This window comes from Vigna angularis, chromosome 1 (assembly GCF_016808095.1).
Source record: "Vigna angularis cultivar LongXiaoDou No.4 chromosome 1, ASM1680809v1, whole genome shotgun sequence".
Lineage (NCBI taxonomy): Eukaryota > Viridiplantae > Streptophyta > Magnoliopsida > Fabales > Fabaceae > Vigna > Vigna angularis.
The window spans coordinates 16,332,122-16,476,300 of record NC_068970.1 but is presented as its reverse complement, the minus strand read 5'-3'; the positions used below and the strand labels follow the sequence as shown (position 1 = coordinate 16,476,300).

The window sequence follows — 144,179 nt, the reverse complement described above, 5'->3', positions numbered from 1 at the left end:
GGGCCGCCCGTGCTTCCAGCTCTGCGTTCTTGCGGGTGGCTTTCTCCACTTCCGCCTCCTTCTCTCTGAGCCACCGTGCCACCGCCTCCTCCGCCGCTCTCAGCAGCGCGTTGTAATGCTTCTGCCTTTTCTCCGCCAATGTCCGCCGCAGTTGTTCTCCCTGATATTCCCATACAACAACGGTCATCATCATTCTTTCGTCTCCCAACAGACTAAACTTTCTAACGAAGGAATTAAAAAACCGGCTTTGCGAATTAAAAGTGGAGAAGGAAGAAAATTTAGTACCTGGGCGAGGAGGAATTGATCAATTTCATCACGTTGTTGTTTGATTTGAGAAGCCAAGGCTTGGGACAATAGAGACGAGAAAGCAGAAGAGTGAGAGGCATGCAGTAAGAGTTGTTGAGAATGATTCTGATGAAGGTGTAGCCTTTTTTGTTGATGTTGTTGGTCATCGAAGGATAAGCGGAGACCAGTAGAGACGACATTCTGTTGATGATTATGTAACTGAGAGAGATGAATAAGCTGTGGAGGTTGGGATTGTAAAGAGAAGGGATTAATAAGATTAGAAGGTGTGGTGTTGTTTGCAACAGTGGCGTCGTCTCTGCCTCTCTTGCGAGAATTGTTGTTGTCGTTGACGTTGTTACCTGCTATTTTGAAATGTTTAATGATATTTGTTGTTGTTAATGGTGGCTGAGAATAAGCATAGAGAGAGAGAGAGTTTAGAGAACATACTTCCATTGTCGTTGTTGTTGTCGTCGGTGTATAGCATATGGGGTTGGTTTAAAAGGGGACCTTGTTGTTGTTGTTGTTGTTGCAATGAATACTGAAGGAGTTCTTGGCCGTTGTTCCTGGTGTGAGAAAGAGAAGATTGAGAATTAGGAATTGAATAGATATGTAGAAAGGAGAAAGAGAGATGAGAAGAAAAAGAAGTGTGTGTAACCTGTTTAGAAAGAGAAGATTGGAAGGATATTGAGCTTGAACGGCCATGAAGTTTGATTTGTTTGTGTTGTGTGTTGTGTGGGATGAGATGAGAAGAGAAGAGAAGAAAATAGAAGGTAGATAAATGAATAGAGATGAGAGAGTGGTAAGGTAAGAGATGCGATTGAAGCGAATCAGTCCAAGAGAGACACCTTATTCTGCTCGCTCCTTCTTTCTCTTTTCCTTTGCTTCTCTTGTTCGCTTAAGAACTAGTCTCCTCTTTCTTTGTTATCCTTCCTTACACACACACCCATCATATTATTTAAATACTTTTCCCGACTATTTTTTCTAAATTACATTTTACTACTATTATTAACTACGTAAATCGCGTTCACCCTGCCCCATAATATTTTTTTATTAACAACACCACTTTTGCATTTCCATCTCATTTCTATCAGGAGAGACGCAAAACGAATGAGAGAAATAGATACAAACAAAATTAATCAAATTATTATTACTATTTTTACGGAATTATTATTATTAAACTATAATTTTAACAAGAGAGGCGTTGCTAAATGGGTGATGTATTGTTCTTGTAGGTTGGCGTTGTTCTGAGGTACACAGCTTTCGTTTCTGCCGCTACCGCTAACCCTCTTTCTCTTTCTCTTTCTCTTTGCTTTTTCCGCAACCTCTTTTTCTTTACTATTTTCCTATTTCTTTTTCTCTAACTCCCATCAAAATTACCATTTCTTTTTAACTCTCTCACCTCTTCTCGTTTACCCTTCATATGTATTTCCTCAATTTCTTCAAAACATAAGAAATTTAATAACTAATACTCTTTCCATTCAACATTTTATACCGGAACTGACAAATTTAATAATATTTATATTTCATAATGTTTATAACGCAACTTCTTAATATGTTTTTTCTTCTCGCATTTATTACATTATATCTCTTTTAGATATATTTTATACTTTTCTAAAGTCTACCCATGTAATAGGGAAATATTAAGCAACCATATTATGTATTAATTGTGATTTTAATAAAGGGAATGCATAAAACTCTTTTATTAATAGATTGTTTCATCCGGTCAACAACTTAAATCTTTTCTTCCAACATTTTAAAATTAAACTTTTTTACAATGTATTTCTACTTTATACAAGATACTTCAATAAAATGATGCAATAAAAGCATTGATTTTTTTTTCTTTGTTTGTATTACTCTTAAATTGATTGGAGATTTTCAATCTTAGTCAAGATATTGAGTTTAAATATTAAATGGGTTCAAATTTTCCCGTTTTCCTATTTTTAATAAGATTTATATTATGCATTTAGAAATATACAAAATATTTAATCAATTAATTTTCTATTTATTAAATGAGAACACCAAGTAATTTTCTCTTTCTATATTATAAAAAAATAGCTTAGGTGTATTTTTATTTGATACATTTTACTGATTATACGACACCAAAAAAAAAGTCAGTTTTGTTTTTTTAATTTGGTTGTCACTTTATACACGCTGTCCTTTATATTCACTTAAATGCACAGTTTAATGAATAAATAATAGTTTCGATGAGAAAAAAAAATGTTTTCAATAATAATCCAGTATTATAAGAAACACGTCATGTGTTAATTAGGATTAATGTGTAACTGACTCCAACTTTAACTCGATTAGAAAACTTTTCTGTCTCTCTTCCACAATTGATAATTTTGGCATTTTTCTTACTGGTAATTAAATCTTAATGGCAAAATTAATGGTAAAGAAAAGTTTAATTTTTACTGGGTCCTGAATGTTGAAGCTGTTAACAGCTGTGTTAATACTTTTCGTAGAAAACTAGGAGTGGATTAAGGTATTTCGGATCTAGATGAATGCAGCTTGGAAGAGCTATGTTGAGTTCTCTTCTTTGCTAATTTTCTTTTTCATGGAAAAGGATTCGCTGATTAAGAGGATTTAAGACTATTTCAAATCACCCAAAACTATCGTACCAAAGTTTAATGCCATCAGTAAAACACAATTAAGAGAAACTTTCAAACATGACATGATTTAATTAGTTACAACAAAATTGACTATTTTTGTTTAAGCCAGCAAAACCAACGTTAAAACCTGTTTATAATTATTGATTTTAGTTGCTAATATCTTATATCTAAACCATCATTTTTTTCCCTAATTTTTTTCCTCCATTGAATATTTAGGTCTGCATGTTGCTTCACGACAAGGTTATCTTTTGTAAAATTAAAATGAGGGTGATCAAACAAGAAAAAGTACTGATCCACCAAAGTAGTTTGATATTACAATGTTAAACATTATTGACTTTGATTTCTCAAAATTTACAAAATTTCAAGTCATTTAATACGGGGTAAGATTTATATGATTTCGCTCGTGACATCTCATTTTGAATGTTTACTTTATATGCATGATTTCGAAGAAAAAAAATGCAAAAGAGGTCTTGAAAATAAAAAAACGGTTTCATTCTTATTACTAAAGAGGAAACTTCCTCATCTAAAGTGAGTAAAGATAAAGAGAACAATCTGTCTTAGAAAATCAACTATTCATGTTACAACGCATACATGATTTATTATGTTCGTACACATAAAATAGCATTTTTTTTTATCAATGAGATTAAGAAAAAAACTATTTATAAGGAGTAATAGAGATCCTAAGCAATGGTCGGCAAGATGAGCATATTGGTAGGTTACCATTAAGAATTGAAGTAAAGTTTATAATTAATCGATGCTTGTTTTTATATAGAGAGCTTAGAATTAACGGTGATTGATTCGACGATTGAGAATGTTTTGGAGTGTAGGATTGAGGTTAATGATGCAATGTTCAATAGGTTGTTTAAGTGTCTACCAATTTTCTTTGAAATTTTTTAGTATTCATTCATCCAAACCGTTTGGATGACTCTGATGTTAAAATCATTTCAGTGTTTGACACTTCATATATTAAAGTTTATGCAAATACAGATCTTTTATCTTCTTATCTCAAATGGTCGTGATAGTAATTTGTTTATGCATTCCAATAACAATAACAAGTGACCTTGTAGTCTATAGTTGACTAGACGGTCATCCGGGTAACGAAGAGTTTATAAAAACAAAGAGAAAGATAAACATTAGTAGTAGTAGGATGTTGGAAATGAAATGAAGTTTTGATTTGATGTATTAAGGTGGCGGTGAAAAATAAGTTGTTGCGGTAGAATTGTCCGAGAAAGAAGAAAAAGAGTGAAGCGAAGCCGGTGTTGGGTGATCTTCCCCAAAATCGAAGAAGGGTAATTTGTATGTTTAATTAATGGAGGAGAGAGAGGGAGAGAGAGAGAGAGAGAGAGAGAGAGAAGTACTAAAAAAAAGGGACGAAAAAGAAAGGAAAGAGGTGAAATGTGAAAGAGAGTGGTTGGAATGGCATCAGAGAATTTGTCTTTGGTTAGGTCCCAATAAGAGGGACGGCTAGGGATGTAGTTGATATATATGCTTCTTCTTCTCGTTACTATATTATCTTAATTTTTAATGAGTCTTCTTATGCTAATGTTACAAGCCTGCACGCCAAATATATATGCTCCTATCTCTCTCTCACACACAGACATTGTTTTCTTAACCCTCTTAATCAGTATAGCCCCACTTTTTTCCATCTGCGCACTGCTTTGTTTGTTTATTGTTTCAGTACATAATGTTGGTGCTTATACAGTTAATAGGACAACAACCTCTCTGTCTTCCTTTGTTTCCTTCATAAATCCTAATGCATCACTCGATGAATCAATCAACACACTCCTCTCTCTCGTCTCTTCTTTTATTTTCTCTACTTTATCTTTTCTTCCACCAACGGCATACCTATCTCCATAATAACATCAACGGATTTTTCTTTAATTATTTTTTAAGGGTACCTATATTCTAGTATTAGACGTGTAGCTTTGACAATTATTACCCGGAATTATGGAAACTCTTGTCCCCAAAACAAGATTGGACCAACACCCCCTCCTTCGGTTGACCTCATACACATAATTTCGTGTTCATAACACAAATTATCAATGGCTACATGTTAGGTGAACTGGAACCTGTATCATATGGAATCCATAATCCAAGGTTGCGTTCACAAAAGCAGTCGATCCAGAGTGAAACGTGGCACGCTTGAAAATCCAACGATCTCGTTAACATTTTCAAACCAATGACCTATGGATCGTTGATTACTAGGTACCAGCGTGACATTAGTTACATGTATTGTAAAAGAAGAAATTGTGTATTTGTAATGTTGAGAAATAGTGTGTGAAATGTTTTATATATTAAATATTATAAGAATGATGGAGTCAATGGATGAAAGGCCCAGTCAAAGGGGTTGTTTCTTGGGGGTAAAATTTAAAGGTATGGGTGAGACAGAGGAGTTATGATTATGCTAGGTAGACAGTATGTTGTCCATTGGGAGCTTTTATTTTTTTGGTTTTGGTCTCTTGTTGGTGGTGAACTTGTTCTTGTTCTTGGGGTTTGTTTGCTGAGATTTTGATATTCGCAGGGATTGAAAAAGCAATTCATTCGTATAACTATTTTTCCTTCTCTGGCTGGGCTCTCTGCCCCTGCCCACCCAACTGTTTCGTGACTTCTACTTGTTTATTATTTAACTTTGATTATTATGAATTAAAACAAGTATTTGGTCACATCATACTATCGTATGCCTCACAAAAGTCTAAGCATTTTGGATTTAGCAGCAATGTTTTAAAAATTGAAACTGGCATTCGTGATTATCTACTCCACGAAAAAATAAACAAAAGCATGATGAAATGAAACTCCAAAACGAAGGATCTGATGAGGAAATTAAGGTGGTAATGTGAGTCACCTCGTTCAAGAAATGTCATGAGACGTAGCGCATTTCCCTGGGTGAAAACAACAACTTTGCTTAACACAGTTGTTTTGTCCTGGTCCAGCCAATAACCCCGATTTCTTTGACCCACACATTTCCAACCCAAACTAAACTCCTTTCATTTTCTAGGGTTTCCATCACTTTGTCTTTCTTACCATTTCTTTGCATCACAATTTATATTTTTTTTTCTGGGGTTTCTCTAGTTACATGGCACCAACTTGTTCACCACTCCCCCACTTCTCCACAGTCCAATCCACTACGTACCTATTCCGTTATGCCTTTTCCTTTTACGTTTTTCTTTTATTTTATTTTACTTTTTAAAAAATATTTTCCTTTGTCCTTCCCCTCCATTATCACAACCCCAGTGGTGTTACCATCAAACTTTCAACCATCTCTACATTGCCATTTTTCCCATCTACAATTTTTTATGCATTTCTCGGTACGATACAACTAATAACCCATGTATCTGCTGCACTTAAACACGTGATTATTTCAATTGTTGACATTCATCGATATCATACGGTATATAATTTCTAGAAAAAAAAAAAAAAAAAAAGATAGCTCGCGAATCCCATGTGCTTTTATAAAGACAAGTGACTGGCATCCGTTTGTGCCCTACACATAATAGTGAAGTGAACTATCACCTAAACCAACGAAATCGCCAATCACGTTCAACAAATATAATAGGCTCCCCAGTTGGTTCTCGTGGATGAACGCATTCTCTCTACGCGTCTTGCCTTTCGCTTTGTTTTCTTTTTCTGAAATTTCTTAGTGGGCTGGCATAGGCACCCAAACATAACCAATAATGTCTACTATATATGCTTCTCAAAATTTCCTATCTTCTGAATAGTAAACGAAACCTATGTATTATTATTATTATTATTATTGGGATGTAACTTGATAGTAAATTTGATGGGTTGTTGTGAGGTAAGGTAATATACCAATATACCTACCGCGCATCACGAGGTAAGAGAGAAAGAAATAAAAGGAAATGTGATGGGCGAGGTGTTATGTTAACCCATTTTTGGTAATGCATGTAGAGTTGTCGTGTGATGAATAATAATATCCCAGTAAAGTACACAGTGTTTAAGAAAATTTGTTGTGGTTTTAATAAGGTAATGATAAAGATTAAGGAGTGGAATAAAGAATTGGTAGGGAAATATTAATGGGAAATTGGAGGTGGGTGGTGGTATAATTGATGAGGGTGTGTGTGAGTGCATTGGCTTGCGTATCTGATGATGATGATAATGGCAGTCACAAGAAGAAGCAGTAGAGGAGACAGAGAGAGCAGTGAGAGAGTGAGAGAGAGTGAGAGAGAGATGAAGGGAAATAAAAAGAGACTCGTGAGAGGTAATGAGGAAACAACATGAAGGTGTGGGGAGATGGTGGTGGGTCTCTCTCTTTCTTCTGTGTGTGTTTGCTGCAAAAGAATCAAAACACTATAGCTATACCTATCTAACTCTCTAACCCAACCTCTACTCACTGCACATTCATTCATTAGTGGGCACAACACCACCTTTTCTTTTGACTCTTCCCTCTCTATTCACATCCATCTAGGCCCCACTCACTGCACCCATTCCAATCGCTTCTCTTCTCTTCTCTTCTCATCACACTTTCTTCACTGATCATTCTTTCCTCGAATCATGGAAACTCATACCCACCTACCCACCATCCTTTCCGATCCATCACTCACTCAACAATGCTTCCTTTGCCTCGCCTTGCATTTTAACCGCGCTTCTCTTCCTATGCATCGCCATTTTAAATCAATCCATTCCTCATTTTAAGCTTTCCCAACAACTACAATCAATAAATTATTACTAATACAAAAACCTTAAACTTGGACCAAATTTATTTTCATTCAAGCCAAAGACAAACCGTGCATGTAATATGTATTACGTGTTCCTTTTCTTATCAACAATTACCTAGGTAGACCGAATGCCACGATTAGCATAAATATAGATGATGTCATGTAAACGTAGAAAATCAATGATTTTATTCAACTCAAAATATAGTGTAAGAATCGATTGAGATGTGCATTGTGTCAGTTTTCTTGTTCACGGATTTAGCGAATGATGATAATAATTTTGTTTATCCAAGTTGGGAATTAAGCTAGATTGTGAAATTAATTAGGTGCTTAAAATTGAAGTTACATTTCAATGAGATTGAAAGAAGTATAGATTCTGGCCCAAGGAAATTAAATGAGTAGAATAGAAATATTTGGAAACGGGAAGTGGACCACAAAGGAAAAGTTGACCCCATTGCAGGAGAACTCTTGCAATAGGATTGAATTAAATAATCCAAAATTGTGGATCACTTTCGATGTGTTGCCTTCTCAAACGATAAAGAAAGGCTTGCTAGCTCCCAAAATCCGAGACCAGAATGAGTATGGAGCGAAAGCATGTTGAGTTAAGAACAATTTTTACTGAATACCCCAAGGCAGAGGACAGTGGTCCCCTGATCCAACGGATGAAAGCACAGGTACCATATTCATAACAAAAACCATATTTTGACATCATTTTTTTACCCAGCTTTAACATAGTTGACGTGGCCTTCTTAGAATAGATTTTGAATAATTTTTTAAAATTGTTCACCAAGTCCCTTTTTGTCCACGTTGGAATTTCAAATTGTAATATTGTGATTTTAATTTTACTTAGCAAATTATGACATTTTCATCCGTTCTCACTGAAAGGAAATGTTCTCCCTTCAATCCTCATTTTTCTTTTTCTTTGACGGAAATTTTGTTTGCGGAAATGATGTAGAAGACATTGTGAAGCAGTGTGTTAGTTCTCGGTGAAGTTTGAGATCACAATGATAAGTAAAGGTAGTGAACTTAGTCAACGTAGTCATCACACAAATGTACATGTATGTACTGATAGTGAAGATTTTTTCTTATTTATGTAAGTTTTTTTTTTCAGTTTTTTTTTTGTCATTTTTACCTATCGAAATATCATGGGTGTTTTGAATGCAAACTTAAGTGTAGAAGAAATAACATTTATTAAAGACACATCATTTAGGTGGTTTACCATGTTGAACGATTCTTTAAGATAAGTATGAATCTTTTAACTAAGTTATGTATTAGGTAGGTTGAAAAGAAGAGTGTTATTTCTTTTGTTTCAAGTTTCCCCGTGTGCATGTTTTATTCTTTTTTTTTTCTTTTCTCTATTGCTTATGGATAAAATTGTTTTTTTTGTTTTAAAGTTTGTTTAGTAATATAAATTGAATTATATGATGTTATTGCATAAGGGTATGTATGTATTGAAGTGTGGTTTAAGAAGAGTTTTTAAGGAAAAATTCATTATGGTTGTTTCAAGTAGAGTGTTGTAGGGACTCAATCTTGTAAGTTATCTTGCCGCTCCAATAATCACTTCATCTCAAGTATGGAAAAATATTATGTGGTGAGGAGTAGGGGGATATCTTAGTCTATGGTCTGATGTTATTTGTCCATAGGTCATTCGTGAATTAATATTGAGTGGTAGCTTGAGGGTCAATCGTTCCACCATTACAAGTGTATAACTTGTCATAGTCTGACATCAATACACATATCCAGATTGGTCAAGTCTAGAATTCATATGTATGCTTAGGTTTGATTTGGTTTGTGAATGAATTGTGTTAGATGATGTTTTATTAATGAAATGAATTGAATTATTTTTATTATTAGCTTACCCTTCTTGTGTTGTTGTTTGTTTGTGCTTGTTGTATGTTTTGAAATGATCACCTAATGGGTGTGAATAAAGGGAGATGAGATTTTTGTGGTGCATACCCTAAGCGGTGAAGGAAGAGATGTATAATGTAGTATAGTTTAGTTAGTTTTCTTTGAAGTTGTAATGTAAGAACCTGTTGTAAATATGTATATAGTTTTGTTTAAAATTATGTGTATAAAACTTGACTTATAGTTATGTTTTGGATAACTGTAAAGGCTCTTTTATATACTTTCTTTTTAGGTAACTGTTCTAGTATATTAAAGGTGTGATGTTTTCTTGATAGTGCTCAGACTATTTAAATAAGATGTTACATTAACTACTTCCATTAGGTCACTGGTTTGCAAAAAAAGAGGCCCACAATACATAACTAATACACGATACATAAATAACTGGCGGGAGTTACTTCCTCCACCACCACACACTGCTCTCTGCACCTCTCCGTTCCGTTTTTGCCCTTAGTTTAAACGAATGTGAATATTCGTTAGTTTCTTAAACAAATGTCACCATCCTCAATGCAAATCGCCGAGGGAGTACTTTAACAGGAGAAGATCCTCGGGCCAACCCTACCTCTTTCAACCAAAAATGTTCATTGTTCTTATTGGTAATCAAATTCCCAATCCAACTATGAGCAAGCTCATAAGCCACAACCTCCGCCCTAGACTCATTGCCCTTAATTACAATGGGCTTCAAGAACACCATCCTTGGATTCTCCATCCCCCCATACGAAAACTAGGCTGCAAAACCAACAAATCAATCCTCTCCCACTCGTACGCTCCGAACAGACTCACCCCTTCCCTCACCAAATCCTCCGTATTGGCAAACTTCGTTGTTGCCGAGTCCAACACAGAGGCCACATCCTCCGCGTACACCCTCATCCTAGGCCCCACCTCCCTGTTTCCAAGGGCCCCGACAGCGAGCGCGAAGAGATAAGGTGGCACGGACTGCTCCATCTCAAACTCCTCCACCACCCTCCCTTCCGCGCACCATGGAGAGGGCGTAACAGACACAGGCACAAAAGGTACCCTTCATAAACAGACACAAGCATAACAAGATATTGGGGAGGTGAATGAGAGTCGTTGCAATAAGATACCGGGGAGGTGTAGGTGTAGGATATTTTTGGAATAAAAAAAATAGTTGAGAGGTTTAGTGAGTACATGGAATGGTGGAGGGAGCAACACCCATACTGGCAAGTAGTTTTAGACTTTTTTTATACAAGTTGAAAGCAATTTAAAATTAAACATGAAATACCACTCATTTCAATGTAAATTTACATATTCTACCATCTGCATTACCATGATCAAATAAATAACAATCTTCATTAGTAAGTTGGAATAAATAAATCTGTGTCTTGAAGCATTGATTTCCTATGAATATTGTCTTGATTTATTATCCAATCACACATATTAATATGTTGTAGTTGTTCTTGCATAAATATAATAGTTCCACATTATGGGCTTAAGGTTTCATGTTATAGACATCTACAAAAATTAAAACTAAGTTCAAATATCTAATAATTACATAAATAAATATAATCGAAATAACTTCATGGTAAACTACTAATGCTTATAATAAAATTGTCTATCTTCTTACAATTGGAGCAAACAACCCATGACTTTTACAAATCTTATTTATTCAAAAACAATCAACTTGAAATTGATCAAAATAAGAATATCATTAAAAAATAACAACTTCCATATACCATGTTTATTATAAAAAAAAAACTCAAAATACAAAACCACTTAAATTATCATTGTTTAAAACTTTGTAGAACCACAATACATCAAACTTACATACATGAAACAAAATCCATAAATCATTCACAAATAAACAATTACATCCGTAATAATTAGATTTTTTTCACCCTTATTGGCTCACTTAACTTTTTTTTCACCATCTTTTTATGAGATTCTTATAACACGTTACTTTGATCGATCAAATTGAAATAGTAATAATTGGACCAATTAATATAAAAGAAAATGAAACGAAAGAACTCTATTGTTATATATTCTAAGCTATCAAACATAAAATTTTGTCAATTTAGTTTAATGAGACATATACAATCGTTTGACCAAGAAACTACATAAAGGTGGATTGATGAGCCAACCTGACTCACTACGGGTTCAACCCAAGTGAATCAACCCGACTCACCACGGGTTCAATCAAGGTGAGCCGACCTGGCTCAAATCCATAAGCCGGATTGACTCACGGATTTAAACTCATTTTGACAACACTAATAATAATGAAATATATCACAATTCCGAATCATTAAAAAAGAATCAAACTTCTTTAATTTAACCTGATCATAACAAAAAAAAAATTAAAACTATTTATCACCCAACAAAAATTGTAGTTATACATATCTTAGTTGTAACGGGTAAAATAGATTTCACTGACACAAATATCAAATACAAAGCACAAAAACAATGAAAGGAAAGAAATCGATGACACACCAAACAATAGACGAGAACGAAAGAAAAATTGATTTTAAAAAATCTACATGAATTTTGTTAAAAAGAAAATTGTAAAAATATCGTTTTCGTATTAATAGTGTGCCCATCACATCATGCATCACTGTTTTCATTTTCCCTAGGTGAATTCATTTGCACACTTGGTGCCATCAAAATTTCCTCCTCGCCATACGTACCAATAGGCCTTACTATTTATACCAACTCACCCTTTTCTTTTGCCCTGTGGATCACTAACCTACTTAACTGCAACGGTATCTCCTGCTTAATTAAATTAAGAACTACAGTTTTCGCTTAAACTAGCTAGCCACCTGTACCGTTATTCATATACTCACTCACAACATAATTTTATGGAATAAATCGATTGAGTAAATAATTGGCACGATTCATTATTATCTGAGCTATAAATTCCATTGGAAGCTATTATAAAATTACGTATATAATTATGAAAAACTCCATTTATGACTCAAGGATCAGTTGATTGAACTTAAATATACAGAATCATATTTCTAACAAAAATCCCTATATAGTTTGAGTTCGCACTGGGATTAGGCGAAAGTTTTGCGGATAAACTAGTTCATAAGGTATTGATTGTAGTTTGAATTTTAACACACCTTAAAATTTTATCCACAAGTTTGATTGATTGGTAAAACTTCCGTAAATTTAAATCTTTGGTGTTAGACACGATCTTGTGACATCTTTGCAAATTAGTAGAATATGGGATTAATTGAGATGGTTCCATTTTCTTTGGAAGACAGTGTTAGAAGTCTCACATCGACTAGAGATATGACCAAAATATAATATATAAGTGAGGTGCAAACTTTACCTTACAAGTCGGTTTTGTGAGGTTGAGTTAGGCTTAAAATTTATTTTCTAATATGGTATCAGAACTAGGTTGAGCAAATTAAGATACTTATATTTTGTTGTTTATGCAAACATGTCCGTATCTTTTGTTTCTTTTTTTTTTCCAATATTTCGTCCCTCGAAGTTATTTTCTTCAAATAAAATGTGGTAAATAACAGCGTATGTTTCGTTTACTTGACGCCATTACTTTTAGTGAGAAAACTTTATAGCCGGCCAGAATTATTTTCAACTGAAACAAATGCAGGTTTATAGATGTCAAGCGAGTGATTTTCAGTGATGTGGAAGTCGAATTCCTGCCATAGAATTGGAATAGAGAAAAGTGGCGGTGTGATAGGGTTGACATTCTCTCCATGAACAATATTAAGATTCATAATGTATAGATTAAATAGTTTAATTAATGCATATAACATAAAGTCAGAAACGAATAATATATAATAGGATTGAGATTATAACTATAAACTATTTGTAAATTTGTTTTGTGAATTTTGAAGTGAAGAAGAAATAATGTGGTATATATAGTAAGGGAGAATTTGAGAGGAAAGAGAACTTGAGAGGCAGATGATTTATATTAAAAGAGCGAGGAAGCAAAGTATAAGTTAAGATATAGAGAAGGCTCTGGTTTTGAATTATAGGAGTTTGTCCTGACTTAGAAGCAAGAAATTAAAAATGAGAGTGATTAGTTTGAAATTAATAATTGTTAGATTCTCTCTCTGTCTGGAAGGTTTGTCCATCGTGATCATGGACTCATCTTCACGGGGACCATGATGATGAAGAGGGAATCCATCAACATGACATGGTGTGGCATGGCATGGCATGTATACATTGACTTTGGATGCAAAGATGAGGTGGCAATGGAATATATATGTAGTATGTGATTATTCCAACCCCACTTTTAGATACCTTCTTTGCTTCTTCTTCTCCCTGGAGTTCTCCCAAATTAACTTATTTAGCTTTATTCCTTTTTCTTTCTTTCTTCATTAAGGGAACTTAACTTTCAAACCCATTTTTATATTCTTTACTTACACTCTTAATAATTCTCATATTTACCGTTTTTTTTTTGTATAAATACATACAATAAATATATGAAATATACTAACTAAACACCAAATATCTAATATTCAACTACTTCAAAGAACATTGAGTTTTTTCCTTTGTAAATAACCAATTTGGACTTTAATTTTTTTATTTTATAAATAATCACTTGTATTCATTTTTAAATCAGACATTATTGGAAATAAAAGAATACACGTTTAAATCTGACATCAAATGTGATACTTTGATTGGAAAGTCCAAACATAAAATGTGTTATATTGACTGAGTATCACCATTTTTAATCTACATAGACATTTAAGTAAGTCGGGTCATGAATTAATTAAGACTCAAATACATGGATCTAGTATTATTATACGAGTTAGTGAAGAAATTCTCTCCTGAAAATCACGACCTTAGATTTTTAATTCTTTGCTTAAATTTATTTAAATAAAAAATCTTAGATTTGACTTTTAAATTGACAACAATAAATTTAAAAAAAAAATCAAGTTTCTAATATATTATCATCAAGATTTTTCGCCTTTTAATTTCAAACATTCCTTTTTCCAACTTTATTATAAATATATAAATTTAAATAATACTATTGACAGGGAGTAAAATATAATTGACAAAAAGATAATATTATCATAAACTTTCAAAATGATAAATAAATGAATAAAATTTCAAAGCAGCCAAAATTTGATTAAAAAAATGTATTTTTCCTTGAAGATATAATATTAAAATTTGATTTACAAAATTGACTACATCATATTGAAATCACAATATATTCTCTAATAAAATTAAATTTTAATAATTAACGTCAATGTTTACTGAGACAGAGAAGGTGTGTAAATATTATACTTAATTCTTATCAAATACAACTTCAACTAAAATAATAAATTCATTTTCACTTTAATCATTAATGGAAACTAACAATTAATATCAATATTAATTACGAAAATTATCAAAGTATAATTTCAATTGACATAATCATATGAAAGGTGCAAAATGAAAATTTTTATCATGCATAATGTTTTATTATTAGATAATACTAAATACTGCAGAGAGCTATAAGCTGGGATTATTTTAAAGATATTATTCTAAAGAAAGTGAAAGAAGTGATTAAGTTTGTAGGATGTGTTGTGAAAGTGTATAGAGGTGAATGAAATTAACTTTGATTGTTGAATGTAGCTTTAGAAAGAGAGGCAACACATGACATAAATTGATAAACCATATATAGGGTATATCCATACCATAATTTGTTGAACCATAAATACGGTTCCAATAAAACAAAAGCTATAAACACATGCCGGAAAAGCAAGGGGACCTTTGTGAAAAGAGAAGAAAGAAACAAGTGGAACTCAAAATTTTAAAAGGTGAAGTGGACCCATCTAACAAATCTTAAATCATGCTTTTCCTCTTTCTAATCAAACCATTATCCAATTAAGCTCCTTCCAGATTCAACACTAATCTTTCATTTAAATCACTCCATCCTTTCTTTTCTTTCCAACAATACACTTCCATACCTTCTTCATCATTTAACATACACCAATATAATATTTGTTTTAATAAGATTATCTCTCTTCATTAAACAATGATAAAATACAAAAATAATTTGTTCAGCTAAGCTGTATCTAATTTGAACCACATAAATATCTCATGGAGTGGGACATGGGAAGAATATATGATATGTATGGAATGGGAAACTGGCATGTAAAAAAGTACCCTTCACCCAGATAACTTTTTTCTCTCTTTTGTTTCTTTCTTTTCCTTTTAATTTTTCTATGAGATTTTGTTTTAGATTCTTGGTTGCCTCTTTATGTGGGCATACAATACAAGAGAAGCACGGGTCTGCCATGGAACACCACTAACATAAGAAACCTTCTCCAACATAATTAAAGATCAGAAGAATCGTGTGAAAATGTTGGTTTTCTTAATTTCTCTCTCAATCTCTTCCACCCAGACTACTTTCAAACTAATCTAATGGAACTTAACTTATGTATCTTGAAAAACGAGACCCATTAATAACAAACGCGTCAGACCCACACATGCAAATATCAAGCAAGTAGTAAAAAAGAATACCTTCCTCTCTTTTCTGTCCCTCTCATATGTATGATTCTTGCAGCTTTTTTTTTTTTGCTAGAATCAAACCCCATCTCACCAACGCTTAACATTGATATCCCCAACACATAACATGAACCTCTAGCTACATGTTACGTCTACTTTTTACTTTCCTTTCTAAATTACTTTTGTAAATACTGATCAGAACTAATAATTAATAATATTATATTTTGTATTTACAATATATTCTTGAAGTATTTGTCGTGTGGTGTTTTTTCATAAATACATAAATAGGTCTACTCTTTTACACTATGAATAAGCTACACGTGAAAGTATAGAACAGAATTACCATAAAGTTGAAAGTCGCTGTCTTTCTCTTGTTGAGTGTGTTGGAGATATTAGGAAAAGAGGTATATCTATATCTTATTTATGCAGTTTGATATCCTTGAAGTTCTGATAAACTGGTTTTGAACAGCTTTGATTTTGGCTTGGTTTGAAATTGAAGAAATTTGTACTAAAATTATTGTTGTGACACGTTGGGTCGAAGTCATTTTCTTGAGAACAAATAGGTTGCATGAGGGATGGGAGAAGGAAAAAAACAAGAAAGAAAGAACAGAACCCAATATTAATTAGAATATGTAGATGCGGATGTGGTGGAATGTGATACAAGCATAAAAACCTACCTTGGAGTCCTAAACATACAAAACGATTCCATGTGGGACTCTCTCATAACTAGTATTCAAACTTTTTTCTTTACAGTTCATTTAATTCCTCTGGCTAAAGGGAGGAAAAAAAAGAAATTGACCAAACTTGCATGCTGTTTGAGAAAGAATAAATTCAATGCATCTATAGACCATTTCATTCATGCATCTTCAATGGTGATCATACAACGCTATACATTATTCAAAAAAAAAGAAATCTACCTACACAAAAGATCGTTTTCTATATACAGAAGACTTGTGCAACCGAAATTGTAGAACGGATAAACAAATATAGACATTTCATCACCCTTAGGTGCATTAAGGTGGTTTTTCTTTCTCTTTTCAATTATAGCGACAAATAAAAAAAAAATCAAAACTTGATCTTCACCGTGACACACGAGAAAGAAAGAGAGAGAGTTTGAAGAAATTTTGTGACCATACAAAAGTGGTAGTGTGGCAGAAATTAAAAGATAGGTTTTTGGATGATTTGAAGTAAAGTAAAATTGACCAATTGGCATATATAGCAATCTGTTTTTGTTTAAAATAAATGGTGTTGGAGAGAAAAAGTAAGAAGATTGTAAGCAAAGGAATTAATATGCATAATTGATTTGATTTGATTATTGTGTTAGTGTGGTGTGAATGGGAAGGGTAAATTTGAGTATATGAATAGATAAGATGAGGAAGGGTGAGTTAGGAGAAGGTTTTCTCCCATCCCATAGGTCACAGCATATGGGTGTCTGTCACTGATAAACATTTTGAATTTATTTGTTTCCTTTCCTTTGCCTCCACGTTGCTTTGTTGCCTTTCATGACCCTCCCTCTCTGTCATTGCCATAATTCATCCCTTCACTTATTTTGGCACGTATCCCCATTCACTCAATATTATTATTATTTCCTCACCTACCTGTGCTCACAAATCCCCATTTCATTTTTCCATCAAACCAAACTCATTTCATTACTTGACATCTTTATGCTGTCTTACCAATCTTTTATCACCATAAAACCATCATAATTCGATCTCTGTGCCTTTCAACTTTTGGTATCCAACTAAAACAAATTATTACCACAAGCTTTAAAAGACATACATCCATCAGAAAGAGTTTAAAATGCAACATGTGACATTATAGAATCACAACTTTTTCATACATGAGATTAGATAAGTTTAAATTTACAGCACTGAAGTGTGAATGAGTGTTTGATTTTTACCTTGTTGTAGTGGCGTTTGGGGAAGCAAAGAATAAAATAGTAAAGAAAATAGTTGATTTGGGACCCACGCATGATACACGGGCTAAAGTACTAAGCTCAAAGGACCATATTAGGTACACTGGTATCCGACCCACTGATAACCCTAATTAATTGGATCCAATTGTCCTTTCCGTCACAAATTGTTAGGGCCCCAATCTTTCATGCATTTGTATGATATCCCTTTCAGTCATTATACAATGGGTGACAAGGGATATCAAACACATCATGTGACTAACATGTGACTTGGGACATGTGGATGGCAAAAACTAACAGTACAATTTTTAGTCTACATGTAAGATCCGTGGATCTAATCTTTGTCCCCCGTAGTTTGTTTTTGGCACACCCTGTTTCAACCCTCTTTTCTAATTATCATCATTTTTAGATCTAAACTTTTCTTCTCTTATCACTCTTACCCAGCAACCCTCTTTTTCTCTCTAAATCATTCTTCAACCAACCAAAATTCTTCCATATTTTCCTTCCTTACACCTCTAATCATCGACTTATTATTGAACATTATAAAACATTTTTTCGAATTTATATACAATTAATTTAAAACTAAATAAATAAATCAATCAATCAATCAGACCGTCTAAGCAACCACGGTCAGAGTTTTATTTCCTTCATTATAGTTGCTTTCATATGCAAATGCATTGATCTTTGCAAATACAACCACTCAACCTTCCTGCACATCTATGCCCAACTCACATGATTGAATTCTGTCAAACAAACCAATTATTTATGTTACCATTATCACGATATAGAACTGTTGATTGTGGCTTGATGGTGCACGATTAAGATCCATCATACACTTCTACCTTCTCAATTCAAATAATTTATTAGCCCCTAATTACATGTTATTGTCTTTGACTAATGGGCTCCCATGTCTTACAGATACCAATAATGTTAATTAGTAATGGAATAGTTGTATAACATGTGTGACAGTCTCGTCACTAACAATAATAATGATACCATAAGATATCACAAGAGATTATAGTATCCTCACGAAACTCAATGATAATTTTTGTTTCGGTAGAAAAGAAAAAGGTATATTTTATTGTGTTAATCCCGAATAAGATGAATAAGCACGTTTTATTTATTTGGGTGAGCTTGAACGATACAAATATAGGTTAGGCATTATTGGAGTTTACGTATGTATGAAGTCCACTGACCAAATATGAAATAGTTGTAAAAACGACGTTGGAGGGTGTGGGACAACTATGCACGCACCATTGCACCAAAACCTCTCAATCAAAGCTTCAAATCTAGATAACAATCCTTGATGTACCTCATGAAATCCAATTCAATATCAACCTTTATTGTCTCCTTTGATTGTGATCTAGGATCACCATTGCCTCCCAAATTAGTTTTCTTAAGTGCTTATGCACATTCAAATTCAAAGATAACGTCAAGTGGGTTTCTAAGAAAATGTTATCTGCCAAGTATTTCCTTAAAAACAAAATGGGAATCTCAAGCATGGCACATAAGAGATAATAATACTAGATTACAAGGTATATGCCATTTGATTAGGACTTTTTTTTACATGAAAATAAAGATAATACCAAACAAACGAGTGCTCTACAATATTATTCTTTAGCCCTTTAAAGTACTAAGCGGAAGGAAAAAGTCAAAAGTGGTATAAATATGAGGATCGAAATACAAATCACTGAATTCTTATAAACCTCAATTCGAAGAATATTTAAACCTAATCTCATCGCATGCCCAGCGTACAATTTGAGAATTTCGATCATGATTGAGTGCTTTATATATTGGGTTAGCTTAAAAGCATTATTCAAGTGACATATAAACATATACAATTAAAAGAATAAGAAAAAGAAAGTGTACTGCGTAGCTGAAATCGTGCAAATTTCTTTAGGTTGGGGGTTGCCAGATCGTTATCTGAATTCTAAAATGTCTTGTCTTGTATGGCTCCTAATAGGGCTGCTTTTACATGAATGGTTTCATGTTTGGATCAAGTTAAGCTAAAGTTAAAACCCAGACAAATCTCTATCAAACTTTAATTTACTTTGATTAAAAAATATATAAACCCGTTGGAGGAAAAAGGTGAAAAAGCAAAATCGAGAAATTGTTTCAAACGATGCCATTATTATGATGTCCATTATGGTGATTATAGTGGCTATAATCTAAGAGGTGTTGAATTGATTGAAGGATTGTGATGAAAATATATAGAGTAGGTGAAAAGAAGTAGAGTTTGTGGAAAGGATAACCCGCGTTTGGAATTTGTTGTGTTTGAATCCCTTTTGGAAGACGTCGTGAATGTGTTTAAGGAAATGCCAAAATTTCTGCAACCCTTCTTTGACTTGATCCCACAAAACCCAATTGCGCCGTGTCAATGAAGCATTACATTACTATAGCCATGTTATTATAATTACAATTAGATTATAATTATAATTAGGCATTTTTTAATTAAGCAGGTTAGTGATAATTGATGTTTGATAATGAAGGAATTCATGTTTGGTTGTTTCAGTTACAACTGTTGAAGAAATGGAGGGTGTGGTAGGGACCATGTAGCATAATGAGATGTGCTTAATTTCTTGAATCTAAGTTTTTTAATCTCATTTCCATTGTCCCCACTCTTTGCCTTTCTTTAATTTTGTCATTTTCACATTAGCTTATGTAATAATGATAAATACCCCTTCCAAACAAACATAAACAAGTGAAAGATGTCTGACCTAGTTAATTAATTTCATTTATTTTTTATAAAGAAAAATAACCCATCATCATTAGGCTCCTTCTTCAAAATGCTAAATGTTAATTATATTTACCCTTAAATAATATTGAGTATCGATCACTTTAATTAGTGAAGGTCTAAAGGAACTTTAGTGCCCATTTACAAGCTTATATGAATTCTTGTAAAATTAAAAATAAGCACCAAGATTATGACAAGAACAATTGAATTAGGTCATTCATGGTTATCATCCCTCTCAACAACTACAGAAAGACCTTCGTCCAAATCATCTATTTATCATTATCCAACTCCTTTGATTATAACTTACAAACCTCCATCGACTATCTATATGTTTGTTAGCTTTTAATAAATTTCCGAGGTCCATTAATTATGTGTTCTAAATGATTTGTTGAACAATTTCGATAAGTTGTTCAGAAAAGAACATTTTGTATAGAAAACAATAAAAGATTGCTTTCATGCATTCTTAGATACTTTAACGTTAAAAACCTCAAATTAAAAGACAAGTATAGTTGGCGTAAGTTAAAATGGAGTCAAAAGGTAAGAAAATTAGAGGTTGATTACTTTGTTTCTTACTCTTACAAACCATGTTTCATTTATTATCTAATGGTATCATTTTGGTTTGCAAGACACGTTTTTTTGTTGACCCAATCATGGTATGAAAATCGTTTTGTTTATATTTTATGATCGTAATATAGTGTTTCAGAAACTAATGCCTTGTTGGATCATGGTTGAAGCAATGTATTTTGAAGACTTATGGTAACTCTTGATCAACTCAAAAATCAACTAAAACCCATCAATTTTATGCGGTTTTTGGTAATATTTAACTGAATTAACTTAACTTAGGAATTACTATTCGCACCACCCATTATTTTCTTTTCTTTCAAAAATACTCATTTTTACAACTCCATATCTTTATATTTTAGAATTATAATTTTCAAATTACATATTTTTTTAACTATATAAATAGACTTCCGAATTTTTAGTTTTTAAGAGTTATAAATACGTTTCTAAAATTATACTACAAAGAAATTCAAAATTATATTTTTTGTAATTCAATTCTCACCACAAATAAGAATTCCTTTCATTGAAATATAATTCTACAACTACACACTTTTCAGAATTTTATTTTTTATTATCTTTTACAATGTACTTAACTACTTTTTATTTTTTTTAAACTTAAACGTATTTTTAGTCTATAGAAATTGAATAAATATTTATTTTAATCCTAATAAAAATTTTATTCTTATAAAAATTAAAAATCATTTTTATTCGTTATAAAGTAAATAATTTTGATTTAATTCCTATAAAGTATATTCTTTAATTCTTTCTCTTCAAAACTTTAAATCATTTTTTTTAAACAAATAAATAATATATATTTTATAGATCTTAAAATGATTTAAGAAGTATCAACTAATTTTAAGTAATTATTTTTAATCTCAGAGTTTAAAATGAGTTAAAAAACTAAATTATAAATATATCAAAATATGATTTTATTATTTTCGAAGTTTAAATGTTTTTATTTATATTAATTTATATTTATTAACCATTTCAATTATTTGTAAAAAATATAATTCAACAAAAGAGTTTAATGATGTACAAAATTTCCAACTTTCAGATTAATTAATTTTGTGAGAAGCTCAACCAACCATAAATGGACTTCCAAAACCATAATTTTGGGAATTTCCAAATAAATTTTCTGAAATTATAATTTCAGTGGAAAATACTTTATTTTAGCGATAAATTAAAATGCTTCATGATACAATACAGTTTTAAAACTCTTAATTACTTTAGTTAAACCAAACTAAAAACACGTGTCATTCGTATGTGTACTCGAAAGAGTAGTTTTGTAGAACATAGCAGTTCTAATTCAGAACATACGTAAACGTCCATAAGTATACTTTCAGGATATACCAAGAATAATGAAAATTTTATTTAGGAAAATTATTTTTTGTATGATTACGAAATAAGGAAAACGAATAAGAAAAAAATAACACCTTAGAACATGAGACATATCTTTGAACAAAAAAAAATGGATGAAGTGTCAAAAAAAGGTGGTTGAAAAAGTAATTCCATTTAAACAGTTTAAGTCATTAGAAAGCTATTAAAAAATCATTAGATTTCTTCTTCTTTTTTCTTTTTCATGTAACTTTATCGCGTAACAATGCATAAAGAAAATTAAACCATAAATCTAAACCCTTTAGAAAAGTTATGTTGAATTTATGAGTTGAAGAGCTAATTACTTTGATCTGAAATAATGGAAGCAATAACTTTTAAGAGGAAGAAAAGTTACATATTACATTTAACAAAAGAAAAAAAAAAAGGTTACCTAATCCAGTTTGATGTGAACATCACAATGTAAATGAAATTAGGTACATAAACTCTTTTATATATCCTCTTCATCCTTCATGACATATAATATATGACAGCCACAAATCATTATTCTTGATGTGATATTTAGCTATTATTCAAGAATATATATATATATATATATATATATATATATATATATATATATATATATATATATATATATACGACCACAAAAAGGTATTAACCAGCATGTGTGTAATGTAAGCAAAACTATTTTTATACCTGAATTTTTTAGATGACTTTTAATTTATCTAAGGAATTGAAGACGAGAACCCATATATATTGATGCATATTGTTTAACATCATCTTGTTAAATATAGAAAAAACGGGACTGAGTAGATTAAAAATAATGTGAATTAATTTCACATAAATTTACGTTCTCGAAGAGTTGACTTTAGACTTAAATAAATAAATAAAACACGTGTGAAAACCTCATTTTGAATAAAGAAAACAATAATCATCATAGAAAATAACTTGGTTGGAGAAAATCTAAAGTTTACAAGGATAATTTCTATGACTCGATCGAAAGAATGATTTTCAGTTGTTGGTAAAGAAATGTTCTTGATTCACAAATAGCGAAAAAGAATTATTTTTTTTACAAGGTTATGAGTCCCAAACATTAAACAATCCTAACATTATATGTAAGCATGATATTCTCTACTTGGGTCATAAGTTTGTACCATGTAAGATGTCAGTGAGTTGTACATACTAATTCCACCTAATATCTTTAACTCTTATGATGCCATACACATTTCAAAGCATAATTTAATGGTTTATTTTTCTTTGATGGGTAAAAGTTTCGTGGAACTGTTTTGACCATTAGGGATGCCATCAAATCCCAAACAGTACTGTTGAAAATTATAGAGCAACCATGATTCGTATGACCTAGAATTCATGATGCTTGGCTGTACATACACATGCCTTACTTTTTCAAAAGAAGAATAATCAAAAAAATCCCCCAGAAACAAAAATGATGCTCTCTATTGATTTCCAGCTCTTACCAAAGTTAAGGTTTATGTAAATATCTGTGTGTTTTTTTTTTTTATTATTTGTATTGGATCCCTGCGAAATTCTTAAGTTTCCCTATATTTTCCATGAACAAAGTTATAGTTGGGTGGCTTGAAACAAGCAACGTATTTGGTTGAATCTAGAATACTTGTAGATGGAAAGCATGAATAGTGCCAGGTCCCATAATGTAGAGTAGAAAATGGATTTGAGTGAGATTTAATATATTTTATTTGTGTTATCAACAAACTATATAAATATTTATAATTGGAATGTTGATAGAGTTATTTGCACCACAAATTACCGATGCTAAAAAGTTAAGTAAAAGTAGATGACGTTGATTATGTGATAAGCACTTGGCACTTTGGATAGGCTCTTTTGTAGTGTCTGCTTCCTTGTTATTTCTGGTGGGCTAATAATATACTCTATAATGAATAAAAATCTTATAATAGAGAATCATTACGATGATCAAAGGATTGAGAACAGAGGGCATGATAATGGGGTTTGATAAATTAGCAGAGAGAGAGTATAAAAAGTTGATGTTGAGATGAGTATAGCCATTGAAACTTGAAGGAACTATTGAGAGCATGTGTAAAGGGGGAAAAACGTCCTTCAAAGTTTCATTTCCACCAAGAAAGTGGTTGTGGATCGAGAAGAATGTGAGAGAATAAAGCAAGAAAAAATAAAGGTCTTCCATTCTACATTAAGAAACCCACATAGCCAAAAAGGCTATAACGATATATCAAAAGTTGGGAAGAGAAATGCCGAAAGATGGAATTTTAGTGTCTCATGAGGTATTTGCCTTTGGAACCAACAAGCCAAGCCAAGCCAAATCAGTGGATGAGTCTTTGATTCAAAGATAAATAAACTATGCATAATGATCAAGTGTTTGATTTGATTTGATTGCCCCATTGAAACTACAATTCTTGGTTCTAAAACAACTGTGCTGTGCTGCACGTGTAGAGGCACTTTGAAGGAGTGAGTGATGGAGGTAATTAGGTATACGTTGTTTCAGTGTTTTTACCACTAATAAATCATATCCTAAAACCAAAGAGTTCCCCCTTCTTGTTTTGTCGGTTGCCCAAACATTAATTATTGAAGAGGCAAGAGCACATATTCTGAGTGGTTTCTTCACTTCTAAGGTCGTGCTCAACACAGGAAAACATCCATAGGCATAGGGGCAGGAATATGTACGGCATGCTTTTCATCACCTTCTTAGCTTTAAGCTATTGACCCACTATCTTCGCACAATGTGGCAACCCTAACCAATGTAAGCTATTATGCAGCTTTATCTTATTCCCTTCAAAAGTCAAAATTAGACTACTCAGATTTCAGACATCCCTTTGGGTATTGACTGCTGGAAATTACAGCACCTCACCTCTTTCTATACTTCAATCCCTCAAACCCAAACTCTACAACTGATTTCAGGAGAACATAAACTTGGGATGCTACTTCAAAATAATGAGCACTACTGTCTCTCAATTTCTATTATCTTGGATAATTCCTGGACAATATCAGGCCATAGAGAGATGATTGCGCATCGTCCTTTTAGCCTATAACATCCAATCAGAATATCAGTGACAATATTCGATTTAGTTTGAATGGATATCACCCTGTAACGACATTAACAACGCTAAAATACCGAAATATGAACAGGATTTTGCCAAATAAAATGAGACAGCTGCAACGTGACAATGTGTTTTGACAGCGTCAGAAAGTAGGGTAGAAATTAATAAGGACAGAGAAATAGCAATAGTGAAAACTACTCGTCTATTCAATTACTTTAGTCCTTAACATTGTAGCCTATGTCTTGAGAATTGAATGAGATGTTGACGTACACCAAATTCAAAGAGCAAAGTTTTCAAGTCATTATTTGATTAATCAGAATCGCAATTGATATGAATAACGTTGAAACTGAATATAATCAGTTCACACTTCAACTGGTTTAAGTGTCCCGATTAATTTTTAAACATTTTTTACTTGCATTTGGCACCTGATTCTAATTAGAGGGCATTTTCCTAGAACACAACATTTATATTTGTTTCTTTCAAGGTAAATCTCAACGTTTAAGAAATCTAGCCTCACAACTGCTCTACATCCTCAAGGGAAGAAAAGTGTTTGTCTATGGTGTTGAGAGTTTCTTGATCAATTTCGGCGGTGGTAACAAATTTCGGTAAAGAATAATCCAATTCTTTTGGTGGTACCACCTCACTTTCAGCAGTTTGATTCTCAATAATTTCATTGTCTTTAAGATCATCTATCACGCAAGATCCTTCGTCCAAATTGAAGAGTTGGGACTTCATCTCTAAGCACGACTTCAAATCCTCCTCACTTCGGGCTTTATTGATCTTATCCATAAGATCACTTATAGCTGATAACCTTTCCATCCCCTTTCCCCTTTTTGAAGCTTTATTGCCTTCTTCATCAATTGATTCATCCATGTCACCATCTACAGCACTTCTCTCAAGCTTCTTTAATCCCTCATCTACGATTTGTTGTATTCTCGTTCTCAAACCATCACTTCTCATAGAGTTTGATCTTAGCTGCAATTTTAGCCCTGGGATCATTGTCTCATTGCTCTCCATTGGACTAGGATTAGCATCCAATGCAGACGATACATCGTCATCCAACGACTTCACTGCTAATACTTCTTCCAGTAAATCTACATTCTGCATGTATCGGTCAAAAGCTTCATTTTCCACTTCAATATTCCGTTCCTTGTATTCTTTTAACTTGGCAAATCTCCATTCGTTGATAGCTACAGCATCCTGTAATCATCACATTGATATTATTTTCACACAACATACAGCTCACCAAAATCATAATACAACTAAACCAAGCATAGTTAAGTATGGTAAACCTTTCTAGTCAATGGCTTTTTCGAACGAAGTGAAAGGTGTAAATTATTGAACTGAGCAAAACTATTTGAAAGTTGTCTAAGTGATGCAACTCTTCCTGCACTTCTGAAATAAAAGGCAAAACAAAATCCTCTCCTCAGGGGGAATAGAATAATTCGAAAGAAGATTTAAGTGCTGGTTGTATAATTGAATTAACAAGTCACTTAGAAGTTCAAGAAAAGTACTGCCTTAAGAAAGTGATAAAATATAACAACATAACGCAAAAAAAGGAACACAAAATATTGAGCCATTCCTGTGAGGTAAAATATCAGAAAATTGTAAGCAGTCAACTTCTTAGCTTAGCCTGGCTTCAAAAGAGGGGGAAAAAAGTAAAGAACTAGACTCTTCTTAAAATATATTAAACATATTTCCAGTGAATCCCACCAACAAGTTGAAAATATAAACTAAAAATTTAGGCAGTGCACATGTAGGGTGCTGGTGCTTATAACTTACGTTGATTGAGGAGGTTCTAAGGGTTGGTGATCATGTGGAGAGCTACCAGATGAGGGTGACTTGTCGGGAAAAGTCGAATTAGCTTTTAACACTGCATTCAGCATAAGAAATCAGAGTTAACGATCAGGAAAATAAAAAAAACTGTCAGGATCTTAATTAGGGGAAATATGAAACAAAAGCATAAACTTAACAAGATAATTTCAATCTTTGGATTAGAATGACAGAACAATCATCTTTTTTTAATGATTTTCTTATTTTACGTCTCCTTTTTACGGCTGCTTGAAAATCAATGTACACCTAAACCCCCCTCACCAATTCTTAAGGGTACAGCTCCATTAAAGCTGTGAAGTATGAACACATGTGAGTACTGGAATATTGATACAGGACAGAGGTACAATAAAATTTCTAAACCAGGAAACACCGAAGGGGATCAACTAGCACCACTACAAGTTACACTTAAATTATGGTACGAACTCTGAACTCAACTGTAGATTTTGAGAACACGGGAATTATTAGTGGTAAGAGTTGAGCAATATTTACGTTCCCCCACAAAATCTGAATGTGGGTATACACATTGGTACAGGAACAGAAAGAGAGATAGAAAAAATAGGATATTAACTTGCACTGCTACAAGTTACACTAAAATTAGAGAAAAAATTATGTACTATACAGAAAAATATCAAAATTTCGGCTAACTTCTATGGGGTAGTTCTTCCAATAACAGACACACTGAGCCAGATATATTTTTCATAATGTTGGCTAACGTTTATGGAAAAGTTCCCTCAAGGTTATGAGAGAGCAGTGTGTAACAGAAAGCCTTGATAATGCTATAGGGGAATATCAAATAGCAGGATAGCTCCTAAAGCAAAATTATAAGGAAGATACAAAAACTATTATAGATATAAAAATATAAGATACAAAAACTATATACTACAGATATAAAAATGTTTGAAAATTTAAAAATACCGGGAATTAAAGACATTCATATTTTACAATTAGTAAATAAATAAAAGAAAATTCGAGAGTATTGAAATCACGAATTGAACAGAAACATAAACAGAAATTTGTGGACATAATAGTGAACATTGAACAAAAAAAAAGATAGAGTGAAGTATGAACAGATCTTATGCCATTAAAAAATTAGACCTAATAGATCAGCCTATTTAAGTAAATACAAGTTAAATTGTAAGTATTATTATAATATTAAATTGGTTATAATTATTAAAAGCATATATTATCTATCTTTAAATTGTTAAGCGTGTTAACCTACATAAAAGGTCAAATTTATAAGATTACCGAAAGATGAATTTATTTATACCTTGATTAAGGGCCTTAATACAAAACACATTTTTAAACAAGTAATTTATTATGTTATATTACATTTAACATATTTAAGCATATATTGCATGATAATATAAGAAAATTGTAATTACTAATAGACATATTTAGGCCAACAATACATTAAGCCTACTACACTCTTAAAGATCTTACTATAACAAAGGAGGTTTTCGAACATGCTCAAACTTTTTATTAAACAAAAGCCAAACTCAAGACTACCAAAACTTGGCCTAGTTCGGCCTATTTCCACCTTTGGTATTGAGTATAATGTGTGTAGCCATTACCCAACAACTACGAATACCTAATACAGGTACATAGACTATTTAAGAGTATTCGTGCTTCATAGCTATAAGGTAATCTTGCTTCAAAAATAAGGGGGCATTTATGGTTAATCATTCGTGTGCAAAGTGAATAATACTCCAATATGAATCAAGATTCTAATTGTGAATCGGAAGGTCTTTTTTCTGATTCAATAACTGAACTGTATCATGAATTGTAAAATACATTATTTATAATAAAATACGGAGGCGTATACCACTAACAAAGACATAAAAAGACAAATTTAGGGGCCTTTCATCATTAAGAAACACACCAAAAGTAAAAAAGTATTTTCTCAAAACAGATACAGTGGCATAATATGATCACAACCCATAGTAAATTATTGTGGAAAAAAAATAGAAACGTACAGAGCACAATGAGGGGAACAATAAATAGTAGAGCATAAAAAGGCAAGAGTCACACAAGAAGAAAGGGGTACCCTGGGTCTGATTGGAGGGAATTTGGGAAAGAATCAGCCAATTCCCTCTCTTTTCTACTAATTAGGGTTTTCAGAATCTGGTCACGCATGGCCTGACTCAGTTATGGTAGAACAGTGCAATTCAGCCACAAAACCATGATTCCTACGATTTAGCAGTGACTGAAGCATCAAACAAGTCAGCTTCCAATTTGCATCAACAGCCACTTGAATGATATTGCACAAATCATATTGTCAATTGCACAAATCATAGTAGATACACGATTAATACAAAAACCCTTGAATTAACTTTCGTAAAGATGGTGTTATTTTTTAATTGTTTTGATACTCAAAAATTACAACATTTAACAAAAAAAATGAGTTTTTCAAGATCTTAACCCAATGCAGAAACTCAACCAACCGATAGTTTTTTAGTGGGTCGGGTAATGGATTTGCTCAAATCCTTCCCAACCCGTGAACACCCCTTGCTTCCACAACCAAAACTAGGGCAGAAAAAAAAAACTTTTGGTAATCAGAAGGTATTTCAGGCTTCTATTTAGCATCTGACTAATTCACCTTCTCACCAGTCTTCCAATTATTAGGTAAAGTGATCTCCCTAGTCGTGACTCCTTGCCCAAGCTGGGAATGGAACCCCAAATCTTGGATAAGCAACCAAGGGTCAAAGAGGTTGCTTCGCTCCAAGCTGCAGAACATATCTACCTCACTACAAAACTACAAGGAAAATCAACACTTCTTAGTCCAAAAACCGGGCGCAAAGCGTGCCACAAAAGGCCAATAACTCTCCATAACAGCTCTATAACACATGGTTGACAACTACACTACCAAAGATTGATAATTAGCGTTTGAAGACATCTTTCCAATTATGAACTAACTGCGTTATATAAACATATTATTTTAGCCACGGCATCAAGGTTTTGGGGCTCACAACAACCGCAATTGCAGCCACTTTTGCCTACAATTTTGGCAATGTTGAGGATCGTGGCAAAACCACAACTGCAATTTAATACCTTGGTTATAGTACAAATAACGTAAAAGTACAAAACTGAACTCAGCTTTGTCGATAACACTGAATGCATAGTTTAATGGTTATGTTCGTCATTAATCTAAGGCATGCATAACTATAACAAGTCGTCAACAACAACAACAAAGGACCAAACAAAATAAAGAGTAAAGCAAATTAGGAACTGGCTAAAAGGCTAATCAGCGGGAAAGCACTACAACAGGGAAAAATAAAACCCTAATTTTTCTGAACTAACTGAAATGATAAGCTAACGACAAATTCCTTCCCCTTAACAGCGCTTCTCCCCTTGTTGAACAAATAGATTAGAGGTGAGATCATAACATACAATAACAAAACGCAAAGCCATTTAAATTAGTAAATCAATCATAGACAGCACAAAGCAGCACACATAGAGGGATAGTGACAATTTAGGGTAGCGAACAAAAGCTGAAAAGTTTGCTTTGTGTGTATGTATTTTGAGAAAGAAATAGAACGGACCATGGATGTGGCAAGGATTTTGATTTCTAGAACAGCATCTCTTGCAACATTCATAGGGACACCTTGAACGAGCGACATTGCCACACTGTTTGCACTTGGGCTTGTTGTGGCCGCGTTGAGACTTAGGCGGAGTAGGGATTACACCAACGCCTAGGGTTCCGGGCTTCGGCGTCGCGTTGTTGTTGCTGTTGGGTGCCGCCATAGAATACGGTAACACCCACCTTCAACTTTCTTCGCGCGAATTTGAAATTGAAATAGAAATTGAAAATGAAAATTGGAACCCTCAAACTGAACTGAATAATAAAAAGTTAAAAACAAATGGCCAGGGAAAGAGAGGAGAAGGTGAGACACTTTTTATTTTTGGTAAGGATTTCGGTTTGGGCTACTCGCTCTCTCATTGGGCTTGATCCAATTCAAGTTTTTCTCAGACCACTTTCAGCAGCTTCCCTAAATATAAAAGATTTTGTTTTTCTCTTTTTTAATTTTAATAATATAATTTAGAAGTTAAAAATAAATTCTGAATCATATAATTTATAATTTATTTTTCACTTTCACTTTACACAATCTGAAAATAAAAAATAATTTCCAAATGTTAAAAATCTGTAAGGAAAAAAATAGTTCTTGGATTATACCATTCAAAGGTTATTTGACTTTAATATCAAAATCACTTTTAAATATTAAAATAAATAGATAAATAATTTAGTATTTTTTTAGATAATTAAATATTAAATAATTAAATTAAAATAAATAGTTAAAAAAACTTAATTTAGTAGTTTTTTTTAGAGTATATCATTATTCGAAAGAAAACAGTATATCACTTCACTAAATTTATTTATTTTAGATAGCAAACCTTTTTAACTATTATTTTGTACAATTTTATTATTTTTAATTTCACAAATTATATTAAATATAAATACTAATTTAAAATTAAAAATAATATATCTATTTTCTTTTTAAAATAACAAAAAATTTAAATTAAAAAAACATAGACATTAAATAAAAAACTATATATATAAATATGAAATAATGTCTAAAAAATAAATTTTAAAACGTACTTCACAACACTATTCTATAAATTTATAAAAAAATAATAAATAATAAAATTTTAAAAAAAAACTTTAGACTAAAATCTTTCCACATGTTGAAAAAAAACACAAATCAATAATGTATACAATATGTGATCTTGTTATTGAAATAAATAACAAACTCATGAAGACACAATTATATATATATATATATATATATATATATATATATATATATATATATATATATATATATATATATGTGTGTGTGTGTGTGAAGACCATGGATTCCGTTCTTACTATGGCAAACATTGCCATGAAAATTTTTGTCTGTACAACACACAATTCTTAAAATATTAAGTTCCCTCATGACAATATATTTTTCGAATTTGTATCTTATCTTGATATATTTTCAAATGACTACTTTTTTTTTAATAGACCATACAATTAATTGTACATTATTTCACTGACTTCTTATGTGCATCATTTATTTATTATATTAACATTCTATCATCCCTTACTAATTATATCTTAGTTTAGGAGAGTTTCTGTTTTACATATTTTCAATGTTTTGATCACTTTAGTGTTAGTAAAGAATTTTGACCATTATATTTATCTTAATCATAATAATTTTACGCTCATTTGTATTACATGTATTTTTCATTGAACATTCTAAATTTAACCATATTAATATTTTAGAATATAAAGATTCTAAAAATTATTTATCAAAATATTAAGATCTTTGTAGCTTGTTTAGTCAATGATATGTGTCAAAACAATGCACATTTATCGTCCTTATAATTGTATTTATATTTTGGTAATAATATCAAAATTGATTGAACATATTTGTGTAATATTCAATATTTTAAAATTAAGTACATGGGCATAGAAGAGTATGTAGATATTCATCTTATCCTTATCTTCCTTCTTATACTCATTGCGTTTTAAATCAATAAAACACTTCTTGTTTATTTAGTTATTATACTTGCATATTTGATTATCCTTTAAGTACAATATTGATAAGTGTAATGTTTATATATATATATATATATATATATATATATATATATATACTCAAAGAAAATATTTAAATCCTAAATCTTTTCATGAAAAGAAAAAAAAAAGTGCATGACACAAAGACAAATATAGAGTTAAACAAGTACCTTGTTGAATTATTTTGTCAAAAAATGGAAGTTCTAAATAGTGAATTTAAAGTCTAACTTGATTCTAAAAAATTGGCCTTAACACATTTATATAATATCGTCTTATCTCAAGTTAATGAGAGATCTCCAACACTCCCTTTAGACCAAAGTATATACATCTCAAGCATGGAATTGGATATTAATGGATGATTCGATAACAAATGACATGATAGACTCAATAAACAACAAATCTCGTTAAGATAAATTTTAACCATAACTTTAATACAATGTTAAGAAATGAATTTTAAACATAACTCAACATTCAAAATCAACTTGTAAGGTAAAATTTGCACTCATTTATATACTATAGACTCACCTTATCTCGAGTTGATATGAGATCTCCAATAGGAAGTTTTAAAAAGGTTTAAGAACGCATTTCCAGTAACCTCTCACCCAGTGAGTCCTACCCTTTCCTAACAATAAGCTACTTTTTGGTGGATGTTTAAAAGTCGAGTTTTGGAAGAAAAGTTGGAGTTTTTTTGTAGAAGAAATTTGACTAAAGACCAAATGTTGGGTAGAGGAAACTTGTCCACCACTTTCTTTTACCAATTTTTGTACTCCTCATGTGTATGAATAGCTAGCTTCCCTATTTATCAGGGTTGAATGTCATATATCTTAATATAGTCTTCTCTTTGCAGTATAATTTTTTTCATGACTCTTGTGTTTTTTTCTCGTGCTCGATGTGCACGATTGATTATCTATGTTATTTTGTGGTATTTAAACATGAGAAAATACTTTAAAACTTAGATAAAATTCTATTGATTATTCTAAACACATTCTTAATCTAATTTTGTGTAATATATGAGGAATTAGTATTTTAACATTGAGGTTTAAAACTTTTCTTTGAGGAATCAGAGTGTCTTGTGGTGTAAATATTTGGGTTATGATGGAAATATATATTGATTAAAGTCTTTGCATTGAGTTGAGTTCATGAAACCTATATGTGAACCTTTTCCCTAATCATTTAACTTAAGCTTAAATTGGCAATTTACATGCATTGAATTTAGAATTATCATAATGTGAAATTTGAATTAAACAATGTTTATATTCTTAATCTAAATTAGTAAAAAGTACACGTTTGCTAAACACATGTAAATTTTTTGAAAAATGATATTTAAACTTTTTGAACTATTACTTGCATGATTTGTTAAACTTATTAATAAGTTAACAAACATGATCTCATCGAGAGATTAACATCTGGGAGAGTTTGGATATTGTCCTAATTCTATCATATTGTATTGGAATATGATTTCCAAGGATTTGTAAACATGAAATAAATCCAAAATATACATGGATGATTAAGATCATAACACCAATAAAATGATAAGAGATTAAGTTTCATAATCTCTTATGCCTTGACATCCAAGTACCCATTGAAAAAATTAGATTAACTATGTAAAAGTGTATAAATTGACCCTAAATTTATTGAAACAAATATGAACACGCACATTAACAAGTGCTTTAACTTAATGTAATACTCTCACTGAATTTTCTTATTAGAACATTACTTTATTTTAAAACTTATGCAATTATAATTTTTATTTCACAATAAAAAGAAGAAGTATATTCTTTTTATATTAAACTTTTTATAATATCGTATTAATTTTACTTTTTTTATTTATAAAAAAGTACTTAATAACTATTTCAACAAGTAAAAATAGATGTAAAGGTCTATCCACTACTCCACATGCACAAAAATTAAATATAATTTTGATACTCATAAGAAGCAAAATAAATATTAGAATGGTAAAATTTACATCCAACCATAATAATAGTATATTATTATTATTTATTATTATTATTGTCAACTTAATTATTTTTAATATGACTATCATTATAAACATACAAGTTATCTTTAATCCCTACCAGAAAAAGGATAAATAGCTTTCTCCAAAAAATCCCGCAAACAAAGAAAGGTTGGTACTAATCATGATCAGTGTTCCACTTTGAGTAAGTAAAAATCCACCATTCACATATGGAAGCCACAAGTGTTTGTGCAGGTACTGAAACCAACACTATTACCGTGGGTCCCACTACCCACACTAATACAAAAAAATAATAATTAATTTACATATAATAAATTTCAATACATAAAACAATTTATAAAATAATTTATTAATGGTAGCGTTCGTTTTACCTACAATAAATACATTTAAAAGTAATATTAGGTTACTCTAATCAACGTTTATGTAATATTTTTAGGGTTTAATTACTTATTTTTACATGTTTGGAGTAGATATTAGTTTTTTAAAAACTTTTGATGGTGTTTTATTTTTTGTAAAAAAAATTTAATTGTATTCTATTTTTTTAAAAAAATGTCTCAATTAAATTTTAAAAAAGACATTAATGATATTAACGGCATGTTACATCTCAATAAGTTATTTTTATTGTTTATCATGTGTCAGGTTGTTGATATAACACTTAGGTGTTAATATCAATGTTAAATATTATTGATTTAATTTGAATTTAGTTATTAAATATGTCTTTTTAAATTAATTTATCTTTTAAAATGATGTAATATTATTCTTTTTAGATATAATTTATTATTTATATAAATGTTATAATAGTGCTTTTAATTAAAAATAAATTTTTAACATATTACATATTAACAATAATTATATTTTTTATTACTTTTTTTTATAAAAACTTTATATTTAATTAGTTTTAATAATAAAATATTTATATTTAATTAATTTTTTTTGTAAAAATATTTATATTTAATATAATTTTAATCTTAAAATATTTATATTTAGTTAGTTTTAATCTTATTAAAAACCATTTTTTAATATATTACATTATTTTATATTATTAATGTTAACCATGCTTTTTATTACTTACTTTTTCTGTAAAAATATTTATATTTAATTAATTTTAATCCTGTAAAAGAAATATGATTATCAAAACATTGTTAATAATATACTTAAATATGTTAACAATATTTATATAACATTTATATAAATAATAAATTTTATCACAATTTAGAAAGAGACATTATTGTTCAATTTTTAAAAAGTAAAATTAAATTAATTTAAAGAAATATATTTAAAAATTAAATTTAAATAAAATAATAACATTTGATATTAATATTGATAAGTGAAAACCACGTACAGGTGTAATAATTTTTGCTAAAAAAATATTTTTCAAAAATTAAAATACAATTGAAACTTAAAAAAATACAATAATTTTTAAACAAAAACTAATTTAAAAAGTTTCAACTAAAGTGAAAATCAAGTAATTAAACCTACTTTTAAATAATATTAGTGAAAATGTTGGTGTAACCGAGACTTAATTGTAGTACGGTCATAAATATATTAGGACGTTATTGTTTATAGAAGAATTAATAAATAAATCTGACATATATGATGATGATATTATAATAATTATATACATATTCTTTTATTCACATAATATAGGATATTATATAAGAAAAAAAATCTTTATGCGATAACAGAAATTTTTTATAATATCCAATATGAAATATTTATATATTTGTGAATTTTTTAAAAAAATGTCTAGAACTCTTCAACAATGATTTCTGAAATTGTGAAATAATTGACGGCGAAACAACCTTTTAGAGTTAGTTGGCACATAACCAACACGGATACCGTTACCTTTAAATTTTTATTACATAGTTGCATTTAATTCCCCTCTTTCCTTTTTTATCTATCCCTTTCTTTCATTTTTATTTTTGCACAATTTATCTTGACCGTTGATATTTTTATTTGTGATACGAGAAATTATGAAATCTAATCTCACGTGAGGAGTCTATCATCAAAGGTGGCCTTTGACTTTCATTTCATGACGTTGAATCTCTCACTTCCACTCATCCATGTCGGCAAGCCAAGGAAACAACAATTTTGTATCTCTTGTGATCCAATTCTCATCCCATTTCATCTATTTCTCTTAATTATGCTTTAATAAGAATAATTTGGTTTTTATTTAGGATTTTAGTCTTATTCTTTAGGATAATCCTTGTCCCATTTTATTTTTTATTACTTTCTCAGATTTTTAAAACTGTTTTTCTCTTTCAAAACTTTAAAAGTATTATTACTAAATTTAAATAAGTAAAATATATTTTATTACAAAAAATAATTTAAGCACTAAGAAAGTCATTTCAAATTTTACGGACAAAATTATAATTGAAACTATTTTATTTATATTCTTTTATAAAAAAATGTTTTGTTTCTTTTTCTTATATTACTGATATTATTAATTTATTTAATCACCCGCCATTGTCACTCTCAAATTACCTTATCCAACCAACACATTTCAGATTCATAATCTCAGTTTCAACAGCTTCAACAACAACATCAACATCAAAATGGACGGTCTGATAAAGGACTTGGTCGATCTTGCTATCGGTGGTGCCGATCACAACGATCGCCAAGAAGAACACGGTGAACGCTCCTGGGCCGACCTTGTCTCCGGCGATCAGGATCAGGTTTCCGATTCTACTATGTCAATTCTACATTCCCATTTTTCAAGTTTGGTTTTTTTTCAGGATCACGTAATATCAATGTTAAATTTTTATTTTTGCAGGATCAGCCTCGTCCTCATCGGCAGCAGCAGCAGCAACAACAGACACAGTGGTCCAACTCACCCGAAAAGGTCACATTTCTTCATCTTTGTTCTCAATTCCCCAAAAATATGTAATGTTACTCGTTTGATAATGTTATGACCATTATAGGAAGAACGGTGGGAAGAAGATAGTCACAGTTATACCAACAGGCCCCATCAGGTGAATGTCAATCACTTGTTCTCAATTCTTAAATCCAATAACATACTCTTCTCTTATGTAGCTCTTCATGTAACCACACTTCTTCTCTGTCCAGGCAGTATATCGTCCTCAGCATGAGGAGAGCCAATCTCAAAATTTCAACACTGGCCACAAGGTAATCCCCTCCTCTCTTAGCTTCAAGTTAACTTTGCTATATTAACCCCTTGAACATAGATAGTTATGGCTTGGCTGCTTCTTAGATTTGAAGTTTATAAATGATATGTTTGGATATCTCAAGAGATCGTCGCTAAATCTTTTAAGTTTTAAAGTTGTATAGTTGATACCTAACTTTGTTCGTATAGCAATAGCAATATCATTTTTGGTTGGTTGTTACCTTGATGTGATATAGATTACTGGGGTCATTTTTCCCAGTGACAAATTACTCTTAATGACGCTTAATATATAATAAAGTTGTGCTATCAGATTTGTTACATTTTGGTGCTGCGTCGCTTGTGCTTGCTTTCATTCAGATCTATTTGTCTGCATATAGTTTAAGATTGTTTTTGGAGAAAGACACTGGAAGAATTTTCTTCTTCTTCTTCTTCAAATAACACGATAAATGTTCCACTGAATTGGGTAGTTGAAAATCCGGCTTCGAGAGAGAGAGAGAGTATGGTGGCATTGAACATGTTGAGAAAGTTTGGACAATGGATAGGTTTTGCCTTCTTTCCAAGTGATGCCGTGTATAATACGAAGCATTTGCTTTTCTATCAAATTGAGCTATTAAGGTGAGACTCCTTTTTTTTATTTTTTGCAGGTGAAAGAAGATCAAGATGAATGGCAGACAGTTGGCAAACCTTCAAGGAGACCACAAAAGGTTTGTGAGTGAGAATATGGTAGCGTTGAACATGTTGAGAAAGTTTGGACAACGAATAGGCTGTGCTTTCTTTCCAAGTGATGCCGTAAAAAATACAAAGCATTTTTTTTTTCTATTAAATAGAACTATTAAGGTGAGACTCGTTTTTTATTTTTTTGCAGGTTAGTGAAGATCAAGATGGATGGCAGACTGTTGGCAAACCTCCAAGGCGGACACAAAAGGTTTGTCTTTGAGTTTTCATCAACATATCTAATATAAAAGCTTATTCGGCTTTTTCAGTGTTTTGTATCGTTATAAACAAATCTTATTTTGTTGATATTGTTGTTACATGTATTCTTCTTTGAATTCTACTCTATGTTAACTTTGTTACTGAATCTGTGATATAACCAGTTCTGGATGTTTTATGCTTCATCCCTGTCTGAATCTGAATGATGGATCTTACCAAGTTCATGTAGGTTCCGAAGGAAACTTGGCAGAACTACAAACGGCCTTCTGAGGAGCAAGAATACTCTAATGAGGTTGAAATCGGTGCTAGTTTGAATCCCTCAGAAGATGAACTTGCTGATCTATCAAAAGCTTGTGACAAACTCTGGGATCTTGATTTAAATCGGTTGGTACCTGGCAAAGACTATGAAATTGACTGTGGTGAAGGGAAAAAGGTTTTCCAAAACGAAGATATGGCAGAGGGGAGCTTGTTTACTTGGGTTAGTGATGATGTATTCAGAAGGCCTACATTTGCTCGTTTTCTCTCACTGCTAGATAATTACAATCCACATGAAGGATGTAAGGAAGTTGTCACATACGAAGAGAGACAAGAGCAAGCTTCTTTCATAGAAGAAATCAGTAGAACAGCACCAATTAAATATCTTCACAATTATCTTACATCTAAGGGAATTGCATCAGGGAGTTACCAAGATTTCAAACGAATGATAACCAATCTATGGTTTGACCTTTATGGCCGTGGTGGCACTTCTGGCTCCTCTTCTTCTTTTGAACATGTTTTTGTTGGAGAAATCAAACAAAGTGGCGAAGTTTCTGGCTTCCATAACTGGCTGCAGGTATGACATCATATTTTTCTTCTGCCTGTTTATATATCTAATATTTATTTATCTGTTCATATTCATGCCAAATTGAAGGTGCACCACTTTATAATATTGGAAGTCATATTTGGTGCTCTTTTCTGCAATTATTCTGACATTACCACTCTCATTGATTAGCCAATATTGTCTTATTGTGGATTAGTTTACTGTTGCACAGTTTAGTGTTTATTCCTCGACGAATGACTTCAATAGTTGAGATTGCCTTTGCTATAGCCTTGTATAGTCAATCGTTTGCGAATGAAGTGCTGTAAAAATAAATACTTATTCAGACCTGCCAATGTCTTATTCTATTTTTTCCGATAATTAAGTATTTTTTTCTTGCTATTTGGGAAGTCTTTAATCTGATAATTAGATGAAGCCTGCACAGACATATTTTTTTCTTTAATTTGTAATATAAACTTGTAATATGTGACTTTTTCTATCTCACCTGTTGATGTATTTTGACAGTTTTACCTTGAAGAAGAAAAGGGGAGAGTTGATTATCAGGGCTATATTTTCCCCCGTCGACGGGGAGAAACTGTGAGTAACTATTTTTAAGCTTATTGTATTGGCAATAATCCAAATAGAAAATAGAAGCTCGGTGCACAAATCACATGAAAGTAATAAACTCATTATTAGCCAGACATCAAAGCATTTTGAAAATATTTTTCAACAGCAGCTAGTATTTTTCCTAAAACAATGTAAGCCTTAATTCATATTTCTATTTCATTACGTAAAAACCTCTTAACATAGCTTGGATATGTTGATTTTCTGGTAAACATTTGTAGTACTTTAAGCTGTAACCACCTCATTTTTAATGCTCTCTGCCGTCATAACTTGCAGCCTGATTCGGAAACGCAGCTTCTAACTGTTCAGTTTGAATGGAATGGTGTTCTGAAATCTTTATCAAGCACTTTGGTTGGAGTGAGCCCTGAATTTGAAATTGCTTTATATACCCTGTGTTTCTATGTTGGTAGGGAGGATAACCACATTCAACTCGGTCCATATCCAGTTAATATCAAGTGCTATCGTTTTGGCAATAAGATTGGATCTGTTTTCCCCATTGCAGAGTCTTGAATTTTCAGTTTCCAGCAACGATAATATTTGTTCCCAATGTAATCGTTTGTTGTACGATTGAGAACTTATAGTTCATGGTTGTACTGTACAAGGTAGCGCATTATTTACAGCAGTGCATACATTATTGAAGAACTATTTTATTTCATTCAGCCCTTAAGGATATGCTATTATTATGTGTTATTAATTAACATCTCAGATTCTATACATTGAGATTCCTAGGAAATTTCACTGGATAGACGTATGAACCGGATATTTTCGTAAGATATCTCAATTTCCTAGATATTATTGACGTACCATGTCCTACGAAAATATCTTGGAAGATCTCTAGATATTTTTAAAAAGTGTTCCACCTTACATTTTCCACATAAGTTCATCCTAAGTTCTGAAAATTCCAAATATTTAGGTGAATTGATTTTAGTTCCAAATTTTTCATTATTGTCCATCTTTACTTAAAAGAAGTAAATAGAGATTACCTTGTTATGTAGGAATGGCATAAACTTCTGCCAAAACCCACCCACCCTTCCATTAATTTTAGTTGCAAGTTACTGCAGAGGTCTCCAACCTTCATTTTAATGCCATGTTAAAGGACTTGCATCAGAAAGAGCTTTTCGTATCACGACAATGAAATTAGATTCTCTTTAAGAAAGGGACGGATTATATTGAACAAAAAGTTAGGTTCCACGTATTCATGGCCATAAACAGCATTCATTTACCATTTAAATTTGAACTTCACTTATTAGCTTTATCACCAATCATGGTTCCTACTTGTCCATGCAAAAATAAGAACTGACATGGCTTTGTCTGAAAGTGAGTGATTCCCTTTCTTTTGAACAACTTCGGATAGAAATCTTATGAAATCAGTGAATTCACCACGAGGGGTTTTAGAAAGCTGTCTTTTTTTCTTACTCTAGGAGAAGCTAGTGTTAAGAAAACAATCTTCAAATCAAACGTCGATGGCTTCTGTCATTTTTTATGTTGATTTCCATATCTTAAAATGCTAACTTCTTACGTAAGAATATTAAGCATAACTTGTTTGCATGCCCCTTTTCCCTTGGTCATTGATTGATCATTTTTTTTTCCATCTAATATTGTTTAGTTGAGATCGGAAATGTGACAAAACGCAAAGATAAGGTTCTATTTCCTCCACAAATTTTGTTGTATGAATTACGTGCACACAGCTCATCTCAATAACCCTTCACAGGAGAGTACAAAATATCAAAAATCAAGCATTTTGGAAGATTCCGAATCAAATTTCTGAAACTATCAACTTGCTCGATTTCGAAATCAAATTTGAATGCTTCCACGTTCCATCTGATGCAGATATATGCATCATAAACGACAATGTACATTTGTTAACCAAGTTCTTCCTAACATTTAGGTCTGCCCTCTAATAATATCTTTTGTTTGGGAAGTTATATATTAATCACGTACTGTGCTATAACTACTAGGAATTATGGGAAATTTATTAGCAGTGTAAGATTTGTTTTGTCTTTTTTTTGTCTTTTTTTTTTTTTTTTGGATAGACAGTGTTTTGTCTGGTAAGAAGTGGGGGGAGGAGGAGATGGTTTATCTGGGATTTGAACTTCACCACGAACAGTACAAACTTTTCAATACACGAAAGGACTCTATATAGAGGGATTTTAGAAACACTGATTTCACTTCATATATACAACTGAAAACATTGTTCTGTCACAACTAGCAACATATTAAGAAATGGAGAATCTCATGAGCATTTTAATTGTTCATGCTAGAGTCATATTTTGGACTTTATGAAGGCATATTATAACAAGTGTGTGGTAGGTCTTGTGAAAATTGTGACCAGATGACAAATATTACATCTGATCCACATTCAATGGCTATACATCAGTGGTCAACATTAGAATTCTATTAATGCCCATCACTAAAACACATGTTAAATCTGAAATGGTATGAAAAAATTGAGAATAGTTATCATAAACACGCGGAAAGAACGGTCCAAGACTAATTAAACCAAAGACTTCTTCTGAACCACATGTTTTCACAACAAAAGGAGCATTCAACATTTCTTATCCTGAAGAAGGTGAACCAGAACCAAGAAAATATTGGAATTGTGAGACATTTTCATCCACGAAAACCCAGTTTGCAGGAAAAGGCAGAAGACAGAAACAAGTGACAAGCTACTTCATCTTGTGGGGTTTGTCGTCTTATGGCAGAAATACAAAACCCCACACCAATTATCACACCAACCAATATGTGATTATAACATAAAAGGAAAACAAAATAATAATAATTAAACATTCCATTTTGGCTTCGCTGTTCAAACGCTGTTTGCTTGCAGAGGGTATCAAAGAAGACTGATTCTTTCCACATACGTTGTGAATAAGACTCTGCTGTATTCTTGATAAAAAAAATTATGCTTGTTTGAAAATTTTCTCTCTCTTTTCTTGTATATTTTTTTTTTCTCTTACACCCTCTGCCATTTTATTTATTTATTTGCTTATTTCTTAGTATCTTTTATTAATTAGAATATCATATTTGTAAATATATTATTTAAAATATATATATATATATATTAACTATAATAATTATAAATTTATAATAATAAAATTAATATTAAAATATTATTATTTTTATAATAAAAAATTATTCTTGATAATGATATTATAATACTATATTATTATTATATTTCCTTATATATTTTTTTTATAAATATTAAGGGTAGCTGATATATTGTTATAATGTTTTACAACAATATATTAGTTATAGTGATTGTAATAATAATAATATCATTAATGAATTATTATTATTATTATTAATGTATTATAGTTAATTTATAATTAATTTTTTATACTAATGTATTTAAAAAAAAAGTTAGTTTTCACTTTCACATAATGCTAACAAAATAAATAAAAATAGAAAGGGTAAAAGAATAAAAAGGAAAAATAATTTTATTTTCAACAAATGTTAGAGCATACATTTCAATAATTTAGATCAAAGATGTGACTTTTTTTCTTAACCATTTCAGAAGATTCTTTATTGTTTATTTGTTAAGGAAAACTATTGCATTGCATGTGAATAAGTGTAATAGGATTAGCAGTCACTTGATGAAGCCCCAGTTATATTTTGAAATGGACTTTAGTACAATACACCTCTTTCATACAACTTGTGGCTTATACGGGTATACATGCACCATTACAAATGGTATTAATATTTTTAATTAAAATGTCAATAGGTTGAAAGAGAAAGAATAATGTGGATTTTTTATTGAAAAAATAAAATAAAAAGTATACAATTTTTTTATTATTATAAAAATTACCTTTAAAAAATTATAATTATTATATTGTTATAGTGGTAAGTGATTGTGTATTTTTATTTTAAACATAGTCTCTCTATTTTTAAGCAACATGGTTGATTTTATACTTTTATTTTAAGAAGGTTTAATGTCTCGGTAGGTCTCTATTTTCGGCGTGAATCTCAAATAGGTCCCTTTTCTTTTCGGCGTCTCAATTGGGTCCCCATTTTTGTAAAATTGTAACAATTAGGGGTCTGCCGTCAAATTGAACAAACGGCCGTTTAATTGTTTATTACGTGGCATGGCAGTGTACAGGTGGAATTAAAAAGTATGAGGTTAAATCAACTTTAGTGAGAGGGCATAGTGGGAAAACTGTGACTTTCTATCAAACACCTTCTCTTCAACCTCGCCACGTCAGCCCTATCATCTTCCACCCACTGAAACCCTAACCCTAGCCGCCATTGTCGTTCCGCTTCCGCCGCTCCCGCCAATGCCGCAAGTCGTCGCCACGGCCAGAACATCATCTCCTTCCTTTCTCGCCGGCGCATCAACGAACCACCACGGTGCCTCAACCAAGACCGCCGCCACCTTCCATTCTCGGAACCCAATCGCACCTTCATCTCGAATCATCACCTCGCGATCTTCAACAACAGAAAGAAGAACAACAGTGTCTTCATCCTCTTCAACCATCCTCCACCCTTGCAACCTTCATTTGTCTGAGTTCCCAATCTTAAACCAACATCCTCCGCCATGACACGCACTACCTCCCCCTGATTTCCACTCCCTCATCCACGCACTCCACGTCTCCTTCCGAACCCCATTCCCCCAATTCAAACACCACACCATCTTCAACCTGCAATCAACCAAACTCAGAAACAGAAATCAAAACAAAACCCATACTTCACTCTTCATTCATTCTCGTCCAATCTAGGAAGCATGCAACCATCTTCCGACTCGGTGGTGGCGATGGTGCGTGCGCGCAGGGGAGGCAAACCTCCCTAGGTCACCTTCTTCGAAGAAGCGGAGAAGCAAGAGGGAGGGCAAAGGCGTTGCGGCCAACGGTGGTTCCGGTGGCTCGGGTTGTCGCCGGCGAGGCCAAGGCGTGGTCTTGGCGGAGGTGGCGGTGGCCGGTTCCAGCCGAGGTGGCGGCGGCGTGCCTCCCAGCCCTAGGTTTTCCTGGTCAGAGAGAAAGAGACCTGGGTCTCGATGGAGGGAGGCAACATTGAGTGTAAAGTAAGAGAACTGAATTTCCTACTTTGCCCTTACCCAAAACTGAATATACATCTCTGCATACCAATTATTTAATACAAAAATCGTTTTAAATGCCACGTAACCAATACCGTAACGGCCGTTTGTCCAAATTAACGGCAAGCCTGTAATTGATTTAATTTTACAAAAATAAGGACTCAATTGATACGCCGAAAATGAAGAGGATCTATTTGAAATTCATGACCAAAATAGGGACCTACGGAGACATTAAACCTTTTAAGAACTAAGTAATATGTTGCTAGATTATGCTTAAAAGTAAATAAATAATAAATTCTATTGTAGTATAATTGATTGTGGTACATTTTCAACTACTACTTCACTTTTTTTTTCTTTTTCTCTTTTTAACTTAACTCCTTGCACACTCAATTAAACGTTCAAACCCAACCTAAATCACACTGCAAAACTTAAAAGACAATTAAACAAAAACTAAAACTGCTATTTTTTGTAAACCTCATTAGATTGTTCTGTGTTTACTCTTTTCAAATTTGTTTCTATGAATGAGATATTAAAGTAGATTCAAATTCACGTGCTAACTATTTAAGTTGTATTGGATTAGTAACATATATAGTTTTTGTTTTTAGTTATGGAATTTAAGTTGGGTAAAAGTGAGTTAACATATAACTTATAAACAATATCTTTTTTTAAGTTTCTATCATTTTTTACTATAATTATTTATTATTTTTAATTATGTAGGTTAACATTTGTTTAGGTTCTAATACTGTATAATATTATTGCAATGATTCCAATGTTTATTTTATTTGTTTACTTTATTTGTTTATACAATAATTTGATTTTTATTTACTATCTTTACAATTAATTGAGGTTAACATTTAGTTTAATGAAAGGTTCCATTATAATAACTTTGATTTCTTTTATTGTGAGTGGAAATATTGAAAGTAAAATCAATCTTAGTCAGAGTTATATATAAACATTTTAATAAATGTCTTTTTACAAAAAATAATTATTTAACTTTGATTTTTTTTGTGTGAATAAAAATACGAACAAATAAGATCAATAATTGTTAAATATAAATAAATATTTTTATATGTTCCTAGCAAAGAAAAACCTAGTAAAGAAAAACCTAAATTACTAACATGACGAGGCAAATACACCAAATATGGTCCGAAATGCATGCACATGAGGAAACACCAAATAAAAAACCGCTAAAAACTGAGGCTCATACGTTTTGAGTTAGATAAGATTGGAAGAGGTGGAAACACGTAAGCGAGGTTGAAACCGAACAGACTAGTTTTGATTTTTTGCACTTTTTCCACTTTTCAATTAGAGCTCACCAATGTTGTTAACTTCAACTCCCCAACCCAACTTCTTTCTTATAAATACACTCCAACAATCCTGAGTACTTCCTACACATCCTTCAAAAAAAATATGGCTCTAACACTTCGTTCTTCAATTTCTTTTATTAATCAGAAAGAAACCAAAATCCTTAAAACTTCTGATGATGTCCCTGCGATAGTTAGTTTTGCAAAGGTTAAGCCATCGTTCCGTCTCCGAGTGAAAAATTCCATGCAAGAAGCACGCCCCGCACGCGACAACAGCTTCAATTCTGAAGCAAGGAGAAACGAAAAATGGGAGAAGGTGCATGCTCCTTCGGTGGCTCACAGTCACAGTGATTCGAAGAGGGTACCTGTGTACGTGATGCTGCCATTAGACACTGTAACAATGGGAGGAAGCTTGAACAAGCCTAGAGCAATGAATGCAAGTTTGATGGCCCTGAAGAGTGCAGGAGTCGAAGGCGTAATGGTGGATGCTTGGTGGGGTTTGGTGGAAAAGGACGGGCCTTTGAAGTACAATTGGGAACCCTATGTTGAGCTTGTGCAGATGGTACAAATGCATGGTTTGAAGCTTCAAGTAGTTATGTCTTTCCATCAGTGTGGGGGAAATGTTGGAGACACTTGCAGGTACCACACTACTACCTTTATATATATATATATATATATATATATATATATATATATATATATATATATATATATATATATATATATATATATATATATATAGATGATAATGATATGGGCTAATTGATTCTGTTAGGGGGACTAAGGCCAAGTGAAAAACAATGTGTGACAATTATCTTTGTGTTGCATTTTTTTTTCAGCGTTCCTCTACCACCATGGGTGCAGGAAGAAATCAGCAAAAACCCTGACCTTGTTTACACAGACAGATCAGGGAGGAGGAATCCTGAGTACATCTCATTGGGGTGTGATTCAGTTCCTATTCTAAGAGGAAGGACTCCCCTACAAGTCTACGCAGACTACATGAGAAGCTTTCGTGACAGATTCGGAGATTACTTAGGCAGTGTTATCGTGGTAAGTACTTCACCAACTCCTGCTGCCAACTATTAGAGATTTGCCATTAAGTTTTGAGTTTGAAGTGAGCGTGATGTAATAAAGTTTTCTTTTGAGGTACTTCTTTATAGGAGCACTTATAGAAAGAAAAAAGAAAAAGATAATCTCTCATAAATTAAAATTGCCCATGTTAAAATTATTTTTTTGATTATTTAAATGATTGGACTTCTAAACAACTGTTTAAGTTGAGCTTGAGGCAATTTTAACTTTGTGAGAATAACTTTACTTTCTTTTTCTTTTATAAATAGTTACAGAGAACCTTATTCAAAGAGTCTGAGAATAATAAGGATGAAAACTTGAAAACATTAGGAGCCTATCCAGGTGGTTTTGGTTAAAACTTTATATCCATTAAGCTTAATAGACGTAACGAGGGGAACTTGGAACTTGGTGCTTGATACCTTGCAATTTCTATATCTTTTTTCCCATGCATTGAACGAAATTTGAATATATAAGATGAAAACTCTTGCAGGAAATACAAGTTGGCATGGGTCCATGTGGAGAACTGAGATATCCATCTTATCCAGAAGCAAATGGAACTTGGAGATTTCCCGGAATTGGAGAATTCCAATGTTATGACAAGGTATTAAAAATATGCATTAAAATGATTGTATTGGTAAGGTTTCGTAACCATTGGTTCCTATTGACTTGTAACGACGATATCACACTGAAGATAGAAAATTTTTGAAAAATATCTATGGACTAAAATGACCTGTTTGTCGTGCAGTATATGAAAGCGTCCTTGGCAGCAGCAGCCGAGGCCATTGGAAAGAAAGAATGGGGAGGAGGTGGACCCCATGACTCTGGCCAGTACAATCAATTTCCTGAGGATACTGGATTTTTCAGAAGGGAAGGGACATGGAATACTGAATATGGACGGTTCTTTTTAGAATGGTACTCTGGTAAATTGCTAGAACATGGAGAGAAGATTCTCGTATCAGCCAAAGGAATATTCGATACATCAGGGGTGAAACTATCAGGGAAAGTTGCTGGAATCCATTGGCACTACAGAGCAAGGTCACACGCAGCTGAACTAACTGCTGGCTACTATAACACGCGAAATAACGATGGGTATATGCCCATAGCCAGAATGCTGGCAAAACATGGAGTTGTCTTCAATTTCACCTGTATGGAAATGAAAGACAGAGAGCAGCCTGACTTTGCCAACTGCTCACCTGAAGGGTTGGTTAGTCAGGTTAAAATGGCAACAAAAACAGCTAGAGCAGAACTTGCTGGAGAAAACGCATTGGAGAGATATGATGCAGATGCATATGCTCAAGTTTTATCAACAAGTAAATCCGAATCCGGCAATGGATTGGCAGCATTCGCTTATCTAAGAATGAACAAGCGGTTGTTTGAAGGTGATAACTGGCGGCACCTGGTGGATTTTGTAAGAAGCATGTCTGAAGGCGGTAGGAGAGAGAGACTTCCGGCATCCGATTCCCATGGGAGTGATCTTTATGTTGGCCACATCAAATCAACACGGGAGAAACACACACAAGAGGCAGTTCTTGTGTAAACGTATAAAATAGCAAGCTCAGGCATCTTGGTGTATAGTTTAAAGCAACACAGTATATTTTTTTATAGAAAAAGAGGGGAAAAAAATGAGAACTCTGGCATTTACCATGCCAACACCTGAGATGATCGAGATGATATTATTTGATTTCATGCTAATGTATATAACTCCAACCACAATGGAGAAAAATACTTAGTCTGCTTACGTTATATAACCAATAATACTGATATTGTATCTCTATGCTCCATTTGTCACTTCTAATTTGATTAATTAATCCCCAGAAAAACATCTACAGAAACTTACTAATGTCATTGCTTTTTCCATTGTTTAATATCAGTATAAAGTAAGTAAATGACAATGTTGAAAGAGAAAAATCAGCTAACATTATGTCAAGATTCAATCAATAAGAACCTTTGCTACAACAAAAATAACACTATGCCAAGAAGAAAATAGTAAAATAGCGAGAGGCTTTTCAACTATTTTCTAACTATTCAGGAAATAATTTATAATAGGTTTATCAACAATTTTGGATACAAACAATTTTGGAAGATATCGAATTAGTCTAAAAGCAAATTCCTGCCTCCCTCCTGAATTTTAGCAAATTTTAGCAAGCACGGTGTATTTAATGTTCATCAAGAAGAAAAGAAGACAATCTTTTACACGATAATCCATCTCCGTCATAGTAAGTTAAATAATAACTACACCAACCAATGTTGTAAAGGAATTTGCTGTCTAAAACATTAATTAATCTAAGGTTTAGATCCTTTGACGTTCTTAAGGAAGAGGATATGGTCCTCCTGAAAACAAAGAAACATTTTTCTAATATAAATAACAATAAGAAATCCATGCGTAATAAATCAGCATTTCTTTCTCTTATACCACAGCAATAAAATAGAAAACATAAAACTAACAACGAAGGGAATTAATTAGTTAAAGCATTATAAAATTATGAGTAAACGAAGGGATTCACTAAAATTATAAAACGAACTCATCCGGGCACTTTTTTACATGATTATCTGAAATAATGCAGAGATGATTGAACAGTAATGTATAAGGAAAGATACAGCAGTTTGTGCAGATTAAAGGATTGAGAAGCAACCCCAACCTAAACCACTAGATTAGAGAATTGTTAGGGAAAAGTGGTGAGTTTATAAGAGACAGAGCGTAGGTAATGAAATTGAATTGAAAAAAAGGAGGGCTGAATCGAATCAAGAATGTGAAGAAGAAGAAGAGGGAGACGGAGATGGAGGGGTTCCGCGACGGAGATCTTCGATTAGGTGAGAGAGCTCTTTGCGAGATGATTCTCTGCCAAACATGAAGCCATACCTAAGAGAAGGACAGCGAGGAATGTGATAAAAGTGAATATAACAGAATTAGCAGTGAGTTAGAATGAATTTGAATCGGATTACCAGAAAGAAATGGCGGAGAACACGCCTGCAGTAGCAATGGTCTGAACGAGAGTAAGCTTCTTCTCCATTCAACCCTCTCTTTTCTTTTTCAGTTACCAATCTTCACTCCACACTCACGCATGAATCTAATTCCACTACACCATCCTTCAACTTAGACCTTCAAACTGGGCCTTTAATATAGTCAGGCCCAACTAATTATTCTCCCATTCAAAAATAGGCAGTTGCTCCCTCTACCACCAATGCTCCATACACCACCTCATATCAATTTTGCCCTTTTCTAAAACGGATGTCTAACATCTGTTTTACCTTCAACGGATGTTGACATCCGTCCATTTACATATTTTATATTTTAATTTATTATTTTTATTTAGAAAAAAAAAAAAAATCTTCAACGGATGTGACGACATCTGTTAACAGATTACCACATCCATTTTAATAAAATTTTTAAAACTATTTTAATTATTATTTAAATAATAATATATAAATTAAATTAATAATTATTATTTTATTAAATAAAATAAAATTAATTCATCAATAATTAAGTAATAATTTTAAATTAATTAAATAATATTTATATACTAATTTAAAATATAATAAATTAAAAACTAAAAATTTAAAAAGAAAAAACTTCGTAGATGTTGTGCCATCCGTTTTAATAAATTTTTAAAAACTATTTTATTATTTAAATAATAATATATAAATTAAATTAATAATAATTATTTTATTAAATAAAATAAAATTAATTTATAATTAATTAAATAATAATTTTAAAAAAATGAAATAATATTTATATATTAATTTAAAATATAATAAAATAAAAAACTAAAAACTTAAAAAAAAAACTTCATGGATGTTACCACATCCCTATCCGTTTTAATAAACTTTTAAAAGGTATTTTAATTATTATTTAAAATAATAATACATAAATTAAATTAATAATATTTATTTTATTAAATAAAATAAAATTAATTTATAAATAATTAAGTAATAATTTTAAAAAAATTAAATAATATTTATATATTAATTTAAAAACTTAAAAAAACTAAAAACTTAAAAAAAAAAATTAAACGGATGTGGAACATCCGTTAAAGAATTTTTTCTTCAACGGATGTCGACATCCGTTCAAGAAAAAAGGAGGAGGTGTAGGATATTTTAAAATATAAAGGATAGTTTTAGAATTTAAAAAAAATGTGGTAATACAGGGAGCAATGGGTGATGGTATAGGAAGTAATCCTCTCAAAAATATTATAATTTTACTTGAGAACATGATAACATGTAAGAAGGAAAGTCTGAAAGAGATTTTTTATTGAAAAATTTAAATAAATAACAATAATAATTTTATTAGTTATTAATATTTTATTTATTCATTACTAATTAATATTAATATTATTTAAGTATAATATTTTATATTTGACTATAAGAAGAAAAGCCAATCAAAAATAGTTTATAGCTTAGCATAAAAACTGGTTTATCTACTCAAATTCCGTCTTAAGATTTTTGAAGTTGCGTAGGATTTTATTAAGTCATTTCAAACGGAGTTTCTTACATATATGTATTGATTAAAATTAAATAATATTAATTAATTAATTTTATCATTAAAACAAATTATATAACTTTGTTTGCTTGTATAACTAACAGTACTTAAGAAAAAAAATATATGGTTTGAATAAAATAAATGAATAAAAAAAAGATTTTAAGTATTAACAACGACCGCAATACCCAATCGAGATTAACTGTGAGCATAAGTGGCGCGTAGGGATGGAAAGTCTTTGAGCTTAAATATGATTTTCCATTTCCCGAAATTTTATATATTTTATTTTATTTCTAAAACACTTTTAATACTATTTTAATTTCTCTAAATTTAAAATTTATTTTAATTTATAACATTTTTAACTCAATGTTACCATAGCTAATAAAACCATAATGATAGGTACAAAATGATGGACCTGGTACCAATTGGATGTTTTTGGAAGAATTTTTTTATTATTATTATTGTAGTAGTGGTTATTGAAGGAATTAAAAGGTCAAGTAGTAAAAATGACACGTTAAAGGCTAAAAAGAGGATTAAAGAGAAGGTTAAAATGAGAGAAAACTCAAGAGGCATGAAGATAAAGAAGGCTTTGGAACCAAAGGTTGAAGAGATCATATCTTTCAATAATTTAGTTGATCATACACTGAATCGTCCCCTCATCTAGAGGATAGTTATTGACATTGTCCAAGAAGATCACAAGTTATGCTCCAAACCATTTTAAAATATAAATCGAGATAATAAGCAACATTATTGCAATTTGCATTAGGTAACAAAGATGATACACATAAAGTTTTTCAAAAAACAATTCAACATTGGAAATACATGAATTTTGTTCTAACAAAAAAAAACAAGAAGAACAGAACATCACCCAAAACTAACAATTTATAATATGGTCAACAACTTTTTTTAAAGGATCTAAAAGATCTATATTAGAATTCTACTTGGTCAAGAACAACGTCAAATCCATCCTTGAAAGAACATTGAGCCATAGGTAAGAACATTTTTACATTTCATATTATTGAACATTATAAATTATAAAATGTGATACTAAGGTCGTCATGTATCCTAGTAAGTTATTTTGAAAACCTAAAATTGTTTGGGCTTATAATAAGAGATATATCACTTGAGTCAATAATTAAAAATTGTATAGTCTTACACTCTATGATGCTAAGGCTAAGGGGTCGTATGATGATAGGCCCAAAACCTATCATGATAAGTTAGTCATACATTTCTTTAATCTTACTTTCTAAAAAACTAAAGGTTAAAGGATCATGTGGTGATAGACTCAAATTGACTAGCCTAACATCGACCCAATGTTTTAGAAAAAAAATGTTTTGTTTGTCATTGACCAATAAATTAAAAGGTCAAGTAATAAAAGATAAGACATTAAAGGTTGAAAAAATTATTAAATACAACGTTAAAGAAGTAGAAAACTCATGAAATAAAATGATAAAAATAAATAAGAATTTAGAAACAAAGGTTGGACATGTCACATATTTGAATACACTAGTTAAATGAAATTTTTACCTAAGAAAAACTTTACATAAATCTTATTCAAATAAACATTTTTTATGTCATGTGTAACATCCCAAAATACAGTAACACCATATAGTAGAATTAATTACATATAATGATAAACAAATCAGTCTTAAACAAACGAAAGCAAGGGTTTAGGCTGCGCGGCCTTACAAGAAGTTAAATAAGAAAAACACGCTCGACGTAAACGTACCCGACCAACGGTTACAATGTACAGATACATACCGATCGACCAAATAATATAAAGGTCGATCCAAAATCAGTACAATGAAACATCTAATCTAAACAGCTAACCGAACGTCTACTGTTCGACCTTCACTTCCACATCTACAAGGGTTGCTTCCTCCAAATTTTCCTCTTCTAGTGTTTCCTCGAGCAACGCCTCACCATCTGCTCACATCCACACGGATGATCATTGCATAGACAGGACGGATGTACAGAGACGATCGACAACGCAAAAAAGATAACACAGGGTAAGCTTATTGAATTTAATTCAAGGAAAATCATTCATTACATAATACATCAAACATATCAAATATTTCACAACATATAATTAAGTCAATCCTTTAACTCAAATCAATTCCTGATACTAGACTGACCGTCCGGACTGTATGAATCTGTGTAGCTACAGGCGTCCTTGCACCCGAGTGATGTAGTAACTGTATTACACTCGACAGCTGCCACTCGAGGTTAGTCCGTTTCTTACGTCGCCCATGTTAACTTATGGACTAAGGACCTCCTGCCATTCCCACACATGAACTACTCTCCTCTACGTGAAGACGAGTGTCACGGAATATCAGGATGGACCAAGCCAGCATTAGCATGCCCACAGTCATACTTTACAAAATTCCATATTCAACCATGAGTCGTTCCTCCCTGGAACGCTCGTCCAAAATTCACAACCGTAGTTCACCTCATATAATGTTCATCATTTATAATCTTTCACTTTTATTTTCATTTTTGTCGTTCTGTCCAAGTACATAAAATCACGACCTCTTTATAACGAGAACGAATGTGAGGAATGAGACCGAAGAACTTGCCCCATTCCAAAATAAAGTAATACCGGCTTCAAGATAAATGGACGACCTATTTTACAAGGTGGCTCGACAAGGTCGGTCGACCCGGATGGACGACCTACATCAAGAAGGGTGCTCGACACAGATGGACAACCTGTATTACGAAGGTTGCTCGACACAGTCGGTCTGCACAATTGAATGATCTGTATTAACAAGGGTACTCGACACTGTCGGTCGACACAGATGAATGATCTGTATTCTCAAGAGTACTCGACACTGTCGGTCGACACAGATGGATGACCTATATTAAGAAGGGTGCTCGACACTGTCGGTCGACACAGATGAATGATCTGTATTCTCAAGGGTGCTCGACACTGTCGGTCAACACAGATGGATGACCTATATTAAGAAGGGTGCTCGACACTGTCGGTCGACACAGATGAATGATCTGTATTCTCAAGGGTGCTCGACACTGTCGATCAACACAGATGGATGACCTATATTAAGAAGGGTGCTCGACACTGTCGGTCGACACAGATGGATGATCTGTATTAACAAAGGTACTCGACACTGTCGGTCGACACAGATGGATGATCTGTATTAACAAAGATTTTTCCAGAAAAGAGTAAGAGCGCTTGGTGTAAGACCGAGCACTGCCCAATACGATTACTATGTGTAAGATCGACACTGCTCATTATGAGCTCTAAGTAAAAGACCTACATAGCTCATGCTCGACCAGAATCCTTCCCAAATGAAAGTATTCCAATTCAAAGAAGTTTACTGGAACATCAAACGGTCGAGAACCGTTTAATGTCGGACATACGTTATCATAAGGAAGTTGATATTCAAGTTTCATTTATGTTCACTGCTTCTAAGCATGTATATTTCATATTCACACGTATCACCCATATCATACATTTCAACCAACATATATCATATTCATTCAGTACAGCGACGTTCAATCATGCATATTCAACCAATATACCCCTCATACTTATGATCAGATACCAACAATCAAATAACACAGTTCATACTTCATGCGACACACGTAAGGTTCATACAGTACAAGACAACATACGAATTAAATTTAATAAGCTTCCCTTACCTAGATAGCAGTGTACTCCCGAAATGCAAGGTTTTGTTCGACCTCTAACAGCGTTCTACCCTCAGGTTTCGCTCAACAACTTTCACTTAATCTAAAGCACCAGAAATCCGAAACGACTCAGACCTATAACCCATGCATGCAACTGAATCTTAGTTTGCATGTACTACAGAACAAACGTTCAGATCAACGTCCAGAGTCGAGTGACTTACCGGTTACAGAACTAGGATCTGTTCGGTTCGGATTGAAGCTCACGGTGCCAGGAACGTTCTTACGGTTCTGAAACGTGATCGGAGAAGAAGGTGATGAGTTACAGTAGAGAGAAGGTGAAGGTTTCTAGAGAGAAGGTGAAGAAAATGAATAGTTGAGTTCTAGGGAAGAAGAAGAATGCGTGCAGGTGAGTGGGAGAGATTTTCAAAAACTCAATTTTGTTCAATCCACGTCAAACAGACGAACATTTCCCTCAGCCGACACCTGCACTCCCACTTCTCACTTCCTAAGCTTCTACGCGACACACGGCGCTAGTGCATGCAGTGCAAAGTGCGTTTTTAATTTCCCTGAACAGTGATGTGGCGTGTATTAATGGTGATGCGACAAGGATTTGCAGTACTGGTTTTTCTAGGGTCTCACATCATGTTATTTTAATATATATATATATATATATATATATATATATATATATATATATATATATATATATATTTATATATATTATCTATTAAGTATTACAGAACACATGCCTTCAACATATAATAAGATAAATATAAAATAGGACCCTCGTGATGTAGAAATATTAAAGGAAACCATTATGCCAAACTAGAAAACCTAACTTTCTAATACGGGTAAGAACTGACCATGAGACTAAAGACAAACTTGAGCATTCAAACATATTTTGTAAAGTAACCTATTTTTCCATTTGACTAACGCCAATAATCTACTTTTCCACAAAAAAAAAAAAACATTTTTTGACAAAGCTTTTTCATTTTATCAATGTGATTTTTATTAAACTCGTCATCCTTTCCTTCAAACCATTCTAAACAATTTAACACGTTTTTCTCCTCTTCTCATCCTTTTATATTATCCAAATCACAATGCCACGAAAAAATAATAATTGTACAGCTAATTTAAAAATAAAATTAGTTCAGATAGGCAATTATCTATATAGAAAATAAAATATCAATTACTCTATAATATAGAAATATCAAACTAATTTATGACCAAACTAATTTTGAATATATTTTTTCCCTGGACATGATTCATAGACAAAAAATTGTGTTTTTCAAGAAAAAGAAAAGTTTCCCAAACAAAATTTGTTTTCATAAACATGATTTTCGTAGTGTTACGAAACTAACAGCCACTAACTAAACACTATTCAATGGGCTTTTATGTATCTTCATTTCATAATAGACTTAAGTATATTTTAAAATAATAGACAGAAATAAAGAGGTAAAACTAAAGTTGTTGCATTATGGTGGAGTGAAGAGCTATAAGTTGGTTGGGTTGAAATTGTGCAAGTTTTGACACCGAATGAAGCAAACTATGATAAAATTGGACGGATACGAGTTAGTGGAAGTGGAAAGGGAATGGTAAGATCACAATACTAAAAAGTCAAGTGAAGAAGAGGTTTTGGTATAATTTATCTACAAAATCACTAAGGTAATGATATTTTGACATCCAGAATGTGACAAAGTCACTTCTGACCTTCAGGGTGGTCTACCTGTAAAATGAATAAAAAATAATAAATGACATGGATTATGAATTGAGATAGGTCTGAAAAACGCATTTCACTTTTGCATTTTAAAATTGCATTCAGAATTTGGGATTGAAAACCTTAGAGAGAGAAGCTCTCCACGTGAGCGAGAAGAGCTCGACGGAGTTTCCACTGTCACTTGCCAAAAGTTAACAGGATGACATTCCGCCGTCATACCGCCGATTGGAACGTTGAACCGCTTAATCCCTGGAGTTCGAGTGTCACCCTTTATCGGAAGGGCGCGCCGCCGTTTATCGATCAATGAAGCAGATTCTGACGTTGTTTCACCGTTTATTAAGGGTAGAATTCAAAACTGCTAACGCTACGATGACCGCGAGTCCAGTAGAAGGTTAAATACTCTCTTTTGCTATGTTTGGACGATTAGGGTTCCACCACACATTAAATTCCATTCTTCTGTGGTCACGGAATCCTAATAGCCCAAACATAGCAAAAGAGAGTATCTAACCTTCTACTAGACTCGCGATCGTTGCGACATTGGTGGTTTTGAATTCTTCCCTCAATAAACGGTGGATTAGCGGTGGAACAACACTGAAATCTGCTTCGTTGATCGATATACAGTGGCGCGTTTCCAATAAAGGATGAAAAGACACTCGAACTCCAGGGATTGAGCGGTACAGCCTTCCAATCGGCGGTGTGGTGGCGGAATGTCCTTCGACTAACGCTCTAGGATTTTCAATCTCAAATTCTGAATGCGATTTTGAAATGTAAAAGTAAAACACATCTTTCATACCCATCTCAATTCATAATTCACGTCATTTATTATTTTTTATTCATTTTATAAGTGGACGACCCAAAAAGTGACACGTGACGATGTAAAAAATTTATCACATTCTAAATGTCAAAGTATCGTTAGCTCCAGACAAAAACGCTTTATTACAAAAGTAAAGGGATGTTGAAGATTTTTAAACTTAGACTGATAAATGGTAATTACGGAGAAGCTTTTATAAAGAATTTCAGGAAATGGGAAAAGTGTAAGGAGAGAGGCATGGTCCTACATCTGCATTAATAATTTCTATCTGTCATCTTCCCATCAACTCACCCCCCCCCCTTCCGCGTTCACATTACTACAAACATCTGCAGTGCACTTGACAACAATGCTGCCATCTGAATGACGTCTGAATCATCGTATTCTACCATAGATTTAGATCACCAGAAAACAATTTGTAAAAGTTTTATTCAATTTAAAAAAGAAAAGATTAACTTTTATTATTCTACTTTTTACCAAACAGGATAGTTTCTTTGTAGACTTGCTCAATGTTTCAAGCGAAATTTCCCTACAACTTTTCTAAGAACTAACCAACCATATACATAATAATATAATCTGATATTCTAACCATTCAAGTCAAAGTCGGTATGCCCCTTCAATAAAATTTAATTTATTGAGTGTGCCTTCTTTCGGTAAGAAACCATTAATTTATTTCATTCATGTCCACGGATCCCTAATCAAACTCAGAATAACACGAATAAAAATATTAATATATTCAAATGGATGGCGACATCACTTAATTGATTAAAGGCTCTCTAATTTTCTGTTCATAAAGTTAGAAGGGTTTAGTTAGACAATGAAAATCCTCACTAGTTGCCAAAAAGCCAACACCAGTTACACCTGTTTTCAAAAGTGGATTTATCATCCAATCACATTTTCATCTCTACACCGCGTATTTCTGCCATTTTCTTAGTTTTCTTCATGAAATTAAAAGTGGACATAAAACAGAAAAAATATAAAAAAAATACTGTCAGTCTTTTAAATATTATCATTTGAGCTTACAAGACATTTTCTGTCTTATGTTTACGATAAAATATATATTAATGTTAAAATATTTTATTTTCTAATTTGACTTGGCTACACAAATCAATTTCATTTAGTCCTGTTATTCCTTGTGTAGATTTTTCTTTGTGAAGTAAAGAATGATTTTATTAATTGAAAATTTTCTACAATCTCACCTAAAAAAAAGTGTATTTATAGCTAATAGCTTACAAAAGGAAGAAAGGACTTGGTTTTGTTTGAACTGGGCCAAACGAACCAGTAACGAAAAATACCAAAAATTGACTTCCAATTGACGAGAACAAGTGGATGATGGTAAATAAGAAGAGATGGTTAAAGTACCGAGTTTCCCACAAGTTCTTGATCCTACCAAAAAAACAAAACTCACTGTTTACTTTTTCTGACCAGTTTAGACCGGGATGAGGAGGATTCAGCAATGTCTTGAGAAGAGTTTGGAATTTCAGAATGTTGCAAGGCTTGCTTCAAGGCTTCCACTATCTGACTCATGGATGGTCTATCTTCTGGATTCTTCTTTAAGCAGCTATCAGCCAACTTGGCTATTTTGCGAGCTGCTTGGGGAGAATACTGGTTCCTGAGACGAGGATCCATTATCACCACGAACCTGCTGGTGTCAGCAGGATACTGTTTCACCCAATCTAGAAGCTTTTGTTCTGCAGTGGGACGGTTTCTTTCCAATGATCTTCTTCCTGTGAGGATCTCATACAGCACTACACCAAAACTCCACATGTCGCTCTGAACTTTCAGATGACCCGTTTCAATGTACTCTGGTGCAGCATACCCCTGTGTCCCAACCACCTAATAACCAAAGAATACAAAAACATAAGGACAAATCATTGGTCATGAGTTCATAACTTTTGTTGTTGTAATGAAATAGACAGGACAAGGTACGGTGTGCGCGACGGCAATTTCGACTACAACATTATTCCTTTTGAAGGTGTCAATGACATAACAAATTGTGACTGCCATTACAAATTTAAAACCTTTGGTAGGAACATAGCAATTTTGCTAAAATCACATCTTAAGGGGTTGGCTAAGGTTAAATCACAAAGTCAGCTTTAGCAGTTGTGTGGATAATGAGTGTATGGATGTAAAGTGCCCATAATGTGGTGCCTTATGAAAGAGGCATTAACTGTCTGCAGTGAACTTACCGCAGTGGATACATGAGTCTGATCGCCTTGTGGTCCTTCTCTAGCAAGACCAAAATCTGAGAGCTTTGGATGGAAATCCGCATCCAATAGAACATTTGAAGATTTGAAGTCTCTGTAGATCACCTTCTCGACAAAAAAAAATGAAAAGATTACCTCCCAAGACAGGAATTCAGATATACAATCAAAGTTTATATTGGAAAATGCTACGGCATGCAACAAAGTCGAATGAAATGACAACTATATCGTCTCAACTCTTGGAAAGTACGAGACTTTTGAAGTACCTGAATTTCCAGTCCTTCATGGAGATAAGCTAATCCTTGGGCGGCACCAAGCATAATCTCCAATCTTGTTTTCCAAGGGAGAGGTGGTAAACTTTTATTGAAGAGGTGATCCTCCAAGCTCCCGTTGGGCATGAACTCGTACACCAGCAGCCGTTGGATTCCTCTTTCTCCGTCCATGGAGCAGTATCCCAAAAGCTTAACCAAATTTGGGTGATTAACAATGCCAAGAAATTGAACTTCAGCAAGCCATTCTTTATGACCCTTGGTAACAAAAAAATTACAACCATAAGAATGAAGGTACATTAGCAATGTAGAAAGCACATATTTTGATAATTCAGTGGCAAACAGTAATAAAAAGAAAAGAATTTTTGTGCTTCTGGATCATTTATGTCATAAGCAGAAATAATTATCCGACTTTCTACGACACCAACCAGACAACAATGCAGAGTTGCAAATATCTCATAACTATTTTTTTTTATATAGAAAATATTCTTGTACTAACTGGACAGAGCTGCAAAGAATTGTGCAGTATGAGTTTTGGATCCCAAAGCATAAAATATTTCCTTCATGAGATCACAGTATGACAGACGATTAAAACTATGACCCACGATCAAAAAAATAAAGTTGACAGCGGTCAAACAGTAAAAGTTAACTACTGCAATAAAAAGGGAGTAATAATGATCACGGAATCGAGTAATCTTTGACGAAAAGCAAAAGAATAAGAGAAATTGAGGAAGGAAAAAGAAGCATGTATACCTGGAAGCCACGCGTGTTGAGCCTTTTGATAGCTACTGGAAATGGATCACCCTGGCCATCGGAGGGTCTGATGGATCCTTTATACACACTCCCGAACCCCCCTTCTCCAAGCTTGAGCGTCCTATTGAAACCTTGGGTGGCATCTCTGAGCTCCTGAAAATTGAAAACTCTGAAGCTGTGCTCTTTCTCTCTGTACAAGTCCTTCACGCTCTTGGGCGACGATAGGGAGCCGGTGGAGTTCGCGGCGCGGTTCACGGCGGGGTTTTTCTTCTTATGCAATTCGGGGGCGGATTTACACTTGTCTTTGAAGAAGAAACACTTCATCTTCTCACCATCAAATCAAAGAGAAGGAAAAATGATGAGAAGAAGAGGAAGAGAGAATTAAGGTGATGGCCCAGATGAAAAAATGGGACCTTGATTATATATTGAGGCGGTGAATTGTGATAAGGAACGAAGAGAGATGAAAAGGGAAATAAAAGTTAGGTTCCGTGAAGTGAAAGAAATATACTGAATGGGAACGATGGAGAAGAAGCAGAGGTATGAAAGTTTAAGATATTCACGAGAGAAACAAACCCGCGTAGGGGAAGAGAGAGAGAGAGAGAGAAAGAGAGAGACAGGAGTGAAGCGGGTTTACGACGTTGTGTGGAAGAAAGACCAAAAGACCAACCAAGAAAGACATTTCAAAGGTTAAGGTGATTTGTTGTGTGTATGCGAGCTGGAATATGAACATGTAGTTTTCTTTTGCTTTGTCACAAAAATTTCATAGCTTCCTCTGTCACATCGTTCTCAATACAATTTTTTTTTCTTTTTAAGTTTTTTTTATATTATTTCTATACTAAATTTTAAAAATGCAACGATGTATTAAAAAAATTATATATTTTAAAAAAATTAAATTTATTAATTTATTTTAAAGTCTCAATATAACATCAACACCAAAAACTGAAGAAAGAATCCAATATTTCTGGTTTTTGTAACTCAATAAAATGTTAATCTGTCTTTTTCTTCATGCCCAATATTGCGGGTCACAACTTTTGAACCTTTTGACTACAACTCTCAAAATAAATTTGATGTAACTAAACAACAACAAAAAAAACATAAAATGAGATGGGCCAAGACAAAAACAATAGAATCTAAATTGAATTGTACTTTTAGTTCAGTCTGTTTAGTTCACAGTTTAAATGAAATTAGGTTGAGTTTATCATGAATTTGTTTGTGACTATAATTAATTTCAAATCATTATCTGTGTAAAATATTCAGACGGCTAATGTATTAAAAAAATATGTAGTAAGATTAAAACTTTCTACTTATTAAGATTATTTTTTCCTTGTCATGTTTTTTAAATTTGGCTACTCTCTCTCTTTAAAGTAAGCATGAGTTAGGCTCTGTTTGTGGTATGTGGAGATGGTGTGATTTTGAACGTCAAAGGTTGAATGGTGCACAAGTTTCAAAATGCGATGATGAGTGATAGCAATGAATTTGTGTTGTTGGCATCATCAACTTTCCATTTATACAAACAAAACCTAAGTGCAAGTATATTTGAGGCATAATACCCAATTTTGTTTTCACTTTGGTTCGGAAATCTCAAGTTAGTCCCTTTATAGAAAAGTGAGTTGAATGGATCCTTACTTGTAATTAATTGACTCTAATAAGTCCCTTCCGTTAAATAGAAAGAAACGGAGTTAGTGGACTGATGATGTGGCAGTTGTCTTTGGTGAGGTGTCATTTGCGTGCTTACGTGGTTCAGAAAGCTTCAGGTTCTCCTCTTCTCTCCGCGCCATTCCAACGGGATGAGACCCAGAGTCTCTTTCTTCTCCCTGCAGTTCGCTGGCCTCCCAACCAAAAATGGCCACCGCATTCCAACCGGCATCGATGCCATCTCCGACACCCACGGACGACCATCGTCGGACGCCGCTCCAGCCCCTCATCTCCGACACCCACGGACGACCATCGTCGGACGCCGCTCCAGCCCCTCCTTCTCGCGTGCGAGGGAGGACCTCGCTTTTCACGTACGCCCCAGATCTGCTCCGAATCCATCCTTGCCGCGCCTCGATTCAGCCACCGCGGACGGATCCCACGCCGCCGCACGTCACCAGGACCCAGATGGCTGCGACGCTTCTTCTCTCTCCGCTCGCGGCCCAGATTCACCGCTGCCCTCGCCGGAGCTTGCTTCTCCACCGACGCCACCACTCCCTTTTTTTCTTTCCCTCTTCTAAGAAGGGTTCTTTCATCTCCAGCATCACCACCGAACATTTTCCCCTCTCTTTTTACTCATTCATTTTTTTTCTGAACCACGTTGCTTAGGTTTTACTCGATTATTACATTCTTTAATTTATTTTAATTCTCTTTTGTGGTGATGATGGGGCTGGGAAGAATTGAGAGATGATGGGGGGTTGGAGGAATTGGTTGGAGAAGATGAAGAAGGTGGTGGTGATAAAATACCACCAAGAACAAGAGGCACTGCAACAGGGGAAGCATTTGGAGAAGGGTTGGTTGAAGCCATCACGACACAAATCTTCCCTCAAAAGCAAAATGTACTAGTTAAACACTTCCATCACCATTCCTCTGATACTTTCTCAAACCACCATCACTCCAAATTCCTATGCTTTCCAGAAACAAACTCGACACAGCACCCCAGATCAAGCATCAACAAAAAATTTCAATTTTCAGATCAACCCTTCTACAAGCAATGCTCGAATTTCTTCAGAGAAAAAAAAAACACAACCACCATGACCCAATCCCTTAAAAAAAAAACACTTAACTTTGGCAAAGAGCAAAAAGTCAATACCCACAAACAACTTTCAAGAAAGCTAATACTTTAGTGAGGTACAACTGCCACATCATCAAAGACAACTGCCACATCATCAGTCCACTAACTCCGTTTCCTTCTATTTAACGGAAGGGACTCATTAGAGTCAATTAATTATAAGTAAGGATCCATTCAACTCACTTTTTTATAAAGGGACTAACTTAGATTTCCGAACCAAAGTGGGGACAAAATTGGGTATTATGCCTATATTTGAAATGCCACATATACATTCAACCCTTGGAACTTTTATTTTTAATAGTAGTGTTGTGGATGCCATTAGAGACTTTAGCAGCTTAAATCAACTTCAACTATTTAATTTTTGAAAACAATATCTTTTATCGATGCCGTTGGAGAATCAATAATCAACCCTTTCTGCAGATTAATAGTAATATTATTTTATTTTATTTTATTTTCCTTTTCTTGATTTTACGGGAGAGAATATGTGTCTGTTATATGTTTTACGATTTTAAATAACTTGGATACTTTTTAGGGTAAATAATTTTCTTTTAATATATATTTTCTCACTGTAAATAGATTTAAAGATTAAATATAATTGATTTTAAATTACTAATGAACTAAATGACGTTATTTTACTAATTCATGTTATGCTTGACTTTTCAACTTTTTTTTGGTCTTCTTTCCATTTTTTATATTCCTAACCTCTTTTCGGATTTTGAATTAGGTCAAACTGAATTTTGGATCATCACTTTGGGAAAGCCAAATTTTAGAAGAAAAAAGAAAGAGAGGGTGTAGCCACCTTTAGTTTTTTTTTTAAAAAATCTTAAACATTCGTATAAAAGTGTTAATTATAAATAATTTATATTTTAAAATATTATGTTTAATCTTTGTGACATCCCAAATATATAGAAGATATATATGCAAAGACATCACCAATTTATAATATTAGAAAGCAGTTAAGAGATGTACTTAAAGTATTATAGGATTTCAGTCTTCCAGAATTTACTAAAAAATTAAAACTTCAAGCACTAGAGTATTCTAAAATATGTCCAAAATTTGAAACTTAAAACATAACAAGGTTCTTCAAAATGACATAAGAGAACTAAGAATTCCTAGTAAGTCTAAGCTCCAGCATCATTTTTATTTCTCTCCAATGTTGCCTCCAAAGAAACCTCATCTTCCTCTGCTCACATCCAAGTGGATGATCATTGCAAAAGAAAACACATACAACAAACACACAAACAAGCAAGGGTGAGCTAATTATATAAAAGCATGCATCATATCAAGCACATAACATACAAGAGTTAACTTAAATCAAAGCAGTTTAAGGCATACATCCTAGCATGTTATCTTCTAGACTTGACTCGTCCGGACTTTAGAATAATAGTCGAGCTATAGCGAGTCCTACACTCGTGGTGACTTATGAAACTTGGGTTCCCCACCCTGCCACACTCACGAGGTTAGCCTGTTCTGGGCCTTGAGGCATACTGGAAGCCCCCAAGACTAAGACCTCCTGCTATGATTAGCCATTGGAGTTTCAGAATACTGAGCTCCTACTTTCATTCTAAAACACTAAGGATCTCACCAAGAGATCCTACACAGATGGAACTTGATTTACAACTTGGATCAAACTTTCATCACTTTGTAATCATATACTTTTTGCCACAATCAACATATACACAATCTCAACAATATATATTACTCACCACTCACAAATTATAAAAATAACATCTCCAGAATTGAATCTAAGTTAATCAATACCAAGAACCAAACAGCTCCAACTAACCTATAACAGCTCATAAAATGCATCAATTTATACATACCTACAAGTAATATAATTATTGATTAACACTCACGTTTCAATATAAGAAACAACTATCCTTACTTTATTATATATATATATATATATATATATATATATATATATATATATATATGATACGTACAGTATCTTGTAAATATACATATTTATATTATATTATAAGCATATCAAACTCTCTTTTCATGCACCTGTTTTGCTACAATCAAGGCTACTCTGGATTCTAAATTAATCATAACTAACTGTCCACCCTATAAATCATAAAGTGCAAAATGGATATTGGAGTTATTGTTTGGAAATTGTTTGGAAATACTAACGCACCATTAAACTAATATATATATATATATATATATATATATATATATATATATATAATACCTATTTTATCTTATAAATATATATATTTACATTATATTATTATTATTATTATATATATATATATATATATATATATATATATATATATATATGATACGTACGTTATAAATATATATTTTTATATTATATTAAACTAATATATATTATATAAAATATATATATATATATTTATATATTTATATATGGATCCTTACTTTAAATTCCAAACACACAGTGACTGATTTCCTAAAATTATAATTGACTAGAAATTAACACATAATAACTTTATGCATCTACAATCAACTTGTTTTATTTTATTTTCATCCTAGTAGAGATCTTTCTTTATCCCAATTGGTCACCGGAGAGGACCCAGATGTCTGAACGCATCAAACTCACCTTCGACGCCAGCACATATGACTAGTCACAACTGACTGGACCATCTATGATCAGGGATGTGTCAACTCAAGTTTTTAAGGTTCCTCTATCCTACCAACAAAGAAAGGCTCTCAACAATTAACAATTAATTTATTTAAATTATTTATCCTGTTCTCTTATGCTCTAAATCTGAAATGTCTAATTTTAATATTTTCACTTCCTCTCACAGCAACCTCACATACCCATATACATGCTATTACAGAACCCTTACTCCAGACCTTCCAACAAGATCAATTTCAGCCAACAAACTCATTCAAAATAGATTAAATTGATCACATCACAACATGCACAATTTCACAGTTTCAGTTATAACACCCAATACAATAAAAGTCATAAAACAGTTTCACAAGAGCACACCAGTTCAACATTTCAACATTCATATGCATATATTTTTATAAAATAAATTCATACAAAAATAATTAGCTCCCCTTACCTGGAAAGCTTAACAGTACCACTCCTAGGAACGCTCTAGCAGTACCTCCTCACAGAGGCGAGTTTAACAGCACCTATAAGCCACCAAAAATTGGTGCAGAGCACATTTCTTAGAGTTGGAAAGGACAGAGAAACTAAAGGAAAAGCTACCAATAACAGGAAACCAGCAAGTTGCATGACTTAGGTTCAAGAACGGTGAAGAAAAGGAAAAAAAAACACTTACCGGTCGGAATGGAAAAACGTTCGGTTCAAACTGAAGCCCTTAGTGCAACGAACGCCGAAACACCTTCAAATCAAAATTTGATCGGTTAAGTGAAGAGAAAATCTAGAAAGAAGGCAGAGAAAATTTTAGGACAAGGATTTTAGAGAGAGAAAGAAAGCTGGCAAAATGAAAGTCATGGGTCCTTAGCTTATGAACTGACTGCCTCAACATAAGGTCTAATAGCCTTATTATTTTCAGGCTCTTACAATTTTATATATTAATTTAAAAAAGTATTTCACAAGAGTATAATTAAATAATAAAAAAATATTGGTTAAAAATTTTCTTCAATTTTCAAGATAACAAAAGTTACACGAAAAATTAATGTAGGCAAACACAATAAGAATAAATGCATTGTTCCTTAGAAGTTTTGCATACCCAAAAAGATTTATGCTAGAAAAATCGATATGACATATGCCCTAAATGTGTACAGTCTTTTTAGCAGATGTTATATTACTTGTTTAATATATCGGCGGCCAAAAAGAAAGGGACTTCGATGGAAAATACCTTCTTACGATCTAAAATTTCTCTATGCTTTCAAAATTACGGGATATGTTTTATTTCAACTACTTTTTAGTAAATAAAGTTTTTTCTTAATTAAAAAATAATATAAATAGTATTTTTATAATAAATTAAACCAAACCCTCATTAAAACTATAAAATAAGTTATATAATAGAAAAATAGTTATTTATAAAAAATTGAGCATAATTATTTATTTAATAAAAAAATCATTAGTATTGTCGGTCGATTAAAATAATATTTACATTAAAAAAATATTTTTGTTAAATAAAGTTTATGCTAAGAACAAATTTAACAACTGCTAATGATTTTATTTTTGTGTATAGCACTTTTTTTATGAAAAAAGTGTTAAACGGGCTCTTTTTGTTATAATTATTATTATTTGAATTTAACTTTTTAAAGTAAATAAGAAATTCCAATAGTGAATGGGAATCAATAATTCATATTCTAATTTATTTATGACCCATGCAATATCAATTGTTGATTTCTGATCAATTAACTCTAAGGTGAATTGGTCAACTTAGAGGGTTGGGATTATTTTCATATAGAGATTAGTTTTTTAAAAAAATAAAAGAAAATTAAACACTCGTAATTTTATTATGTATAAAAAGTAAAAGACTGATTAACTCTTTCCATTTTTCGTCGTATAGCACCGATCCCTACCAAAACAGTAAGATCGTACCAGTTCATGCTTATTGGCAGCTTAATACCCCAACTAGCCCAATCATGACAGGAGTAGTTGGCACATGAATAGACGGTCATGACACAGTGAATTAGTCACCTAGAAAAAAGTTCTTCAACTCATGACCCCAATTGGACCACAGTCCCTAGTCCCTACAAATCCTCAGTCAACGTCAAAATCACCATCTTATCAAAAGTCAAGCTACCAGCCACTAGAAGACAGGAACCACGTAAAATAATAATTTTGCAACCAAATAGGTTGTCTTACTTTCTGCAATCAAAAAAAATAATCCCCATAACCTTGATGGGCTCATCATGGATCAATGGGATGTCAACCATGCGTGACAGAGCAATGTGGACATCGATTAAAACAAAACAAGGGACTTGCAAGATTTAAACATGATAAATCAGTGCTTATATTATAAATTGATAATACTAGGTAGGTTTTTTAGAAGTGAAAGTATACAGTAAATAGCACCGTACATTACACGATTGACAGAAAGACAACCAACAAAGAATCTCGAGGGCCCATTTGTTTGGCTTTCCCTATGATTCGATAGACAGAACCTGTATAGTAGTAAAAATGGTTCGGTTCAAGAAAAAGTCCAGCGTGCATTCCTAGACCCACGTTCTATTATGCATCAGGCCAACCAACCCCTCTTCTAATATTATGTAATAACAAACTCAATTAATGGCAACTGTGTTTCTGGTAATAACTTCATCCGATGTCATCACCATCAAACCAAAGAGCGTCAAATCAATTTGGTCAGGTCATAAACATGATCATTTTAGTGTCCTCAACGCATTTGTCATAAGCTTATCAGTCATCATCATGTTCATTTTAACTCTTCAACTGTGACTCCAAAGCAGTCTTCGGTTCTGAACTGGAGGAGCCAGTCCTGGAATGTCGCGAATGTCCTCCTTGTTCTCCGGGTGCACAAGCTGAAATTTTAAAAGAATTCATAATAATTTGAGCACTGTCAGAAGATTTAATCAATAAAAATGAGCTGCTCGGCAATAAATATCGAAGGTGGCTTCTGGAATGAAACTTTTCACCAAAAAGAAAAATGGCATTCCAAATGGTCACGTTCGTAACTATATTTAAATTTTAGAACTTCTTTCACCAGCTTTAACTGCCCTGGACTCAATCAAGGATACTTTTGTTTTAAATCCAATGCCACCGGCATTTTGGAGGATGAATTGAAGTGTATGGGGACTAGTTTTTTTGGCACCGTAATGGTGAAAACAATCTCTTTCAAACATACTGCAAATAAATTTTGGAAATGTTTTTTATGATAATTGTCACATGGCTGCATCGATCAATAACAAAAAAAAATGAACCATAGCATATCACATATAAATGCATAAACTAATGAAGGCCATCAAATTCTGTATCCAGTGAAGGACTTGGAAACGGAAGTTCTTTTTCATGGTTAATCGATGAATAAATATAATATGCTTCCGTAAGCAACACATATATCCTTACACATTGTCAAGCAATTTTTACCGTTAACTAGAAAAAAGAATTCCCGACCCAATAACTTCACCTAGAAATACAATAAAAGAGGATAACGGTTCTGAATTAAACCTTTGGTTAAAAATTCATATTCTCAACCTTTACTATAATGATAGCAATTACTCCAATGACAATAAGGAGAAGTAGCACCATAATACACTTGTCAGTAGCAACCAATTATAAAAGCACCTATACGTTAGATGAATGATTCATATATATATATATATATATATATATATATATATATATATATATATATATATATATATATATATAGTAACTACATTGCAATGAAATGATGTGAATTCTGTAGAAACTGACCCGCCTACCGATTTCCTTGACCAATTCGATTGCTTTCTTTAAAGAGAAATGGATCGAATCCAGCTCATTGACAACTCTGCTCATTTGTTCCGTCTATACATAGAAGAGTGTAGACTTAAACCCATGTCGAATTCAAGTATTTTTTTCTTCGTTAGTTTTGGGGTATGGGACTACGCATAAGATTCATACCTGAGCCTTAAGAGCTGCTGCAATCTCTGTACCAACATTTATTGTTTCTTGAACGACCTAACATCAATCAACTTCCTATCAGCAAACTTCCCCTTTTATCCACAAGAGGAAAGCAGAAATTATATGTAAAGAATATTCAAATTAAACATCAAGAATTTTTCATTCCACAACTTTCTCATCCCTTCAAACTTCGAGTGGATAGAGAGTTTAATGGTGGCCTTTCAGGTTAGTTACACATAAAATGCAAGTCTTTTCCACATAAAGTTCAACAATGCATAAGTTCTCTAATTGCTACGCTGGTCTAAATGAGTATACTATGTCATACAAAAACCGTACAATTATCTTAAAGACAAAAAGGATATGCTTCGTTTGAACAAGGGGTAAGGTTTGTCGTCCTACAACAGAAGGGGTCTTGGATGGAAACTCATTTATGATATCAAACAACCAGCAATGCTTAAACCTGGTTGGAAAATGTTAGTTGTCAACTGAATGGGAAAAATCATTCAAGCAAGGGTTATGAGAAGAGTTAAGCCTTCTAGCTCCTTCCTTCTATTCCGGCAGGGATAAAATACAATATTGAGGAAGTTCTTAATCACATTACAAGAAGCCAGTTAGGAGATGGGAAGAACAACAACTTTTGGGTAGATACGAGGCCTATTGTAGAAACTCTAAATATTTCCTGACAACTTCATTCTTTGAAAGCTTCTGTTGCAGATTTTATTCAGAATCATAAATGAAATATCCCTGGAATTTTGGTACAAAAACCATTCTGATCTGGTTGCTGTGAGGTCAGTAGAATTTCTATTCCTTTTTGTGACAGCCAAGATTGTATGACATGGGAAAATACAACTGATGGCATGCATTCAATGAAACAAGGATAAAAGCACATAAAAAGGGTATGGACAGATCATGGCTAAAACAAAATAACATCTGGAACAAGGCAATCTCTCCTTCTAAATCATTCACAGTCATAGTTGTCGGCATGAGGAAACAGCTGGTCATATCTTTCTTCACTGCCCTTTTTCCAGGTTGTGGTATTGACTTTACCCATTTTATCAGAATTCCCATTGATCACACTTCTCTTGGAATCTACATGGTCTGTTATAAAAAGACGGAGAGATCAGCCGAGGACCATTATCTAAGCTGTGGTAGTTGGTATTATTAATGAAATAGGGTTCAGCAGAAATAAATTGAGGTTTGACAATGGTAGGATAGATTATCATTACCTGAAGAAGAGAATTTCTGCAAATGCTAATCTTGCAGGTAGTTCTTGTGCTGGTATTGTGAATAACAATATTAAATTGATATAATAAAAGCCTTTGTTGTATCTGGACATCCTTATCAAGATTATTCAAGTCGGGTGGGTAATGTAACACTGGTGTGGTATGTAGAGGCTTCCCTGAACCAGCTGCTTGTGTTGGAATTTTCAGAAATAATTTGACTACTGTGCTTTGGGATGCTTTGCTGCTCCACTTGGCGTTAAGGATGCCTTTACATTGAAATTGAGTGCGATTTGTCAGAACGATGCAGCAGGATGATTAACGTGTTTGGACAAAAAAACAAAATGACAGTATGAATTGATTTCTTATGTTTTAAAATAATTTTTTTTCTCTCTTTTTAAACTTACCTAACAGATAATATCAACAACAATAAAGGGGATAAGGAAAAGAAAAAATTGCACAAATAATTTTATACTGGTTCAAATCAAAGTATCCTACATCCAGTTGCTAGTCCCAAACAGAGATTATCTATCCACTATCACAAAATCAATAAACTCTTTATAGTCACAAAGAAAAACAAGTTTAAGGGTTTAGAAACACCTCTCATGTTACCTTAGGAGATGAAACTCACTTTCCCTCAAGACCACAAGGGATGAACACCTCCTCTGAATGCCTGATAAACACTTCCTTTGAATCTTCACAAAGGATGACAGACTTCACTCAACAACTACAGCAACACTCAATCACACTCCAATGAAAGTTCTCGCTTTTGCCAACACCAAGTTCTCAAAGCTAAAACACAACATAACCCCTAGGTCACACCTTTTCAGTTTAAAACAAAAACAGTTGTGTTAGAATGAAAGTCTAAAACATCTTTATAAAGACCTCACTCGAGGACACCTCCAAAAATCCATTGTCAGCTTTTTCTCGCGTAATAATCGATTATCTACTTATGGTAATTGATTATGTATTTAATGAATGCACAACTGCCAAAAACATGCTAAAAAACTCCAATGGCTAGTTGTAATAATCGATTATGGTAAGTCAATCGATTTGGTAATCGATGATTCCACAGCCAAAATGAGTTTTTAGCAATCTTTAAAAACTTCTATCTATGTGATAATCGATTATCTTAAGCAGTTAATCAATTATTGAAGAGCTTTTTGATTCCAAAACAAATTTTAAAGCATAATTTACATGGAATCAACAACATATAAAGCCCTACACATAAAACTACTCATTACAAAAGTTTTAACACATAAAACAATACTTCATGAAAGTCTTCTTGCAAAGTGAGCACTTGAGACTTTATTTGAGCATCATCAAAACTTCTATGCTTCATGATTTTACTAACAATCTCCCCTTTTTTTATGATGATCAAAACTTCTTTAATTTAAAGTTTTTTGTAACCTATACTCATAATTTGTAACTCATACACAACTCAAAGAAGAGAGAGCATTAGTAGATAAGAGATAAATGTATTAAAGCCTTTAACTATATTTCTCCTCTTTTTGATTATTACTCCCCCTGAATATAAGCCATAAACAAATAAATAAGGCAAATAAATAATAAGGCAAGTTTTTATTAATTTAAAAACAAGAGGAATAACACAGAACAATGCAAACTAATACAAAGGAGATCTAGAATTCATCACTACTTTGGTCATCTACAGGATTTATGTAGTCTTCTAAAACCTGGACCTAAAGTCTATATTCCTAATAAGGGTGCAAATTTCTTTATGCCTAGAGGCCTGAAGAGTGGATATTTCAGATAGTTGCCTAGAGATACTCTCTAAAGAATAAGAGAAACTAGCAGGACCAAGAACAGAAGGTCTAGCTATGTCTGGGGCGTCTGCCATTTGTTGGTCTTCGTCTCCAAAACCTTCATTTGGCCCTTCAGAGAGTTCAATTCGTTTATGGTCTATATTTGTGGCATGCCTGCATTGCAGCATAGCACACACTAGAATTGGTCATCGATATCAAGGAATACATCCACTAGTCAGAATATAATGACTTTCGAAGTTGCAGGAGCAATAAAAAACTAGGTCTGCCTAACGGGATAAATGAATAGCTTATACTTTGTTTTAACTTCTTTTTTAAAGCAACATATGAATTTAACTCTTTGAACTGCAACAAAAGTAGAAGATGCTTGTAAGTAACATTTGTTATGGAAACCAATAAACCTAAAATGCAAAAACATATCAATTAAAATATCATCGGGAAAAATATCCAGAAGCATCTGACCATTGACTGGATCCTAAAGTCTATATTCCTAATAAGGGAGCAAACTTCTTTATGCCTAGAGGCCTGAAGAGTGGACATTTCAGATAGTTGCCTAAAGATACTCTCTAAAGAATAAGAGGAACTAGCAGGAGCAGGAGCAGAAGGTTTAGCTATGTCTGGGGCGTCTGCCATTTGTTGGTCTTCGTCTCCAAAACCTTCATTTGGCCCTTCAAAGAGTTCAATTCGTTTATGGTCTATATTTGTGGCATGCCTGCATTGCAACATAGCACACACTAGAATTGGTCATCGATATCAAGAAATACATCCACTAGTCAGAATATAATGACTTTCGAAGTTGCAGAAGCAATAAAAAACTAGGTCTGCCTAACGGGATAAATGGATAGCTTATACTTTGTTTTAACTTACTTCTTTTTTAAAGCAACATATGAATTTAACTCTTTGAACTGCAACAAAAGTAGAAGATGCTTGTAAGTAACATTTGTTATGATAACCAATAAACCTAAAATGCGAAAACATGTCGATTAAAATATCAACGGGAAAAATATCCAGAAGCATCTGACCATTGACTGCTTTTTCTCATTCAACATTTTGTTGGTTTCTCTGTCGAAGTTATTCTCCAAAGCTTTGACTTCCTTATCGAACTCCTTGGTAAGCCTGCAAAATGAGATCCAACCATAAACACACTAGACGAAGCAGCCACGGCAAAATCTCAAATCCAAGGTGTGCTCCAATGCCAAACGATTATCAGGAAAATCACACGATCAGACTTTGGAACACAAATTAAAACCTCACACGGTATGTACAGGTTTCTGGTCATGAATTTTCAGTATTACAGATGTGAAAATTGTGACAGATTATACAGGCTCTCTTGCACAAAGCTCTCATCAATGTGAGACAAATGCAATTCGAATTCGCGAAGTGTAAACGACATAATCGAAACTCTATAACAAATTATTCGTATGTGGAATGTGAAAAATACCGTTTACATTCTCGCATTTTCTCCGTGAGCTCTTCCAACTACCTGCTCTGTCTATTCGAATCCTTAATCTTCTTCAACTTCTGAAATACATTTCTGCAACAGCAACAACAAGACCAACGTATGAGAAAACAATGTAAGAACGGAACACGAAAGGAAGCAAGGAGGTTGAGGTTCTGACGATAGAACGCGGAAATTATCGGCGATGTGCCCCTCGATCTCGGTCAGGTCCTCGCTGATCGCCGACAATTGATCCATCTCGCAGGGAGATCTGAGGCAGAGAGGGCTGTTTGGATGAGGCCTTTAGGAGTGAGAGGAAACGAGGAATGCGGGTCAGATTTCGCGTTGCTCCCAAACAGCGCGCTGTGCGGTTGGGGCGGGATCTTCAGTGTCTGTTCATTCTCTTTGAGAAGGAACAAACAAAAATTATTGGGGTTTTCTTCCCTCCTCTCCCTCGTGCTTTGTTTATTTTTATTTTTATTTTATTTTGTTTACTTCAGTGTTATGAGTTATTTTTTCTAATATTTACTCTTATATTTTTAATTTAAACGTTAAGTTAAATTTAAATCGCTACTACTAGGTTTAGTATTTCATGATGGTGGGTAATTATTTCGTGGTGTATGAAGTGTGCTGTATTTCCAAATCAACATTTTCTATTTTCTTTAACAGGTCAAGAAACTAACATATACTATTCTTAAAACAGTTCATATTAAATTATTTTACAAACTAAAAGTATCATTATAAGTAATATTTGTTAATATGCACTCAATTAAGAAGTTTTAATTTGACTTTGTTCTAAAAGATTTTAGACAAAATTTAACAAATTGAAAGTGAAAACATTTATTATTTAACTAAAAAGGAGTAAATATGGAAAAAGAAAAAAAAAGTGAAACTATCTATTGAAGATCATAATACTCAATGTTTTTAACGTATTCTTACCATGACTCTTGACAGAGAAACTATATTTGTTAATTCTTTAAATAAAACAAACTCGTTTACTTATGTGATTTTTAATGTGTTTGTTAATTATAAAATATCTAAAATTACAGTAACATAATGATTCTAAAAAAAATAAAAATGTAACATCTCATTTAATATTATAAAATTATTAAATAAAATATTAAAATTTTTATAATATATAACACATATATTAAAAAATATATAATATTAATATAGTTATATGTCTTAATAATTATAAAAACATAATATATGTATACATCAAATGAATATTATAAAAGCTTTTTTTAATGAAGGAATTTTTATATAACAAATTAGATAAAAGTACACAACTATTTCACTGCATCATCTTTGATTGAACATGATGGTGGACTTTGGACTATTAAAAAAATTTCTCTACAAGCTATTAGTTTTTATCCATCGTAACCTCCTTCATCTATCTATAAATATATGCATTTTACTTTTTTTTAAATACAACAATATTTAATCTCTCTCACTTTCTCTCTTTGTTATTTTTGACATATTAAATAAATTCAAAATTTTTTATCATATTTTAAGGACTTGCTGAAACATTTTTAAAGAAAATAAACTCACACTCATAAATTTTGTTTATGTTTTTGTCATAAGTAATTATTAAATTCCTATTTTGCACTCTTGAACATACCTACTAATCTTCTCTCTGCTATTCTTGACACTCATGTTTTGTCTTATCACTAATCACCACTTTGTCTAGACATGTTAAATCTGATTGGGTTTAAACTTTCAACTACTCCAAAAGGACATTAATATAGCTTTTGTTCATCGCTACATTGATTAAGAACAAGGGTTTTCTCTTATTCCAAATTTTATAATACAAGTGTCATACAACATAATTGGTGGTTGCTATTCAAAAAATGAATTTTTATATTGCAATAAATAAATGTGATTATTGAAAAACATGAAGGAAAATTGTACTTATATCTTATTTTTTTATTTTCGTTAATTTCTTTTTGAGTATATTGTTTTATTAATTTCATTTATCCATTATTACAGATTTTATTATTTTGTAATTGAAAGTTGTTGTTGGTTAGTTTATTAAATTATAAAATTAGTTTTAAACTATTATGTTTAAAGACAATTATTTTAAGTATATTATATATTTTTTAAAATGTACATGCACTAGGACAAAAACAGCGTATAACGTTCAACCACTGAATACCAACGTTAAAGATCGATGACATTTTTCTAAATAAATACAATTATTAAACGTCGTTTAGAATGGTAATTCGACGTAAAAGGACGTCAAAAGGTTAGTGAATTCAATAAAAATTTGAGCGGGAGATTGAAAATTCATTCACTTTATCTTAGCGCGCGGATCCTCTTTTTTTCTCAAACTTTTCTCGAATGAAGTTTGACGACCATCACATGTAATCTTTCTTTTATTGATACAAATGCATGTTAATTAACTACTTTATATATGATTTTTGTTTGTTTTGCCTATTATTTTCGTGCTCTTGTCCTTCATAGGCGCATTTTGCTTTCACTGTTGCGGTGACGATACTTTATTCCGACAAAACCACTTTTTAAAGGTTAGTTTTCGTTTTGAAAAACTTATTTGTTGAACTTGTTTATTATTTTTTTTGTTGAATTTGTTTGTTGTTGTTTGGTAGAACTTATTTGTTTTTGTTGTTTGATTCAACTTGTTTGTTGTTTTTTTGTTGAACTTGTTTGTTGTTGTTGTTTGATTGAACTTGTTTGTCCGTTGGTTATTGTTGTTTGTTGTTGATACTATATTACACATTCATAGTTTTTTCTTTTTCAGGTCTCCTAGAGTTGTAAGAAAGTATCACAATTAATTAAAAAAAACAAAAAAAATTGATTAAAGTCGTATATTGACAAAATTGGACGTTAATTTAACGTCGACTGATGTGACGTTGTTCGCAAGTTCGCTGTTAAAAGCCCAAAATATTTGACGTTGTACACGATTTTTATACTAGTAAAAATAAGTCAATAAAAAAGAGTGTAACTTAATATTACTTTTGAAAAAAAAAATCAATAAAGACTATGGTCTACCCATGGACTTAAGCATCAAACGCTGTTGAAACAGAAAAAAAAAAAACTTAATGTAAAAATTGTAAGTAAAAAATTTGATAAATTTTAAAAGATAAAAACTAAAATTGAACTTTAAGTATGTCAATGGTTGTACAAGTAATGAAGTTAGTGAGTGTATTCAATCCTATAATACGATTAAACAAGAATTTTTAAATGAAAACTAAACTACTTGTAAATAATACTTAATTGATAAACATAGTATAACTATTTCATCCATTAACAGGATATATATATATATATATATATATATATATATATATATATATATATATATATATATAGTAACGCACAGGTTAAATTTAGTAATATTTGCAAACAATTAAATTTACAACTATTATTAAGTAGACAAAGAAAGTAAACTCTAACTTAAAGAAGGCATCCAAAGCCCATATTTAAAGATATTTAAATATTGATAAAAAAAGATAAAAAATACTTAGATAATTAAGAATGTATATAAGAGTATAAAATTAACTACTGACTAATAGAGGATTTGCATTTCATGAGAAAAAAGGTTAGAACAAGACATATCATCCATTTAAGAATAAAAAACTTAAATTATTAATAATTTTGCATTTCATATACTCCTAATGAATATTGTTTCAACCTAAAATAAATAAGACCACAAAATAACACAATTTTAAATCATCCATCTACATGGATTAAAAAGAAAGAGACAACATTAAGAAAGCTAAGGATATATGATGAGAAAACCAATAGGGTGACCCTGATTTGTGTGGTTCAACTCTTGTTGTTGTTGCATCAGGTGTTGTAAATGAAGGAGAATTATTAAGGATGTCCCTAGCAGGGGAAGGAGCTGAAGGCAAAGGTGAAATAGGCGATGCTTTACATGAAGGTTCTGTGCTATTATCACATGTAAGTGTGGGAACACTGTAATTACGTACTGATGTACAAACTTTTGAGAGAACTCCATCAATTCCATGGCACCGAATTGAGGATCCTGCCACACATATATTTGGGCTGATGAGTTTAACGTTGTTTAGAACATAGTTCTTCCTACCATTGTTAGAGACTCTTAGCATGCAATTAGGCAATGAAGTGGGAATAGTTGTTCCTGTGGGGAACTGTCCGAAGACTTCAAAGAGCAAAGGTGATGGAATTGAATGCCTAAGCAAGAAGCCAGAGACAGATCCTTCTTGCAAAACCATGTTAGCCAGCATTCGATCGTTGGGCATCAAGAAAGTCACATTCCCCACCAGTCTTGTGTCAGGTGGAGACATGTTGATGAGCATTACAAAGGTAAAGTAACTTGCCTTTTGCATCTCTCTAGTTGCTGCAACAAGGTCTTCTTGTTTCCTTCCATCCATTTCTGTTGCGGTGGCTGATAAAATCAGCACCAATACGAGGAATGCCTCCATGAACATGATATTTGCCGAGCTAAATGTTTTCTTCATGTTGCTGCCTTGGTTCCTATCAAAAGAGCAAGGTGGTTTTATTATGAAAATGGTATTCTAGGTACATTCTGAGAATTGAGAAAGGAAAAGGTAACTTTTTGTGTGCACATGTAAACTTGCTGGTTCACCTACTAAGCTTCACATGCTTCCTGGATGATTGGAAGCTCAAACCAAAGTGAGCATAATAAATTTTATCCTTACTGGCACATGACTTTAGCCTTCCCATGGTTCCTTTGAAACATTGGACCATAGGAATGCATTTCATGTCTTCACTAAAAGATTACATGAATATACTTTTTTTCTCTCTCTGTTTTTCTTATTGAAATTTTTTAATTTGATTACTGTTAAAGATTTTGATTAATTCAAGACGACAAACTTATTCGTAAGACAACATATTAATATATTATATAATAGATATGACAATACATTTTTTAAGCATATATTTAACCATATTAGAAGGAAGTTAGAGTTTAATAATGTAACGAAAACAAGTCATTATATTAAATATCATTATTAGAATTTTTTTTTAAATTAAAGGTATAATTCTATTGTAAATATAAATATATTTTAATATGTACCTATAATAATAATAATAGTGTTGTAATTTTAAATAAAAAATCCAATTTTATTTAAAATTAATTCTATTATTTATATTTAACTTTATATAATTATTTAATTTTATCTGTTAAAATTATTTTTTCTAATCTATCATATCCATTTCATTATACACAAACTTTCTCTTTAAGTCATTCTATTTAACTCTTCAAATATTTTAGTGTGTTATTTTGAAAGAATGAATTTGAGAAAAAAATTGAATTTATGGCTCAGACGTTGGTAAAAGAACTTCCATATTCATAGGAAGGAACTTAATTGGACTGAATTTGAAGGACAAAAAGAATCTTACCTAATGGAGAGACAGTGAGAGGTAACAAAACCCTATACCTTTCATTATAAAACCAATAAACCTGAAAAAGATGAATTATTTTGTGAAAAAAAGTTTGGACCTATCAAAAGTGGGATTTGTGCATAATTTTGATAAATTAAAAGAAAATTTAAATGATAATAGAAGGTTACAAAATTAATAAAATAATTTTAGATTAGTTAAAATTATTATTATTTTTTAAATGTTTATAATAATATTATTATTAATTTTATATATATATATATATATATATATATATATATATATATATATAAAAGACAACCATAATACTAAGTTATTTTCTAACGTAAAAAAAAACGGGAGATATTTGAGAATGTAAAGATAAAGGGATAAAATGTTTTCAGCATTGCAGGAGGTTACTAATGAAGGGAGCAGACAACCTAATTATCATCCCGCAAAATATATAGAAAACCACGTTCGGGTGGGATCCATTTTATTCGTTTTTATTGAAGTTTGGTTGGCATGGCTAGATTGTGTTTTATATTTTTTTCAAATATTATACAATTAATTAATAAATAAATAATAGATTATGAGTTATTTTTACCGAAAAAATACCGATTTAAATAATAATTCAATACTTAGGGTGTCGATAAATAAAGTATAAACTTGTGTCTTCACTCTAAGAAATAACTATATTTTTGAAAAGAAAAAAAATGTTGGAAAAATATTATTTACTTAAATTAAAATATATGCAATATTAAATTGACTTTGAAACATTAGAAAATATGTCTTAATTTTACTTTGTTTTTCTTTATTTTTTTTATTTTGTAATTTTTCATTCTTATTACTTGAGAACCACTCAATAAATCTTTTAGGTTGCACAAGAATTAAATTATTCTTTTAAAAATATAAACACATTTAATATATGTATGGACTATGAAAATCATAGATATCTGATCTTAAAATTCTAACAGTAAATCCAATATATTTGCACTTATAAGTTTGAAATAAAAACCGAAGACAATAATATTATTTTTAATTTTATAATAAGAATTATAACATATTTTCTAATATTTCAAAATATATTTAATATTGTATATATTTTAATTTAAGTAAATAATATTTTTTCGACATTTTGTTTACTTTTTAAAATATATAGTTATTTCTTAAAGTTAACGTTAACGACTCATGTTTATATACTTTATTTATTGACACCTATACATAAGTATTGAAATATTATTTAAATTTAATCGGTATTTTTCGGTCAAAATAACCATAATTTAATCGGTTTTTATTTATTAATTAATTATATAATATTTTAAAAATATAAAACAAAATCTAGTAATTCAAACCAAAAGTATTTTCTCTCTCCACCTTCCCATTTTTATCCTACACTTTCAAAATACAAATGTCCTAATGATGTTAAACTTCGTTTATTTATAAGTTTTTTTAAAATAAAAAAATGATAAGTTTTTTTAATTCAAATCTAAATAAATTTTACACTAAAATGATGTTAAACTTCGTAAATAATTTAAAATAAAAAAGAATTTCACATAATTCAATCGTAATACAAAAAATGTACAAAAGACGAACAAATAAGTTTTTAATAGTGATAATTTTTGTATCACTTATCCATCTATAATATTAGAGTCTTGAATAGATAAATTTGTAATATTTTTCTCTAAACATCTCCTCCTTTATCACCATGTACAATATAATAAAAAAATATTAAATAATAATATTAAAACACAAAATAATTAAATTAAATTAGATGAGTTAGTGAGTCAACTCGACTCACTATAGATTCAAGGGTGTTGCTCCCTTCACCACTCCAAGTGCTTCTGCACCTTCCAACTATTTTCTTTTATTCCAAAAATACTCTACACCTCTCCATTATTTTCTTTTATTTCAAAACTACCATACACCTCCCACTATATTCAACGATCTTTCTTTTTCTCTCTCCACATTAATGGAGCATTCACATGACTCAGATTTAAACTTGTGATATATTGCAAACTTTTATTTACATTTTCCCTTAAATAAGTTTGATTCAATCTTATTTTCACGGTTCAATATATATATTTTTTCTTCAAATTACTTAATAAATGATAAAATTTTGTTCTAAATTTCTAGAAAAATGTTTATATATATGTGTGTTTTTTTTACATTTAATATCTATAATTTTTAACATTATATTATGTTTTAACTTACCGACATGTTTGACTCAAATAACTTGAATAAAGTATTTAATTTATTAGATAAATAATATAAAAATATTATTAAATACTTAAAATATAAAAAGAAAAGTTATTTGTTAAAGATTTGGAATTTATTTACTTCTTTCGTCATTATAAAGTTAATATATAATAATAATAATATATTATTTACTATTAATATTATTATGTTTATTATTTTGTATTTGCATCTAACTTTTAAGTTTATAAAATGAAAGTGATAGAAGCATTAATATTGAAGTTTCCTCTGAATTTTATATTTTGCAATATATCATAAGTTTAAATCTAAGCAATATAAATACTCCATTAATGCAGAGAGAGAAAGAGAAAGATTGTTGAGGATAGTGGGAAAGTGTAGGGTATTTTTGGAATAAAAGAAAATAGTGAAGAGATGTAGAATATTTTTGGAATAAAAAAAATAGTAGGGAGGTGCAGAAGCGCTTGGGGTGATGGAGGAAGCAACACCCTAGATTTAACCTAGGTAAGACGGATTTAAAACTAACCTAAATAAAAAAATTATTTTTTTTAAACCCAACCCAACTCATTCATGTTAGCCCGAATTAGCCCACAAATACAACTCATTTTCACATTTAAATTTTTTAACTAGTTTTCGAACGTTTGTTAAATAAATTTTTTAACCGACTTTTCAACATTGATAGAGACACTTGGTATTTTGGAGATGCAGATGAAAATCGGAAGGTGTGAGGGAAGTGCTCTCAAACCAAACTCAAAAAAAAAAATTGAATAAAACCGGATCTCTACCCGACCCGAACCCAAAGTGGTTTTCTATAAATTTTGCGGAAAGATAATTAGGGTTTCTGCCTTCTCCATTCATTCGTTCACCGTCCCAAACCTCTCTGCAGTGCTCTCGATCCAGAAAACATGGTACCCTCTCCTCTCTGTTTCCATTCTCAAGCATCTTACGTTTTTTCTCTTTTATTTACTGTGCGTCGTTTTGTGTTAAAACTTCACATTTTGTTTTGGCAGACTAAGAGAACAAAGAAGGCCGGCATTGTTGGAAAATACGGTATGCATTATTGCTTCATTGTCACCCAAATCTTATAATTTTATATGCGATTATATTGTTGGTTCAGTCTTAATTTTATTGCTTACTGTCTTAAATCATATTTAGCTTTGAGAAGAATGATTACTGGTTGATGCATTTTTTACTTGCTAAAACCCTTTGGTTTTGGAGTCAATGGAAATTGTTGTGCGAACTTGTGTTGTTGAGAATCCTGTCACAGGAAAATGTTTATTTTGCTTTCATTAAGTGATGAGAAATTTACCTGATTTGTTTTATCAGGTACCCGTTATGGTGCCAGTCTGCGGAAGCAGATTAAGAAGATGGAAGTTAGTCAACACAGCAAGTTCTTCTGTGAATTTTGTGGAAAGGTAGCTAAACCTTGATTTCTTGTATGTGTTTAGATCATATTGTCCAGCAAGTTCTTCAGTCGTTTTCGTTAGCTTTTCAAATATTTGAATATTGATGGTCGAATTTGTGTGGCAGTATGCCGTGAAGAGAAAAGCGGTGGGAATATGGGGATGTAAGGACTGTGGTAAAGTGAAAGCAGGGGGTGCTTACACTTTGAAGTAATTCTCTTTTCCTCTCTACTTAAATGTTTTATTTTCCCAACCAGAGACCTAATTTTTCTCGTTGTTTTCGCAGCACCGCAAGTGCCGTGACTGTAAGGAGTACCATCAGGAGGTTGAGAGAGCAGACTGAGAGTTAAGCTTTTTTGTTAAGTCTCTATATCAATTAGACTTGCGTGAAGTTCTTAGTTTGGGTTCAAAGTACTGCATTGATTGTACTCAAATTAAACTCTTTTTAATTCTTAATTCTTATGATTTTAGTTGTTTTGGACTCTATGTCAGAGTAATTTTCTTATACTTTCTTTTTATTGTTTGCAATTCTAATATCTGAATTTAAATGCTCAAGATCGTAGTTTCTTTTTCAGATTTTAGTTGTTTCTTTCCGTGCTTATTAAGGTGAAGTTTTACTTACCCCGCAAATGCTTTACTCCTAAAAGTTTTAGATCTATACTAATCATATAGTTCAGGAGAGCTGGCATTGAAAATGATGTTTTGACTGTTTTAAGAGGCTCAATATAGGAAGCTCTTAGGTTTTAAAATTGGAATGTCTTTTGGACTAGTGTTAGGATTTTTGTTTTAATAATGTATCAAGTGGTCTGGACGGAATTGGAGAGGATGGATACTTGGATGTTAATTTTCCGAAGTTTACTTTGAAGAATGTTTTAATTAATTAAATGGATCGGACGAACGCCACTTGAATTCTTGATGTTTGGTGTTTGGTTGAAGATTTTTATGTGGTCATTAACGATTTGAATTGTTTGCTGTCTTTAATTATGCAAAATATTATCGTAAGATTTGAATTAGAGTGATCAAATTCATTGATATGCGTGAGCTGGTAATTTGACCTGCATATGTGATTTAGCGAATAAACGAATAGACGATTCGATGAACACGTTTATCTTTCTGGATATATTTCGATGAATTTTTTCATAATTATATTTTTGGAAAAACTGAAATATATATTTATAAGCTAAAATATATCTAGGAATAATTTTCCTGTAGTTTTTAAATTATATTTTCATTGCTTATACGTTATTTTTAGTTCATCAGGAAGCAAATTTTCGTTACTTTAAGGTAGTTAATGAAGAAGTTATCAAAATATAGTTTCTTTACTTTGATGATAGAATGTTAATCCTACGGCGGGTACGTCAAATTTGAATTTGGTATTCTATTCTGTTCGGTTTTTCTATCGAATGTTAATTCGTTGTGGCATTAATTATTTATCATCCATTCTCTGAGATGAATCCAACTTCAGACAATGACATTGGATGCCATGGACGCGTGGGAGGTACAATGCTTTATAGTGTGAGCTCCATGATTAGGCGTTTATAGGTTTTTGAGAGTAGTAAATGTGGACTTTTAAAAGTTGCAATCATACAAATTGCAATTGGTGATTTGTAATTAAATTTAGATCATTATGTTATTTTTAAAGATTAACAGAATACGACTTCCCTTTTTAAAGCTATGCAATCAATTCGTCATACCCACGACAGCTACGAGGACAAAAAAAACAACCAACGAAATTCTGTTCGTAGCAAGTAAACCCAGACAAAACCAATGCAAGAATTTAGAAGAAAGCGAGCCGTATTTACTCCCTGTGGGCAGCCAAATGATGATTGCGAGAAAATAATAAAGAAATTGTATATCCACACAAGGTGGATGGTAATTTTCTCTCCTTGAGGAAAAAAGCTTAGAAAAGGGTATAAATAATTTTAAAGATCATGGACGTGAATACGTATGGAAGGTTTGTGTAAACGCCCACCCTTAAGATTACCAAGTCAAAACTACTCACCCATGGTTAGTTAGTAAATCGCTTTTTTAATCAATGTGTTGTCAATAGAACTAAATTTAAAGGATTTGTAATCGCTTTTACATTTTATGATCACTAAATAGAACTAAAACTAAATTTTAGAGCCTACCATTTTTCAAAATGTTCTGGGATTTACAACTATTCATTTTGAAAACTGCTATCACAAACAACCAACTCATAGCCAGCTCATCCAAATTGAGCATGAACTGTCTTTATGGACAAGTAATAGAAGCGATAAAAGAGTACTTAGTTTGATCCGCTACTTTTACGATCAGAACAATAACGAGAACCAAACAGGCAAAGCAGCCAAAACTGTGATTACAGGGTCTTGGTCTACAGTGTAGCACGTTGAGGGAACTGAATTGGGGGATTCAACTAAATGAGAATTGAAGAATAGATAACAGCTCATTTTTCAACAGAAAGTGTATGCAAATAATTAGAGGTTTCACAAGTTAGTAGTCATATATATTCAGAATACAGCACACTACTTGAGGTCAGTCATATTGTGCATTCATATTTTCCACATAATCAACATTAATGTTGGAATGGTATAGGCGAGTTTAACATTCAAGCAAGGAAACTTTAAAACCAGTATAATGTATGAATCCATTGAAATCATATCCACAAATTCCAAGACTACAGAAATGAGGTAAACGACATAAAAGTAGTAGGATAGTTCTAATGCGAGGCATAACCATAGACAATTTTAAGTTAATAGCAAGAATACAATTTGTAGGCCATTAAAAAAGTGTCGACAAGTACCTACGTACTTGCTCATTGAATCGGTAGCTGAAACTAAGCACTTGCTTCACATGTCTGCATATTTCTTTACAACACGGTCCTAAAACAGATGCCTAAATTGTACTGGTTCAGAAAGCTTATGATCCGCCGGGTGCAGCAATGAGAATCAAAAGGAGGAAGAGTTAAATGGGACAAGGGCAGATTCTTACTTTAGTGAAAGTTTCAGTATCAGCTTTATGGCTTGTGGACTTTGAACCCAAAAACTCTCGGAACATAGCCTTGTGATGGTTTCTGTGGCTTCAGTTGTCCATATGTCATCAAGAAAAGGTGAGGAAATGTTGTTCCAAAATAAGCTCCATCAATGTCTAGACAGACTTAAAGAAAATTTGGCAGTAAAATTTGAACCGCAATTATATAGTGTCATACAATCATATCAAAATTTCATATACACATCAAAATTTAAAATGTGAAAGTTTTGCAGAAAAAAAAATGCAAGAAGAACAAACAAACAAACAATATCTTGTCAGGCAGTTTAAAAATAAACTGAAAAATCCGAATGATCAAACTTCTTAACTTCAAGAGATTAAAGAAAATTGATGTTCCAAAGACTTAACAATTCAGAAGTTAACTTCCTGCAACAATTTCTAAACATAAGTGTGCCCACCCAAGTATTCAGAAACAGTCCTAATGCTTGAAGTATACAGCACTGGAAGTACAGTAGCAGATATAATTTATCAAACAAGAAAATTGGCATGGCTATCATTTATGACCGGCCATTTACTAGACATCAGACATCATATCAGTAGGTACTGGAATGTCTAGAAGCCCCAGTTCTCATAACAGTTAAACAAACGTGTTACCTGAATATAACTTTCTCTCATTCCATAAGGGACCAGTATAGTACGGACTACATTAACAAGACATTGAAAAATACTTTCCGAAAAACGAAAAAGAATTGCACAGCGTGTCCAGAAATTCTAATATATTCTAAATCATATTGAGAAAATAGTTCCTGCTCCACACGTGCAATTATTTTTTCTTTCGAATGAGCAAAACAAATATTGGATTGTAAGGAGTGAATTTCCAAATAAACCAAAACCAAAACCAAAAAGGACACATCCTTGCAAAGAAACTGCTTATATGGTCAGACTCAAGAATTAAACTCGTGCAAGGATGAAATTACAAGCACAAGAGAATAAAGATACAATTTTCAGTAACACAGTTATAATAAGTGGCTGTTGCATCAGCTAAAGTCCCCCACAAAAAGGTTCAATAATAGATAATATATAAGGATACTGCCTTGATACTTGGAGCGAGGATAGTAAAGATCTTCGCACCTAGGGCAGTATATTTTGACAGTACTCGCCCTAGGAATGTCTGATTGACCAACTGGGAGGCAGGGCTGTCCAGAGCAGTAAACTCTCGGACATCTACCAAAATCATAGTTCTTGTATTTGTCAAGCTGCAAAAGAACCAACTTCACTGAACAAGCTAATCCCCTGGATGATTAACAACGAAAAGAGTGAAAACCAAACAATAAATCTTACCATAGCAGTCATTCCTTTGCTGGTCAACACATATCTGGCATGAATCAGACCGTAAAGCATTTCCGCCGCTGATTCAATCAACTCGTTCTGTTCCTCCGTGAACATGTCACCTACACATTCCAACCAAACCGTGTAACCACTACCAAAGAAAGGTAAATAAGTGACTGATGAATAATGCTTTTAAGTTGCAGTAAATTTTCTGTCGCAATTCTTGATTGATATTCTCGGAAATTGCATTCAGACGAGAGGAACCCCAAAATATCTTAACATTGACGTCGAAACCACCGTTGCGAACCATGCTTTAAAGCCTTAATCATAGTAATACGAATTAACCTGAAAGGACAAGAACTCCGAGAGCAGAGAAGAGTAACGAAAAACTAACCGTGGGATGATTCGATATCGAGAATCAAATCAAGGGCATAATCATAGTAGGGCACTTGACTGCTCAATCCACAGAGGTTGAAGTCATCCTGGATGTAATCATCATCGACCTCGCAAAAGAACTCGTTTCCCCTAAGATTGCAGAACCAAGAGATCCAAGAGGTGTCATCTCCATCCGAACCGCTAACATCGGACTCTTCACTCTCCGTTTCAGATTCCTCCGCTGCAACCAATGCAGATGAAATTAGAAAGGAATATTATGATGTTAGGTCATTAGTTTTAGGCATTGATTGAGTTTCCGTGCAGTGGCCTCATTTGTGTGAAGCGAAGAATGTGGTGAAGCAAATTGGAAGGGGTGAAAGAGGAAAAGGTACCTTGGAGGTTGGAATTTTTGGAGGTGGCGTTGATGGGGCGAGAGGTGGAGGGCGAGGATCGTTCGAGGTGCTTGTCGAGAACGTCGTTGATTCGCTTCCGATCCTCCGATTTGGAAGCAGAAACAGTGACGGCAACACCTCCTCGTTCTTTATACATCCCTAATCCCTGCCCTATCCCTAATTCTCTTCTTCTTCTTCTTCTTCGTCTTTCTCTTGGGACGATTGAACTTAACCAAACATGGTCTAAGATGAAAAGAAAAAAGGCTGAAAGGGTGAAGGCTAGGGTTTTTGATTACCTACACAACACAGTTCTAATTATCACTTTAAGCTAAGCAACCCCATTCCTATATACCACTCCTCTTCCTCTTCCAACGTAATTACTATTAATTATCATTAATTAATTCACAATATTTATTTTTCTGAGATTATGGAGGAATCCAGACATTAATGCAAGTCAAATTAATTTACAATTATTATTATTATTAATCGGTGCTTGTGACCATTTAATTAGCTGTTTCAATTATTGTAGATGTTTTCAGTTCTCTTTTAATTATTCCCACTCCAACCATTTCTTTTGTTCTTAATTGCATTTGTTATAGTTTTATCTCTTTATTATCGGGTCATTCTCGATTTCTCAAATAAATGTATAATTTATTTAGCTCGCTAATTTCTAATGACATCAAGATGATTCTTTAAATTATCTGGTTAAATTTAAAATAATAATAAAATTAATATATATTATTAACATATATTCAAAGCTTCCTACTTAAAATGTTTTTATAAATTATATATCATCATTATAATTATTCAATTCAATAAATATGTTGCATTTAACGAATATGATATAAAAGTAAGTATATTCATATATTTAGATAATATAATACTAATAAAAATGAATAACTATTATATTATTTTTTTTTTGCTACAAAATTTCTATTATTTAATGCACCAGAAATTATTTATGTTTAGGAATAACTATTCTTAATATGAAGATAATCACAATATCCTAAACATAAATAATTTAAGAATAATGAAATTTAGTTTCATTTTGTTACAGGTTTTTTATATCAAGGATTGTAATTAAGAACTGTTAGCAGCATATTCTGTTATATAGAAATTTATTAAATTATAAAAACATTTAACAACATATTATATTGATTGAAATCTACGAAAGACATTTAATATAGTATAGTTTTAATATATTTTTAAAATTTTTAATAATTTTGATGAACGAGATAAAGTAGGTTGGAAAATTAATAATTGATAACATGTTACCAACACGTATTGTATTAATTGCATTCTAATTAATATATTGTGTCTTTATTAGAAAATATCTCAAATATTAAAAATTTAAATTATAAGTTACTCTTCTTTACGCAAATTAAATTATTTTAAAACATTAGTTAAAGTAAATGCAATAATAAAATGGACAGACTTTTTTTAAGTAACAATTTGTTCTTTTAAAATTAAGTTTGTTCTAAAAATTATATTTTTGTATTTTTAAATATTATTTTAGTTTTTAAATTTTAACACGAAACTGAAATTTCATTAAATTAAAAATTTTGATATATTGTGTTTTTTAAATTCTATAAATAAATAGATATAATTAGATTAATTTCACTATGTCAATTTTTTTATGCATAAATACTTAAATATTAATCTGGAATGCTTTTAACAACGTAATATTTTTAATATAATTAAGTTAAATAAATTATATTTATTCAATTTTTAAAATTAAAAAATAATAAATATATACATATATATATATATATATATATATATAATTTTTGAATAAAAACTAATTTTGATTAAAAATTCAAAAATATACATATTTAACCCTTTTTTAATCATAACTTTAATAAAATAATATTAAAAAAAAAGTTTTGGCGGAAAACTTGAAAAGCTATTATAAAGAAACATATATCAGTGTATTGTGTGCACGTCTACTTTCTCACTATCTTTGACGTGTTTTTTAAAGTTATTTTTAACAAATACAGTTATTTATTTACCATAATAAAATATTTCTGAGAAATATTATCTACTGTTTTTATTTCAAATATCAAATATATATATATATATATATATATATAATATTAAAGAACAAATAAAGAGAGATATACTGTAAGAACTTAAGAAAATAAAGTATTAGAATAGATAGGTGTATTAAAATAATGAGAGGAATATTTTTATTTTAAAATAATCTTATAATATAAATAGAAATTTCTAAAGCTCGGTTCATTATCTAAATAACCTCTATCTTTCTATAACTCTATTCTTCTTGAGTTCTCTGACTTCTCTCTACCTTTTCTCACTGTAGAGTTATCTGTTCAACGATTAGGAAGCGCCTAGACGATCCTGGTGTCGAGAACAACAATCTAGACCAAACAATTTCTTAGTCTGAGTTGGTAAGTCGTTTTTCCCTTCTTCCCGTACGTTCTTGAACCTTAATCATGCAATTGTTTCCGTTTGCATGTATCTAGTAGTTTCTTTCTTCAATTCTCAACTCAATTTAGGTTCTAACAGTTGTTCTCTATCACCAATTGATGAATTGTAGGTTTTTGTAGAGTTTCCTTGCGGCACAAGCTTCAATTTGGGGTTTCTAGAGCTGGGTATTACTTCCCTGAGGTAAGGGAAGCTGGAATTGTCTTTGTTTAGTTAATTATATGGTGCATGTGTGAAGAGTATATTAGATTTAGATAATGAGCTGAATTGTTGACTTTGATGCTATAAGGATTGTGTTTACTGTGGCTATTTTGAATGAACATGTTGGACTGTGAAAATGTATCAAATTGGATGATAATTGGTCTGTTTTAGATGCATGAGAAATGTAATTCTGTGATAGTAGTAAATGGTGAGGAATCAAAACCAGTGGTCTTAGTTTAAAGCTAATTTAGAGGAAGTGAGGTGGTGAAAATGAGAAATTAGAGTGGAAAACTTATTTGGTCTGTTGGGACAGTTTAGGTAAGCTAATTGTGACTTGTTTGAGTCATAAAAATGGTAAAAAACGTGTGCAAAGTGGTATATTGTGATTTGGATCCTTAGGTTGATAAATTTGATGTTATAGAGTAGAAATTAATCCATAAATCCTATAGATTGATGTTATGAAGGCTTAGAATCACTTAGTCAAGTCTAATTAGGTATATAAAACAATTTAGGGATGTTTGAAGTTGGGGAAAATAGATAGAATTGGTAATTGAGGTTTAAGTTGCATAATTCTGCAGATTTTCGTTATGCAGATTATGCAGACTCGCTGTGCGAATAGATTCGCATAGCGGGTCACCTTGGCGAGATGTTCTCTGTCAGGGCATTCGCACAGCGAATAGACGCGCTGTGCGAATGGTTTGAGAGGGTTGCTCTTTGTTTGACGATCCACATGGCGAATTGGAGCGCTATGCGACTGGTTGGGGTTTGGGTTTATTTCCATTTTTATTCGAATAGCGAATAGGTGCGCTCTGCGAGTGATTAGGGAGTCTGAGCCACTGCATGGGGCTCTCGCATACCAATTTGGGGCGCTATGCGAGGGGTTTAGGGTCTGATACAATTAAGAGTTTATTCGCATAGCGAGTTTAATCGTTGTGCGAATAGTCATGAGGAGTGGGTCTCTGTCTGAGGATTCGCACAACGACCCAACTCGTTGTGCGAGAAACCTCTGGTTTCGCTTTGCGAAGGTGTGCGATGTGCAACTGGTTCGAGTTTAGTTACTCTTTTCTTCTTTGTTATTGAGTGGTTTGAATGATGGTATAATTCATTTAATATTATGTATGAAAGTGTATGGAATTATATCAGTATCAGAGTTATGAATGGTGATTCAAAAAGAAGGATAATATGATTTCAATACGGTGTAAGTGAGTAGCAAAGTGGAATCTCTCGGTGAGATACTTGTTTGTTTAGAATGAATACATGGAGCTCAGTATTAGGGGTTATCCTAATACTTTAATGATCTTTCATTCTCACATAGAGAGGATTGAATCATGTGGTGAGAGTAGTAGGAGGTCCTAGTGTAGGCGCTACTTGGAGGCCTATTGCGCGGTAACAGACTAACCTTGTGTGTGTGGTAGGTTGAAACCCATGACGATGACTTTGCAAAGCAGTAGAGGCCATCATAAGTGCACAACCCATCATAGCTCGGTATTCATTCTAAAGTCCGGACGAGTCAAGTCTATAATATAACATGCTAGGATGTTTGATTCGGTTACTTTGCTAGAGTTATCTTGTATATGTTATATGCTATTAAGTTAGGTGTTTTCTTGTGTATCTAGCTTACCCTTCTGCTTGTGATTGTATTTTGTATGTGTGGTGTTTTTCTTTTGCAATGATCATCGTATAGATGTGAGCAGAGGGAGATGAGGTGCCTCTGAAACACGCTTTGGAGGGAGATGATGATGTTGTTTAGCTTAGTTTAGTTAGATTCTTATTTTGGTGTATAATTATAGAATACACTCCTTTAAATAAAGTTTTAAATTCTACAGTTATTATTTCTATGACTACTACTATGGTTTATTATTATATTTTTGGATGTTACATATACTAAAATAATTAGTTTGAAAACGAACATTAAATACAAACAAAAATATTTCAAAACGGGGCACTTGAGAAAAAGAGTAGGTGATATTAAATATAAAATGGAGCTGTGTAAAAATTAATTATCTACCAATAATAATAGATTAATATGTGTAAACTTTTAGAAAAATTGAATCATTATTTTCAAAATAGCAAATTTAATGTAAAATATAAGTTTAAATAAATTTAATTTACTAAACTTTTTTTAATAAAATATGAGTGTAATATTATATAAAAATTAAATATATGCTTAGTTTAAAGAGAAATAAAATTATTTAATTTTGAAAAAAAATTAAAATTAAATTGAATCAAAATAACAATTACAAAAATTAAATTGAGATTCAAAAGTTGACTTAAGACGTTACACTATGCTTATTTGACAAGTGATAAAAGAAATCTTTTTAGAAATAAATTAAAAAAAATTTTAAAAAATGAAAAATTTAGAAATTTAAAAGTATAAAATGACTTAATTGTTACATATTTTTGAAAATAGGATCTAATTAGACAAATGAAAATATAGGAATGGTTTTTCAATAAATACAAACCAACGAAGTATTGTTATATTTGAAATTCTGATTTACTTGATACCAAAAATAATTTGATTTACGTATTCAAATGGGTTTGGTATTTTGAATTAATTATAATAAATGGTTATAATCTGAATGAAAAATAAGCTGTTAACTTTAATATCCATGGCTATAATTTTATTTATTAACTTTTTTATGAACAATGAATCTAGTCATAGTAAATATAATTTTATGATTGTTTTATACTAATTATAAAATCTTATTTCTTTTATCATATAAATATTAAAAAATAAGATGATAAAATAAGATAATTATATTAACAAATTAACGTAAAAATTTAACTAACAGATACGCAATAAAAAAATATAGAATCTAAATATTCAAAAAATAAAAAAATTGAAGAAAAATTCCGTTAAAAAATATTTTTATGATAAACTTAAACTTTAATTAAGTCTTTAATTTTCAACATAATCAAGCATTAAATAGTTTATCTTGATGTGTCAGAATTACTAAAGAATATTCTCTTCTACCATATTCATATCCATTGTTTTACTTCCTACTCATCTTGTCACATTATATTCACTTGATTTGTTTGTTAACTCGAGATGTTATATAATCTCATGAAGTAGAGACCACTTTTATTTAATTTTTGAAGATAAAAATAACAATTTTCTTGCAACTTGAGCTAAACTTATACATATATATAAAAACTAAAATCAAATTTCGATATAAAAATAAGATAAAAGAGTTTTAATAAAATGTGTTCCTAACATTTTCCCTTAATAACATTGTACTGAACAAAAATACTGACCAGTCTGGTGGCTGATAAGAACCTTGCTGTTTGACACAACTGGCATCCATTTCTGTAGAAAGTTGCTGTGATGTCGCCATCGTGCTACAAGATACCATTCTTTCATTTAATAGAGCTTCACCTTCAAAAACTTTTTTTCTATTTCAAGATATCAAATTATACATGGTTGTTTGATACATGATAACGAAACTCAGCTTTCTAAAGCTTTAACTCTTCACCAAACACATACAGCACTAGTTGGTGGGCAATTTTTAAATGCACCCACATGGATAGATACACACTATCGTGTTTATGGCAAGAACCCAGCATGCAAATCCTACGCTACATGTTTTTGGCACTTCTGCCTTGCACATCGAAACTCTATAATCTAATTTTCATACTCTTATACACATATAACAGACACCACCAAAAGTGAGGATCCTGCTTGCTCCACAATCTGCCATTGAGTTCAATTACCGAAAGTGGTTCCAAGCACGATATAAGAAATGGAAACACCTCTCCAGTGGGGAGGGGAAGAACATGTACAGAACTTAGTACTTAAGTTTGAGAGAAGATCTCATTATTTTGCACATGTTTATGATTCTCCTTCCTTTGCTTTCTCATATCCAATAATGGTGTGTATGCAAACCTATGACGGAGGATGACACTGAAGCTTTCTATCATCACTACATTGAGGAAACGATTATTATCATTTATCATCACTACTGTTGTTATGGTGCATCCTATTTTGCACTGCTTTTACAGCTGCAACTCTGGCTGCGTTGGCCGCTTTATTAGCTGCTGCCACTACTTTATTCATCCCGTCATCTACCTTTACCATGCTGTGAGCTTTCTCAGCAGCAGAATGTGCATCCTGGAAAGAACAAGAGAGAAGTAAATACGGTGGTTTAAGGACCAACAAGTTGATGATGAAGTTAGGGAAAATTCTGGTTTCTTCCTGATTTTGTTATTTGATTATCCTTCACAATAACAACCAGGAAGAAACAATGAAAGCAACTATATTATGGCAGGCAAAACAGGATGAGGTTACACAGGTTTCCTAATGTGAGCATAGAGCCAAAAATATAATATTTATTGTATTGAAAATACAAAATTAATCATTCAATGTTTACTTTTTTTTTAGTAATTTAAAAGCATGTAATTTTTCATACATTGTGATGAGAAACCATCCGACCAAGGCCACTCTTTTCTTGACTAAGAGAATAGAAGAAAATGAAGCTTCAAAGAAGAACACTCTACTCATTTGGAGAGTACAATATTAGAAATTGTCATCACATTGTGTTTATGCTTACGCATTAGAAAGGAGGTTAATTACATTTATATCATTGTTTTTAGTTCTACCCTTTTCCTGATAAGAGAATAACTACCCTCACCCCTTATACCCTATCCTTTCCAATTATATACATGTCAATCCATTCTAAGTGCAAAATATAACATTACCTGTACTGCACTGGAAACCTTGGCATGGTCCACATCACATGGAGACCCAGTAGGACTATTCTGTCGTTTAGGATCATCAAGAATCCCATTCTGCCAGTGGCCACACTGTGTTTCCCCATTTCGGAAAGTGTACATTCCCAGTCCTTGTCTTCTTCCTTCATGCCATGCCCCCTCATACCGATGACCATTCTGAAATTGATACACTCCAAAACCATGCATCTTGTCGGCAAAATATTCACCGGCGTATTTGTCCCCATTTCTGCAATACGCATAAAATGAGAGTGTAAAAACACATTTCCAAGTCTTCCCATCACAATTGTTCTATTGTGATGCATTCAATATATGCAGTGAACTAAAGATTCCATTAATGACAATCACAGCCTTGTACCACCTTCCAATGAGATTGTTCTTTAATTCATGTTAAAAAATGAGAAGTGGTTAAGAATAGGGAAATTATACAATCTGGAAACGTGGATCAAATTCAATAGTGAATTTCAATTATTAATGTTACAAGGTTAAAGAAGTTCGAAAGAGTCAGAGTTATAATATTCTTATATATTGATATAGTAGCTGAGAAATATTTCAAATGCAATTACACTAAGAGTAACAGAGCCAGTATTTCATATCATTTCTCAAGTATCTTATAGCAGGACGTGTATATTGCGCGTAAAATTGGTTGACACATAATATACTTGATTAATTGACATCAGCAAGGACAGGTAGCAAATTCATAATCTTGAGGGAGATCATCAATAAGCAGGTAAATTGTCTACAAGAAAAGTGGCCCAAAAAACTTTGATCTACTACACATGCTTACAAACAGGATGTGCTTTAATCATCAATACTTGATTAAATTGTTGAATCGTGGTTAGTGAGAAACTAGACCAACCCATTTGGCTTCTGACAGTAATAGAAACAACTGATTGAATTACAGTGTAAAAGCAAAGACGGCAGAAAATCGTTCGTGTTAGCCAGAGCAACAAAACTTTGGCATTATGAGTTCCAACCAGTGAAGCACAGTAAATCCAAATCAATATACGTGTATATCTGTAAAATAAGATAGGGAATGTAAAACCTCATAAATCAAAAACTTATGTGTCTAACACAGGCTGTTGACAATTTGAATGGTCATTGTTGCAACTGAAACTTTATATAGAGATGGGGCCTAGAATCATAATGACCAGCAGAGGTAAATATATCCAGACATAATATGGGTAAATTTAGGAAGTCATAATTGAAGCACTGAGATATTGGATCCAATAATGCTTTCCTGGCCAAATGAACATATTTCTAAACTTTGGCTATGGAAACACCGAAGTTTTCATCAAAAGAAAATAAAATAGGCTTGAATCAGATGAAGATAGAAGTTCCCCCAACAAATCATGGTTTTGGAAATGTTCAACAAGTTCCAACAAGATAACCAAAGTCACATTGCATTGAACATCGAGAACACTAAACCTAAACACATTATGTACACATTACTAAAACCCCACTTTAATTCTAGAAATTATATTCATCCTGGACTTCATTTACCTCTATAACTGACAAAGCAAGTATAGGTCCTCACTCTGCAAAAACATTGTTTACATATTTTTTGGGTAAACTTTTCAAAAGACATGTAAAATAAGAAAATAAAGGGTACAATTTGAATTCATCTTAAATGTTAAAATTAGTATTTGAAGTATTAAAATTTAGCTCTCACAGAAAATTAAATGAGAACACACGCGTAAACTTATTTATTTTCTTCTCCTATGAAGACTTACTGAGAAATTGTAAATTGAAAAGCAAAAACAAACCTGAAATGGTACTGTCCGTGTCCATGTTTGACACCCCATTTGAACCCCCCAACATAGCGGCTCCCATCAATGCAAGTGTGAACTCCAAACCCATGACACTGCCCATTAGACCACTCACCACCATACACATCACCACTGTAGAACCCATAGATCCCCATTCCATGCCTCAAACCTTCCCTATACTGCCCTCTATACCTGCTCCCCCTTGCCCATGTCTCCACACCATACCCATCATACTTCCCATCAACCCAATCCCCCTCATACCTCCCACTCATGTGATAGTGATAAACCCCACTTCCCCAACACTTTCCCTTCTGGAATTCACCCTCGTACACATCCCCATTGCTGTAAACTTGCACCCAACATCCCCAACTCGTGCTCTTCACTTGCTTAGGGTTCGACCCAATGGACCACACCACAGGGTGAGTAGAAGAGGAGGAAGAAGAAGACGACGATGATGAAAATTTGGCGGGGAACAATCGAGTGAAGAGCAACAGTGCCAGATTGAGGGAAATCAACAGTGCTGCTGAGCAAGCAATGACGGAGAAGAAATCCAAAGGGCTAGGGTTTGAAAAGAGAAAGTAGAGGGAAGGAAGGGGGAGGAACATGAGGAAACGGAAGCGAGGGAGAAGCTTGGAAGTTGGAAACTTTGCGCCAAAGGGTGTTGGAAAAAGACAGCAAGGGAGGGCCATGACGGGTATTCTCTTGCGGGGCGAAATTTCAGATGGGTTATTGGAGAAGCGGTCATGGTGACAGGGAGTGTTTGGTGAGTTTGGTGGCGGTGGATGGGGAGAGGAGGGTGAAACCTGAATTGAGAAATGGGTTTGCGATTGCTTTTGGTTTTGGGGAAGAGGAATTAAAGTGGCATCCTCAGAAGAGAGGTGTGAGTTCTCTTCTCCGATGTGAAGGTCGGGCTTGTGGTGGTGATGCATTAACACACAAAGAAAGTCACACTGTGACACTGCTATGAGAAGTGTTTTGCGATTGTGATTATGGTTTTGCTTTTCTTTTGTGGAAGTTGGTTGTTGCTGCTGTTTGTGGCTTTGGTTAAACTTGTTGGAATGAGAGGAAAAAGAAGGTGGAAAAATGCAGTTTGTGTCTGTTTTGGGGTCCAACAGGAATACTAATGCTAATGCCGCCAATGGAATGTGATGATAAGAGAGATTTGGGAAAGGGTGCATGTGAATTTTAAAAGAGACATGGACTTTGTCTGAATTTTCTAAATTGCCACAAAAAGCACAATCTTATGTGGTTAGGTTGCAACTTGATTCTTGAGAGGACTTTCTAATTTCTCACCCTTATACCTTCACCCAAGATTGCAACTTCCAATGCCAAGTTTAAAGGAGGTATAATATCCAATTTTGTCTCCACTTTGGTTCGGAAATCTCAAGTTAGTCTCTTTATAGAAAAGTGAGTTGAATGGATCCTTACTTGTAATTAATTGACTCTAATGAGTCCCTTCCGTTAAATAGAAGAAAACAGAGTTAGTGGACTGATGATGTGACAGTTGTCTTTGATGATGTGGCAGTTGTACCTCACTAAAGTATTAGCTTTCTTGAAAGTTGTTTGTGGGTATTGACTTTTTGCTCTTTGCCAAAGTTAAGTGTTTTTTTTTTTAAGGGATTGGGTCATGGTGGTTGTGTTTTTTTTTTCTCTGAAGAAATTCGAGCATTGCTTGTAGAAGGGTTGATCTGAAAATTGAAATTTTTTGTTGATGCTTGATCTGGGGTGCTGTGTCGAGTTTGTTTCTGGAAAGCATAGGAATTTGGAGTGATGGTGGTTTGAGAAAGTATCAGAGGAATGGTGATGGAAGTGTTTAACTAGTACATTTTGCTTTTGAGGGAAGATTTGTGTCGTGATGGCTTCAACCAACCCTTCTCCAAATGCTTCCCCTGTTGCAGTGCCTCTTGTTCTTGGTGGTATTTTATCACCACCACCTTCTTCATCTTCTCCAACCAATTCCTCCAACCCCCCATCATCTCTCAATTCTTCCCAGCCCCATCATCACCACAAAAGAGAATTAAAATAAATTAAAGAATGTAATAATCGAGTAAAACCTAAGCAACGTGGTTCAGAAAAAAAATGAATGAGTAAAAAGAGAGGGGAAAATGTTCGGTGGTGATGCTGGAGATGAAAGAACCCTTCTTAGAAGAGGGAAAGAAAAAAAGGGAGTGGTGGCGTCGGTGGAGAAGCAAGCTCCGGCGAGGGCAGCGGTGAATCTGGGCCGCGAGCGGAGAGAGAAGAAGCGTCGCAGCCATCTGGGTCCTGGTGACGTGCGGCGGCGTGGGATCCGTCCGCGGTGGCTGAATCGAGGCGCGACAAGGATGGATTCGGAGCAGATCTGGGGCGTACGTGAAAAGCGAGGTCCTCCCTCGCACGCGAGAAGGAGAGGCTGGAGCGGCGTCCGACGATGGTCGTCCGTGGGTGTCGGAGATGAGGGGCTGGAGCGGCGTCCGACGATGGTCGTCCGTGGGTGTCGGAGATGGCATCGATGCCGGTTGGAATGCGGTGGCCATTTTTGGTTGGGAGGCCAGCGAACTGCAGGGAGAAGAAAAAGACTCTGGGTCTCATCCCGTTGGAATGGCGCGGAGAGAAGAGGAGAACCTGAAGCTTTCTGAACCACGTAAGCACGCAAATGACACCTCACCAAAGACAACTGCCACATCATCAGTCCACTAACTCCGTTTCCTTCTATTTAACGGAAGGGACTCATTAGAGTCAATTAATTACAAGTAAGGATCCATTCAACTCACTTTTCTATAAAGGGACTAACTTGAGATTTCCAAACCAAAGTGGGGACAAAATTGGGTATTATACCTTAAAAGGATAAATTATGGTAGACCTTCCATTGTATAAGTTTTATATTATTTATTAATTATTAAGAATTATATTAACAATTATTATAGTGTGTTAATAATCTAAAAGTTTTTATATCTATAATAAATACTTATCAAACTCTTTTTTATTAAATCACTTGTTGCATTTATTTTATTTTTCTATCTTCCTTTCCTGTCTTTCACTCTGTAAGCTATAATTTAGATAGATTTATTTTTCATTAATTATGTGTGTTTGTGTCTATGCAACTAATAATATTTCGTTTTCCTTTTGTTTTCAGCCATTTAATTTTTATTATTTTTATTTTGATGTATGAATACGCATATTCCAAATACGTTTGTATTCTATAGCTGAAATTAAAATAAAAAGGAAAATAATATATTAAGGATGTATAATTTTACATAGACTGAAATATAAAAGACATACTGAATGCACATTCAATAGAGACACAAAAGGTGAATAAGATTTCAGAAAATTACAAAATATGCTTTATAAAAGTTAAAAACATATTTAAGCTAATTAAAAGACAATGCAAGTAAAAATTGACAAGTATTAAGTAATGGGATAAAATTAATATTTTAAATGTTTAAACATGTAAGATCATAAATATCAAGTGCTTTAGTTATATAGTTATTTTACTCGTTTTCAAAACAAATCAAAAGTGTTTTCTATTTGTAAGGATATATTTAAGCATTTACTCTATAAACTAATTATGTACAATAAGTTACTAAAGAAATAAACCAGGAAATAGCAAAGGTTAAATGTTTCCAAGTAAAATAATATTTTTGGTTTCAATAATATTTTATTAGAAATTCCTTATTACAGAATAAAAAATAATAAGAGTAAAAAATTAAATTGATCTTCAATAATATAACTTAACGACAAAATAGTCTTCAGTCTAAATTTAAACTTGTTCTTTAGAATTTTATTTAATAACAAAACAGTCTTACGAGCCGTAATAACGAAGAGTAGTTGTAAGATGAAATTTATTCTATGGTTTACATATTATAAATTAATTTTACTTTTATCATGATAATTTGATGCTATTATAATGATAATTAAAATTTAACTTGACCTTTAAATTTAAAAGTTGAATTAGGGTATGAAGAAAACATGAAAAACATTGACTGAAGACAAATTCCGTGTCTAAGTGAACCATCACATAAGAAAAGGTGGCATGCATGTGGATGAATTTCAATCTTATCCTCATTTTTGTGATGTTTATGTCTGCATACAACAAAATTCATAAGTAAACATTATTTAAGTTAATGAGACTTCACATGCAAGTCTGCTACCAATGGTCAAAGCTGTCTGCATAAAACATAATTCACTTTTATCTTCTCAACTTCTCATTTCACACTCCACTCTTTCAATATAACCAAATTCTACTCTCACCATACACATTCATCAAAGGTTAATTTCCCTAAAATAACTTTATTTTGTATATAATATTTCAGGAAATATTATGTAAATAAATCATTCAAAGGAAATGCAGCTCAAAACATTAGATAATTATAAATAAATAAAATATAATTTTAGTTCTAAATTTTGATAAAAAGTTAAAAAAATTCCAATTTAATAATTTTAGTCTTTAAATTTAAAAAATAATAAATATAATCATTTTATTCTAATTATGATGAATATTTTTCAACTGACAATAAAATGAAAACTTGTAAAATAATATAAATATTTAAATGTTAGCATTAAATTTTAAAAAGAAAACATCAAAATTAAAAACAAAAGAATTTTAATTTTAAGTTGAGCTATTAGGGTATTTAACTCATTTTAAATTTACAGAACAAAAACAATCTTTCTCTGTTTTCAAAAACTGATGAGGGTTAATTCGTAAAACACAATCATATTGAAGGCAAAAATGTTCTCAATGAAACTGCAACTGTATCGGCAGGTAGCAACGATAACTGTACCGAAACTGCCCACGTGGCTTGCTGTTTCAGACACACGCAGGTTCCGTTTCAGCTTTTGATTGGTAATCCTGAATTTGAAACAAACTCTGATCCTCGGACCAATCGATCATATGCTTTACCTATATTTACGTAAACGCCACCTTCCATTTTCTTTTTCATTTACTCAATTTATTTTCTTCTGCTCATTTTTAATCCCATAAAATATATTTACGATATTTGAGATGATATAAAATGCAAAACATTGGATTATCATATTCTAAATATTTAATTTGATTATGGTTTTCGTCTGGTCTCAAATGTGAATAACAATAGTGGTAATAAAAAAAGCGATGGAATGAAGCGATTTGACAATGACAGCATACCCTTTTAAATTTGTCGATGTGGAACAGTGCCCACGTTCTTCCGTGTTGATACAATAAACTATGATGTCGACAAAAGTAGTGCAACGTCAGTATCAGAAAGATTTAATTATATTAACTTAAGAATTATGAAGATAACATTGCAACAAATGAGATTGAAATTATAAAGAAATAAAAAAAGGGGGTGGAATCTGGAGATGTGTATGATTGTGCAGCAATCCATGGTGAGGTTGAGTGGCCTTACTTTGTTCTTATCCATATATGCCAATAATAATCTTAGTCATGGCCTTACATAACCCAAACCTTTGTCCTTATCCCTTTTATCTCTATATCTTCCATGCCTCCTTATCTTAATACCATTCACCCCCTCTTCCATATTTCACTCTCAATCTTCTCATAACCTTCTTGCAGCAATCAATTTATGTATGCATGACCCAAACCATCCAATACAGATCAAATATCTCCTCGATAAGTCTTAAAAAAAATATATCAGAAAAAGATACAAGCTTATGATCAATTATCTTTTCAGTAAATATTGTTTATTTGATAAAAGATGATCATTGTAATCTTCTTGAATTCATACAATAAACCTTACACTGCTGGAAACAATCATTAAGGATTTTTTCATGAAACTTTTTTTAAAATATACTTGACCACGTATATAATATCATGTATAAATTATATTATAATTTAATATATTTTAAACAAATTTTAAGGTACTAATATATTTCAAAATCCAACACTACTCATCCAGCTAGCATGACCAGTGCCCATCGATCAAACCTCATTGTAAAACGTAGCGTTTAACGTTTTGGAGTCCAATAACTTTTTGTTTTGATCAAATAGGACTGCTTAGTGTCATACCAGATGCTAACAACATATTCTAATTTAAATACACTTGAACATATCTAAATGATCAAATTGACTCCTCTAACACTAAGATTGATGTAAAAACATGTTTATGGATAAAATTAAATACTATTTTGCTCAATTGGTCATAAACAAGATGCACTAGATCAACCCAATACATATAACTAATTCTATACATATAAACAAGAATTTAGCAAACTAAAGGTCTACACAAGTCACAATTGATTCAACAACAAACCCCAAACATTCACTTTTACTACAAACTTACTCCTTTAAATTTTCATCTATTAAAACCTCTAAAAATTGGCCAAAAATAACTCAGACTCAACAACTACTTACCTACTCAACATCAAATTTGTGGTTATTGGAAGTTATAGTCAAGTTTAAAATGATCTAAAAAGAGCTCACCACCATCAATATTAGTTCCAATCACTCTTTTAGAAATTCACCTACCAAAACCTCAATTTAGACCAAAAACCAGCCTAACAACACTCCCTTTTTACTATTATCAACTATATAACAAATTTGTACCTCCTAGTACTCCAAAACAACAACATTCAAAGTTTAAGACAGTACCAATTCACAATCATTCACAACAATATTCATCAATAATGCAACTTCACTCATGAAACACAATTATTAATAACTCAAATGATAACATATTCAATCAATCATCATTCTCACAACCTAACAAACATAAATTCTTAGTTCTTAACACAATAAAGCAAATATTAGTTTTCCTTACCTGCCAAAAGACCAAATCGCTCTAGAAAGCCTAAAACAGCTCCAACATAGAGGAATTTTTATCTATTCCTACGAACCACAGAAACACAATCATGGTACACCATTAGGACTACTGATCAACAAAGAGTCTTATAGAATACTCAAACTTCACATGCAAAACAAAGAGCTAGCATGCAAGAAAAACAAAAGTAACTAAAGAAAGGAGCAGAAAACCAACTTACGATCTTGTCGTGAGGATCACTTAGGCTATCTTTGGTCTTCAAACAAATGAACAAGAGATGAGAACTCATAGAAAAGTCAGAGAACTCTGATAAAATGATTTCTAGAGATTGTGTGTTTTAAAATAATAAAACTCGTTCCTCACAAAACTGTTTATATTAAAACCTTTTAATATTAAAATAATTGAGTCTCATTACTTTTAAACCACTGTCACTTCTAAAATACCATTTTCTAAATCTTTACATATTAAATATTAGATTTTTTCAATTTCCTTATCGGTGTAATATGTATAAGTCATTCAATATTTATATAAAATATATATAATTTAATATAAATAAAAATTAAGTCAAAAGCAAATTTTGACATGTTTAAGAAAATGTGAAACTATAATAAAAGAGTGTGAATTGAGATATGTGATTATTTGATTAAATTGAGAAAAAAAAATGCAGGTATATGAGGTATAGTGAGTTGGAAATGTAAGTTATGGTACTAAGTGAATGAACTGATTAAAGAAAATAGTAAAGAGATCTTAAAAATTGCGGTAAAATGAAATTTACAAAAAGTAAATTAAGATCCATGATCTAAAATACTTTGACATTCTTGGGAGTATCAAAATTAACCTTTGAATTTGAGTAGATGGACTTGAAAATATCAAATTCTGAAGCACAAATGCATTCATGTACAGTCCACTGATAAAAGTATTAAGTAAAAGTTACATAAATAAGCAAGGGCATAGTAATATGAAAAGAGCATATGAAATAAGAAAAATATGAACAAAAGAGAGAAAAAATAGAGATAAAATGGATAATGCGATGGGGAGAGACCAAAATGAAAATGAAAGGAATGATGGCAAGAAGCAGGAATCAATTTCATAAGTAAACGACATGAATACATTTGATAAGAAAGTGCATTGGAGTACTTGATCGAGAATTCTATCAGAAAAAGCTTTACAAAGGCAGACTGAATTTGAAACTGAAAGAAAAATTAAGCTCTAGCTGCCTTGTTGTAGGTGCCTGCATATATCTTTACAGTTTACAAAAACGTATATCTAGACTATACTCATTTCAGAAACTCAAAATCCACTGCATTTTAAAGAAATACAACAAAGGGAAAAACTCTTGGTACATAGTTTGAAAGCTTGAAATTCCACCCAGCTTCAGGACTTGTGAACTTTGAAACCAAAAACTCTTGGTACATAGTTCTGTGATGGCTTTTGTGGCTTCAGATTCCCGTAAGTCATCAGAAAGAGGTGAGGAAACGTAGCTCCAAAATAAGCTCCATCCATGTCTAGATACAGTTCAGGAAATTTTCATATGAAATGGGGGATATCATTCCCCCAACAATTCAACAATCACATGCCAAAACACACAAGTTCAACAAGGCAATGATAAACTGTATATATAGATGGAAGAATAACAAAACATAAACTTTGACAAGACAAGATAAATAGTTCACACAAGTTCAACAAAGGATACTACCTTGATACTTGGACTTTGGGTAATAAGTGTCTTCACACTTGGGGCAAAATATTTTTACATTACTTGACCTAGGAATATCTGACTGTCCAACTGGAAGGCAGGGTTGTCCAGAGCAGTAAACTCTTGGACATCTGCCAAAGTCCAAGTTTTTGAACTTGTGAAGCTGTAGATTATCACAATGCCATTTATCAGAGCCATCTTTTTCCACAATAAAACATAAAAAAACAGGGTAACTAGGAAATCATACCATTGCAGCCATTCCTTTGCTTGTCAAAATGTACCTAGCATGAATCAGACCATAAAGCATCTCCGCTGCAGATTCAATTAACTCATTCTGTTCCTCTGTGAACATGTCTCCTAATAATTCCACAAACCACACTATCAGTCAATCAAGCAAATACCAAAGAGGTTATAAATGGAGGAAGTTTTTGCCTTAGTTTAATCAGAATGCAGTTGAAGCAACAACTGTTTTCAATTTCATCGCTCAAAAAATGAATTGAAGTAAGAAAAAAATATGCCCTACCGTGGGAGGGCTCAACATCCAAAATTAAATCCAATGCATAATCATAGTAAGGCACTTGACTGCTTAATCCACAGAGGTTGAAATCGTCTTGTACAAAATCATCATCGACTTCACACAAGAACTCATTTCCTTTCAAATTGCAAAACCATGAGATCCAGCATGAGTCATCCCCTTCTGAAACACTAACTTCAGATCCTTCGTTATCTGTTTCAGATTCCTCTGCATCCAATACGCGTAAAAATAAGGATCTATTGCAATTAATTCCATAACATTGCCATGCAGACAATAGGTTCCCTTCACCCTTCATATTTTCTATTCCTTTTACTTGTTATCTTACAGAACGAACAGTTTTGAAAAAGTTGCAGAAAACCAAGGTAGTGTGAGCATTTAAAGAATTTCATAACATTTTAGGAAATTCAAATATACTAAATTTAAATTTCTTTCCTTTAAATTATTTTAATATTTTCTTTAGATAAAACAATTCATATTTATTCACTTTCAATTTTCTTGTTTAAACGAAGTATTTTAATTATTACTAAATATAAAATTTACTTTAGTTGTAAATAATATTCAATATTTTAAAATATGATGCTTTTTAGTCGATGTTAGCTTTGGTTAAAATTTGCTAAGATTCTTTAGTTTATATAATATTTTTTTCTTGATTAATATCAATCTAGGTTGTTTTCGACTGATGTTGATTTTTTATTTACCTTAATTAGTATTATTTCTTCAAAACATTTGATAAAAGTTATTCCTTCCAACTAACGTAAAAAAAAAAGTCCTGTCATGATTGGCTAAAATATTTTTGGTCAACATTAGATGGATAAAATCCCAGCAACTTTAGATTTTATTTTATTTTTGACAATATTAGACTAAAGAAACTTCAATTGAAAATGTAAGATCAATCGAGAAATAACAGTGCAGGTAAATAAATCCAATAATGTACCAAAAATAACCACTATTATATATCAACTAGAAAATGGTCTAAATAACACTAGTAAAAAATCATGATTATTGTTATAAAAAAAGTACGAACAATATTAATCGAAGCGTTGATATCAATTGAAAATAATAATGAATATAAAAAAGTTTTATCACCCAGAAACATTTTGATATCCCCTAAGAAATCTCTCGTTAACTATGATTATTAAAAAAATAATCATAATGAATTTCAGCAAAAAAAAATGGCTGATCAAACTGCAACAATAATATAAAGTGATAACGCCATGATAAAACCGAGACAATAATATCCCAATAGAATTTAAATAAAAGAAATATGAAGAAAATAAAAAATATATGAAAAACGTAGATTCTTGTTTTTTTCTTTTATAAAATTATAAATAATTAGTGTACTTAAATTTTAAATTTTAATTGGTGTCTAAAATGAATTAATCTCTCAAAAATTAGACTTTGTTTGTCCCATGGGCTTCCGAAGGCATCCCATTGAATTTCATTTTCAAGAACAAGAATGAATGTTTAAATGATGGGGCTTCCATAATTTGAAAACGGAAGCATGAAAGGTTTGGCATGGAAGATTGGAGAAAATGAATTGTGTTCGTAGAAAAAAGGAAAGAAAGAAGGAAAGAAATGCGTGTGTGGGAAGGAGAAAGAGAAAACCGTGTTGATTGTTAGGGAGGGAGACGGAGCGACGGTGAAACTGGGGTGGCCTTGCAGTGGAAGGACTGGGTTGTCGGTGATTATGTTGTTGTTCTTGTTGTTGGTGCTGCGTCTTATCTTTGATTCGCTTCCGAACAACAACACTTTCTCCTTCTCTTCCCTTGTAATCATTCATACCCTCCTCTTTTCTCTTCTCCTATCTCTATTCTAATTAATCTATGCCTTCTAACTCTCTCTCATCTTCTCTTTCATTCTCCAAGAACACCGATCATCATTACTTTCATTCTTTCATTAATTAAATATACCAGATCCTTCTCCTCCCACTCCTTCACAATCTCATTTTTAGTAACTTCTCTCTCTTCTATATGCGTCTACGTGTCTCTTCTCTACTTGCCCAGCCATTCTTCCCAGGGGCCCCTCTCTTTCTTTTATTGCGTCCGTGTCACATACGTACACCATGTTTCTTCCCCTCTTTTCGCTTCCTCTCTCCGTTGCATCCACCTCCCATTTTATACTCACTGTTCTCACAAAATCATTACTAAGTATGTTTTTTTAAAATATTTTTTATGTCCACTAAATATAACCATGCTTCCGTTTTTCGCCATAACTAATGTAAAAATCAATAACTTTATCATGCATGGCAATTTATTATTAGATAATAATGTGTTTGTAAGGGCTAGAAATGAATTATAGTATAAATTAAGAATTAAAAAAAATAGTTTTACTAAAGTGCGTAATTCTTAATAAAACATTTACTATCAATGTTGTTGACTGGTAATACTACTCTTTGGAGTTGGCTGGGAGGTGTTTTTGTGTGTTCAAATTAATCTGTGCTCCTTGAAATCATTGTTGAATTCTGTATCAGTATAGTGCACTGGTACAGTAAGTAAGGTTATTTCATCAAGCTCTATCAATGAATTTCTAATTTCGGAAGCTTTTAATGCGCGTAGCGTATGCATCACCTGCTTCTCCAAATATTATACAGGTGAACTGGTTTTAATGATTTATTCGTCACAATACTGATGATTTTAACATGGTAGTTCTGGACATGCCGTTGATGGTAAGAATTATGCACTGGACGGTTAATATGTTTCTATTTTCTTAAGTTAGAATTATGTCTTCTCATACGTATATTAAGGTGATATATACGTATATTAAGGTGATACCTGTGCACACTGGTAAATTATAATGTTTATAATAGGTAACATTTTGTCTAGAAATTATGTGGGTTGTCATCTTTTAGGTTTTCATGATAATAGTTTGTATTTGTATTTTTAGGTAGCTGGAGATAATTCTTAGACTGAGACATCAAACTGTGTTCCATAATAGTGGACACTAGTTAAACCCTTTCATAAAAAATATTAACAATATTGAATAAAATGTTAATTGTTCCTAGCATAAATATTAGTATATAGTATTGATTTTGTTAAGTCACAGGCGATGCAAAAGATGGTGAGAAATTGGGGGAATTGCAAGACGCGACCCATACCAAGCTTCCTATGACAGCCGTATTGAAGAATGAAATTAAAGAGGCGTTTATATTAAGAATATACAGATGAGCAGTTAATTTAAGTAGAGGGTAGAATGCATGGTGGAGAAAGGCACGTTTGATTCCCCCATTACCCAGTAATAGTATGAAGCCATATTTTAGTCATCGGCAAAATATCTCTCCTCCGCATCAATATTGGCCTCCCTCTGCCAATGATCGTCAAGGGTCTCGTCATTATCTATTTTAGAGTAATCAAGATGCTCCTGATCTTCCCCTAAAAGAAACTTCTGCTGCATAATGTACGTGAATTGATCCATCCTGTCTTCCAGTTCTTCTGCAGATACACTTGCTTCCAAACTAACTCTGTCCGGATTGGATAAGGAATCATAATTTACATCAGCCCCATTATGCGGTCTCTGCCAATACGAAACAACAAAATAATTATTCACGTCCACAAAACATATAGTAACTGTCATAGCACGAAACTCCGCATTTCCACAACCATTAGAAGCATTGGATCCGAAAGCAATACAAAGTTTCATTATTAGTCAAACTATTCAAAACAAAGAATTCAACTAAGAGATATAATATAATAGCGTAGGGGTATAATCCAAAAACAAACGCAAAAAAAAACTTCATTGCTTCAATGTCTTCAATACCCGGTGTTATCACTGGATTGCCATAATTACTGGACATATGCTAATAGTGACCATCATAAAAAGAACAGTCGAAGTTACTACATATAAGATCAGTCCTTGTCAGCTAATTCACAATTACGTGGGTCAAATCAAATGAAGAAAATAGTACCATGAAGTGGATTCCAGATACTGACATGCGGTTGAAATTATGCATCAGATACCCTAACCCGTTATCTAAAGAAAAAATAGCCTTTAGAAAATAATTGCTTGCAACTTAATTGATACATTACTCATAAGTTAAATCTAATTAATCTCATAATATGTAGAAAAGCCATCTGAATCTCCCTCCTAACCCATCTGTTTAGGTTATAAGCCCCCTGCTCTTCCAACTATCACCACTGAACTAATTCTCGAACTACTATGTAACTCATTCTATAATTTCCTGGGACCTATCATGAATAAAAATTATCAGAAAATATTTTTTTACATTCAATGCCCAAATTATTTGCTAATTGGCACAAGTATATGTATTGATTGCTATTCATATTATTTAGAGAGACCAACAAAAAGTTAAATAACATGAGTCATATTTCTCTCTATGAGTCAAGATGATGTAGGGTTTTAAATCAATAAAAATCAGAATATGCAAAAGCAGATTATCAATTTTAAATGTGGCGTGAAACAAATTTAGCCATATCCTCAAGAGCATTGGACCAAAAGATAATAACGAGTATGCACCAAACTAAAGAGACTTAACTGATTACTGGTATAACAATCTCACTAGTCACTGAGGGGAAAAGGAAGGAAAAGTGTTCAGGCTTCGGTGTCATGAACTTAGTAAACTAAATTTGTACACGTGCAGTCTAAATCTGTGTATCCAGTATCTGTAGAAGACAATGACAAAGATGTAGTTGTTTACTTATTATGACGATACAATCCAAGATAGATAGATGATGATATTATAAAAAAGAGGGTCTCGTTCATGTTGAGAAATTGTTAGCTAACTGTTCTTAAATTGTTCAGCCAGGTTGCTTTATAAATTCCTCATTCAGGGCAATTTGAGTGTGCCGTAAGTCCCTGGATAAATATTCTGCCATTAGCTCTTCACGGTTTTGGTAGAATTAACAAAGCTAACTTTTTCTGGCAATGAACAACCTATGCTGCTCAACAGTATGGTTCATTTAATGTTTAAATGTTTCGTTCTCTCGTTTAGGAGGATTCCTTTTACACCCACATACTCCTTTGTAATTTTCCTCTCCATCTTAATTTTACTTACATGCGATTAAACAAGAACAACAATAGCCTTGTTATCCAACCAAGTGGGATACGCGAACCACACAACACCATTGAGGTCAATTAAAAACCAAATTCTCCAAGGATATTACTGATATACTGGTCAAAACAGAAGAAAATACAAATAAACACATGATTGATAGTTTAAGAGTAGTACCTCTACAGGCTGTCCATTGCTACCACCTCCTCTCTCTTCATCCACTTCCTCCTCCTCCTCCTCCTCTTCTTCTTCTTCCTCCTCCTCCTCCTCTTGAAATCTCTCATTACCAACCCAGTCTCTTTCCGGCACACCCATCCTCTGCTGCTCCCCTCTAATTTTTGCAACCAGCGCCGCTTCCTCACACCTTCTCATCAGAGTCTCCGACCACCGCTCCCCCGGCCTTGCCATGCCTCTGCTGCTCTGGTCCTGAAACTTGCCCACATACTCATGATGCAGATACGGCTCTCTCTCCCTCATGGCATCCTCAGAGAAGTAGTGCCCACCGCACACCAATCTATCCAAATAAGCCCGCCTCCGGTTCTTCACCGTCACCGACCTCATCCTCAACTCCTCCTCCGACGGGCTCATTATGCTCCGCAACCGCTTCATGTGCCAATTAATCTCATAATCGTCTTTCATCGCGTCAAATTCAGTAAGTTCATTGCACGTAAGCTGGGAACCGTATCGTTCTACACATAACACAACAATAAATACAATTAAGGTACTCATTACCTCGTCTCTCACCTAGGTTAGGGTTTAATTGAGATTTTATTACAGCAGGGAAAAATCGAGACACGCATATATGAATTGAACGAATAAAAGTAACAAAGTGAGAGGTGAGCGTTAACATACCTAAGAAAAGAGCAACGTCTCTTGAGAGAAGATCGTGGAAAATGGCTTTGCGTTGAGAAGGGAGAGAGACAGTGGATTCGAGCGCGCGCGGAAAGTAAAGGTTCTCCAAACGTGACAGTCTCTCTGAAATTCTCTCTTTCGCTTCCTCACTCATCGTCCTCATCGTCTCTTTCTTCTGCTCCATCTCTACCACCGTCTTCTGTTTCGCGACCAACACCAACTCTTTTTCTAGGTCCATTTAAGCCTTTTGGACCAATCGTACAAAGCCCATTTTGCTGTTTTTTGAAAACATTTTTTTTAACGTAAAATCGAACTACATCATTATATTCTTATTTAATTATTATATTTCATGATTTGCATTTTTTAATAAATAAAAAATAAAGATTTTAAAATAAAATACTACAGATGGGATTATTAACATATTTTAATAAATGAATTTTTTAGAAAAGATATTTCCTTGTCTCTTGAATACAGTAAAAGTTATGGTCATTTATACAAAGATGAAAAAATCATTCGTTCAGTGCAAGAATGAAAATAAAAAAATTATAAAACTTGAAGTGGATCAATTGAAAATGATTATTTTTTATGATATCTTTTCAACTATCACTTTGAATGGTTACCAATCCAGTTTGGAAACACATTGTGTGAAGAAATTTGGATAAAAAGTTTAGTGACATATCAGTTAATTAGACTGAAGAAATAATAGGTAGAAAATGAAGAAGAACATTTGAATTTTCTATATGCTTTGTGAAATGTTAGATTGTGAGCCAAGTATGAAATAGATTGATTGTTGCGGAACACTAAAATTAGAGGAACAAGAAGATCTTGTATAAATTAGTTAACAAGTAGTGAAGAAAAAGAACAAATATTTGTTATTTTTTCTTTTTTTAGTCTCTTACTATTTTTTACTAAAGTGTAAGCAAAATGGGCATTTTTTGTCTTGCTTCAATCTTTTTATGTTCTTGAACATATTATGAGATGAGTTTATTTAGAGACCAAGTATTTTTTTTTTAGAATTATAACTCACTTTAAATGATCAAATTTTGTCACAAGATAAACAAAACTAAATGCACTAGTAGATCCTCAAAGAGTTTTAATTCAAGTGCATTTAATTTTAAAATAGTATACGAGATTTTTCTACACTCTGATGTTGTCTTTATTTATATATTTCTTTAAAATTTTGTCAAATGTATATATATATCTCAAATCTTTTACTGTTAATAAACCTCTTTTTTCAATTTTTGCAAATACTCCCTTAACTGTATTTATGTTTTTCAGAAATCGTGTCTCAAAATGTTTTTGAAATAGATTTTTTCATAATTATTAGACTCATGCAATTTAACTTCTTCCCCATTTTCATTTTCTCTTATTTCAGGGATACTCTCCTATGTAAGAGGTGTAATGAATCTATCTTAACATGAGGTCAAAATCCATTACCATATTTATCAAAATAGAAATAAAGTTTATATTGACAATAATATTGATAAGATAATTTGTAAGTAAATTGAGAACAACAAACAAAATATAACTTCCAAAATAATGTACAAATAAATTTTATTTAAAGATATCGATAATACATTAATATTTTACTTTGGATAAAATTACATTGATTTTTTTCCTAATAATAAAATGCTAACAATAATAACATATAGAAATATTTTTAGAAAGATTTAATATTTATATGCAAAAATTGTACAATCATTATACATTTATCACCACCAATACACATAATATTAATCCATCTTAGACATACTAATACCCACACACATCTCAAACTCACAATCTTTTTATATTTTGAAATAAATAATTTACACAAAAAATCACTTTGGTAATCTGTTGTTTCAATTAATTAGTCTCGAACATATAAATAAAAAAATAACACAAGTATAAAGTTGTGACATGATTAATTGATTTCACTAATATAAAAAAAAACAATTTTTGTCATATTCTGAAACATATACATGTGTTCTACTTAAATATCATTATTTCATATCAAAATATATCTTAAAACAAAATAAACCAACCATCTAATTATCAATATTATCTTATCTTGAAAACACGCTACAAATATATAAAATATTATAATGAAAAAACAAGTCAATCGAAAAACACATTTTATAATTCATTATGATAATGACTCTTACACTAATTGTTAGAACTAAATTTAAACTTAAGTATTTGATGAAAAACTATAATCCATTTATCATTTTAATTATCAGAACTAAAAACATAAACATACCTGAAGTCATAATAAGAAACAAATCAACACCAACTTTCTTATTTGTGTTTCTATTTATTCATTATAAAATAGACCTACACATAAAAGATCTTAGATAAAATGTTAAAATTAATACTATTGGATCACTTTTAATATAACACAATAATAATAATAATAATAACAATAGATAACTTTTAATATGTGACTTTGTAGCATTAAAACCATGCTCGAAACGATTATGGTATAAACTCTGTCCATTTGTTTATCCATTTTAATTTTAATTATGTATTTGAAAACTTCATATCATAATTTGAACAAAAAGCTGGTTTTTTATAGCTTTCACTTAAATCATAGTTTAGGAACGTGGGATCTAAAATCAATCAAAGATGATACTAATTTAGTTTGACTCTTCACGAAAGGAAACCAACCAGACACACCATCGGCAGTTGAGGTCATTCTGTCTTATCAAAATTCATTCTGTCCCTTTGCTTCCCATTTTTCATCAAATAATAAAATAAAATACCATATACAATTTTTCAATAGTTGATTTTGGAACTGCATCATCCTGACGTATTTTTCATTTTTAATCGAATACGATTTCCTTTTACTTTTCTTTTCAGATTTTTACCACAGCAAAATTCTGTCTCTGTTTTTTCTACCATTTCTAATCTCTTTTACCCGTTATTTTTTTTACAGACGAATTATATGCATATTTTATAAATTTCTAATAAATTATCTAATATCTCTAATCAGATAAATTAAAAAGATTATTACTTTTTGCATTAAATTACTATTGCATATTAAAATTTGTAAACTATATTTGTGTTAATTTTCATTGAAAAAACCGGACCAATTGATCATTGACAATTAAAATATTAATCCTTTCCGTCAAATTAATGTCACGCTACCCTTCATGATTTCATTAAGGTTTTACTAGTCATACGAATTTGATTCTAATTTCTAAACAGACCTTTAAGTTCAGTTTGCTGATCTTCCAACCTGAACACACTTGTACGACTTTTGGATTCCACAAGCTGTTGTTTTTTCATTGCAACTCTTGTCAAACATCTCTATTAAAAAATAAAGGTTCTCCAAGCAAGCACTAGCATGATATGTGACTAGAAAAATTTAATGCCAACTTCATTTACAATTTACCGAGTAAGGCTAACTTGACTAATCAAATAAAGCTCTCCCTATTTTTCACTCTTACACAATACATCCAATCTTCCCACCAATCCCATAACCTAAAAGCTTTTGTACTTTATGCAGCAACTTCATCCACGTTAGAGTTAAAAATAAAACTTGGGAAAGAAGTTGTTATGTCCCTGCATTTTCAGGATTAACAAATTATCGCATATCCAGAATATAAAAAATATGTATGAAAGTAAATTCAGATGTACCATAAAATTAATTCAGCACATACCTCAGATAAGGTAGGGTCATGATTTTTAATAGTGATGGATTCTTAGCAACAAAATTTGTCCACTCCTCCATGTCTATTTTCCCATCTTCGTTTAGGTCAGCTTCCAAGAAAGTCTAGACAAAAAAAATCCGATGACAGGCTCAAGACTTTTATTTACTTCCTGATAATCCGATGCCATACAACATGGTAACAAATAATATATTTTTTTTCCATAATGCATACAAGATATCCATAATAGGCATAAGTCACCTTGTTCAGAATTGTTTCTATGACATCATCTGCCAACTTCATGTCCGATTCATAAAGAAGTGCAATTAACATTTCTTTAACCTGAAACCACAAAAAAAAAATGAATAAGCCCATTCTAATTACATGACAGTAATGCAGAGGCGTGCAAATGGATGCCACGACAAAATACACCAAACCAAAATGCAAATCATCACATCGCTGCAAAGACCTTATCTATGCGTAGGTTAGCACTTATTTTGTTTTGTAGCAATGAGCACTTAGTTAGCATGAAGACAGATGAATTAAAAATCACCATCTTACCTCTGAACGCTCTATAAAGCCAGTATTGCGCAAATCATAGAGCCTAAATGAAACTGAAACAAGGTACCAGTCGACCTAATGTATCAGAATAACTAGATCACGCCGTAAGGAATTTAGGATAAACTGGGTTGAGGATTTGACTATTGACTTACAGGCTATCTTGTCTTCTAATGACACATTTGGATGGAAAACATTGAGCGATCTAACAAAGTCTTCGAAGTCAATGACTCCCTTCTTCTTGACATCAAAGAGATCAAAGATCTGCACGGACCGTATCAATGGAAATCTAGTCAAATGAAGGATTACTTCATAGAGATGCCCCGAGAATGACAGTGACATAATCAAATATAATCTACATACATAAATTTGATAAAAAGCTAGATGGAAGCACATGGTTCACAATAAATGTTACAGGCATATGCTGAAAGGTAAATCTAGTGAGATTCTTTCAGAAGATGAAATAGAAACAGAAAATTTCTTTAATACCCTACTTTTATTGCAAATTGCTGATCCAGAGATTACAACGACGATTTCTTATTGACAGTCTATAGTCATTCACAAATGCTTGCAAGAAACATTAGTCATTCTAGCATACTACTACTATCAAGAGAGTAAAAGCAAGATAAGTAGGTTGTTTATAGTACCCGAGTTGCAAAGATGTTCTCCTTTTTCTTGTTTTTGAAGATTGCCAATTGAAATTCTTCCTGCAAAGAAAGATTATCCAAAGCCACAATATGGACACCGAATTCCATGTGAGAACAAGTTGGCTTAGAACAATAATATATATGAAGCTTTTTTTTTATAAAATATATGAAAGAAAAGCTTAACAAAAGTGATATTCTATTCAGATCATTCATGCCTGGAAACATCATTAAGAAAATAGCAACCGTTTATCCTTATATTACACATAATTGAATAATTGGAATATCCCAAACTGAAGTTAAACACGAATTAAATTCTTGACAAAATTACAAATGCAAATATATGACCAAATCTCTCGTGACAAAGTACTCGTTGCAAGAGATGTCATAATATAACTACAAACAATAAAAATTACCAATCCTCATAAAACAACTTATCGCAGATAATAGAAAATGAAAAAAAAAAACAAATATCTACGTAGTACCTTGCTTATCAGTCCATCATCGATAACAGAACTGCTGATGCTCCTAAAAAGCTCATACAGTGCTTCAACCTCACTAACAGTAACTGGGAAATGGAAAACCAAAAATATACACAAGTTTAAATTAGAACATATAAATATGGAGAAATAGGAAATAGTTTTATACCAAATGCATCACTAGATGGAAACATTGTTCTAAATAATTGACTGGTAACAGACCCCAAGACAACTATTGCATCCATTTCAATTGATACAATGACACAATAAACTGACAACTCACTCCAATTTCATTACTTAAATTTGCAAATTTATTGTTGCGTTTCAAATAATAGAAAAGTTTGTAGCAAATGGAAGAAAAAAGAGGCTTTTCTGCTTAAGTTAGTGACAGAAAGATCGAAACTAAAGGAAGACTTTGCGAATCTAATTTAACAGAGAAGATGAGAGGTTCTTCTTTATTTGCAAGCGACCAACAACATTTTCTTCGATTTACTTCACTAGTACAGAATAACTAAAATTTATATTATTGCCGTACATTTATATACCCACAAATGCAGCAATATTGACAGAGCATGGCCTTTTCATCTAAATGTAGCCAAAATTAAGATTGAATAAGATTTGGTATGACCAAGGGGAATAGCCCGTTTCTAGAGCTCCACATTCGCCCACTTTCAACAATAAACGTTTGTCACAAATTTGCAATCTTTCCCATTCCCAAAACCTCACAGGCGCTGGAAACATACAATCATAACAGCAAGCCCTTACAGAGATTCGTCAAGCAAGAGTGCAAGGTCAAAAGTAAATTCACAAAAGGAAACTCCTCATAAAGAAATACAGTTATAATTCAAGAAAAAGTCACACATGATTGTACAAGAATATAAGCTTTGCATCATTTCTCTGGAAGTGTTGATCAACTTACAAGCAGTTTCTGATGCAAGAGTTACTGTCTTCTCCTGTGCAGGAAACTTTCTTCTAGGCCGAGAGACGAAACAGCCCATTTATGGATGAAATGCAGGTAAGGAAGCACGGTACAGGACCAGCGCTCAAACTTACCTAAAATATATATAATCAAAACCATCTTAACCATTCCAACCCAATTGAAACACCACGATATATAATAATAAATAAACAATTCAACCCTACAATAATGCAGGGTAGATTAACTAAAAAACTAGAAGTTATTAAAAAAACTAAAAGAAATAACGGGAAAACTAAAACAATGTCCCAATACTCTATGTCAGAAGCAATAATTCATAATTAACAAATGAAGGTTATGAGCTCAGGTGTCACAAAGAGACATAATTTATGTAATTATTGACAAAGACTTTTTCAAAAACAAGTTAGAACCATAAGAAGCAAAAGGGGCAAATAACAAACATATTGAGTTATCAAGAAATAAAAAAATTGACTTGAATTCGGATTTATCCCATTACAAGCAAGATGAAATAATCCTCAAAACTTAGAGAACAATCAACATCACATAATCCCATCGACACGTGACACAAGCCAAAATTATTACTTTATTTCCATAATCTGGAAATCACAGCGTAAAAAAGGAGTCAAGAAGATCAACAAACAAACAATATGTCAAAAAAAGCAAAAATGAAAGAAATAAAGAAAGCCCTCAAGCCTAGTTGTTCATCAAAAGAAAAGAAAAACCACAACAACATGAAACCCACATTGTCCTTCCTTTTTCCCCTCCCATAAACCCCATCAAAGACAGGGGCGTCTAAATCAAAACAATAGAAACTCGAAAAAAACAAAAATAATGGAATCCTCACAGAGCAAAAATGAGCACAAATCGAAGCACTGCGGAAAAGATGGAAAAGAAACTGACCCTCTCGAAAAGCGTGTTCAGAAAATGGGCATACGAGTGAGTTTGGAGGAGGAGGTAGAGAGAGAAACTTGGGATACGCGGAGATGTAGAGAAAGAGCGAGAAAGAAAAAGATACTGTCTTATGCTCTGTATGTATCTTTGTGATGATGGCATATTTATTACCTTTCATATCTATTTACATAAATAAATATATATGTTACTTTTTTTTTTTAAAATATAGTTTAATTTAGAAATTCACGCCGTTCTTGTCTGAACTGTTGTAAAGTTGGAAACGCTAGTTGATTGTGTTTGTTTGGAAAATAGTTAAGGAATTGAGTCAGATCAGTTCAACTGAAATTAAGAAAAATAATAATTTAAGGTACTTTTTAATTTAAACAGAGTTTGTAGGCTAATTTTGTTTGACGTGATGAAAAAAAAAGCGCGTTTAAACAGCTTTTGACGAAAATAAAAGTCGAACTTTTGTTGTTGGATGGAGCAGCGGCACATCCCATACACAATTTCATGAATAAAATGCTTATGAACTATTTTTTAATTAGTTTCCATTAAAAATCGTGAATTGATTATTAAATAAATAATAATTATATATAAAAATGGAATCATTGGGAATCATTTGGAATATTCCTAATGTAAAATGAGGGTTTTCCTATTTAGTCAATTGCTACCTCACATGGGTTTCTTCTCACTCTGTTTGTTTATTTCAAACCAAATAATCACTTATTCAGTTACGGAAGTTAAAAAACAACATACTTGTTCACTTACCTCGTTTTGAATATTCCAATTGTTGAATCAACTAAGCACTTTTTTGTCTACTACCAGGGATGAAAAAAAGATAAATTTGTGCACTTACTTCCTTATGGTATGGGTATTTTTCCGCCTCATATTATACTAATTATTAGTAAAATGAAAATATATATATATATATATATATTATCAACCATTAAAAAGATAAATATACCCTTTTCCTGTCAAGTATGAAAACATAAATTAAAATTACATAAATATCAGCATTATTATTAATTAAAAATTTCATGGAAAAGAAAAACTCAATGACAAAAGACATTTCTTTATATGAAACAAAACAATGGATTAAATGAAACAAAACAATGGATTAAATAAAACAGACAATATATATGTGTTAGATTACTAAATAAATTAATAAGCAATTCAACATTTAGCATTGAATATCAGATATTATTACATGATAAAAATTAAACAAGAAATAAAAATAAACATAAATAATTAAATACGTATCTTATAAATTGATTTAATTCAAATAATTTAAGATTATTAATTTCTAAGATGAAAAAGAAAAATGTTATTTAAAGATATGAATGAACTTCATAAATATGGACCGGTGAAGAAAAGTAAAAATTTATGCAGAAAAGAAACACCTAGAGTATAATATAAGAGTGGCCCTTTTTTAAAATCACTTAATGAATTAAATATTAAATTTAAAAAAATATATGTAAAGAAAAGGACAATGAATTTATAAAATTAGACCTGAGTAATGCTGGTATTTAGTTTTGCGTGATTCATATTGAATTTACTTTTACGATAATTCTATATGTGTAAATTGTCAATATTTATACCACTCACCCTGTCGGTAAGAAATGAATGGACTTTTTAAAAAATCACATAGTACTTTTTCAATCTTTGATCATGTTTATTCTGATTTAGTGATTAGTAGTTTTATTTTTGTATAAAAAAAATAAATGCATTAAATTAAATTATAATTTTAAGTTTAAATTAGAGATAAAAAATTTTAAAGATATATTTTCTTAAAAAGAAAAATTACGCGCGTATATTTAATATAAGACACGTGAAAACTAAATTACATAATAATATACTGTGATAAATAACTGTAGAATTAAGATAAACGTGAAAAATAAATTATATAAACATAATATTATTAGGTGTTAAAACTTTTTTCTTTTGTTTATTCACAAAATCAGTTATTCCTACTGAGTATCACAATTTAAACATTTTTTATAACATCTCAAAATTTTAACATTGTAATTCATCAATTCACCACCCTTCATTATTTATATTCTATATATACACAAACCACAATTGTATTAAATTAAATTATACTTCTATATTTAAAATATGGATGAAATCTTGTAGTGATGGATTTTTTAAAAGAAAATTTGTGTACATACATTTAATACACGAAAAGTAAATTAGACAATAATATAAACAACTAAGATAATATAATATGTTCAAGCTAATTAATATTATTAAATGTTATAATTTTTCTTATTTTTTTATTCATATGGTTAATTTGCTCAGTATAAAACTTCAAACATTTCCATCGTATTTAAATTTTGTTGTAATAGTTATCAATATTTATTAGAAACTATTTAATATAGTTTTTTAATTTTTTTATTTAATATGGTCTTTATATTTGCTAAAAAAAATCGATAGGATTGTTTTTATTGAATTAGTATTTGTCAGAACCATTAAAAAACACACTAAAAATCTCATTTGAGTGGAAGACAAATGTCGAGCAAGGAGAGCTGGAAATCAGAAAGTGGAAGACATGTGTGAGTAGTCGAGTGGTTGTTTGATTTTGGAGGGTATAAGTAAAACTTAGTTTTTCAAAATTCACGCTACTCTATACATGCAACCATCTTCAATCTTCTGAAACTCCATTTTTCTCCTCATTCTCTCTAAAAAGCTCTTACTTCTCTCTACAAAATCTCACTATTTTCTTCTTCCGATCATCAAACAAACCACACATGAGCATTTCCGACGTCGAGGACGTTCGTTTGAACCGATCAGTTCTGGGTTCTAAGTTGGTAAGTTCTCTCTTCATTCAGCCGGTTGGTTTCCTGGTACATGCAAACCTAGTTTATGGGTTGCATGAGTCAATCATCTTGTTCTGAGAGTTTTTGGATTTATGTTTGGTTTAGTTTCTTAAGGCGTGACTGTAGAACGCTAAGGTATCTGGTAAAGGTAAACCCGTATTTTGAACTGTGAACGTTCGGTCACGCTTAGAGGTAAGGGAAGCTTATATAATTTGATTAAGATTCTTGTTTTGAATGGATGTACGTTCGTTGATTTCTAAATGAATATGAAATATGATTGTTGATGTGTTTTGACTGTATGAAGTGTGAATATTTACACTGATATGAATGTATGAATGTATGAAGATAGATGTTGAGAAATGTATTGATAAGATTATGAATTCTAAGTCTAGAGTTTTATGTGAAAATTTATGTTCGTCACTGAAGATCTTTGACCGTTGGGTTTTCCTGTGGACTCAGTTGGAACTGAATTCTTTCATTTGGAAAGAATTCCAGTTGAGGATCGAGCGTCTTCGTTCTGTAATATCTATATATAAGCGTTCAACCAAGGATATTCGTTCCTTGGTGTTTGATGGTAAACTTAAATATATCTATATGTATTTGTATATTTCGTTCGTTCGTGAACACTATTTAAATGATATCTTATTATATTTATCAAGCCTTTCTTCTATAAGTTTAGTAGTGCTCAGTCTTACACCAAGCGCTCGTACTAAGTAGTGCTCGGTCTTACACCAAGTGCTCGTATTAAGTAAGTGCTCGATCTTACAACAGGCGCTCGTTCTCGTTTCCGTAATCTATCTTTATAATAAGAGTGTTCGTCCAAACTCCAAAGAGTTCGCTCTCTACAGTGCTCAGTCTTCAATTGACATTCGGTTTCCTTGAGGTTTAGCTCATTAAGAAGCTAAGTATTTATTGGCGATCGGTTTCTTCATATGATTTCGTCAAGTACTATTATTTGGTGTCCTATAGTACCTGTCTCAATTGGTTTCGGCCTAGAGTCCTAGTACTCAGCCTAGGCTTTACAGTGTTTGGTTTGAACTCTCAAGAGTCAGTTCATTAAATTGGCTCACTTGGTAAACAACATTCTATTATATTAGTCTCTGAGAAGTATTATTATATTCGGTCCTTTTCACAACTAGTGAGTAACTCTCTCAATTTGATTATGTTTGAGTTGGAGACATCTCGGTCTCACTCCAAGTGTTCGGTCTTGTTTTGAATTAAAAACTAAAGTGCGGTATTTGGTATCCTAAGGGATCATTATTCAAATTGGTTCAGTTGAGGTTTTAATAATGAAAGATGATAGAATACGATATGGATGAAATGACTTTGGTTATGGAAGAGTGTTCCGGGGAGGAATATCTCATGATTTGATATTGGAATGGTAAAGTATGAATGTGGGCACGCTAAGCTGGTGGTTCATCCTGATATTCCGTGATTACTCGTTTCTCACGTAGAGAAGGGTAAGTCATGTGTGGGAATGACAGGAGGTCCTCGTCCTTATGGTTAATTTGGACGGAACGGACTAACCTCGGGTGGCAACTGTTGATAGTATCCCAGTTACTACATCACCCAGGTGCACAAACATCGCAGCTACACAGAATTCATACAGTCTGGACAATTAGAGTCTAGTATTAGGCTTTGCATGAAAGAGTTAATGAGTTATCTTGTTTAAATTGATTGAGTGAGATATATGTTGATAATTGAATTAAATTACATAAGCTTACCCTATTTCTTATCTTGTCCGTTTTGTACGTTCGGTGTTTGTCCTTCTGTTGCAATGATCATCTGTGTGGATGTGAGCAGAAGGAGAAGAGCTTCTCCTTCTGCTCACATCCACACGGATGATCATTGCAACAGGACAACCAATCGAACGCACAACACGGACAAGACAAATGAATAGGGTAAGCTTATGTAATTTAATTAATTCAATAAAACATACAATTTTCATGATTAAATCAAACAACAACCAAATCATAATTCATACATCATGGCATGCAAAGACCGACCACTTGACTCTGACTGTCCGGACTGTATGAATTTTGTGTAGTTACGACGTTCGTGCACCCGGGTGATGTAGTAACTGAGATACCCTCAACAGCTGCCACCCGAGGTTAATTCGTTCCGTCCAAGTTAACCTTATGGACTAGAACTTCCTGTCATTCCCACACATGACTTACTCCTCTCTACGTGAGAATGAGTAATCACAGAATATCAGGATAAACGCCAGCTAAGCTTTGCCCACATTCATACTTCACCATTCAATAACCACTTTCTGAGATATTCCTCCCTAGAATACTCTTTCATAACCAAACTATTTCATTCGTATCACATTTCAATTTCCATTATACTTCATCATCAATATATTCAACAGAAATAAGATCACACTTTCTCATCATAGCACAAGTCCGAATGGAATAACACTCCTCAGAAAATAACATGACCGAGCGTTATTTACAAATTGATCCGCTTCAATGAACTGACCCTTAAGAGTTCAAACCGAACTCCACGAAGCCTAGGCCGAGTACTAAGACTCTAGGCCGAACACCATTTAGAGACCAATATTGTTTGACACCAAATACTAATAACTGACGAGATACCATGAAGAAACGAACGCTATATATACTTAGCTTTTAGTATGAGACTAACATTAAAGAGACCAATACTGTTTGACACCAAATACTAATAATTGACAAGATACTATGAAGAAACGAACGCTATTATTTTAAAAACGGTAATAATAGATTACTGAGACGAGACCGAGCACTTGGTTTAAGACCGAGCACTATAGAAAATGAACACTACTGAACGAGCGCTGGTCCAAGACCAAGCACTTATCAAGAACGAGCGTTACTGAGACCGAACGCTTGGTCCAAGACCGAACACTACTAAACTTAAATAAAAATGAAGGAATATATATATACAATTACGTCACACTTATTTTTAATGAAAAATAACGATAATATCTACGACTTTACGTATTATATAATACATTAACTAAACTGTTTAGGAAGCATAAAGAAGAACTATACTTAGACCGAACGCTCATTTACATATACCTCATAATATAAAACGATCGTCATTAACTAAATTCTCTACAGAATAAGAACTTAGTTTAGACGGACAGTCAAAGGAAAACCGAACGGTCAATACTGACTCTCGGTTACAGTTTACATAATTTTGTAGAGTATTACAAAGTGACTCTCAGACAATATCCCTAAAGCATGAGAATTCAGTTAAGACCCTACACTTCCATGAAGAATCGAACGATCACGAATGATGCTCGACCACAATTACAGAATTTACTCAAAATACTGCAGTTTGAAGATCAAACCCTATTTTCACTCAGTTCACACCATTTATCACTCATCCACCCACACATCCAAACATGCAGTAACACGAATATTTCATATTCATCAAATAATTAAACAAAGTATCATACAAACATACAACCATTCAGAACATGAATCTTAATCAAATTATATAAGCTTCCCTTATCTCTAAACGTAGCCGAACGCTCACAGATGCAAAATAGGATTCACCTTTACCGGGGACCTTAGTGTTCTACAGTCACGCTTTAAGAAACTAAACCAAACAGAACACCAGAAATACTCAGAATAAGATGGTCCACTCATGCAACCAGAAATCTAGGTTTGCATGTGAAATGAAACGAACGTGCTAAGGAGAAAGTAACTCACCGGCTCAGAACCACAACTCGATCGATTTAAACGGAAGCCCTTGACGTCGGGAGAGTTCAAACGGTTCCTAAGGGGTGATCGGAAGAAGAAAAGATGAGAATTTCTTAGAGAGAAGGAGGAGATTCAGAAGGTTGAAGATGAAGGGTGCATGCAGAGAAGTGGCACGAAAATTTGAAAGTTTAAGTTTTACTCCTACTGTCAAAACCATTTGTCCAGTCTCCATCACACACATGTCTTTCACTTTCTGAATTTCAAACACCCCTTTCGCTTACACATATACTCCACTAAGTTGGGATTTTAAGGGTTCTGACAAGTACAACTTAAAAAAAAATACGATTATGATTTAAAAATATATATTAAGTTATACAATTGTAAAGTAAATTATTTAATAAAAAAACTAAAAATTTAAATGTATGATTTAAGTTAATAATATAAATATGCCCTTAAACTCTTTAATATAATAGCAGTTATTTTTAGTGAATGACATAAAATGCAACTTTGAAATTAGTATTAAAAACATTGATGTCATTAATTAAGATTTTATGAATAATGAAAAATCAAAATTAAAATACAAAGAATAACAATTAATAACAACAGTAATGTGTGTATGCTGTTGACATATAAAAGACATAATTTTTTTCTACAAACCTTTAAATGTATCGATAGCTATAATTATCAATAAAGGTAATTGAAATTTCATATTAATGAAGCGTGATAAGTGGACATCACTAAATTGTTGATATGAGGATATGTCATCTTATCTTCTTACGCGCAGATAAATAAATAACTATTTAATTTAATGTTTATATTTACTCGTTTATTACTTTCATGTAAACTTAATAAATATATTCAATTATAAATTTATTTAAACCCATATCCTAAAATTTTAACAATTCCAACTAATGTATTGATTTTTTTAATTCAAAATAATTTTAATAAAAGCATTAAGTTAATTTTGACATAGTGTTAACTTCTCCATGTATATACTATTCCGTATATTACATACTTTCATTAATAAATCTACTTACATATAAGTTTTGTTTATGATTTTCTAAATTTTTTCTTTAAAAAAAACGAAAAACCTTATCAGAACTTAGTTTCCATAAATTAAATTTCCACCAAATTTGTACATGAAAAAGAAAATTCACGGTCTAAAACTAGTCTCCAAAAAACTGAATTATGAATACCAAGATGTGATTATATTTTGATAAGTTTTTTTAAGAGTATGTGCCAACATGTATTTATGACATTGCAATTGAAATTTGATTTGATGAATACATTAATTTCAAGTATCCTAATATTTAAATTCATATAATATTAGCATATATACAATAAAAAAATAAAGAAATTTTATATTTAGAATTTATACACTATCAATATTAAATTAGCCCGATCAAACATATGCAAGACATATACACAAATATAAATATAAAGTATAGTTATAATTTGTGTTTTTAAAGATTTTCAGAAATATAATTTTTAACTGGCTAACACCCAATTAAGATATTGGTAAACACATACGTTAATAAAACATAGTAATTTCTACTTGATTTTATTTTTTTATGATTTAACATCTCTTATATTCATTTGCTGATATCATTATAATGATAATTGTAAAATGAAGACAAGACAAAAACATTAAAAGAGAAAAATGTAAGCTAATGAAAATTTTAAACATGCGTAAATCAAATTTTTGAATAACATACTATCCAATAACATAAAGCCAAAATTGAACATTTACTTATACAAGTAACAAAAAGGTAATCCTCATGATCTAATTATACTAGACTCAAATCCATATTTACATATTGAATTGGACATTATAAACTTTGCATACGATATCATCAAACAATCTCTATAATCGATCATACCAAACTACATGGTCTTGATCCTATCATGATAAAGTGAATTATAGGGTGACTAGATGGTATGTGAGACCTAAAATTAGAGCTGTCAAAATGGGTCACCTGGCCCGACTCAGTCTGGTTTACCACAGGTTGGTCACTTAGTGAGTCAACCCAACCATGTTCATTTATTAGCGAGCCAGAAAAATTCGAATCCGGCCCGACCCACCACGAGTTGGTGGGTAAACGGGTTGGCTCACTAGCTCACTTAATTACATTCTTTTTAAATAAAAAAAATTTACAAACTTTCTATAATTTTTCAAGCAAAAACAAAATAATAAATATTTTTTTATAAAATTAAAATTAAATTTTAATAAAATAAAATTAGATATGTGGGATGGTGGGCCAATCCGACCCATCACGGGTTCAACCCGTATGAGCTGGGTTTAAATGAGCCGGGTTTAAATCTGATCCGCATAAAAAAAATACAATTTTTTCAAACCCGTGGTGGACCGGGTTAGCCCACGGGTTGTGACTCATTTTGACTGCTCTACCTAAAACAAACTTAAAAGTGAAACATTTTTTAAATTAATTTTTTCTTGGAGGCTTAAAACAATTAGTACTAAAATATATTTTTTTTATACCTAAATCATTTAGTATTAACATTTTTTTCTTAGAGACCCAAGGCAAGGACTTTACATGTTATGACTTTGAGTTAAACCAGTTGAATTCGTTTATGACCTAGCTAGAAAATGGGTATCTTGTCTCAGATTCTGTCATAGAAACCTTCTTCAATTATCATTATATAAAATGTATCCTTTGTATGAATCAGTAAGTCTATTAGAGTTTGAGATGACTTCATAATGCATATTCCCAAACAATGCATGACACTAAATTAAAAAGTATTACACTTCTCCTTAGCAAAACAACCTTGTGTTAATTATCCACTTTCATACTATTAAAACATCACTCATCCAAAGAATAACAATCTCTTAACAAATTTTTCATAATTCATTCCACAATTTAAAAGCATAAACTGATAGACTTGTTTAACGAAATTAATCTTTCACTTAGACTTTGTTCACTTGAATGGATTTGGAAGAGAGTCATTGAGGGATTTGAAGATAAATTTTTTTATTGTTTATTTGAGTGGATTTGGAGGTAAGTGAGAGTAGATTTGGAAGTACTTTTTTTTTTAATTTGTCACATCAATCAAATCATATACTAATTGTCACAAATTTTACTTCCAAATTCACTCTCAATTACCTCCAAATTCACTCAAATAAATAACAACAAAATTTATCTTCAAATTTTTTCAAATACATTTAATCACTCTCCCCTAAATCCATTCAAGTGAACAAAATCTTAAAAAATCCTCATTGGAAAAACACTCTTTGGTGATTAATTAACTCGCCAAGTGAGTTGAGTAGTAAAAGAAAATACAAATAAATTCATCGAGAACAAACTCGCGTAATAACAAAGTTTATTAAACGTAATAACAAAGTTTATTAAACATGAGTGCCTTAATAATTTTTAGTCTCATAAGAATCTTTTAATATTAATAATCCACAAAACATATAATAGTTTTAAAATATGAAAATGCGCCTAGAGCAACGGTAATAACAAGACTTTAGATATTTTAGACTTTTATTAGATTATGTTTTTTATAAAATTATATTTTCCTACAAAGTTGACTATTTTTTTGCATCTGTTAAAGAAAAGTTTTGAGCACACTAATGAACAGAAAGCACAACAAAGGGGGTGGTTGGTTGTGTTTGATAAAAAGTTGTTACAGCTCTTTTCAAAATAAAATATACACATTCACACACACACATATATATATATATATATATATATATATATATATATATATATATATATATATATATATATATATATATATATATAAAATAAAACTTTGAGTTTCTAAAAAATATCCTTTTTCTTCTGCGGAGATAAAGAAAAATAATTATTATTTCAATAATAAAAATAAATTTATGTGATACTTTTTAGTGTGATTAACCGCCTTTAAGATTGTGTGTTTGGATTAGATTAACACTGAAAAAAAAAGTGAAATGGGTGAAAATTTTTATTATTTAAATTAGAGTTGTTAAAATGGATAATCCAAGTCAATCCGGTCCGACCCACTACAGTTTGGTTACTTAGTGAGCAAACCCAACCTGACTAACTTATTAGTGAATTGAAAAAATTCGAACTCGGCTCGACCCATCACGGGTTAGTGGATTAAACGGCTTGACTTACTTGCTCATTTAATTATATATTTTTTTAAAATAAAAAAAATTACAATTTTTTTAATTCAAATATAAATAAAATTCACACTAAAATCACTAAAACGATGTTAAACTCCAAAAACAATTCAAAATAAATAAATAAAAGTATCATACAAAGCGTAACAAAATACAAACAATTAAGTTTTTAATATTGATAATTTTTGTATCACTTGTCCATTTATAATATTAGAGTCTTGAATAGATAAATCTATAATATTTTTCTATCTTCTTTATCACTATCTAAAATATAATAAAAAATACTAACTAATAATATTAAAATATAAAATAATAAATAATTAAATTAAATTAGGTGGATTGGTGAGCCAACCCGACCCAGCATGAGTTCAATCCGGTGAGCCGGGTTTAAAACTAACCCGCATAAAAAAATCACATTTTTTCCAAACTCAACCCGACTCAAACCTGTGGTGGGCCAAGTTGGCTCGCGAGTTACAACTCATTTTGACAGCACTAGTTTAAAAAAAAGGTGCATAAAAGTAAATAAAAAATTATAATAAATTTGATTGATGTGATAGAAAAAATAAATTAAATAATATAATATAATATAATATAATATAATATAATATAATGTTTTTAATCAAGATGGATGTGAATTAAAATTTAAAAGTATTAATTATGAGTAATAAATTTATAGTTTTGAAAATAATATTTAAAATTATTTTCGTTAATAACATTTTATAAAATTACATTAAATTAGAAAAAAAAAGTTAACTTATTTAATTTATAAGTTTAATTATTTTGTTAATATTATTTGAAAATAAAATAGAATGAAAATCAATAATAATAAATTAATATTCAACTAATTAATTTCAATTTTAAATAAAGAAAAATAAGGTCGTTTTAAAATAGAAGTGAATAAAATATTAATTAATTATATATATCGTAATTTTTTGTATCAAAATATTTTTATTTATCTTTTTTGTCATATTTAATCTTTATTTTAACCTTTTAATTTAAAATAATATAAATGATTTTTTTTTTTCAATATTGTAATTGTATTTAATTTTTCTAATTCTTCCTATTTAAAGATTTTAACATTGAAATCAGAACTTTAAATGTTTTATTACATCAATTATTAAAAAATATTAACATCAACTTGCTTTTATCCCATAATTGAAAACATATAAAAATTAAATTGAATATTCTAAACAACATGCGTGAGAAAAATTGTAAACGTCTGACTTTTTTACTTTTGACCTCATTGTAAGGGTCAATATCACTTTCTGTCCCTCTCTTTTCTATCCCTCCAATTCCACTTAAATTAATTGATGCAAGCAAAAGAAAATTCAGCGCTTTCCTTTTCTAAGAGATATCCAATTGACATAAATGTATTTTTTTTTTATAAATCCTTTGAAACAAAAATGTATAAATTTAAAATGGTTCACGTAAGTATTATTTATTCACCAAACTTCTATCTTATAAATACTTATTTATAAAATGTGAATACACAAATTAAACACATATAATCACATTTGCACTAAAAAAACTCAGAATCTTCGTGAATATGGTAGCTTCTAGTCAATATTCAGTGATATAAAATTCTTAACTTCTACACATATCTTGAGAGGTTGAGTATATATTTTAATGATGATGCTTTTTGTGACTTTATAGATATGATAGGTTTTAAATGTATGAATGTTGCTTAAAGTTTTACAAGGTTCCGTGATAAGTGAGAAAGGTTAAGTTAATAATAAATGATGCATGTCTTTTTTTCAATAACACTTGCTCATTTTTCTCGTAAAAAATTCTTCTTTCTTGCTTTTATATCACTTGTTTAGTAAACTAGCCACTTGGAAATACTTGAATATAGTAATTAGGTATTTTTAAATATTATATTTTGTACTGTGTAACTACGTGGTTAGTGTTTATTCAGACGATTATATGATGCATTTTAGTTAACTAATGTCAAAACACTCTTTAGCTTCAGCAACTGATCTGGTTAAGAGATTTGTTGATATGTAATTCAACTGCTTAAATATAACTAATAATTAAATTTACAGGTGAAGTATACTTATTGGTTATTGGGCCACGATTAAATCTATGTTAATTATAAACTTATATTGAAACTTATAAATACAAATTTGAGATAAGAAAGCATGTGATTACATTTATTATAAATTTAAAATTTTCCTGTATTAATCAAATTGTCATGTTACTGACTTGAGCGTCTGAGTACTTTTGTTAAATACCCTTGTACGATTTAGAAAAGAAACAATAGGTTTAAACCCTCCCTTGGTCCTCATTTTTGTATGAAAATCTTACTTCGGTCCTCATTTTTTATCTGTCTCAATTGAGTCATATTTTTTGTAAAAATGAACACATTTTACCCTAACCGTTAACTGGTCTCAAACGACGTTAAATTAAGGCCACGTGGTACAGAGAGAATATGTTAATGTGTGTTCCTCATTTACGTGCAGAGAGAATGTATTGAAATCCCTAAAGTGAATATCCTTAAAGTCACATCACCATATTTTCTCTTCAATTTTTTATATTAAGATAATATATTAATTTAATTAATAATATATTAATAATCCAATTTAATTAATAATATATTAAAAAATATATTAATTTAATTAATAATTCAATTTAATCATATTCACTAGTCATTATTTTGAACTAAATTATTATAAATTTAGTTTTTTAATTTTAAATTTTTTATAAAATTGTGTATTTTAATTGAATATTAATATACAAAATTGTTTATATTATATCTGTAACATCCCAAAAATACAGTTTAAAACTATATAATAGAATAATCACATTTAATAATATACAGATCAGTCTTATACTAGAAGAGAACGTACGTCAATGGCCGAACGGCCTTACAATTCAGTACGAGAAATTTAACTATACAAGGGTACACTTCTGACCGAACGGTTTACAAAAGCCAAATATCGGACGGTCATACAAAATCAAAAGGAAAAGTGATTGAACGACCACTTTACTAAAAAAACTAAACTACTGACCGAACGTCTTATTGTTCAGTCTTAACTTCAACCTCCACTAGGTTCTCTTCCACCAGCACCTCTTCCAGCAGTACGTCTCCTTCTGCTCACATCCACACGGATGGTCATCGCAATGACAAAGACGGACGTACAAAACAAGACAAGACAGGAACACAGGGTAAGCTTATGTAATTTAATTCATGCATAAACATACCTTCAAAACAATCAAACACACAAGGTAAATTTCAACATACGTATCATACAAAACCTATTACTAGACTGACTGTCCGGATTGTATGAAATCTGTGTAGCTACGACGTTCGTGCACCCGGGTGATGTAGTAACTGGGATACCCTCAACAGCTGCCACTCGAGGTTAGTCCTATCTGTCCAAAGTAACCCTAAGGACTAGGACCTCCTGCCGTTCCCACACATGACCTACCCTCCTCTATGTGAGGACGAGTACTCACGGAACATCAGGATGAACCGCCAGCTTAGCATGCCCACATTCATACTTTACCAATTTCAATATTCATTCATGAGTCGTTCCTCCCCGGAACGCTCGTCCATAATCCAAAAATTTCAATCCATATCCCATTTTCTTCATCTTTCATTAATAATTATCTCATTTAACCACCTCGTACAAAGATTCATAAGGATTCCAAATAACGAACGTTCAACCCGAACTCAGAACGAGACCGAACACGTGGAGCGAGACCGAGAGATCTCCAATTCCAGAATAGATTAAGACCAAGGGGTTGATATCGGTTTGAGAAAGATAACGAGTACAATCATATATCGCAAGAAACAAATGGAACGAACGTTAATTACAAAAACGAGCCAATTAGATGAACTGACTCTTGAGAGCTCCAACTGAACATAAAAAAGACCATGCCAAGTACGAAGACTCTAGGATGGAACCAATGGATACGGATACTTCAAGAAATTCAAAACTAATACTTAGAAGGATTCACATGGAGAAGTCGAACGCTTGTGAATACTTAGCTTGTTTGAGTTTAGTATCAAGAAATCCAAATATCAGTCAAAGACTGAACACTATAGTGAGTGGGCCCTAGTAGACTTGAACGAACGCTCTTATTATGAAGTTTAGCTTAAGGAGCTAGAAGGAGTGCCTGGTGTAAGACCAAACACTTGCTTAGCACGAACACTTGGTATAAGACCAAGTGCTACTAAACTTAAAGAGAAGAGGCTTGATAAATAGACTATGATACTATTGGAGTAGTGTTTAAGAATAACTAAAATATACACACACACACACACACACACACACACACACACACACACACACACACACATATATATATATATATATATACTTAAGTTTATAACTGAATACCAAGACACAACTATGCTTGGCCAAACGCTCAAGCACGGTATTTCGAGATGCAGACGCTCGTCCTCAACTAGAATTATTCCCAAATGAAAGAATCCAATTATAACTAAGTTCACTAGAAAACCGAACGGTTAAGGACCGTTCAGTAACAAACGTACACTTTCTTAGGGGAATTTCATACCAGGATCATTTATTTTCCAACTCTTTTCTTAACATATAGTTTCATAACTTTATACATTCATATCATAATCAATTTTCATATTTCATACCATCCAAACATAGAAATTTCATATATTTCATGCATCATAGCTCAATCATTTTTCAGAGAAGAGAAAAAGTGAGTTTTGGTAGAGAGAAGGGAGAACTTTTAGAGAGAAGGAGGAGAAATGAGAATTTTAGAGTTTTGGAGAAGAAGAGGCATGCAGAGAGTGTGACGTAAACTTTCCAAAAACTCAGTTTTGCTTAAAACGAACGTCCGCTCATCTGCCGACACCTGTCTTCCACTATCTAATTTTCGGATCCTCGTCGCTTGACACCTGGCGTCCGTTCAGAGGGGTTTGGGTGCGTTTTTAATGATTCTGACAATATCAAATTATTATATAAAAGTAATAACTTATTTAATATTTTTTAGATGACTATTTGAGAGAAAACATTTCTTTTTAAACTAAAATATGTTTATTATATTTTTTTAAAATTATTTTATTTTTCAATTTAAATAAATTCAACATATATATTATATTTTTAACTTTTCAGAGTAATAAAATTATCTAATGATTACAAAAAAAAATTATTTTAAATATTTTTTTATAAAAATTAATATTTATGTATTTATATTTAAAGAAAAAAGATAATATTAAAATATTATGTAAAACTTGAAAATAAAAATATTAAATAAAAATTATCAAATAAAATAAATAATTAAAAATAAACTAATTCAATTCTGAATTATAACTGTGTTCTAACCCATTGTAGGTGGTGAAACTTTAAAAAAAAGTCTTCTATAAAGTAAATAAAAAATAAATAAAACTTGGTTTTAAAAATATTAAATAAAGAGAAGTAAATAATGTCATATCACCACTATTTATTTAATCAAATCACTCCAGTAAATAATGTCACATCACACATCAGCACATTTTCTCTGCCCCACGTGACCTTAATTTAACGCCGTTTGAGACCAGTTAACACGGTTAGGGTAAAATGTGTTCATTTTTACAAAAAATATGACCCAATTGAGACAGATGAAAAAATGAAGACCGAACTGAAATTTCCATACAAAAATGAGGACCAATGGATGGTTTAAACCGAAACAATAAAAAAATAATGTTACGATAAAATATTTTTTATCTTAAACTCTATACCCAAAACATATTTCTATAAGTTTCAATTAATTTTACTTTATGTAATAGTATTCTTCGTAAAATACTTACTTTTTTCTCCATATAATGGTATCATTATCATATGTACTTTTGTTTTATTTCACCAGAAGTCCACTCTTAAATAATATTATGAGATTAAGAAAATTTGATGCAGTTAATCGGATTGTTCAATATGTATATATATCAAGTCAACTTTTTTTTACAAATGAAAATGGAAGAAATACCATATAAAAAAATATTTCATTTAATTTAATGTATAAAAATCTGTTAATTTTAGTTCAAAAACCTGTATGCTTCTATTCAAACATGTCAAATTAGTTTGGTCCGGATTTGATAGTTGGATGTTATACAATAAGATGAACATCAATTATCTAAAAAAAATGGATTTTTGTCTTTTTCCAAAAACATTTATACCTATAAGAGTTTAAACATTATACACCAGAAGAAAATACGTAAATTTGCATGGTAAAAAGTTCAACTTTAACATTATTGTCTAACATTAACACAAGAATGACTTTAAACCTAACCATAATCCATACTCCAAACCCATGAGAACCACAAAAACATTTAGTTATTTTTTTTTACATATGTTTGAAAATTATATTATATATAATTTAAATGCAAAGAGAAAAAAGAAATACAAAATATGTGTGCTCGTGATTGAATAAACAATATGAAATTATAATTTTTTTTTTCAGTGCTATGCATCTTATTTTTAACTTAATTGCTTCCTATAGAATATTTTTCTTTTATAAATTTGTATTTTAATATTTTATTGTTTTATTATACTTTGATGAATAAATCAGATGTTGGTATTCATGTAATGTTTTGTTCTAACTTCACTAAAAATTTATTCTTAAACATAATTACAGTTCTACATATTATAATTAATATTTTACAATATGTTCAAGGCCTAAATAGGTAAAGTTATTTCTTTAACTCTAAAAAAATTTAAAGAATGTTAATACTAATATATATTTATTATTAGTGTCGTCAAAATGGGTTGAAACCCGTGAGCCAATCCGGCTCATCATGGGTTTGAGCCGGGTTGGGTTGAAAAAAAATGTAAAATTTTTTATGCGAGTCAATTTTGACCTAACTCACTAAGAATCCGGCTCACACGGATTGAATCCGTGGTGGGCTGGGTTGGCTCACCAATCCACCTATTTTTGTTTAATTAAATTAAATTAATTATTCAAATCCTATTTTTTTTATTGAAATCAAATTAATTAAATTAATTATTCAAACTGCAAAACCTTTATTTAGGAACAGAGCATTTCATGCTGCTGTCTTTCCAAAAGTTTCCTTTTGCAAATAAAACCCTAAGAATATAGATTGGATAATATTATAGATGGAGATAAAGAAGAAGATGCTTCAAGAGAGCATAATAATGTGAATTTATTAATAGATAGATAATATTATAGATTAGATAATTCAGGAATATATAATTTGTTTTATCTTGTTTTTAGATCTATCTACAAACATGACAGTTTTATCTTGTGTTATGTATTTTTGTTAACGACTATATGTAGTTTCTTGGTCAAACGGTTGTGTATGTCTCATTAAACTAAATTGGAAAAATTTTATGCTTGATAGCTTATAATATATATATATAACAATATATTTCTTTTGTTTCATTTTCTTTTATATCAATTGGTCCAATTATTACTGATTCAATTTGATCGATCAAAGTAACATGTTATAAGAATATGAGAAGAAGAGGGTGAAAAAAAAATTAATTAAGTGAACCAATGAGCCAACTCGTTTAACCCACCAACCCGTGGTGGGTCGAGTCGGGTTCGCATTTTTTCGGCTCGCTAATAAATGAGCCGGATTATGTTTACTCACTTAGTGGCCAACCAATGGTGGGTCGAGTTGGATCGAGCCGGGTTACCCGTTTTGACAGCTCTATTTATTATATTATAAAATTATATTTAAGAAAAAACGTCTCAAAATAATTAGTATTAATATATTTTGATTAAATTAATTGTAAAGTTATGTTTGAGAAAGATCTTATTCTTAATTCTTAAATTTGTTTTCGTTTTTCAAAACTTTTGAATCACTGATGAAACATCTTTTCCAATGACAATTTTTTTTCTTCTATAACATTTTGTTTATTTCGTACTCATATTGTGTCAAGTATCTTAAATATTTATCTATAGTTTATCATAAATCAAACCAAAAATATCAAACCACCATAATTTTATAAGAAATTCACAAACTACGAACATCAAGTAATACCCATTATAGAATCAACATCAAATCGATTGCAATGATGTTTTTAGTAATATTTTTTTGTTGCATCAACAAAGTTTAATATAAGTTAATGTTAGAAAAAACAAAGAAAAATATATTTAAAATGATTGAGTAATTAATTATTTTAATTATTTAAATAATTTATTTGTCGACAATTGTGAAATCTAGTCAAGCAATATTAATGGAGTACTAACACTCCATTTTTTTCATTTATTATTTTAATAAAACAAAAAACTATACTAACACATTCTTATAGAAGGACCATAACTTAACTTGATAATTGGTGGAATTTTTTGTCTAATATTTTAAATATTTGTATTGCATAAAAAAACGTTCAATTAAATTATTTGAATTCTATTTTTTAATACTATTTTACATTTATAAAAAAACTTATAAATAATACAATAAAAGAATTGAAATAATAATTAGAAATAAGACATGACTTTGATAAATCGGGTTCATGGGATTTAAACGGGTTAAGCAAAACCGGACAACACTCAAATCCAAGCTATCATATTTAGTTTGGGCCAATTTAAACTCAGATTATTGAAACCCATACATGGGTTATTTTCTATTTTCACTTCATGACAAATATCTAAGTTACTATGTACTATAATAATGACAACAACGTCAAAACCTATAATCTTTTGTAGATTCCTTACCACCCTTATTGTTAAACTGATTATGCGACAATTAATTAAAAAATCAGTGGAGAGTAAGAGTATGAATTGACAACAAAAAGTATTATTCTAAACTTTGAAAATAATAAATAAGTTGAAAAAGTACCTAAAAAATTACAAAATAACATTGATTAATATATATATATATATATATATATATATATATATATATATATATAACTCTTCCAAACATTATGAAGATGTAATTATGTTTTGCCAATCTAAAACAAATCCTTATTTTTTTACATTATTAATTTTTATTGTGTCTATTTTGATAGGATTAGGGATATTAAAAAACATTATCCGTTACCTCTTGCATGTTACTTAAATTATCATTGCGATGACATTAGTTAATCTCTCTCATTTTAATTAGGAAAAGAAGTCATGTCAACATAATACAGCTATGGGAAGAAGGGAGAACAACGTGGCAAAAAAAGAGAAATCAACGTTAGTCATATTCCATTGATTTCATTGATCACAAAATTAGTCAATATCAATGTTAGCTTTCAGATTCAACTTGATGATGAACCCTTGTTACAATTGTTTTCAATTCAAAAGGGTTTATTTATTTTTTCTTTAAAACTATACCAACCCTTAATTAGCCTAACAATGTGCTGTGCAGATTTGTGAGGGAACATGATTAAGTTTAAGTTTTTCAACACAAGTTCATCCAACATATTTTTCTTTGGTTTATACAAAATGGGGGCATGATAATAACTAAATAAATAAGAAAGGTGATAAATATAATTAATCATATGATACAAATCTAGAAAGTTGACAATTGAGTGATTGTTATTAGAAGTTTGGTTTATATATATATATATATATATATATATATATATATATATATATATATATATATATATATAATTTTAAATGGGTTAAGATTATTATTTTGATAGTCAAAAATTAATATTAAGATTATGATTAATGACATTTTCATAAAATATCAGTGCATAAATATCCAAAATAATATTGTAATTTGATGACGGATTGAATTAGAAAAATTAAAATTTGGAATATGATTAATAACGATTATAGAATGGGTTATGGTTCTCATTTGTGGAGACATAACAAAACCGTGTCTAAGACTCTCTAGAAAAAAAAAAACAGAGACTTTTTGGTTGTGGAAACACAAAGAAACTCTAGAAACCTGCCAGTGATTACTCTAAATTCATCAAGACATTGTGCTTTCATCAAATTTGTATGTTCTAGATGGCTTGGAGTAATTAAACTTTATTTTCATTGGGATTGGATATCATGTACTCAACTTCATGTAATTCTCTCTGTAAACGTCTTTGTTCATTCATATGCTCTATCTGAATTTTTATGTGTGCAATGAAATGTCATAATTGAGTGTATCTAATCATTGAAAGGTGAATTAAAACATAAACATAGAGAGCAATCAGGAGAATTGGTTCTAGAAACGATTTCAATCTCTTGGTCATTCTTAACAACCGAATTTAACGCAAATTGTATGTTAAATGAACTAAGAAATTAGTAATTCACTAGTACAAAAACAGCGTATAGCGTCGAATATTTTGGGCCTTTCACGTCGAATTCGAGAACGACATCATATCGGAAGACGTTAAATTGACGACGAATTTAAAAAATTCGACGTTAAATTTAACGTCAAATTTGATCAATAAACGACGTTAATCAATTTTTTTATTTTCTTAAATTAATTGTGATCCATTTTTACAACTCTACAAGATCTGAAAAGCAGAAAAATAACAAATTTTAGTTTTTGATATTTTGTAAAGCATGAACTATGAAAGTGTAATATAGTATCAACAACAAACAACAATGACAAACAACAAACAAGTCCAATCAAACAACAATCAAGTTCAATCAAACAACAACAACAAACAAGTTCACCCAAACAATAACAACAAACAAGTTCAACAAAAAATAACAAGAAACAAGTTCAACAAATAAGTTCTTCAAAACGAAAACGAAAACTAACCTTGGTTCATCGGAATAAAGTATTGTCACACATGAGAGAGAAAACAGAATGCGCCTATGAAGGACAACAACACGAAAATAATCGGTCAAAACAAACAAAAATCATACCTAAAGTGTAAATTAACATGCATTTGTATCAAATGAAAGAAATTTTACATGTGATGGTCGTCAAACTTCGTTCGATAAAAGTTTGAGCAGAGAAGAGGGTCTCGCGCGCTAAGATAAAGTGAATGAATTTTCAATCTCCCGCTCAAATTTTTATTGAATTCACTAATTTTGATGTCTAACGCTGGGGCATTCGACGTTTTATATCCTTTTATGTTGAATTACAATTCTAAACGACGTTTAATAATTGCATTTATTTACAAAAATGTCACCGGTCAATTTTAACGTTAGCTATTGAGTGGTTCGACGTTGAACGCGTGACGTTATACGTTGTTTTTGCACTAGTGATTTAATGTATGAATTTAAAACTTATTCATAAGGAATTAGGACTAGTAAACTTTTGTTGTGAATGTTTGAATGAAACAGAGATAAATTGTATAAGGGTGTTTGCATCATTTGATATATGAAATCCAATTCCAATGAAACTTTATCTTTATCTTAATCATAATTTCATATAAATCTTATTGTTATAATATGTTTTATGATTATGAACTCAATTATTTTTTGTATCAAAGTTAAAGTTTGTAATTAAGCATATTTTGACAAACAAACTCAAATACTATAGGAAACGATACTTGGAACTTCCATCATTTACTAGCTATAACGAATTGGTGTACTTTCAAAAAGTTAACAAACTACTTTATTGATTATTTTAAAAGATTCAACAACTTTACATTTTATGATTCTAAATTAAAGACAATTTTCTTTTAGATGAGAAGCGCCACAATGTTTGAGAATATTGAGTTTGGAAGGAAAAACAAGGTTATTAGTAATAATTCCAGAATTGATTCATACAGTTGCTTTTGATAAAAACAAGTTTGGAACCTCTACAAAATGTTTCCGCTCTAGATAATTTGGTCATTTATGAAGAAGAAACTCAATATCTTTAAAAACTTATGCTTCATGAACTAGTACCTTCGTAGAGATTCACAAAAGAAAAAAGAAGTATTATTCTAGATTATTATGATATTTCTTCAAGAACATAGAAAAAAATAGAATTATGAAAGATGACTCAATCAACTTCTGTCATGTCATGCAAGATTCATACTAAGAAAAGTATATTATAGCAATGAATGAAAAGTATAAGTTCATGTACGAAATTAACGCCTGGTTTTGTTGCTATAGTAATTCTAGTGTTTTTAGTTTTTTTTGTTAATGTTCGTTGAAATTTATAATATGTTTCGAGTTCAAAACATGTTCAATAATGTGATTATAAAAAGTTCTTTAACTAAACTTTTATGTCCCAAATGAAATATGAGATTTGTAAACTAAAAAATCTTCTCTACAGAATATATTTTTTAAAACTTAAAATAAGTTATACAATTATCTCATAATTCTTAAAAGCCATTATTTATATAAACCATTTTCCCTATAAAAGAACAAGCACACCAACTACTCCAATTACAAAACTTTACACAAACCCCATAAACAACTCCCATTAAAATGCTATTGCAATAATCATGTACCATCACTAGGTAGCCCCTCACCAAAAAAAAAAGATGTTTGGTGTTGAAAGATTATTTTGTGGTTCAACCATTTTCTATATAATAAATATGTTAAATAGTTATTTAAAGTGCTGATTATGATAGTAATCTTTTTCGTATTCAAATTCTGCAAGAATAATAACATTGATATCAAAGTTACTATATTTTATGTCTTGATATACGTTAGTATAAGTTAAAATTATACTTTTTTTTCTTAAAAAAGAATTTGAACCAAACTGATTAGCCTTTGATTAATTCAAGAAAAAGTAAATAAGAGAAAGAGAAAAAAAAGGAAGGAAAAAATAAACATGGTATATTTGTTACCTAGGATTAAAATATCCATTACACAATTGATGTTATTTTTCATATAAATAATTTCTTGAGGACATCTTCTTTCTATATTTATCCACAACATAAGGATAAACTTCAATATTCAAATGAATCCTCACAACATTATTTTTTGTGCTTCCAACTTTGTTTGGTTTGGTCATATGTTTTATTTTGAAAATTTTAAAAGAGTTTTATCTAATTTTAAAAACAACTAAACAAAACAAAATATCCATGATGAACATCGACAATAAATTATTCAAACTTAAACATGAGAGCTTACTATCTAGATTGAGAACTTCTAGGATTTCGGAAAGACAATAATAAGAAGTGATTCAAGGTGATTAAGACTTTTAGAACTTCAAGATTTCATAAGAGTTCATTGATATTAAAAACTTAAGATCGTAACAACAATCAAAGTTATGACAAAAAGAGGATTAATTTAAAGAAGAAGATCATTACTACTATTCACAATTACCGAAAATATACATAGGATACTCAATTACAAGCATATGACTATAACATATTATTAGAAT

At 31.7% G+C, this 144,179-nt stretch overlaps 12 protein-coding genes, 1 long non-coding RNA gene and 1 other non-coding gene across 18 annotated transcripts in view; 3 read left to right on the top strand and 11 right to left on the bottom strand.

The window, feature by feature from the left end:
* Positions 1-1,219, bottom strand: part of LOC108343420 (BOI-related E3 ubiquitin-protein ligase 1) — a 1,713-nt gene extending 494 nt beyond the window's left edge. Inside the window, exons 1-4 of one of the 2 annotated variants that reach the window (XM_017581737.2) lie at positions 941-1,219; positions 733-848; positions 286-647; positions 1-160 (exon numbers count right to left, since the gene is read on the bottom strand). The exon at positions 1-160 is cut by the window's left edge and continues 494 nt beyond it. In XM_017581737.2, the coding sequence (XP_017437226.1) occupies positions 1-160; positions 286-647; positions 733-848; positions 941-987 (685 nt within the window). In that variant the 5' untranslated portion in view covers positions 988-1,219. The remainder of the gene's footprint in view (positions 161-285; positions 648-732; positions 849-940) is intronic. The other variant, XM_017581816.2, reaches the window with a different exon arrangement.
* Positions 1,220-25,765: 24,546 nt separating this feature from the next.
* Positions 25,766-31,184, bottom strand: LOC108319476 (uncharacterized). Of its 2 annotated transcripts, none has more exons than XM_017550658.2 (4): positions 30,848-31,184; positions 27,258-27,348; positions 26,768-26,870; positions 25,766-26,675 (listed from the first exon to the last, which is right to left on the bottom strand). In XM_017550658.2, exons 1-4 carry the CDS (start codon positions 31,047-31,049, stop codon positions 25,989-25,991), a joined length of 1,083 nt encoding a protein of 360 aa, XP_017406147.1. In that variant the 5' UTR covers positions 31,050-31,184; the 3' UTR covers positions 25,766-25,988. The 2 variants fall into 2 exon arrangements, with proteins under 2 accessions (XP_017406147.1, XP_017406200.1); XM_017550711.2 differs by having other exon boundaries at positions 26,768-26,867.
* Positions 31,185-37,306: 6,122 nt separating this feature from the next.
* On the top strand, positions 37,307-40,973 carry LOC108331430 (uncharacterized). The gene is made up of 9 exons (XM_017566102.2): positions 37,307-37,515; positions 37,614-37,682; positions 37,762-37,812; positions 37,907-37,966; positions 38,609-38,668; positions 38,830-38,889; positions 39,124-39,726; positions 40,216-40,287; positions 40,591-40,973. Exons 1-9 carry the CDS (start codon positions 37,396-37,398, stop codon positions 40,822-40,824), a joined length of 1,329 nt encoding a protein of 442 aa, XP_017421591.1. The 5' UTR covers positions 37,307-37,395; the 3' UTR covers positions 40,825-40,973.
* Positions 40,974-46,694: 5,721 nt separating this feature from the next.
* Positions 46,695-49,486, top strand: LOC108324115 (beta-amylase 3, chloroplastic). Its single transcript, XM_017556957.2, has 4 exons — positions 46,695-47,283; positions 47,484-47,694; positions 48,203-48,313; positions 48,458-49,486. The coding sequence occupies exons 1-4, from the start codon at positions 46,751-46,753 to the stop codon at positions 49,247-49,249; spliced, it is 1,647 nt and encodes a 548-aa protein (XP_017412446.1). The 5' UTR covers positions 46,695-46,750; the 3' UTR covers positions 49,250-49,486.
* Positions 49,487-50,199: 713 nt separating this feature from the next.
* LOC108340731 (uncharacterized) lies at positions 50,200-50,791 on the bottom strand. The gene is made up of 2 exons (XR_001833253.2): positions 50,656-50,791; positions 50,200-50,572 (listed from the first exon to the last, which is right to left on the bottom strand). It is a non-coding gene; the product is annotated as an uncharacterized LOC108340731 (long non-coding RNA).
* Positions 50,792-59,498: 8,707 nt separating this feature from the next.
* On the bottom strand, positions 59,499-62,309 carry LOC108323798 (probable serine/threonine-protein kinase PBL19). Its single transcript, XM_017556549.2, has 4 exons — positions 61,583-62,309; positions 60,827-61,087; positions 60,546-60,668; positions 59,499-60,192 (listed from the first exon to the last, which is right to left on the bottom strand). The coding sequence occupies exons 1-4, from the start codon at positions 61,904-61,906 to the stop codon at positions 59,761-59,763; spliced, it is 1,140 nt and encodes a 379-aa protein (XP_017412038.1). The 5' UTR covers positions 61,907-62,309; the 3' UTR covers positions 59,499-59,760.
* Positions 62,310-69,248: 6,939 nt separating this feature from the next.
* Positions 69,249-75,790, bottom strand: LOC108320377 (uncharacterized). Its single transcript, XR_008244992.1, has 9 exons — positions 75,496-75,790; positions 75,318-75,410; positions 74,899-74,992; positions 74,744-74,781; positions 72,708-74,588; positions 72,102-72,364; positions 70,876-71,973; positions 70,687-70,779; positions 69,249-69,791 (listed from the first exon to the last, which is right to left on the bottom strand). It is a non-coding gene; the product is annotated as an uncharacterized LOC108320377 (transcript).
* Positions 75,791-79,010: 3,220 nt separating this feature from the next.
* On the bottom strand, positions 79,011-79,762 carry LOC108329063 (FAS1 domain-containing protein SELMODRAFT_448915). Its single transcript, XM_017563058.2, has one exon. It carries the CDS (start codon positions 79,742-79,744, stop codon positions 79,022-79,024), a length of 723 nt encoding a protein of 240 aa, XP_017418547.2. The 5' UTR covers positions 79,745-79,762; the 3' UTR covers positions 79,011-79,021.
* Positions 79,763-83,629: 3,867 nt separating this feature from the next.
* Positions 83,630-84,755, top strand: LOC108336308 (60S ribosomal protein L37a). The gene is made up of 5 exons (XM_017572719.2): positions 83,630-83,776; positions 83,879-83,918; positions 84,195-84,283; positions 84,399-84,481; positions 84,558-84,755. The coding sequence occupies exons 1-5, from the start codon at positions 83,774-83,776 to the stop codon at positions 84,619-84,621; spliced, it is 279 nt and encodes a 92-aa protein (XP_017428208.1). The 5' UTR covers positions 83,630-83,773; the 3' UTR covers positions 84,622-84,755.
* A 2,117-nt stretch (positions 84,756-86,872) lies between these two features.
* LOC108322147 (putative casein kinase II subunit beta-4) lies at positions 86,873-89,658 on the bottom strand. 2 transcript variants are annotated; one of them, XM_052876112.1, is made up of 6 exons: positions 89,335-89,658; positions 88,962-89,183; positions 88,580-88,689; positions 88,329-88,494; positions 87,242-87,397; positions 86,873-87,145 (listed from the first exon to the last, which is right to left on the bottom strand). In XM_052876112.1, exons 1-5 carry the CDS (start codon positions 89,489-89,491, stop codon positions 87,267-87,269), a joined length of 786 nt encoding a protein of 261 aa, XP_052732072.1. In that variant the 5' UTR covers positions 89,492-89,658; the 3' UTR covers positions 86,873-87,145; positions 87,242-87,266. The 2 variants fall into 2 exon arrangements, with proteins under 2 accessions (XP_052732072.1, XP_017409633.1); XM_017554144.2 differs by having other exon boundaries at positions 86,873-87,397; positions 89,335-89,657.
* A 5,696-nt stretch (positions 89,659-95,354) lies between these two features.
* On the bottom strand, positions 95,355-99,664 carry LOC108321767 (uncharacterized). 2 transcript variants are annotated; one of them, XM_052878185.1, is made up of 4 exons: positions 98,469-99,664; positions 98,206-98,240; positions 96,673-96,931; positions 95,355-96,085 (listed from the first exon to the last, which is right to left on the bottom strand). In XM_052878185.1, the coding sequence occupies exons 1-4, from the start codon at positions 99,647-99,649 to the stop codon at positions 96,046-96,048; spliced, it is 1,515 nt and encodes a 504-aa protein (XP_052734145.1). In that variant the 5' UTR covers positions 99,650-99,664; the 3' UTR covers positions 95,355-96,045. The 2 variants fall into 2 exon arrangements, with proteins under 2 accessions (XP_052734145.1, XP_017409108.1); XM_017553619.2 differs by lacking the exon at positions 98,206-98,240.
* A 6,603-nt stretch (positions 99,665-106,267) lies between these two features.
* Positions 106,268-109,522, bottom strand: LOC108344448 (putative casein kinase II subunit beta-4). Its single transcript, XM_017582892.2, has 5 exons — positions 109,039-109,522; positions 107,422-107,640; positions 107,146-107,255; positions 106,896-107,061; positions 106,268-106,707 (listed from the first exon to the last, which is right to left on the bottom strand). Exons 1-5 carry the CDS (start codon positions 109,211-109,213, stop codon positions 106,577-106,579), a joined length of 801 nt encoding a protein of 266 aa, XP_017438381.1. The 5' UTR covers positions 109,214-109,522; the 3' UTR covers positions 106,268-106,576.
* A 1,027-nt stretch (positions 109,523-110,549) lies between these two features.
* On the bottom strand, positions 110,550-113,508 carry LOC108344440 (uncharacterized). Its single transcript, XM_017582887.2, has 3 exons — positions 113,291-113,508; positions 112,616-113,127; positions 110,550-110,943 (listed from the first exon to the last, which is right to left on the bottom strand). The coding sequence occupies exons 1-3, from the start codon at positions 113,472-113,474 to the stop codon at positions 110,686-110,688; spliced, it is 954 nt and encodes a 317-aa protein (XP_017438376.1). The 5' UTR covers positions 113,475-113,508; the 3' UTR covers positions 110,550-110,685.
* A 2,992-nt stretch (positions 113,509-116,500) lies between these two features.
* On the bottom strand, positions 116,501-120,588 carry LOC108344455 (calcineurin B-like protein 9). Its single transcript, XM_017582899.2, has 9 exons — positions 120,438-120,588; positions 119,520-119,653; positions 118,607-118,689; positions 118,125-118,184; positions 117,633-117,741; positions 117,481-117,533; positions 117,181-117,261; positions 116,932-117,044; positions 116,501-116,833 (listed from the first exon to the last, which is right to left on the bottom strand). Exons 2-9 carry the CDS (start codon positions 119,596-119,598, stop codon positions 116,770-116,772), a joined length of 642 nt encoding a protein of 213 aa, XP_017438388.1. The 5' UTR covers positions 119,599-119,653; positions 120,438-120,588; the 3' UTR covers positions 116,501-116,769.
* Positions 120,589-144,179: the final 23,591 nt, after the last annotated feature.

Coding starts and splice junctions, on each gene's coding strand:
- LOC108322147 (XM_052876112.1), bottom strand. CDS start 89,491: ATGTATAAAGAACGAGGAGGTGTTGCCGTCACTGTTTCTGCTTCCAAA. Junction 88,690..88,961: donor CGATATCGAATCATCCCACG/GTTAGTTTTTCG, acceptor TGGAATGTGTAG/GTGACATGTTCACGGAGGAA. Junction 87,398..88,328: donor TCGCTCCAAGTATCAAGGCA/GTATCCTTATAT, acceptor AAGTCTGTCTAG/ACATTGATGGAGCTTATTTT.
- LOC108336308 (XM_017572719.2), top strand. Junction 83,919..84,194: donor CGGCATTGTTGGAAAATACG/GTATGCATTATT, acceptor TTGTTTTATCAG/GTACCCGTTATGGTGCCAGT. Junction 84,284..84,398: donor TCTGTGAATTTTGTGGAAAG/GTAGCTAAACCT, acceptor TTTGTGTGGCAG/TATGCCGTGAAGAGAAAAGC.
- LOC108319476 (XM_017550658.2), bottom strand. CDS start 31,049: ATGGCGGCACCCAACAGCAACAACAACGCGACGCCGAAGCCCGGAACC. Junction 26,871..27,257: donor TTAGAACCTCCTCAATCAAC/GTAAGTTATAAG, acceptor CTTTTATTTCAG/AAGTGCAGGAAGAGTTGCAT. Junction 26,676..26,767: donor AAAAGCCATTGACTAGAAAG/GTTTACCATACT, acceptor TGATGATTACAG/GATGCTGTAGCTATCAACGA.
- LOC108344448 (XM_017582892.2), bottom strand. CDS start 109,213: ATGAATGATTACAAGGGAAGAGAAGGAGAAAGTGTTGTTGTTCGGAAG. Junction 107,641..109,038: donor CCTCCCTAACAATCAACACG/GTTTTCTCTTTC, acceptor TATTGGATGCAG/AGGAATCTGAAACAGATAAC. Junction 107,256..107,421: donor GGATGTTGAGCCCTCCCACG/GTAGGGCATATT, acceptor TGGAATTATTAG/GAGACATGTTCACAGAGGAA.
- LOC108323798 (XM_017556549.2), bottom strand. CDS start 61,906: ATGAAGTGTTTCTTCTTCAAAGACAAGTGTAAATCCGCCCCCGAATTG. Junction 60,669..60,826: donor ATGAAGGACTGGAAATTCAG/GTACTTCAAAAG, acceptor TTTGTCGAGAAG/GTGATCTACAGAGACTTCAA. Junction 60,193..60,545: donor AGACTCATGTATCCACTGCG/GTAAGTTCACTG, acceptor TTTGGTTATTAG/GTGGTTGGGACACAGGGGTA.
- LOC108344455 (XM_017582899.2), bottom strand. CDS start 119,598: ATGGGCTGTTTCGTCTCTCGGCCTAGAAGAAAGTTTCCTGCACAGGAG. Junction 118,185..118,606: donor ATGATGGACTGATAAGCAAG/GTACTACGTAGA, acceptor CTTTCTTTGCAG/GAAGAATTTCAATTGGCAAT. Junction 117,045..117,180: donor TAGAAACAATTCTGAACAAG/GTGACTTATGCC, acceptor TTTTTTGTCTAG/ACTTTCTTGGAAGCTGACCT.
- LOC108329063 (XM_017563058.2), bottom strand. CDS start 79,744: ATGTTCATGGAGGCATTCCTCGTATTGGTGCTGATTTTATCAGCCACC.
- LOC108324115 (XM_017556957.2), top strand. CDS start 46,751: ATGGCTCTAACACTTCGTTCTTCAATTTCTTTTATTAATCAGAAAGAA. Junction 47,695..48,202: donor ACTTAGGCAGTGTTATCGTG/GTAAGTACTTCA, acceptor AAACTCTTGCAG/GAAATACAAGTTGGCATGGG. Junction 48,314..48,457: donor AATTCCAATGTTATGACAAG/GTATTAAAAATA, acceptor TTTGTCGTGCAG/TATATGAAAGCGTCCTTGGC.
- LOC108331430 (XM_017566102.2), top strand. CDS start 37,396: ATGGACGGTCTGATAAAGGACTTGGTCGATCTTGCTATCGGTGGTGCC. Junction 38,669..38,829: donor CTTCAAGGAGACCACAAAAG/GTTTGTGAGTGA, acceptor ATTTTTTTGCAG/GTTAGTGAAGATCAAGATGG. Junction 39,727..40,215: donor GCTTCCATAACTGGCTGCAG/GTATGACATCAT, acceptor GTATTTTGACAG/TTTTACCTTGAAGAAGAAAA.
- LOC108321767 (XM_017553619.2), bottom strand. CDS start 99,649: ATGCACCCTTTCCCAAATCTCTCTTATCATCACATTCCATTGGCGGCA. Junction 96,932..98,468: donor CACGGACAGTACCATTTCAG/GTTTGTTTTTGC, acceptor TGCGTATTGCAG/AAATGGGGACAAATACGCCG. Junction 96,086..96,672: donor AGGTTTCCAGTGCAGTACAG/GTAATGTTATAT, acceptor TGTTCTTTCCAG/GATGCACATTCTGCTGCTGA.
- LOC108344440 (XM_017582887.2), bottom strand. CDS start 113,474: ATGGAGCAGAAGAAAGAGACGATGAGGACGATGAGTGAGGAAGCGAAA. Junction 113,128..113,290: donor AGACGTTGCTCTTTTCTTAG/GTATGTTAACGC, acceptor TGTTATGTGTAG/AACGATACGGTTCCCAGCTT. Junction 110,944..112,615: donor GCAATGGACAGCCTGTAGAG/GTACTACTCTTA, acceptor TCGTATTGGCAG/AGACCGCATAATGGGGCTGA.